General features: G+C 42.1%; 3 protein-coding genes and 1 long non-coding RNA gene across 6 annotated transcripts; 2 read left to right on the top strand and 2 right to left on the bottom strand.

Moving 5' to 3' along the window:
* Positions 1-10717: 10717 nt before the first annotated feature.
* On the top strand, positions 10718-58690 carry LOC115109283 (zinc finger CCHC domain-containing protein 14-like). The gene is given in 15 exon segments (XM_029634030.2): positions 10718-12563; positions 24220-24346; positions 42350-42420; positions 42625-42696; positions 43435-43520; positions 45272-45378; positions 46467-46503; positions 46730-47009; positions 47399-47487; positions 50615-50647; positions 50649-50728; positions 52329-52478; positions 52582-53367; positions 53370-53738; positions 55411-58690. Coding segments are annotated over 15 exon segments (2967 nt in total). The 5' UTR covers positions 10718-11939; the 3' UTR covers positions 55467-58690.
* LOC115109284 (microtubule-associated proteins 1A/1B light chain 3B) lies at positions 57600-72538 on the bottom strand. Its single transcript, XM_029634032.2, has 4 exons — positions 72282-72538; positions 60585-60640; positions 59473-59579; positions 57600-59349 (listed from the first exon to the last, which is right to left on the bottom strand). Exons 1-4 carry the CDS (start codon positions 72319-72321, stop codon positions 59175-59177), a joined length of 378 nt encoding a protein of 125 aa, XP_029489892.1. The 5' UTR covers positions 72322-72538; the 3' UTR covers positions 57600-59174.
* A 12432-nt stretch (positions 72539-84970) lies between these two features.
* On the bottom strand, positions 84971-89393 carry LOC115108888 (uncharacterized). The gene is made up of 3 exons (XR_003860423.2): positions 89298-89393; positions 88811-88879; positions 84971-86422 (listed from the first exon to the last, which is right to left on the bottom strand). It is a non-coding gene; the product is annotated as an uncharacterized LOC115108888 (long non-coding RNA).
* A 13986-nt stretch (positions 89394-103379) lies between these two features.
* Positions 103380-111177, top strand: LOC115109282 (DET1 homolog). 3 transcript variants are annotated; one of them, XM_065009701.1, is made up of 6 exons: positions 103380-103569; positions 106118-106908; positions 107014-107367; positions 107719-107909; positions 108125-108316; positions 108877-109723. In XM_065009701.1, exons 2-6 carry the CDS (start codon positions 106180-106182, stop codon positions 108929-108931), a joined length of 1521 nt encoding a protein of 506 aa, XP_064865773.1. In that variant the 5' UTR covers positions 103380-103569; positions 106118-106179; the 3' UTR covers positions 108932-109723. The 3 variants fall into 3 exon arrangements, with proteins under 3 accessions (XP_064865773.1, XP_029489889.1, XP_029489888.1); XM_029634029.2 differs by having other exon boundaries at positions 103381-103569; positions 108800-108884; XM_029634028.2 differs by lacking the exon at positions 108877-109723 and adding an exon at positions 110691-111177 and having other exon boundaries at positions 103383-103569.
* Positions 111178-116220: the final 5043 nt, after the last annotated feature.

Raw genomic sequence — 116220 nt, 5'->3', positions numbered from 1 at the left:
ATTTAATCATTATGTAAGATAATTATATGGTAATAGAGACTGGTAAATCTGTTTATTAGATATTATTTACCAGAGTTATGTTGAATCATTATGTTAGGTAATCTTCCATAAACACTCTTAATACTGTAATAATAATAATGTAATGCACATTAGTTTGACATGATATCAGAGGAATAACATTGACATACCTAACTTAAACGATTTACATTTTAACATCCAAAGTTAAGACATTATTGAAAGATACAGATGAAGAGGATGCTGAGTTAAACATCTCTATGTTATGTCAAGGTGAAGGTGACAAGGTCATAGTGACAAGGTCTTAGTGACAAGGGCATAGTGACAAGGTCATGTTCTCCTTTTCAAAATGGCGCTGCAATGGATAGCAGCCTTTTTGCGGGCTCCTGACCAATTCTGCTATTTTGTGTGCTTTTTTGCACTGATCAAATATTTTGTACATAATGTTTCTGCCAATGTTTCCTATGACCAAAATAGCTTTTGGACATCAGAACACGATCACTAACCTCGATTTAGATGAAGAAAGGCACAGGGTGAACCCAAAGTGCAAAATATAAAGTACTCAGGAAATAGTAGGAGAGATTCCTCTCAGGAAAACAAGTTACATTTGCAATGACCAACAAAGACAAATGGCAGAGGGTGTATATATACACTGTGATAGAGTGGGGATTGGAACCAGGAGTGTGTGATGATGACGAGACAAGTCCGGGGATGATGAGTGAAGGGCGTTTACCAGCAGTTGGCTCGGCAGCAGCTAGAAGGCCAGGCGACGCCGAACGCCAGAGCTGGACAGGAGGGGGAGCCAAGTGAAGGCTGGTGTGACACATGTCACCTGTGAAACTAGAGGCGAAAAAAACTCTAAATCACCTTTACTCCACACACAGAAATGCATACAAAGATCGCCCTCCATTTGGCAAATCTGACCATAATGCTATCCTCATGATTCTTGCATACAAGCAAAAACTCAAACAGGATGTACCAGTGGAAGTGGTTCGAAGAAGCGGATGCTAAGCTACAGGACTGTATCGCTAGCACAGACTGGAATATGTTCTGGGATTCATCCTTGAAAAGTTTACCACATCAGTCACTAGTTTCATTAATAAGTGCATCAACGATGTTGTCCCCACAGTGACAGTACGTACATATCCCAACCAGAAGCCATGGATTACAGGCAACATCCGCACTGAACTAAAGGCTAGAACTGCCGCTTTTAAGGAGCGGGACACTTATCCGGACGCTTATAAGAAATACCGCTATGTCCTCTGATGAACCATCAAACAGGCAAAGTGTCAATACAAGGCTAAGATCGAATCCTACTACACTGGCTTGAAAACTATTACAGATTACAAAGGGAAACACAGCCACGAGCTGCCCAGTGACGCGAGCCTACCAGATGAGCTAAATGCCTTCTATGCTCGCTTTGAGGTAAGCAACACTGAACCAAGCATGAGAGCACCAGCTGTTCCAGATGACTGTGTGCAAGACCTTTGAACAGGTTGACATTCACAAGGCCGCAGGGCCAGACGGATTACCTGGAGGCGTACTCAGAGCATGTGCTGACCAGCTGGCAAGTGTCTTCACTCACATTTTCAACCTCTCCCTGACCCAGTGTGTAATACCTACATGTTTCAAGTAGACCCCCATAGTCCCTCTGCCCAAGAATGCCAAGGTAACCTGTCTAAATTACTATCGCCCCATAGGACTCACGTCGGTAGCCATTAAATACTTTGAAAAGCTGGTCATGGCTCACATCAACACCCTTTTCCCAGATACCCTGATCCCACTCCAATTCACATACCGCCCCAACAGATCCACAGATGACGTAATCGCTATTGCAGTCCACACTGCCTTTTCCCACCTGGACAAGAGGAAAACCTAAGTGAGAATGCTGTTCATTGACTACAGCTCAGCGTTCAACACCATAGTGCCCTCCAAGCTCATCGCTAAGCTAAGGACCCTTGGACTGAACGCCTCCCTCTGCAACTGGATCCTGGACTTCCTGACGGACCACCTCCATGTGGTGAGGTTAGGCAACAACACATCCGCCACGCTGACCCTCAACACTGGGGCCCCTCAGAGGTGCACGCTTAGTCCCCTCTTGTACTCCCTATTCACCGACATCTGCGTGGCTGCACATGACTCCAGCACCATCATTAAGTTTGCTGATGACCCGACAGTGGTAGGTCTGATCCGTGATGACGATTAGACACCCTATAGAGAAGAGGTAGAGACCTGGCAGTCTGGTACCTGGACAACAACCGCTTCCTCAATGTCAGCAAGACAAAGGAGCTGATCGTGGAATTCAAAAAAGGGAGTGCCGAGCACGCCCCCATTCACATCAACAGGGCTGTAGTGGAACGGGAGCTTCAAGTTCCTTGTTGTCCACATCACTATGGACCTAACATGGTCCACACACACCCCGCACAGTCGTGAAGAGGGCACAGCAGCGCCTCTTCCCCCTCAGGAGGCAGAAAATATTTGGCATGGGCCCCCGGATCCTCAAAAAGTCCTACAGTTGCACCATCGAGAGCATCTTGACTTGCTGCATCACCGCTTGGTATGGCAAATGCACCACCCTTGACTGCAAAGTGCTACAGAGGCTTGGTGTGGACAGCCCAGTACATCGCTGGGACCGATCTCCCTGCCATCCAGGACCTCTATATCAGGCGGTATCAGAGGAAGGCCCGAAAAATTGCCAAAGACTCCAGCCACCCAAGCCATAAACTTTTCACTCTGCTACTGTCTGGCAAACGGTACCAGAGCATCGGCTCTCGGACCAACAGGCTCCAAGACCGCTTTTACCCTGAAGCCATAAGACTGCTAAATAGCCAGACTGCTAAATAGTAAATTAATGGTACCCAAACTATCTGCACTGACCCTACGCACATTAAGTAGACTATATATACAAACCATATACACACTCACTCATACACACTACATTGACACTGCCAAACAAAACCCACCCACCCACATTCACATACACTACATATGCACACATACACAACACACACACGCAGACCGACACAACACAAATGCACAAACATACACATTATACACCCACACTTTTCCACTCATTATTTGCTGCTGCTACTCTGTTCTTTATTTTACTCCCCTAGTCACTACCCTGCCTTCATGTAGATACAGTATATACCTCAAATACCTTGTACCTCTGCCCATTGATCTGGTACTGGTATTCCCTGTATACTGGATACTGTAGCTCCATTCTTGTGTATTTTATTTTATTTCACTGTTAGTCTACACCTGTTATTTACGAAGCATATGACAAATACAAATTTTATTTGATTCTAGTCTCTCTTCAGGTGCTCTCCCTATCACACGCTCAGCTGGCATGTTGTCGATGTGTTTATCCTGTCAATTACCTGGGATGAGATCAGACTGAGCTGAGCTGGGTATAAATAGAATGAGAGGACTGACACGCTAACCTCACCTCTCTCAGTGTTGTGGGTTGTGCGGTTCCTCTAGTCCAGTGGTTCTCAACCTTTTTTGGTTACTGTACCAATCACATTTTGCTCTGCCTGGAGTACTCCAGAAGCACCCTCTCATTATTTCTACCAGTAGACCTACGGTTGTATGAGTTTTTTCAAGTACCCCGAGGATAGCCCAAGTATCCTGAGGGGTACACGTACCCCTGTTTCCGAACCAATGATCTAGTCTATACTCTGGACCCAGATAGGCAGTGTAGGCGGTATGGGACTCATTACTGGTCCCTCCCCGGAAAAATTGTGTTTTTGTACAGTAGGCCTCTCATCAAATCAATTGTGTGCCCTCTAGCTCACCTATCTCAGGTTCTCGCCTTCATTGGGTGAGTCCCAGCAGATATTATCTCACAATGGCTTCCAGGGCCCATAGGAGCAATTATGTCCTGACACCTTTGTCCTTAGAGCTCCAAAACACACACATACTCAAGTTACAACCCAGCAGCCAAAGTTATTGTCATACCTCCAGTACGCCAAATCAGACACAATATCCAATAGGTTAACAGATGCCATTAGCAAAATGTGTGTGTGTGGGCCTGCTGTGGGGCTGTGAGGGAATTTGAGCAATTGGTCAAAGGCATGGAGTGCCTGTGATTCGACTGAAGCCACACAGCTGATAGCTACTCTCAATGACCGAATGACAGTCACCATCCTCCATAGGGAAAACATACCATGCTGATTCATACTCATCCTCATCACCATCACCGAACATTCTCTCTGAAACATATCCGTGGACCTTTACAAAAACAGTCAACAGCAAAGAAAGGGTTCCCTATGTTGTTTTCAAGTGAAATAACAGCAAGGAGATGTAGACCAGAATTGAACAGAAACCTACTCTCTTGACCTGCCATCTGTTTAAAACGATTATCAAGTGCACATCTTAGTTGTTTATTTTATCTAACCTTTATTTAACTAGGCAAGCCAGTTCAGAACAAATTCGTATTTACAATGACGGCCTACCAAAAGGCAAAAGGCCTCCTGTGGGGACGGGGGCTGTGATTAAAAATACAAATATAGGACAAAACACACGTCACGACAAGAGAGACCACAACATTACGCAAAGAGAGACCTACGACAACAACACAGCATGGTAGCAACACAACATGACAACAACATGGTAGCAACACAACATGGCAGCAGCACAACATAGCAGCAGCGCAAAACAGGGTAAAACCATTATTGGACACAGACAACAGCACAAAGGGCAAGAAGGGAGAGACAAATAAAATAAAATTGTTTTGGTCACATACACATGGTTAGCAAATGTTAATCTGGTGTAGCTAAATGCTTGGGGCGGCAGCGTAGCCTAGTGGTTAGAGCGTTGGACTAGTAACCGGAAGGTTGTGAGTTCAAACCCCCGAGCTGACAAGGTACAAATCTGTCGTTCTGCCCCTGAACAGGCAGTTAACCCACTGTTCTCAGGCCGTCATTGAAAATAAGAATGTGTTCTTAACTGACTTGCCTGGTTAAATAAAGGTAAAATAAAAAAAATTGTGCTTCTAGTTCCGACAATGGAGTAATATCTAACAAGTAATCTAAAAACATCACAACAACTACTGTCACGCCCTGACCGTAGATTGCTTTGTATGTTTCTAATTTCAGTTTGGTCAGGGTGGGTATTCTATGTTTTATGTCTAGGTGTTGTGTTTCTATGTTTAGGCCTGGTATGGTTCCCAATCAGAGGCAGCTGGTTATCGTTGTCTCTGATTGAGAACCATACTAGGCAGCCTGTTTTCCCATTATGCGTGTGGGTAGTTGTTTCTGTTTTGTGTGTGCACCAGACAGAACTTCTTCGGTTTCATTTCGTTCTCTTGTTGTTTTTGTCATTCAGTGTTCTGTTCTATTAAATAATCATGAACACTTACCACAATGCGCTTTGGTCCTCACCTTCTTCCACCTCCAACAGCCGTTACAACTATCTTATACACACAAATGTAAAGGGATGAATAATAATATGTACATATAAATATACGGATGAGCGACGGCCGTGTGGCATTGGCAAAATGCAGTAGATGGTATAGAACACAGTATATACATATGAGATGAGTAATGTAGGACATGTAAACATTATTAAAGTGGCGTTATTTAAAGTGACTAGTGACACCTTTATTAAGTCCATTTATTTAAATAGCCCGAGAGTTGAGTCTGTATGTTGGCAGCAGCCACTCTATGTTAGTGATGGCTGTTTAACAGTCTGATGGCCTTGCAGTTTTTCAGTCTCTCGGTCCCAGCTTTGATGCACCTGTACAGACCTCGCCTTCTGGATGATAGTGGGATGAACAGGCAGTGGCTCGGGTGGTTGTTGTCCTTGATGATATTTTTGGCAATCCTGTGACATTGGGTGCTGTAGGTGTCCTGGAGGGCAGGTAGTTTGCCTCCGGTGATGCGTTCGGCAGACCTCACTACCCTCTGGAGAGCCTTGCGATTGAGGGCAGTGCAGTTGAGTGAGTGTTTTAGGTGACAAGACAAATTTCTTCAGCCTCCTGAGGTTGAAGAGGCGCTGTTGCACCTTCTTCACCCCGCTCTCTGTGTGGGTGGACCATTTCAGTTTGTCCATGATGTGTACGCAGAGGAACTTAAAACCTTCCACCTTCTCCACTACTGTCCCGTCGATGTGGATGGGAGGGTGCTCCCTCTGCTGTTTCCTGAAGTCCAGGATCATCTCCTTTGTTTTGTTGACGTTGAGTGAGAGGTTATTTTCCTGACACCACACTCCGAGGGCTCTCACCTCCTCTCTGTAGGCTTTCTCCTTGTCGTTAGTAATCTGGCCTACCACTCTAGTGGTGTCTGCAAACTTGATGATTGAATTGGAAGCGTGCATGGCTACGCAGTCATGGGTGAACAGGGCTCAGGAGAGGACTGAGAATGCACTCTTGTGGGGCCCCAGTGTTGAGGATCAGCGGGGTGGAGATGTTGTTTCCTACCTTCACCACATAGGAGCGGCCCGTCAGAAAGTCCAGGACCCAGTTGCACAGGGCGGGGTCAAGACCCAGGGTCTCGAGCTTGATGATGAGTTTGGAGGGTACTATGGTGTTAAATGCTGCGCTGTAGTCAATGAACAGCATTCTTACATAGGTATTCCTCTTGTCCAGGTGGGATAGGGCAGTGTGTAGTGTGAGGGCGATTGCATCGTCAGTGGACCTATTGGGGTGATAAACAAATTGGAGTGGGTCTAGGGTATCAGGCAGGGTGGAGGTGATATGATCCTTGACTAGTCTCTCAAAGCACTTCATGATGACAGAAGTGAGTGCAACAGGGCGATAGTCATTTAGTTCAGTTACCTTAGCTTTCTTGGGAACAGGAACAATGGTGGCTATCTTGAAGCATGTGGGGACAACAGACTGGGATAGGGATTGATTGAATATGTCCGTAAACACACCAGCCAGCTGGTCTGCACATGCTCTGAGGACGCGGCTAGGGATGCCATTTGGGCTGGCAGCCTTGCGAGGGTTAACAAGTTTAAATGTTTTTCTCACGTTGGCCACAGAGAAGGAGAGGCCACAGGCTTTGGTAGTGGGCTGTGTCAGTGGCACTGTATTGTCCTCAAAGTAAGCAAAGAAGTTGTTTAATTTGTCTGGGAGCAAGACGTCGATGTCTTTCTTTTTGTAATACGTGATTGACTGTAGACGGGTTTGAGCCGTTGAATTGCGACTTTACTTTGTCTCTTTACTTTGTTATTGACCAAATACTTATTTTCCACCATAATTTGCAAATAAAATCATTAAAAATCCTACAATGTGATTTTCTGGATATTTTTCCCTCATTTTGTCTGTCATAGTTGAAGTGTACATATGATGAAAAGTACAAGCCTCTCTCATCTTTTTAAGTGGGAGAACTTGCACAATTGGTGGCTGACTAAATACTTTTTTGCCCCACTGTACATCAATGTTATTGTCTGAGGCTATCCGGAATGTATCCCAGTCCACGTGTTTGAAGCAATCTTGAAGCCTGGAATGGTCAGACCAGAGTTTTATATACCTGAGCATGGCTGTTTCCTGTTTTAGTTTCTGTCTATAGGCTGGGAGCAACAAAATGGAGTTGTGTTCAGATTTGCTGAATGCAGGGCGGGGGAGGGCTTTGTAAGCATTGCGGAAGTTAGAGTAGCAATGATCCAGAATGCTATCAGCTCGTGTTGCGCATTCGATATGTTGATAGAATTTAGGAAGTCTTGTTCTCAGGTTAGCTTTGTTAAAATCCCCAGCTACAATAAATGCAGCCTCAGGATGTACGGTTTCCAGTTTACATAGAGTCCAGTGAAGTTCTTTCAGGGCCGACGAGGTATCTGCTTGGGGGGTATACACAGCTGTGACTATAATTGAAGAGAATTCTCTTGGAAGATAATGTGGTCGGCATTTGATTGTAAGGAATTCTAGGCCAGGTGAACAAAAGGACTTGAGTTCCTGTATGTTGTTGTGATTACACCATGAGTCGTTAATCATAAGCTTAATCACCCCCGCCCTTCTTCTTACCAGAGAGATGTTTGTTTCTGTCGGCGCGATGCATGAAGAAACCGGGTGGCTGTACCAACTCTGACAACATATCCCGAGTGAGCCATGTTTCCGTGAAACAGGGATTGTTACAATCTCTGATGTCTCTCTGGAAGGCAACTTGTGCCCTAATTTGTGCCCTAATGTAAGAAATAATACATAAAAAAACAAATAACTGTATAGTTTTCTAAGGATCTAAAGCGAGGTGAACTTCTCTGTCAGTGCCATCTTACAATACATCACGCAAAGCAGCTACAACTGTCAGTAAGAGTGTCCATGATTGAGTCTTTGAATGAAGAGATTGAGATAAAACTGTCCAGTTTCAGTGTTTGTTGCAGCTCGTTCCAGTCGCTAGCTGCAGTGGACTGAAAAGACGAGCAACCCAGGGATGTGTGTGCTTTGGGGACCTTTAACAGATTGTGACTGGCAGAACGGGTGTTGTATGTGGCAGATGATGGCTGCAGTAGATATCTCAGATAGGTAGGAGTGAGGGCTAAAAGGGTTTTATAAATAAGCATCAACCAGTGGGTCTTGCGACGGGTATACAGAGATGACCAGTTTACAGAGGAGTATAGAGTGAGAGAGAGAGAGAGAGAGAGAGCTTCCTACTGCCTGAGCTATGTTGTTGATGTAAATTGAGAAGAGTGTAGGGCCTAGAATCGAGCCTTGGGGTACACCCTTGGTGACATGCATTGGCTGACAAAGCAGATGTTCTGATTTTATACATTGCACTCTTTGAGAGAGGTAGTTAGCAAACCAGGCCAAAGACCCCTCAGAGACACCAATACTCCTTAGCCGGTCCACAAGAATAGAATGGTCTACCATATAAAAAGCTTTGGCCAAGTCAATAAAAATAGCAGTACAACATTGCTTAGAATCAAGGGCAATGGTGACATCATTGAGGACCTTTAAGGTTTCAGTGACACATCCATAACCTGAGTGGAAACCAGATTGCATACCAGAGAGGATACTATAGACATCAAGAAAGCCAGTCAGTTGATTATTGACAAGTGTTTCCAACACTTTTGATAAACAGGGCAAAATAGAAATGGGGCTATAACAGTTAGGATCAGCATGATCTCCCCCTTTAAATAAAGGACGAACCGTGGCTGCATTCCAAGCAATGGGAACCTCCCCAGAGAGGAGAGACAGGTTTAAAAGGTCAAAGATGGGCTTGGCGATTATAGGGGCAGCAACCTTAAAGAACAAAGGGTCTAAAACATCTGAACCAGATGTTTTTTGGGGGTCAAGTTTAAGGAGCTCTTTTAGCACCTCGGATTCAGTGACCGCCTGCAGGGAGAAACTTTATAGTGTGGCAGGTGAAAAAGAGGGAGGAGCATCAGGGCTAGTCGCATTAGAAGGGGTGGGAGATGAGGAAATGTTGGACGGGCAAGGAGGCAAACAAATAAATCTAGATCTGTGAATGTTTCTGACCTAAGTGAATGTGTGTTGGGATTTGGATACTAACAGGGATGGCAGCAGAACAGAATCAGCATGATCGATCAGGGGAGATTGGCTATGCTGCTCTATCTGCTGAACCGAGTGCACTGACATGTGACCTCTGGTAATGTTAACACAGTCACAATTTACACTTCCCACATGTCATCACAGTTATATCATCAGTTAGGCAAACCTCATACTTTTGTAGGCCTTCTTTTGTACTTCATCCATAGTTTTATTCAATGTGATATTCAGTCTGATCCAGAGGGGTTGGGTTAAATCCGGAAGACACATTTCGGTTGAATGCATTCAGTTGAGCATCTGACTCAGTATCTCCTTTCCCTTCCCAGTTCATTAACTTTAATATGCAGTGCTTTCATATGATAACATTTGGAATTTGCATTATAATGGAGTTGGAATATCTTTGTGCACTGTGCTCAGCATTTTGAAAATGCTATATTTGAGAATAGATTTTTATTAGTGTGTGTGCTGACCCATCAGGTTTTTGGTACTGTAGTGCAAAAAAGCTTTAACTAATGGTGACATCTACTGTTTTTTTATGGAAAGTGCAAGGCCATATTTTAGCAGGGAAAAGGCCCCACAACAAGCTCAGAAAACTTGAAAATCTCATTAGGTGAAATTCAAGATTACCATATTCAAATAGCCCTTAATGTTTATGATTACCAGTTGTATGAGGTCAAGGAAGGAAATGCCATTAGATAATACTCAAACATCAAACAAGGGCATATTTGTCCATATATGAATGCAGAGATTCGAAATATGTGTGCATAATATATTTCTAAAGACATAGAAGGGTAGCCTACTGTTTTAGGCCACAGTCCGAACAAGCTACTGTACAGCTCAACTGTATATAAAGGCCATGTTCATGGACCAAACGTACACAGACAGTGACGCAATGAAAATGGCAATTCCAGAAATTCACAAACTTCACTCTTCTGCTGCTCCTCTTACACTAATATCAGTTTGCAAAGACATTTGAAGACAAATTATGACATATGTGTCTGTCTTAAAAACAATCAACTTCTTCAACTCATACACTTTAGAGGTTGACTTGCGCTTTACAAAGTACATTGTCGTTTACCAAATCGGAGACGTAAATGTTATGAGCGCATGTGAAAAAGATGTGTAGGCTAGTGCAGATACTTTTCTGACCAATCACACCAGCAGCTGGGGTTACTGACAAGCTGTAGTACACCCAATCGAAGTGTATGTTTTTCGCTGATGGGTTTAGCTGGCAGTTTGGAATAATGTCACGTTCAAAACAACTGGGAAATCGAAAAAAAACCCGAGCTTCTACTGGGAAAAATATTTTGAACGGTCATCCAACTCGGAATTGCAAGCCGGAAACTCTGGCATCTTGTTAGATCTCAGACTTTACTACCTGAAGATGACTTACGTTATGATTTGACCTCGTTTTCCCCTAAGTTCACACTTGTCTTTAAAGTACCAAAGTTACTACACAGCTGTTTTTCGCGATTTCAGGGATATGACAGGATGTAAGGAGGGGGGGGCTCAGAACTCGAAAATCTCCGACTTCAGTGCGTTCAAGAGAACTGGAAAAGTTTTGAACGGTCATCCAACTCGGAATTCGCTGTCGGAAACTCTGGAATATTTCTAGAGCTCCGGCTTTCCGACCTGAAGATATCTGACGTCATGATTTGACCTCGTTTTTTCCGAGTTCCCAGTTGTTTTGAAAGCACCAATTGTTGTTATTCGTCTGGAACAAATCTGAACGCGTCCCTGGTTAAATTTACGACCAATAGGATTTAACTGAATCGTTTGCGTTTAAACTTTAACCCCTAGGTTACTGGCTATAGTTTATAGGCTACATGCAGTTTATGGTCTTCTTTATTGGCAGACACTCAGAATTTCAACGAATACCGTGCGGATTCCCATCGAAAATGATTTTCTTACAGGGAATAAACGGAAAGTAGTGCCTTTGACACTGGAAGTAAATTATCTATGTGTGTAATACTCATATGGTGTTTTTGTTATTTAAATCTACTTCATGTAGTACTTGTTCCATAATCGACTGACGTGGGGACCTCGGAGGGCTGGTCGAGAAAGCCTGGATGACTGGATACTACGCTGAGCCTCGCAGTACAGTAACCCTACTCATGCTTTTGTTTATAGACTTTCAAGTGATTATCGCTTTGGTTACATATTTCAATAATGTCGCAACTGGCCTGTAAACAAAGAAAGACGACGTGCTGTAATTTATTTTCCCGAAAACTCATGGTCGTGGATAGTCTACATTGAATACGATTATTGTCAACCAAATAACCAGCGTCATTGACCCAGGTGGACGTTTACTAACTGTTCAGGCAGGTTCCTGCACGCTCTCTGTTTAAAGGTTAGGCTACTTGTACCGTAAATGGAAGTTTGTCTTGACTAATTTTGGTATTGCCATTTTATTATTGTTAGGCCTAATCGCAATCAACAAAATAATCCATGTTTAAACGTGTGAGTCGATTTTAAAATGGTTGAAAATCGATGCTCCGTTCAAAGGGAAGGGGTCTACCGCTGGTTTTCGATATTGAACTCGGCCCAGAGAGCTGAGTTCATTTGTGGGCTTTTGGACCTCTGTGTTCCCATCGAACTACGCTTCCTCGGGTCGTGCTTGGAAGATTTAGCCCGCAAGGACTATCACTCCCTCAGGGATGCCGAGATCAAAGCCAACAACCCCGCTGACCTCTCGAACCTTACCAACATCACGGACGAGGTCGTGAGGAGCAAGCTGCTTATCTCCCTTGCACTTCTCAGCTCCGACAATCGAGAGGCTGCGGGTGTTCTCTTCCGAACGCTCACGCACATCGACAGCATCATAAACAACTACGGCCTGCAGCTCAACGATGGACAAACGGATGAGCAGTTCCTTCTCCTCTTCACCATGGCATCCAATCACCCGGCTTTCAGCTTTCATCAGAAGCAGGTGCTAAGACAGGAGCTGACCCAGATCCAGGAGATCCTGCAGGTCACTTGTGGAGAGCAGCAGCCCGGGACTGGAGCGCTGGCCACCCTGTCTCCCGCCACTAACATCCCAACCTACATCACTGGGCCCACCTTCCACTCCTGTCAGGTCGGGTGTCCATGTTCTCATAAGGTAGGTAATATATTGTCCTCCCTGTTGTCACTTGATGGCCAGATATATGAATGGTATTGTGCCACTTACAAGTTTGAGCAACCATCCAAAACACAACGTTCTAGGATAGCACCTATTTTCTACAAGTGTAGGCTATCTAGAACTTAAAATGGTTCCCATATGAGAACCCTTTGAAGAACCCTTGTTGGTTCCAGGTAGAACACCTTTGGTACCAAGTAGAACCGTTTTGGGTTCCATGTAGACCCCAACATGGATCCCAAAATGGTTCTACCTGGAACCAAAAATATTTTTTACTTGGAACCAAAAGGCATTCCCCCATGGGGACAGCCGAAGAACCTTTTTGGAACCCTTTTTTCTAAGAGTGTACCTAACAAGCCAAAAAGTTAGTGAGTGTCAGCGCTAGGAGGCTAACCAGAATCATTCAACAGCTCCCTACACTGTTCTGGTTCTGGGAGTGATGCATCTTGTGGGACAGGCAGCTATTGTACCCTTTTTTGGATGAAATGATCATACGAGGGGACATTTTTTTGTACATACACTGTTGGCCTACATTATTTATAACTGATTGAGAATAGATTGTTGTTACACTGTAATTACGCTAATACGCCTACACCTTTTACTTGTGTGGGTTTTTCCAAAAGTAGGAAGAGAATGATAACATTCTAGCCCTTCCCCCATTTCTAGGTCATGTTGAGACATACTAGGGCAATTCTACGATAACAGAAATGATGCCGAGACTCAGATAGTTGACTTTAAAATGTATGTCAAACAAAAACCACTGATTGCAAAGTTAAACAAACCATATAACTTAATGCACAAGGACGACTTAATCATTTCCACAGTAAATTTGACAAAAACACATTTACTATTTTTTTTGTCATTTAGCAGACACTCTTTTCCAGAGCAACTTACATGAGCAATTTGTTCACCTAGTAAAGCTCGGTGAACCGAACCAGCTACCTTTCAGTTACTGGCCCAACACTCTTAACCACAAGGCTACCTGCAGAACAGTGCAGATGCAAAGTTTGGTAACACAATGACTGCACAAACAGCACAAAACGACATTCTGTTATCAAAATTTGCATCTGCGCTGTTCTTCAAGTGTGTTTTTGTTAAGTCTTCATGGACATTTTTTGAAGTGGTCCTGGTGCATAATAGTTGTATGGTTTGTTTAACTTTGCAATTATTGGTTTTGGTTTGACATACATTTCGACGAGAACTATCTGAGTCTGAGCGTCATTCTGTTATCATGGAATTTCCCACTACTAACAAATGTGACCTAAAAGGAATTAATTGAACTAAACAAACATGCTTTTTGCTGGTCCCCCCAGGGGCATATCTGTCTGTTGTACTCAACCATTAGTGTCCTGAACATTCACTCATACACTCTGTCTGTAGATTCAGCATGACTTTTTACCTCTTTGGACAACCAGATGTTAACACAGCAATGTGGGATTATGAAACCTTGTTAACAAAATATACAGCTTTCTTTGCTTTTAGGATTGTGACATTTATTGCAAAAAGTTATAAATGATATTATGCCATTTTAAGGGTCTTTTGTCATGCATCAGGAATATTATTGTTGATAAAATAAACACCTCAAGAAACATCTGGAAATGTCATTACCCTTCTATTTACAATATTACAGTGTGTGTTTTGTGTGTGTGTATATGTATGTGTGTTTGTTTGAGAGAAAGAATGAAGAACACATGAAAGGCTAAATGTAATGCTTCAAAAGAAAAGTTAACCTTACTACTTCAATTGGATTTGAATACATTGGCACACAGACACAGGTTAACTTTTTTCTATTCTTAAACAAAGGCAGGATCATTACAAGTGCCTGTTTGTCAATGTGTTGAATCAGAGACACCCAGCAAACACACAGGGCTGTTCAAACATGTGTTTGAGGGGAAAGTACCCTGGCAGCTCAAAGGAAAGCGCTTGGTTGTATTTAGTGTTTTGTTGGTCTTGGCCTCCATTAAGTGCAGGTCAGCACATTTCTCAATGCTGAAATCAATCCTGTGTGAGAGAGACTCAACCCTCCAGTGAATCACCAGGAAGCTCTAGTCTAACTGCTGCTCTCTCTGACTGTTTGGAGAAGCCTTTACGTTAACCCTAACCTGATCAGACATGAAACATAGCTAAACCACACACACTCCTTAGTGGTGTTTCATCTGCCATGACCTGTGCTACTGACATGTCCATTTCAGTTCTAAATCTAGCCCAGGCAGCTAGCATCTCTCCTAGCAGCAGGACCTTCCCTTTCCCCTGAGAAAAAGAGCAGATTTGGCAGGAATGGATGCGGATGTGGCAGTAGCACACTGTAAAGAACGCTTAATTGGTTTCAGAGCTCGTCTGTGTGTTGCTGTTGCTGCTTGGTTGAGCACATGTGCTGTTTTACCTCTGCTCTTATACACATCAGCCTCACCACTTACAGGGCTTCATAGAGGAAAGATGCAAAATACATACAAAATATTTGGTTGGAATGAAGATATTTGGACTGCACAACCTTAGCTAAGACATTTTGCCGGTACATGTAAATAATTACAGAAGCAATAAGATTACTGGGCATATGAATGTAAACACAAGCAGGACGACAGTCTCTTTCAACATATCTTTTAAAACGTCTCTCCTTTCCAGGAAACTAGTTAGTTATAGGTAAAGCCCTGTGTTTTGGTTTATCATGTCACATGACGTAGATTTGATAATTTGACAGAAATTAGAATTGAACCAAAAATGAAAGCAATTATCTGAGGATGGTGCTGGACCATCTGAAAGAAAAAGAAAATAAGACCGTATATTGAAAAACCTTGAATAAAAATCCAGGTCATGTGACATGATTAACCAAAATACAGGACCCTAGTTCAGAGTGCAGTGGCTATTACTCTCCCCTAGCTGTCTTGACAGCCTTTCATGATACCTAATCACAGAGCAAGCAGCACAGACACCTGCTCAGTTTGTCACAACAATACACCGTCTATGGCCATAACGTATAAATCAATATAGACTATATGATACTGCAAAAGAGCTATAATATTCTGTGAATCAGCTGCCGTATTTGTGGTAACCTTTTACTAATGACAGCTTTTCTTCACTTAAAGATGCACTCTCAAACTTTTGTACAATTTCAAAATGGCCTCAGTTTTTTTGTACTAAGTCATCCACTTGTGTACTACACAGGGCTCAAAAGTGTGTCCAAAATGTTGCTGTGTGAACAGGACTTTTATTTTGGGAGCAAAAAATCCAATAAAAAAGCAATGCCTAAAAATATTTCATTGCAACACTCTTCTCTTCACTGCTCAAATAAGACAGACTGAAACATTGTTTACAAATCATAACCAATCATAATGCAACAAATGTTTAAATGCAGCTAATTAAACCAATCAAACACCAGTCACAACCCTTTTCGCAGAATTCTTCCCCCAGAACTGTGCCACCCTTTTCTGTCAGCTAATTAATGGCATTAGCTAGCAAGCTAGCTAGCAAGAACAACGCGTGGAATTTTACCTTTATTTAACCCGGCGAGTCAGTTAAGAACAATTGAAGCTTTCTTTAACAAATTATGAAATGATCAACCACAACCAGAAGAAGAAGATGATGATGAGGACAATGTAGCAGATGCTGCTACTGGACCACCTCCTCAGAAAAATTCAAATATCTACATGTTTCTAGAGGGGTTGCTGCACAATGTTCTGTGAGCACAATGTCCTGTGAGTACTGTCGAATGTGTGGAGTAATAGCAGCAGGGAGGACTTAATTGCAACAACCTAAAACACTCGTTTTTGCTAAAATATAACTTTAAGTCAAAAGCACATCAAGTGCCGGGACAAGTACATCGGGGCAGGGGCTGGAGCAACATACCTATGTCTACTAGCCATATTTGACAGCCAAGCCGGTCAACAGGCAGAGCTAACTGACCTAGAGATGAAATGTATCACCGTTTACCACATTGCCAAAGAGGAGATGGCCTTCACCAAATTCAGACTGATGTTACTCACCCAGAAAAATAGTGGATTTCAAATCAACCCGACATATGGAACAAGGTTTATTGGCACCATCCTTGAGACGTCCCTAAACTCTAACCCTAAAATAAAGTTGTTTTATAAGGTAGATTCTAGATCAAAGAAATGGATTTGTTCATGTGACTGGAGACTGAACATTTATTTCAGTCTCCACGTATCAGTTCATAGTTAGCATGTTACATTACTATTATTAGCTACATAGTTTGTATCATTTTTTATTTTTGTATCTGTTAGCTGAATGCAGTATATCATAACAGTTTGTGGTTGGATTTTTAAATACAATAAAGGTTATGTATAAATATGTTTTGTTGTTTCACTTTTGCATACAATCAATGTTCTGTTTTGTATATTACATTTGTTTGTCCAAAACTAATCACCTATGTAAATATGTTTGCAGTTGCACTTTTGAATATAATAATTAAAACATGTTTTTATTGGAATGTCTTGCCCACTCTCTAGTGATGCGGTCTACATCATCAAAGTAACAACGGATGACAATTAAGAACGATAGGACAGTCATTTGCAGTAAAAAATCAAGTTAAACATTTTCTGGTGCTCCTACCTACCAATGAATTTATTTAGAGCGCTGGTACTATGTCATCTATTTCATGTGATATGTTTCCAATTTTGCAATTTGTATGATATGTTACGAATCCAAGTTGTGCAATATGACACAAGGTAAAAATATATATAACTGCCCCTGAACAAGGCAGTTAACCCACTGTTCCTAGGTCGTCATTGAAAATAAGAATTTGTTCTTAGCTGACTTGCCTAGTTAAATTAAGGTAAAAAATGAGGTAGTCACCTGGAATGCATTTCAATGAACAGGTGTTCCTTGTTAAAAATGTATTTGTGGAATGTCTTTTCTTCTTAATGCGTTTGAGCCAATCAATTGTGTTGTGACAAGGTAGGGGTACAGTATTTTTACTAGGATTAAATGTCAGGAATTGTGGAAAACTGAGTTTAAATGTATTTGGCTAAGGTGTATGTAAACTTCCGACTTCAACTGTAGATTTTCAAGCAGATTTAAGTGAACCCTGTTTGGTAAAAGACCAAGTCCGTATTATGGCAAGAACAGCTCAAATAAGCAAAGAGAAGCAACAGTCCATCATTACTTCAAAACATGAAGGTCAGTCAATACAAACATTTTCTGTCAAGTTGTGATGATGTGTGGGTGCTTTTCTGGTCACATTGTCTGTGATTTATATAGAATTTAAGGCACACTTAACCAACATGGCTACCACAGCATTCTGCAGCGATACGCCATCCCATCTGGTTTGTGCTTAGTGGGACAATCATTTGTTTTTCAATAGGACAATGACCCAAAACACACCTCCAGGCTGTGTAGGGACTATTTGACCATAGAAGAAGAGTGATGGAGTGCTGCATCAGATGACCTGACCTCCACAATCATCCAACCTCAACCCAATTGAGATTGTTAGGGATGAGTTAGGCTGCACAGTGAAGGAAAAACAGCCATCAAGCACTCCTTCAAGACTGTCGGAAAGTTATTCCTCATGTATAAAGTTATTCCTTATTCCTCAGCTGGTTGAGAGAATTCCAAGTGTGTGCAAAGCTGTCATCAAGACATAGAGTGGCTAGTTTGAAGAATCTAAAATCTAAATTATATTTAGATTTGTTTAACACTTTTTTTGGTTACTACATGATTCCATATGTGTTATTTCATAGTTTTGATGTCTTCACTATTATTCTACAATGTAGAAAATAGTAAAAGTAAAGAAAAACCATTGAATGAGTAGGTGTGTTTTTACTGGTATTGTAAGTATTCACACCCCTGAGTCAATACTTTGTAGAAGCACCTTTGGTGGTGATTACAGCTTTGAGTTGGGTGTGTCTGTATAAGTTTTACACATCTGGATTTGGGGATTTTCTTCAATTATTCCTTGCATATTTTCTCAAGCTCTGGTAAGTTAGATGGGGAGTGGCGGTGAACAGCAATCTTCAAGTCTTTCCACTGATTTTCAACAGGATTCAAGTATGGGCTTTGGCTGGGCCACTCAATGACTTTCACATTCTTGTTCTGAAGCCATTCCAGTGTTGCGTTGGCTGTATGCTTGGGGTCATTGTCCTGTTGGAACGTAAATCTTCACCCTCCCAGTTTAAGGTCGTTTGCACTCTGAAGCATGTTCTCATCAAGGATGTACCTGTAAAGTGCATTCAGAAAGTATTCGCTTGTTCCACATTTTGTTATGTATATTTTAAAAAATCTGCATCTATCTACAAACAATACCCCATAATTACAAAGCAAAAAAAGGTTTGTATAAATTTTAGCAAATTTATAAAAAATAAAAAACAGAAATGCCTTATTTACATAAGTATTCAGACCCTTTGCTATGAGACATGAAATTGAGCGCAGGTGCATCCTGTTTCGATTGATCATCCTTGAACTCTTTGGCCTGAATGCCAAGCGTCACATCTGGAAGAAACCTGGCACCACCCTTACATCCTTACATTGAAGCATGGTGATGGCAGCATCATACTGTGGAGATGTTTTTCAGCGGCAGGGACTGGGAGACTAGTCAGGATCGAGGGAAGATGAACGGAGCAAAGTACAGAGAGATCCTTGATGAAAACCTGCTCCAGAGCACTCAGGACCTCAGACTAGGGCAAAGGTTTACCTTCCAACAGGACATCGACACTAAGCACACAGTCAAGACAATGCAGGAGTGGCTTTGGGACAAGTCTCTGAATTTCCTTGAGTGGCCCAGCCAGCACCCGGACTTGAACCTGATCGAACATCTCCGGAGAGACCTGAAAATAACTGTGCAGGGACTCTCCCCATCCAACCTGACAGAGCTTGAGAGGATCTGCAGAGAATAATTGGAGAAACTCCCTAAATACAGGTGTGCCAAGCATGTAGCGTCATACCCAAGAAGACTCGAGGCTGTATTCGCTGCCAAAGGTACTTCAAGAAAGTACCGAGTTAAAGGGTCTAAATCTTTATGTAAATGGAATTTTGTAATACATTTGCAAACATTTCTGAAAACCTGTTTTTGCTTTGTCATTATGGGGTATTGTGTGTACATTGATGAGGGGAAAAAACGATTTAATACATTTTTGAAGAAGGCTGTAACGTAACAAAATGTGGAAAAAGTCAAGGGGTCTGAATACTTTCTGAATGCACTTTATTATGTGACTTGTTAAGCACATTTTTACTCCTGAACTTATTTAGGCTTGCCATAGCAAAGGGGTTGAATACTTACTGACTCTTTTTATTTATTTGTATTTATTTTTTATTTCTTTCTAAAATGTTCTACAAACAAAATTCCACTTTGATATTATTGGGTATTGTGTGTAGATCAGTGACACACAATCTCAATTTAATACATTTTAAATTCAGACTGTGACACAACAAAAGGATGTGGAAAAAGTAAAGGGGTGTGAATACTTTCTGAAGGCACTGTATTCCTCATAACAATTCTATCTCTGAGATCTACAGACTGTTCCTTGGAACTACTTCCGGCGCCGACTGAGATGGCCGCCTCGCTTCGCGTTCCTAGGAAACTATGCAGTTTTTTGTTTTTTTTTACGTGTTTTTTTACATGTTATTTCTTACATTAGTACCCCAGGTCATCTTAGGTTTCATTACATACAGTCGAGAAGAACTACTGAATATAAGATCAGCGTCAACTCACCATCAGTACGACCAAGAATATGTTTTCCGCGACGCGGATCCTGTGTTCTGCCTTACAAACAGGACAACGGAATGGATCGCATGCAGCGACCCAAGGAAACGACTCCGAAAAAGAGGGAAACGAGGCGGTGTTCTGGTCAGACTCCGAAAAAGGGCACATCGCGCACCACTCCCCAGCATTCTTCTTGCCAATGTCCAGTCTCTTGACAACAAGGTTGACGAAATCCGAGCAAGGGTAGCATTCCAGAGGGACATCAGAGACTGCAACGTTCTCTGCTTCACGGAAACATGGCTTACTGGGAAGACGCTATCCGATGCGGTGCAGCCAACGGGTTTCTCCACGCATCGCGCCGACAGAAACAAACATCTTTCTGGTAAGAAGAGTGGCGGGCGTATGCCTCATGACTAACGAGACATGGTGTGATGAAGGAAACATACAGGAACTCAAATCCTTCTGTTCACCTGATTTAGAATTCCTCACAATCAAATGTAGACCGCATTATCTTCCAAGAGAATTCTCTTCGATTATAATCACAGCCGTATATATCCCCCCAAGCAGACACATCGATGGCTCTGAACAAACTTTATTTAACTCTTTGCAAACTGGAAACCATTTATCCGGAGGCTGCATTCATTGTAGCTGGGGATTTTAACAAAGCTAATCTGAAAACAAGACTCCCTAAATTTTATCAGCATATCGATTGCGCAACCAGGGGTGGTAAAACCTTGGATCATTGTTACTCTAACTTCCGCGACGCATATAAGGCCCTGCCCCACCCCCCTTTCGGAAAAGCTGACCACGACTCCATTTTGCTGATCCCTGCCTACAGGCAGAAACTAAAACAAGAGGCTCCCACGCTGAGGTCTGTCCAACGCTGGTCAGACCAAGCTGACTCCACACTCCAAGACTGCTTCCATCACGTGGACTGGGACATGTTTCGTATTGCGTCAGATGGAAATATTGACGAATACGCTGATTCGGTGTGCGAGTTCATTAAAACGTGCGTCGAAGATGTCGTTCCCATAGCAACGATAAAAACATTCCCAAACCAGAAACCGTGGATTGATGGCAGCATTCGCGTGAAACTGAAAGCGCGAACCACTGCTTTTAATCAGGGCAAGGTGTCTGGTAACATGTCCGAATATAAACAATGCAGCTATTCCTCCGCAAGGCTATTAAACAAGCTAAGCGTCAGTACAGAGACAAAGTGGAATCTCAATTCAATGGCTCAGACACAAGAGGCATGTGGCAGGGTCTACAGTCAATCACGGACTACAAGAAGAAACCCAGCCCAGTCACGGACCAGGATGTCTTGCTCCCAGGCAGACTAAATAACTTTTTTTGCCCGCTTTGAGGACAATACAGTGCCACTGACACGGCCTGCAACGAAAACATGCGGTCTCTCCTTCACTGCAGCCGAGGTGAGTAAGACATTTTAAACGTGTTAACCCTCGCAAGGCTGCAGGCCCAGACGGCATCCCCAGCCGCGCCCTCAGAGCATGCGCAGACCAGCTGGCCGGTGTGTTTACGGACATATTCAATCAATCCCTATACCAGTCTGCTGTTCCCACATGCTTCAAGAGGGCCACCATTGTTCCTGTTCCCAAGAAAGCTAAGGTAACTGAGCTAAACGACTACCGTCCCGTAGCACTCACTTCCGTCATCATGAAGTGCTTTGAGAGACTAGTCAAGGACCATATCACCTCCACCCTACCTGACACCCTAGACCCACTCCAATTTGCTTACCGCCCAAATAGGTCCACAGACGATGCAATCTCAACCACACTGCACACTGCCCTAACCCACCTGGACAAGAGGAATACCTATGTGAGAATGCTGTTCATCGACTACAGCTCGGCATTCAACACCATAGTACCCTCCAAGCTCGTCATCAAGCTCGAGACCCTGGGTCTCGACCCCGCCCTGTGCAACTGGGTACTGGACTTCCTGACGGGCCGCCCCCCAGGTGGTGAGGGTAGGCAACAACATCTCCTCCCCGCTGATCCTCAACACGGGGGCCCCACAAGGGTGCGTTCTGAGCCCTCTCCTGTACTCCCTGTTCACCCACGACTGCGTGGCCACGCACGCCTCCAACTCAATCATCAAGTTTGCGGACGACACAACAGTGGTAAGCTTGATTACCAACAACGATGAGACGGCCTACAGGGAGGAGGTGAGGGCCCTCGGAGTGTGGTGTCAGGAAAATAACCTCACACTCAACGTCAACAAAACTAAGGAGATGATTGTGGACTTCAGGAAACAGCAGAGGGAACACCCCCCTATCCACATTGATGGAACAGTAGTGGAGAGGGTAGCAAGTTTTAAGTTCCTCGGCATACACATCACAGACAAACTGAATTGGTCCACTCACACTGACAGCGTCGTGAAGAAGGCGCAGCAGCGCCTCTTCAACTTCAGGAGGCTGAAGAAATTCGGCTTGTCACCAAAACCACTCACAAACTTCTACAGATGCACAATGGAGAGAATCTGTATCACCGCCTGGTACGGCAACTGCTCCGCCCACAACCGTAAGGCTCTCCAGAGGGTAGTGAGGTCTGCACAACGCATCACCGGGGGCAAACTACCTGCCCTCCAGGACACCTACACCACCCGATGTTACAGGAAGGCCATAAAGATCATCAAGGACATCAACCACCCAAACCACTGCCTGTTCACCCCGCTATCATCCAGAAGGCGAGGTCAGTACAGGTGCATCAAAGCTGGGACCGAGAGACTGAAAAACAGCTTCTATCTCAAGGCCATCAGACTGTTAAACAGCCACCACTAACATTGAGTGGCTGCTGCCAACACACTGTCATTGACACTGACCCAACTTCAGCCACTTTAATAATGGGAATTGATGGGAAATGATGTAAATATATCACTAGCCACTTTAAACAATGCTACCTTATATAATGTTACTTACCCTACATTATTCATCTCATATGCATACGTATATACTGTACTCTACATCATCGACTGCATCCTTATGTAATACATGTATCACTAGCCACTTTAACTATGCCACTTTGTTTACTTTGTCTACATACTCATCTCATATGTATATACTGTACTCGATACCATCTACTGTATGCTGCTCTGTACCATCACTCATTCATATATCCTTATGTACATTTACATTACATTTACATATTCCTTATCCCCTTACACTGTGTATAAGACAGTAGTTTTGGAATTGTTAGTTAGATTACTTGTTGGTTATCACTGCATTGTCGGAACTAGAAGCACAAGCATTTCGCTACACTCGCATTAACATCTGCTAACCATGTGTATGTGACAAATACAATTTGATTTGATTTGATTTGAATTACAGATAATTGTATTTCTGGGGTGCAGAGATAAAGTAATCGTTTAATAATTATGTTAAACACTATTATTGCACACCGAGTGAGTCCCTGCAACTTATTATGTGACTTGTTTAGCACATTTTTACTTGACATAACAAATGTTGAATACTTATTGACTCAAGACATTTCAGCCTTTCTTTTTTAAATGAATTTGAAAACATAAAAAACAAACATAATTCCACTTTGACAGTACGGGGTATTGTGTGTAAGCCAGTGACAAAAAAAAATCTAAATGTAATAAATGTTTAATTCAGGCTGTAACACAACAAATGTGAAAAAAGTCAAAGGGTATAAATACTTTCAGAAGGCACTGTATGGGATGACAATGATTTTCTATGTTTTGTTTTGAAAAATATAGTGTCCTAAGAAAATTACCCCATAGGATGTCATCAGAGGTCATTTTCAAATAAAGTCAGTGATTTCCAAAAGTCTGTGAGTGGGATCCTGTCTCTTACCTCTGTAAGGCATAATACATGAGGGAGATGATTATATGACAGTGAGTGAGTAGGGCAGTCTGAATGACAGTCAAGGTGCTGAAGGTTTAGTAATCCCTAACCCTCTGACCATGATATTAACCTACTTGACATGACCTTTGACCCATGTTTCACAGACACTGCACCGAGAGGTCGGGGCAGGGCGAGGGAACGAGGGAATTGTCCCAGAATCCATGCCTCACATGCCATCTCTCTCATGCAAGGAGCTGCCAGTCAAGGTGCACGTTGGGAAACCCTGCAAAGGTGAGAAACAACTTTTCTCTGTCACGCTTATCCACAGAACTCTCTCACACTAATTTACTCTATATACGAATGAGACAAGGACAGGACATTACAGAGACAGTAAGGGTCAAGGTTCACTCCAACAACGTCACACATGGGAATCTGTAGTACTATGGGATTCTTGAGATCACAGGTGTTGTTGCTCATACAGTACATGTCTTTGGAGGAAGCAGTTCAGTTACAGATGTAGGATCTTCATTTGATCACTCATTTGTTGCTTAGAATTTTCCTGCACAGCTGGAAATGCAAACTTGTAGTGTATTCAAGGTTTAAAAAGTATTCTAAAGTTTGTAGTTTCCACTTTAAAATGCCAGACTTGCTTTGCCCTAATGAAAAATGTATCAACACCTGCAAAAAATATCCATGAACTATAATCCACATAATAATTTCCATTTCCTTTTGCTGCAGGATTATTTTCCTTTTGAAGCAAACTGGCTGAAATTAAGATTTTACATCGGTAGTTGTCAGACAGATCATGCTTTGTAGTTGTGTCAGCCACTCACACATGCACCCAGAACAAGAAACCACATGCTGAAATACCGATATCGACCAATCAGGCTCCCTGAGGAATGTGGAGGCATGATTGCCCTATGGCCCTCCCCCAATCAGAAGGAGAGAGAGAAGGTTGCTCATTAATCTAGTTCTCAACCTGAGGGAGTGCTGGCCGTGTGCCATGAAGGGCATCAGTGTTATGTTTTACACACTGCTACACTGCTCCAGTCTGGAGGGAGCAGCTGCTGCAGGAATCTCCCATCATCCTCTGTTTCACACTTCTCATTCTCCCATTCACTCCTTCACACTGTACATACTACTGAACAGTTCCACTGCTATGTGGAATGATGTTTAAAACTTTTACTCTACTAGAGTGTCACTTAGGTAATGAGGTATTTGTTTTGAGGGGGTGTAGCAGGTTGTTAGTACAATATTAGTAAATATTTGCTGCCATAGGCCTGAATAGACAACTTGTACGCATGCACAGCCAGAAAGAAACAAACTCACAAAAGGCCATGTTGTTTGGATTTGAATGATACTGTTGCTTGGGATTGTTTTCAGGCCACATACACTACAGCTATAAATATTGTATGTTTCTTAGTTGTCTGCATGTTTTTTTTGTGTCTTTTTTCCTCCATTTCTTCTTGTTGACTAGACCAAAACCCAGATGTTCACTCCAAGTGTGGTCACGTGTTATGTAATTCACAAGCCAAATTTTCTCCTCCAGTTTTGGAAAGCTTTACCTGGAGTTAGGAGTGGCTTGGTGGACAATGATGACCTCAGCAATGTCATTTTTCTCTGAAATCCTGACAATAGTAGGAAGTAGATGTTACTACAGTAGAAGAGATCTAAATCTGTTTTAGATTCTCCTTCTTTGATACACTGTGTCTTATCATGAGGTCCTTCTTTCTATACTATAGGCACCACTTGACTGGTCAATGAATTGTACAGTAACATTTGTAGCGACGTATTGTTTTAATGTCATATAAGAAAACAATGTTGAACATCCTTTTACTGTCTGTCTATAAGTTCTTCCAAGCTCTCTCGCTCTCTAAGACAAGTGGTCATAAAAGTGACCCTTCACACCTAGGTATGATACATTGTTACGTCATAGGACTGCAAAAGGACTCTGCTGTCTCCCACCTCACTCTTTTATCCTGCTGGACTCAAGTTGGACCTCTCTCGAGGAGGGAGATGAACCTCCATCTTCAGTAGGCTGACCACAGGGCCTGGACCTTAGCCTCTAATGACAAGAACTGGTGAATTTAGCTTAGTGAAAGTACATTTTAGGGAATAGTACCTTTAATCCAGTACAGACATTGGTGCGGAAGAGCCCATGCACTAAACAGTCTCAGAAGGAGACAGTCTTTAAAGAGCTAGTGTAGCTTGAACAGTACATTTAAGCTAACCTTCTTCAAGGAAAGAGGGAGAAAATGATTTAGAGCACAGCCTCTGCAACTCAAAGGAAGAGCCAGCAGACAGGGCCAACAGGGACACAACCCAGAGGAGCAGCCCACGAGGGACCTTCCAAACTCAGAGGAAAGGAGCGAGAAACCACCACCAAGGAACCCCTCAAACTCAGGACTAAGGACACACCGCCATTTTTCCTTTGTTCACTTCCATGCGGCCTAACCAGAGCCAAGGACAACAGACTTTGTTCACAGACTGAGTATCACATCTTTAATATTCAGATATCTTGAGGTCTCTTTGTCTTTTGTTCTATTTCCTACCCTTTCATGATCCCTCTCATTATGTTTGTAAATATTTTGATTAGCGTTATTGGCTGTTGATTGTACAGTCGTGGCCAAAAGTTTTGAGAATGACACAAATATTAATTTCCACAAAGTTTGCTGCTTCAGTGTCTAGATATTTTTGTCAGATGTTACTATGGAATACTGAAGTATAATTACAAGCATTTCATAAGTATCAAAGGCTTTTATTGACAATTACATGAAGTTCAAATCAAAGTTTATTTGTCACGTGCACCGAATACAACAGGTGTAGTAGACCTTACAGTGAAATGCTTACTTACAGGCTCTAACCAATGGTGCAAAAAAGGTGTGTGTGTGTGTGTGTGTGTGTGTAGGTAAGTAAAGAAATAAAGCAACAGTAAAAAGACATTTGAAAAAAGCTTAGCAAGGCTATATACAGACACCTGTTAGTCAGGCTTACTGAGGTAGTATGTACATGTAGGTATCGTTAAAGTGGCTATGCATATATGACGAACAGAGAGTAGAAGAAGTGTAAAAAGAGGGGTTGGCGGGTGGTGGGACTGTAACGATCTCTTCATCTGAGGAACAGGAAAGATCGGACCAAAACGCAAGTGTCCATGTTAATTTAATATCACTGAACACGAAATACAAAATAACCAAGGGGAACAACGAAAATCGAAACAATCTTGAAAGGTGACACAACACAAAACAGGAAACAACTACCCACAAACACCAGGTGGGAACAGGCTACCTACGTATGGTTCTCAATCAGAGACAATGATTGACAGCTGCCTCTGATTGGAAACCATACCAGGCCAAACACATAGAAATATAACACACAGAACAAACATAAAATGCCCACCGCAACTCACGCCCTGACCAAACTAAAATAGAGACAAGAAAAAGGAACTAAGGTCAGGACGTGACAGGGACACAATGCAGATAGCCCGGTAAGCCAATGTGCAGGAGCACTGGTTGGTCGGGCCATTTAGGTAGTATGTACATGAATGTATAGTTAATGTGACTATGCATATAAGATAAACAGAGAGTAGCAGCAGCGTAAAAGAGGGGTGGGGGGTGGCACACAATGCAGATAGCCCGGTTAGCCAATGTGCGGGAGCACTGGTTAGTCGGGCCATTTAGGTAGTATGTACATGAATGTATAGTTAATGTGACTATGCATATAAGATAAACAGAGAGTAGCAGCAGCGTAAAAGAGGGGTGGGGGGTGGCACACAATGCAAATAGTCCGGGTAACCATTGGGTTACCTGTTCAGGCGTCTTATGGCTTGGGGGTAAAAACTGTTGAGAAGCCTTTTTGTCCTAGACTTGGCACTCCGGTACCGCTTGCCATGCGGTAGTAGAGAGAACAGTCTATGACTGGAGTGGCTGGGGTCTTTGACCATTTTTAGGGCCTCCCTCTGACACCGCTTGGTGTAGAGGTCCTGGATGGCAGGCAGCTTTGCCCCAGTGATGTACTGGGCCGTATGCACTACCCTCTGAAGTGCCTTGCGGTCGGACGCCGAGCGATTTCCGTCCAGGCAGTGATGCAACCGGTCAGGATGCTCTCGATGTTGCAGCTGTATAACCTTTTGAGGATCTCAGGACCCATGCCAAATCTTTTTAGTTTCCTGAGGGGGAACAGGCTTTGTCGTGCCCTCTTCACCACTGTCTTGGTGTGTGTGGACCAATCTAGTGTGTTGTTGATGTGGACACCAAGGGATTTGAAGCTCTCAACCTGCTCCACTACAGCCCCATCGATGAGAATGTGGACGTGGACTCCTGGGTGGCGCAGTGGTTAAGGGCGCTGTACTGCAGCGCCAGCTGTGCCATCAGAGACCCTGGGTTTGCGCCCAGGCTCTGTTGTAACTGGCCACGACCGGGAGGTCCGTGGGGCGACGCACAATTGACCTAGTGTCGTCCGGGTTAGGGAGGGTTCGGCCGGTAGGGATATCCTTGTCTCATCGCGCACCAGCGACTCCTGTTTGTCAGAATTTGTGGGTTTTTGTTTGTCCACCCGCCTCTTGAGGATTGACCACAAGTTCTCAATGGGATTAAGGTCTGGGGAGTTTCCTGGCCATGGACCCAAAATATCAATATTTTGTACCCCAAGCCACTTAGTTATCACTTTTGCCTTATGGCAAGGTACTCCATGCTGGAAAAGGCATTGTTCCTCATCAAACTGTTCCTGGATGGTTGGGAGAAGTTGCTCTTGGAGGATGTGTTGGTACCCTTCTTTATTCATGGCTGTGTTCTTAGGCAAAATTGTGAGTGACCCCACTCCCTTGGCTCTGAGAAGCAACCCCACACATGAATGGTCTCAGGAGAATGGTCTCAGGAGAATTTTTCAAGAGCGCCCTGGCCAAGATAGGCAGCACCAAGTCATTACAAAGAAATTACAGACAGACAACATGAAAAACGAAGTAATTTAGTAATAACCATTGAATTCACAAGAGTATAAAACAGTAAATTAAAAACATTGACAGGTCAGGGAATCAGCCTCGAAATCCTTCATCAGTGATTTAAAAACACCAATCAGGACAAGTTCTTCCAGTTTAAAAGTATTTTGTAAGGTGTTCCAAGACGGTGGCGCAGAGTACATAAAAGCCCTTTTACCAAATTCAGTTCGGACATTTGGAACAGTTAGCAGGATAAAGTCCGGCGAACGAAGAGAGTACCCACCACATTTCTGAACAATAAAAATGCACAAATAAAAAGATAGTAAACCCAAAATGGCTTTGTAAATATAAGTATACCAGTGACTGAGCCTACGAGTGACTAGAGAAGGCCTGTAATGGCTTTCTACTGGTGAAGGAGAGTCGGACCAAACTGCAGCGTGTAGATTTCGATCCATGTTTAATAAAACAACTTAACACGAATCAAAACACAAACTCAACAAAACAATAAACGAAACGAAAACCGAAAACAGCCTATACATGTGTCTACAAACCTCTAACAAGGACATCAAGACACACAGGACAATCACCCACAATACAACCAAAGAATATGGCTGCCTAAATATGGTTCCCAATCAGAGACAACGGTAAACACCTGCCTCTGATTGAGAACCACTTCAGACAGCCATAGACTCTCCCAGAACACCCCACTAAGCTACAATCCCACTAAGCTACACACCACATACAAAAACCCATGTCACACCCTGGCCTGACCAAAACATAAAGAAAAACACAAAATACTTCGACCAGGGCGTGACAAGGCCAGCCAACCCTGGTATACAAAGTGCAGTGGTGCGTAAGGGTTTTGCAGTTTAAAATAAATCTCAAAGTGCCATGGTAAAGAGTGTCAATTGATCTCAAACACTGAGCGGAAGCATTCATATATAAAATATCCCCATAGTCTAGTAAAGGCATACATGTAGCTGATACTAGCCTCCTTCTGGCTTCAAAAGAAAAACAGGCCTTATTCCTAAAATAAAATCCCAATTTTAGCTTCAATTTTTTGTAAGTTGTTGAATATGCAATTTAAAAGAGAGGTCGTCATCAATTAAAATTCCAAGATATTTATATGAGGTTACAACCTCAATCTCCTTGCTGTGACAGGTAGTAATAGGTGAAAGGTTCAGAGGTCTATTTCTTGCATTAGAGAACACCATTAGTTTAGTTTTGTCAGTATTGAGAATAAGCTTCAATTGACACAAGGTAAGTTGAACAGTATAAAAAGCAGTTTGCATGTTCTGGAAAGCTTTTGTAAGAGATGAGGCACAACAGTAAATAACAGTATCATCAGCATAAAAATGAAGTTGTGCATTTTGGACATTTTTGTCTAAATCATTTATATAAATAGTGAATAAGAGAGGACCAAGTACAGAGCCTTGGGGCACACCATTCAAGACAGACAATTTAACAGACATAAGCCCATCAAATTGAGTGCACTGAGTTTTATCAGACAGATAGTTAGCAAACCATGCAACTGCATGCTCCGAAAGACCTACACTCGACAATCTCTGCCTCTCTATAGCATGATCAACTGTATCAAAAGCCTTAGAGAGATCAATAAAAAGTGAGACACAGTGCTGTTGTTTGTCAATGGCTTCAGTGATATCATTTAAAACCTTCATGGCTGCTGTAATTGTGCTATGCTTCTTCCTGAAGCCCGATTGGTACATTGATAAAATAGAGTTAGTAAATCAAACTTACAATCAACTTACAATCAACTTACAAGGGTTTCAAGTATTTTCACCAGGGGTGACAGCTTTGAGATTGGCCTATAATTATTTAAAAGAGTTGGATCTCCCCCTTTTGAAAGTGGTAGGACAAATGCTGATTTCCAGATCTTTGGAATTTCATTACATTCCAGGGTTAGATTGAACAGAGATTTAAGTGGTTCAGCTATGAAATCAGCTGCCAGATTTAAAAAGCAGGGATCCAAAATATCAGGACCTGCAGATCTAAGGATTTCAGGGCTTTATGTACCACCTGCACTGAGAATGGCAAAAAGCTAAAAGTTTGACCAGCTCTCAGTGGTTCATACACACAGAGTTGTACAGAGACAGAGGACAGTGCTCATTGAAACAATTCAGCATTTCAGTTTTGTCATATATAGCAACAGAGTCCTTCAAAACACATGATGGTAATTCATTAACATTATTGTTACCAGACATAGACTTAATAGCCTTCCAAAACTTCAGGTTGTCAGTGGTAACAGACATAAAATATTCAGACTTGGCCTTCCTGAGAAGAAAAGAACACTTGTCTCGTAACTGCCTAAAAATAAGCCAATCAGCATCAGAACATGAATTCCTTGCTTTAGCCCAGGCTAGATTACGGTCGTGAATAATACAAGACAGCTCAGAAGAAAACCATGGATTATCCCGCCCTTTAACCTTGAACCTGCAGAATGGGACATGTTTGTTTACTATTTGGGAAAAACCATCATGAAATAATTTCCAGGCAGTTTCCACATCAGGGATAAACTCAATCTTGCTCCAGTCAAAATAAAACAAATCATGAAAGAAAGCCTGCTCATTAAAACACTTCAAAATTCTCTTATGAATAAAACGTGGGTTTGTCTTAGGAACCTTATTATTTCTAACAGCAACAACAGCACAACGGTCACTTAAATTATTACAAAAAACACCAACCGCAGAATATTTATGTGGAACATTTGTCAATATCAAGTCAATCAGGGTAGATTTATCTGGGCATTTAAGATTTGGGCGAGTGGGTAAGTTAATCAACTGGGTAAAATTCATAGAATTACAAAACATTTTTAAATCATCAGACACCGGCTTTAACCAACACCAGTTGAGATCACCAATCAAGATCATTTCACTGTAAAGAAGTTTAGACATAAGGTGCGTCAAAGAAGAAAATGCATCACCGAGAGCAGAGGGGGGTCTATAACAGCCAATCACAGTTATAGAGAGCAGAGGGGGGGTCTATAACAGCCAATCACAGTTATAGAGAGGCCCTTTGAAACCTCAACATTCAAAGCAAGAAATTCCAACTGTTTACAAATAGTTTCAGACTTCAGCCACACTTACATGGAATTTAGATTTGACATATATAGCCACACCCCCACCTTTCTTAACCCGATCAGTGCAATAAACATTGTAACCACTTATACAAATATCCTTATCAAAAACAGACTTGCTGAGCCTGGTTTCAGAAAACACATCAGCATCAGTTGATTTAGCCCAAATCCTAACCCCATCAATTTTTGACAACAGGCTGCGTACATTTAAATGAAAAATACCAAAACCAGATCTTGATTTAAAATAAGAGGGGGTTTGGAGACAATGCATATCAGGGCAGCAATATCCATGCCAGGGAAGCCCTTTTCGTGCAAAGCAATGATGATGGCACGTGTTTCCTTGCAGATAACCATGGTTGACAGAGGAAGAACAATGATTCCAAGCACCACCCTCCTGAAGCTTCCAGGCTGTTATTTGAACTCAATCAGCATGACAGAGTGATCTCCAGCCTTGTCCTCATTAACACTCACACCTGTGGTAACGAGAGAATCACTGACATGATGTCAGCTGGTCCTTTTGTGGCAGGGCTGAAATTCAGTGGAAATGTTTTTGGGGGATTCAGTTCATTTGCATAGCAAAGAGGGACTTTGCAATAAATTGCAATTCATCTGATCACTCATCATAACATTCTGGAGTATGTGCAAATTGCCATCATACAAACTGAGGTAGGAGACTGTGAAAAGGAATATTTGTGTCATTCTCAAAACTTTTGGCCACGACTGTATAAAGAACTTGTATTTGTCTAGTTATTTTGGGAAAGAACTCCAATTGATTCTCAAAGAATTCATACCTTCATATTCATCAATTTATTAATGTATTACTATTATTCAAATTTGAGTCTTATAGAGTTTTTTAAATTTTTTAAATATTTTTTTATATAGCCCTTCGTACATCAGCTGATATCTCAAAGTGCTGTACAGAAACCCAGCCTAAAACCCCAAACAGCAAACAATGCAGGTGTAAAAGCACGGTGGCTAGGAAAAACTCCCTAGAAAGGCCAAAACCTAGGAAGAAACCTAGAGAGGAACCAGGCTATGTGGGGTGGCCAGTCCTCTTCTGGCTGTGCCGGGTAGAGATTATAACAGAACATGACCAAGATGTTCAAATGTTCATAAATGACCAGCATGGTCGAATAATAATAAGGCAGAACAGTTGAAACTGGAGCAGCAGCACAGTCAGGTGGACTGGGGACAGCAAGGAGTCATCATGTCAGGTAGTCCTGGGGCACGGTCCTAGGGCTCAGGTCCTCCAAGAGAGAGAAAGAAAGAGAATTAGAGAGAGCATATGTGGGGTGGCCAGTCCTCTTCTGGCTGTGCCGGGTGGAGATTATAACAGAACGTGGCCAAGATGTTCAAATGTTCATAAATGACCAGCATGGTTGAATAATAGTAAGGCAGAACAGTTGAAACTGGAGCAGCAGCATGGCCAGGTGGACTGGGGACAGCAAGGAGTCATCATGTCTTATTGTAAATAACTCACAAGTCAGGCCTACTTATAGATTACCAATTTTGTCCAAGAAAGGACTGGTACCCCATTAATCATTTAGATACTACCTTACATGTAATATTTTGAACTCAGGTTACACAAACTGTATCATGGTATAATGAGTCAGTGTGTAGGAATGTCTTCTATCTGAGGGGAGTTTAAGTATGGGTTGATAGTTAAGGGTGTTAGAGGATTAAGGAGTTGATTGTTAGAGGAACAGATTAAGATGAGGGCTGATATTGCTTTGAAAGGAGCAGGTCTCTCCGTTACTCAGTAGGATTGGCCTCTCCCCTCTCTGGTAACCCAATGCTGGACTAGCTACACTTCCTCATGGCTAGGGCTGCATGCCTGTCATCACACAGCACAAAGCAGGACAAACATACCTCCACACACTCACACACACAGCAGCGAGGGTGCACTTGTTATTCAAACATGTAGATAGTGAATTACTTATTTTGTAATGCCATCTTGGTTTTGGTGTCATTTTCATACTACACACACCACATGAAATGTGCTGATAATGTAAAAATACAAACATTGTCACTGTTGATTAGTCACTTTGTGTGTCTCTGTGCGCCAGTGTATTGCACAGGGTATAGGTATAGTATGTAACCAGATCTGTTAGAATGGTAGTATGCCCTGGATTAATGAGTCTGGCACCAGGCATATGGAGACTCTTGCACCTACTACCTACTGAGAACAGGCAGGGTGCTGAGGGAGAGGCTGGGTGGCATGGCAGAGGGTACAGGTTTATACCCTGATGAAGACAGCTTGGCTGTCGAAATGTTGGTATTACATTTTTGCATCTGAGCTCCAAGAGTGTGCGGCTCTCTTTTATTTTCAAGTTTCTACTCCGCTAGCCAGCACCTCGTCTTAATAGGTGTGCGTTTATTTTTCTTCTAGAGGGTACAGGTCACCTGATTGGCAGGGTAGGGGGCTGATGGAGGGGCACGGTGCTGAGGGAGTGGGGCCACCTGATGGGGCAGGGTGGCAGAGCAGGGGACTGAGGGAGAGGGACAACCTGACGAGGCAGGGTGGCAGAGCAGGGGACTGAGGGAGAAGGACAACCTGGCAGGGTGACAGAGCAGGGGACTGAGGGAGAGGGACAACCTGACAGGGGGCAGGGTGACAGAGCAGGGGACTGAGGGAGAGGGACAACCTGACGAGGCAGGGTGGCAGAGCAGGGGACTGAGGGAGAGGGACAACCTGACAGGGGGCAGGGTGACAGAGCAGGGGACTGAGGGAGAGGGATGACCTGGTGCAGGGTGGCTTGGTATGCGACAGGGTGCTGAGGGAGATGGACTGCCTGGGTGGGTGAGAAGGACCAGGACATGACTAGGTTACATGTGAGTACATGGCTTGGGTTACTACTGTGTAGTACAGGATGTGGTTGAGAGGAGATGTACTCTGTCCCTTAGGTTGAGGATGTGTGTGTTGGAGGAGGTTGGAGATCTGTGGGCTCAGCGTTGGCTGAGTGGTGGGTGGAGGGAGGAGTTAGTGTGTGGTAGATAAACTGAGTTTGCACATTAAGAGGTATGATTTTTGGGTTAAGATGGTGTATTTTGAAAGACTAGCACTGTGAGAAAGGGCAGAAAGGTGCATATATTTTTAAATCTTACAAGCTGTCCCCAGATCTGTTCCTGGACTGATGTCAGTTGGCCGTCCTTATTTTCCTCAGTGCTCGTAATATGTTTAATTTCACTTTAGTGGGTTTTTAGACTACAGACTTAGGAAATCCCTAGAAACATTGTATCACAGTTCAATTCAAATAGGAAATCTGGCCCATTATCAGTACTGGAAGAAGTTTTTGGATGAAGTTGGTCCTACGCATCAGTTTGGACCAGAGAGGATCTCTTGGCTGAATTGGTTGTTGTTGGTTTAGGAGTTAACTCACATACTTGTCCTCAGGGGGTTATTAGGTTATTTTAGCTATGAGATATGAATAGCAGTCAATGTCTTTTTCTTTCTCATCACTTGGCCTTCACTCTGTTTTCGGAGAGTGATGCTTTAACACAGATAATAATACACACTGCCCTCCTGTCTACACCAGACAGTCATGGGAAAAATGACTAGCATATTTTAGAAACCTCAAATAAGTCCATGTAACTAGGCGATTTAAACAGTGAAAGAAGAGCAATTCTTGCCAGTAGGTCACCTGTAGTGCAATGCTCTGAATCTGGAAAGATACTAAGATAGCAGCACTCAGTTTGTCTGTGAGAATATAGGCCTAACAGATAACAGGTGAATGTGCATGGTCAATGCTCCACAGGCAGGCTTTGGCTATGTATGATCAGACTATACCAACTCATCTCAATTAAGTCAACTAACCATTTGTTTTCAGGGAGTAGATTAATTTTCAGTTGCCTTACGGTAACATGGGTGATATGCTAAACTAAACTAAGGATGGGATTGTGTCTGTGTGAACTCTGTTGTGAGTGAGAGTGATATTAGGTCAGTGCTATTGTCTCTGGCTACTGTCGGGTTCTGTATGGTCTGAATATGGGCAGGGTAAGGAGCCCACACAGGAGAGAGGGTTCAGCACAGACAGCATGACATACAGTACTGTAGTTCCTCCTCTGTCCACACTCCAGAAGCACACAGCTCAAGTTCACTTTCCCCACTTACTCACTCACTCACTTTTCTACACACTGTCCCTACTCTCTCTTTCACTTACTCACCTTTCTTTTCTACACACTGTCCCTACTCTCTCTTTCACTTACTCACCTTTCTTTTCTACACACTGTCCCTACTCTCTCTTTCACTTACTCACCTTTCTTTTCTACACACTGTCCCTACTCTCTCTTTCACTTACTCACCTTTCTTTTCTACACACTGTCCCTACTCTCTCTTTCACTCACTCACTTTTCTACACACTGTCCCTACTCTCTCTTTCACTTACTCACTTTTCTTTTCTACACACTGTCCCTACTCTCTCTTTCACTTACTAACCTTTCTTTTCTACACACTGTCCCTACTCTCTCTTTCACTTACTCACCTTTCTTTTCTACACACTGTCCCTACTCTCTATTTCACTTACTCACCTTTATTTTCTACACACTGTCCCTACTCTCTCTTTCACTTACTCACTCACTTTTCTACACACTGTCCCTACTCTCTCTTTCACTCACTCACTTTTCTACACACTGTCCCTACTCTCTCTTTCACTCACTCACTTTTCTACACACTGTCCCTACTCTCTCTTTCACTCACTCACTTTTCTACACGCTGTCCCTACTCTCTCTTTCACTCACTCACTTTTCTACACGCTGTCCCTGCTCTCTCTTTCACTCACTCACCTTTCTTTTCTACACACTGTCCATACTCTCTCTTTCACTTACTCACCTTTCTTTTCTACACACTGTCCCTACTCTCTCTTTCATTACTCACTTTCTTTTCTACTGTCCCTACTCTTTTTCACTTACTCACTTTCTACACACTGTCCCTACTCTCTCTTTCACTTACTCACCTTTCTTTTCTACACACTGTCCCTACTCTCTCTTTCACTCACCTTTCTTTTCTACACACTGTCCCTACTCTCTCTTTCACTTACTCACTTTTCTACACACTGTCCCTACTCTCTCTTTCACTCACTCACTTTTCTACACACTGTCCCTACTCTCTCTTTCACTCACTCACTTTTCTACACACTGTCCGTTTCTTTCACTCACTCACACTGTCCCTACTCTCTCTTTCACTCACTCACTTTTCTACACACTGTCCCTACTCTCTCTTTCACTCACTGTCCCTACTTTTTCTACACTGTCCCTACTCTCTTCTCACACACACTGTCCCTACTCTCTCTTTCACTCACTCTTTTCTACACACTGTCCCTACTCTCTCTTTCACTCACTCACTTTTCTACACACTGTCCCTACTCTCTCTTTCACTCACTCACTTTTCTACACACTGTCCCTACTCTCTCTTTCACTCACTCACTTTTCTACACACTGTCCCTTTTCTTTCACTCACTCACTTTTCTACACACTGTCCCTACTCTCTCTTTCACTTACTCACCTTTCTTTTCTACACACTGTCCCTACTCTCTCTTTCACTCACTCACTTTTCTACACACTGTCCCTACTCTCTCTTTCACTCACTCACTTTTCTACACACTGTCCCTACTCTCTCTTTCACTCACTCACTTTTCTACACACTGTCCCTACTCTCTCTTTCACTCACTCACTTTTCTACACACTGTCCCTGCACTCACTTTTCTTTTCTACACACTGTCCATACTCTCTCTTTCACTTACTCACCTTTCTTTTCTACACACTGTCCCTACTCTCTCTTTCACTTACTCACCTTTCTTTTCTACACACTGTCCCTACTCTCTCTTTCACTTACTCACTTTTCTACACACTGTCCCTACTCTCTCTTTCACTCACTCACTTTTCTACACACTGTCCCTACTCTCTCTTTCACTCACTCACTTTTCTACACACTGTCCGTACTCTCTCTTTCACTCACTCACTTTTCTACACGCTGTCCCTACTCTCTCTTTCACTCACTCACTTTTCTACACACTGTCCCTACTCTCTCTTTCACTCACTCACTTTTTCTACACACTGTCCCTACTCTCTCTTTCACTTACTCACCTTTCTTTTCTACACGCTGTCCCTACTCTCTCTTTCACTCACTCACTTTTCTACACACTGTCCCTACTCTCTCTTTCACTCACTCACTTTTCTACACACTGTCCCTACTCTCTCTTTCACTCACTCACTTTTCTACACACTGTCCCTGCTCTCTCTTTCACTCACTCACCTTTCTTTTCTACACACTGTCCCTACTCTCTCTCACTTACTCACCTTTCTTTTCTACACACTGTCCCTACTCTCTCTTTCACTCACTCACTTTTCTACACACTGTCCCTACTCTCTCTTTCACTCACTCACTTTTCTACACACTGTCCCTGCTCTCTCTTTCACTCACTCACCTTTCTTTTCTACACACTGTCCCTACTCTCTCTTTCACTTACTCACTCACTTTTCTACACACTGTCCCTACTCTCTCTTTCACTCACTCACTTTTCTACACACTGTCCCTACTCTCTCTTTCACTCACTCACTTTTCTACACACTGTCCCTACTCTCTCTTTCACTCACTCACTTTTCTACACGCTGTCCCTACTCTCTCTTTCACTCACTCACTTTTCTACACGCTGTCCCTGCTCTCTCTTTCACTCACTCACCTTTCTTTTCTACACACTGTCCATACTCTCTCTTTCACTTACTCACCTTTCTTTTCTACACACTGTCCCTACTCTCTCTTTCACTTACTCACCTTTCTTTTCTACACACTGTCCCTACTCTCTCTTTCACTTACTCACTTTTCTACACACTGTCCATACTCTCTCTTTCACTTACTCACCTTTCTTTTCTACACACTGTCCCTACTCTCTCTTTCACTTACTCACCTTTCTTTTCTACACACTGTCCCTACTTCTCTTTCACTTACTCACTTTTCTACACACTGTCCCTACTCTCTCTTTCACTCACTCCTTTTCTACACACTGTCCCTACTCTCTCTTTCACTCACTCACTTTTCTACACACTGTCCGTACTCTCTCTTTCACTCACTCACTTTTCTACACTGTCCCTACTCTCTCTTTCACTCACTCACTTTTCTCACACTGTCCCTACTCTCTCTTTCACTCACTCACTTTTTCTACTCTCTCTTTCACTTACTCACCTTTCTTTTCTACACGCTGTCCCTACTCTCTCTTTCACTCACTCACTTTTCTACACACTGTCCCTACTCTCTCTTTCACTCACTCACTTTTCTACACACTGTCCCTACTCTCTCTTTCACTTCACTTTTCACACACTGTCCCTACTTTTTTTCTACACACTGTCCCTACACTGTCCCTACTCTCTCTTTCACTCACTCACTTTTCTACACACTGTCCCTACTCTCTCTTTCTCACTTTTCTACACACTGTCCCTACTCTCTCTTTCACTCACTCACTTTTCTACACACTGTCCCTACTCTTTCACTCACTCACTCACTTTTTTTCTACACACTGTCCCTACTCTCTCTTTCACTCTGTCCATGCTCTCTCTTTCACTCACCTTTCTTTTCTACACACTGTCCCTACTCTCTCTTTCACTTACTCACCTTTCTTTTCTACACACTGTCCCTACTCTCTCTTTCTTTCACTTTTTTTCTACACACTGTCCCTACTCTCTCTTTCACTTTTTTTCTACACACTGTCCCTACTCTCTCTTTCACTCACTCACTTTTCTACACACTGTCCTCTTTCACTCTCTCTTTCACTCACTCACTTTTCTACACACTGTCCCTACTCTCCCTACTCTCTCTCACTCACTCACCTTTTTTTCTACACACTGTCCCTACTCTCTCTTTCACTCACTTTTCTACACACTGTCCCTACTCTCTTTTCACTTTTTTTCACACTGTCCCTACTCTCTCTTTCACTCACTTTTCTACACACTGTCCCTCTTTTTCTCACTCTTTTCTACACTGTCCCTACTCTCTCTTTCACTCACTCACTTTTCTTTTCTACACACTGTCCCTACTTTCTTTTCTACTCTTTTTCACTCACTCACTTTTTTCTACACACTGTCCCTACTCTCTCTTTCTTTCACTCACTTTCACTTTTCTACACACTGTCCCTACTCTCTCTTTCACTCACTCACCTTTCTTTTCTACACACTGTCCCTACTCTTTTTCTACTCACACTGTCCCTACTCTCACTTTCACTCACTCACTTTTCTACACACTGTCCCTACTCTCACTTTCACTCACTCACTTTTCTACACACTGTCCCTCTCTCTTTTCACTCACTCACTTTTCTACACACTGTCCCTACTCTCTCTTTCACTTACTCACCTTTCTTTTCTACACACTGTCCCTACTCTCTCTTTCACTTACTCACCTTTCTTTTCTACACACTGTCCCTACTCTCTCTTTCACTTACTCACTTTCTACACACTGTCCCTACTCTCTCTTTCACTCACTCACCTTTCTTTTCTACACACTGTCCCTTTTTCCTCTACACACTGTCCCTACTCTCTCTTTCACTCACTCACTTTTCTACACACTGTCCCTACTCTCTCTTTCACTCACTCACTTTTCTACACACTGTCCCTACTCTCTCTTTCACTCACTTTTTCACTCCCTGCTCTCTCTTTCACTTTTTCTTTTCTACACACTGTCCCTACTCTCTCTTTCACTCACTCACTTTTGTCCCTACTCTACTTTCACACTGTCCCTACTGTCCCTCTCTTTTCACTCACTACTGTCCCTACTCTCTCTTTCACTTTTTTCTACACACTGTCCCTACTCTCTCTTTCACTTACTCACCTTTCTTTTCTACACACTGTCCCTACTCTCTCTTTCACTTTCTTTTCTACACACTGTCCCTACTCTCTCTTTCACTTACTCACCTTTCTTTTCTACACACTGTCCTCTACACACTGTCACTTTCACTCACTCACTTTTCTACACACTGTCCCTACTCTCACTTTCACTCACTCACTTTTCTACACACTGTCCCTACTCTCTCTTTCACTCACTCACTTTTCTACACACTGTCCCTACTCTCTCTTTCACTCACTCACTTTTCTACACACTGTCCCTACTCTCTCTTTCACTTACTCACCTTTCTTTTCTACACACTGTCCCTACTCTCTCTTTCACTTACTCACCTTTCTTTTCTACACACTGTCCCTACTCTCTCTTTCACTTACTCACTTTCCTACACACTGTCCCTACTCTCTCTTTCACTCACTCACTTTTCTTTTCTACACACTTACTCACTCACATGTACATGTGTACACACGTACACGTACACGTACACACACACACACACACAATGGGTTCGACCCTGCTGCTTCTGTATTGATCTTGATGGAAGTTCTCGAGAGTAATGAAGGTTTGAGTGGGTGGTTAGGTAGGAGCAGGCAGGCAAGCAGTCTTACAATGAGGAGGCCTATAGACGTTGTGCTCTGCTCCTCAAAACATTCCAGATAAGTTCACACTTGCCCGCCAGGGGAGAGGCCCTTTCCTGGCCTGACTGAGACCCAACCCTCTGGGGAAGTAGTGACGGGGGAGGTTTTTCACAATATTTAGTCATTTCTGATCCCCTCAGATAGGAGGCTTTCAGCACAGAGCTTCATTCAGCTAGCTAGCACCTCTCCCAATGCTAATACACAACAGAGGAAGTGCTGAGTCTGCAGGGTATATTTAACACACAGACCTGTGTGTGTGTAATCTACTGTGTGTGTGTTTGAGTGTTGTGTATGTGATTTCAGAGGGTGTGTGTGTTCCCTGAAATGTGCCATTAATCCAACCATAAATCTAGATGATCCTCCTGTCACTGTTTCTCTCCATTGCTCTCTCTTTCTATCTAGTTTCTCTATCTGTATGCTCCCTCTAGTCTTTTTTTGTTCTTTCTCTCTGTCTTCCTCTGAACTCTTTCCAATTCTCCTGTGGTTCTATGAGATTGCCAGTTTCAAGTGTTTAATGTGTTTAAATGAACACCAGGTGATATCGTTCCCTGTGATTTTCCCTCTCTGAACTCAGACATTTGATTTAATTACATATATTTGGTGCCAAAACAACATGTGTCTGTGGCTGAATCAGCCCTGAAGGCACAACCTACAGCAGAGCTAATAGTACCACTAATCACTCAATTTCGTCTAGCATGTGCTACCATACTCTAGCATGGTATAATGTAGGACTCTAAAGCACATGATGCTCTTAGTTTGTTAGACAGTGTTATCAGATAATGAGAATGATCATTTGTTTGTATTTCAGTGAACATAGAGAGGATAGAGCTGAGGGGAGTAACCAACAAGGAGGGGAAACCAAGTGAATATATGCTAGAGGTGAGTACACACACATTCATGCATGCACACACGCACGCACACACACACGCACGCACGCAAACGCACGCACGCACGCACGCAAACACGCACGCACGCACGCACGCACGCAAACACACACACACACACACACACATAGTTACGTATGTACTGTATGTTCGTTGTCATGTCCTGTTGCCATCTACTCTCTCTCTCCTCATCCCTCAGGTCAAATGGTCAGACTCCTCTGTGTCCACTGTGAGCAGGACTCACCAGGAGGTGCTGGACTTTCTCTCCCAGGTAAGAGAGTGGCCGAAGCAGAGAGAGGGGACTGAACGCACGTGTCTCTTATTTACTTTAGGTGAGGCAGATGAACCTGTAGACATATTACTTCAACAGTATTTAACATTAGATCGTCTCTAAGCTTTACAGGAATGTGGTTCTGAATATAGACCGCAACAACGCCTCCGTTGGCATTTCTGTCTTTTCGGGAAGATGTTATAACCATGTATTGCTACAACTGTATCATCAAATGTATTATCTAAGTGAGTTTCAAAGATAGTCAGAATATGAATGTCATCAGTTACAAGCAAGTTATTGACCTCATGGACCTTGTTTCTCAGGCTGCATATGTTAATATGGGCTATTTTTAGCACTTTTCTGGGTTGCTTGATTGTTTTTAATGCTTTACTGGGAAGCTTATCAGAAGTACACTTGGACATGTTATTTATATTGGAGCTGATAGTGCAGGGTGAGCTGCACAAAATGGTCTTCCTACTAGGGCACTCCGCCTCAGTGCTAACAGTGAAACTCTGGTTTATAGGCTCATGATTACTGCATACAATAGCTGTATGATAAACAGAAGTATTCGGTGCAATTAGGGGCACATAAATGAAGTGACTTACATTGTGTTTGCCAACGCCCCTAGGATCATGTGATGCAGCATTATGACGACTCATTGTCACAACGGTAGGGATTAACTGAGCTGGTCTTGAATCATTGATGTGAAGGTCACTATCTATCTTGTGTTTCTCCCAGGTCTCCCAGCTTTTCTCTGATGAAGGTTTAGAGAAGTTCCTGCCTCAGTCCCCTGGCCTTGATCAGACCTCTGAGCTGGACCCCAGGTAAGGTCCATCAGCATTGTGTCACTGACCAAGGTAGCCCACGTGAATATGTTCACTTGATAACAGTGGTGCATAGTTAATACTGTATGTGTTGTGATATATAATATGTTCACTTGATAACAGTGGTACATAGTTAATACTGTATGTGTTGTGATATATAATATGTTCACTTGATAACAGTGGTACATAGTTAATACTGTATGTGTTGTGATATATAATATGTTCACTTGATAACAGTGGTACATAGTTAATACTGTATGTGTTGTGATATATAATATGTTCACTTGATAACAGTGGTACATAGTTAATACTGTATATGTTGTGATATATAATATGTTCACTTGATAATAGTGGTACATAGTCCATACTGTATGTGTTGTGATATATAATATGTTCACTTGATAACCGTGGTACATAGTTAATACTGTATGTGTTGTGATATATAATATGTTCACTTGATAACAGTGGTACATAGTTAATACTGTATGTGTTGTGATATATAATATGTTCACTTGATAACAGTGGTACATAGTTAATACTGTATGTGTTGTGATATATAATATGTTCACTTGATAACAGTGGTACATAGTTAATACTGTATGTGTTGTGATATATAATATGTTCACTTGATAACAGTGGTACATAGTTAATACTGTATGTGTTGTGATATATAATATGTTCACTTGATAAGTGGTACATAGTGGTACATAGTTAATAATGTATGTGTTGTGATATATAATATGTTCACTTGATAACAGTGGTACATAGTTAATACTGTATGTGTTGTGATATATAATATGTTCACTTGATAATAGTGGTGCATAGTCCATACTGTATGTGTTGTGATATATAATATGTTCACTTGATAACCGTGGTACATAGTTAATACGGTATGTGTTGTGATATATAATATGTTCACTTGATAACAGTGGTACATAGTTAATACTGTATGTGTTGTGATATATAATATGTTCACTTGATAACAGTGGTACATAGTTAATACTGTATGTGTTGTGATATATAATATGTTCACTTGATAACAGTGGTACATAGTTAATACTGTATGTGTTGTGATATATAATATGTTCACTTGATAACAGTGGTACATAGTTAATACTGTATGTGTTGTGATATATAATATGTTCACTTGATAACAGTGGTACATAGTTAATACTGTATGTGTTGTGATATATAATATGTTCACTTGATAACAGTGGTACATAGTTAATACTGTATGTGTTGTGATATATAATATGTTCACTTGATAACAGTGGTACATAGTTAATACTGTATGTGTTGTGATATATAATATGTTCACTTGATAACAGTGGTACATAGTTAATACTGTATGTGTTGTGATATATAATATGTTCACTTGATAACAGTGGTACATAGTTAATACTGTATGTGTTGTGATATATAATATGTTCACTTGATAACAGTGGTACATAGTTAATACTGTATGTGTTGTGATATATAATATGTTCACTTGATAACAGTGGTACATAGTTAATACTGTATGTGTTGTGATATATAATATGTTCATACTGTATATGTATGATAAGGAGTAACAACCAAGGAGTTACTGTAAATGAGAAAACATGCCATGCTGTTGTAATGTTGTTGTTGACCTAGTTCTTGGTGTTACTGGCTCTGAGTCAAAGACAACAGATAAGGAGGGAATGAATCATGCCAAGCATTGAATTTAATGTTATCTCATATGTTCACACTTTAACCCTCTCCCTGTGCAGGTGCCTAACAGCGCTTCCAGTTCACATTCTCAAACACTACCGTGCCAGACTCTTCTTCAGCACTACTGCCCCCACCACCACCGTCCCCTCCTTTCTCCCCACTGCAAGTAAGTCTCCTGTCCTAACCCTAATCAGAGTTCATGGGACATATGTGTCCCCCTCTCTGATTGGGGTAAAGTAGGGACACTTCATCTTTGGGGTTTTAGGGGTGTTGGGATTTCTATTTTAATGTTTAGTGTGAATTTGGGCTGGCATGTTTGTGTTGGTAGGCATGGCGACTGCTACTCCCTGTATATACATGTAGCTTCATTCTTGAATATTTGTATTCCTTGTGTTATTTTATTTTTCGTTGGAAAAGGGCTCGTAAGTAAGCATTTCCCAGTAAAGTCTACACCTCTGGTATTCGGCAAATGTGACAAATAAAATTTGATATGATTTGATTTGGTGACCTCATCCTAGAGTGTATTTATAGTTCTGTCCCCCAGGCGGGCAGGGACGTGGGAGACCTGGATGTGTGTCTGGAGCAGCCAGCTCTTCCCCCCTTGGAGATATTAAGAGACCCTTGGGATGCAGTGAAATAAAAATGGCTCTTACTCTGCTGTAATGTGGTACCACATGCCCCCGTGGCTGTACAGACACTGCTGTAATGTGGTACCACCGGCCCCCGTGGCTGTACAGACACTGCTGTAATGTGGTACCACCGGCCCCGACTCTGTAATGTGGTGTACACAGACTCTGCTGTAATGTGGTACCACCGGCCCCCGTGGCTGTACAGACACTGCTGTAATGTGGTACCACCGGCCCCCGTGGCTGTACAGACACTGCTGTAATGTGGTACCACCGGCCCCCGTGGCTGTACAGACACTGCTGTAATGTGGTACCACCAGACACTGCTGTAATGTGGTACCACCGGCCCCCGTGGCTGTACAGACACTGCTGTAATGTGGTACCACCGGCCCCCGTGGCTGTACAGACACTGCTGCAATGTCACACTGCTCTCAAATTAACCTGGACAAACTGGCGACACTCAACTGATATTTAGCTTGTTGCAACTTGCAAAGAGGTCAAGAAGTCAAGAGACAAGAGATTATTACATACATTTTGTAAACAGTATCTAGCTATTTATAGTATGCTAATTTAGAAGTTGTTCAATATGTGAATGACTGTGGATCTATGTTTCTTTCTTGTGCTACAGATCTTGGGTGCCTGCTGCAATACAGAGGAGCCAACAGGTGGTCTCTCCTCTCTAATACGCAACATACTCACTCTTTCACTATGTCTCAAATAGACTGTTGCTGCCTATCTAAATCTGCAAATGATGATGTATAATGATCTAAATATTGGAATTACAATCTTTCCATCCTTTGCAATATTTGTCTCTTCACTGTCCATTTTCTGTCATGAACTTTTCCTTATTTTCCCTCCATGTTTCCACTCTTTCTCCCTAATTTGTCTCAGGGCTGTATGTGGTGTGGCCAGTATCCAGCCAGTTATGAGCATTCACAACTCCATTCCGCCTTGCTCTCCAAACCAGCTGCTCCCCCAGGGCACAGTGCCCACCCTTCCCCCCGGCAGGGTGGGGGTATCAGGGGGGGACAACGCGCCCTCTCCCGGGCACCTCCAGAACCCTGGCCCTCCACAGATGAGTAGCCCAGAACAGAATGGCATCCTGGACTGGCTGAGGAAACTCCGCCTGCACAAGTACTACCCAGTCTTCAAACAGCTGACCATGGAGGAGGTGGGTGGGATCTGGGGAAGGGGGGAGTTTAGGTTACAGCGGATGAGTGGCATTTAAGACACCTATGGAGCTGTAGACATTAGGGCATAAGGAAAAGTGTGTTTGTTTTGGCTTCTCAAAGAGGCAATTCATTTAGCAGCAATCACAATACAGATTAAATCACATATTAACAAACAACAACATCAAAACAGCAAAGGATATTTAGAAGCAAGTAGGTGGGACAAGTGCAATATCAATGATACAATTTCATAGTAAGGCTACATGTCAAAGGCTACGTCTAATATTAGAAAGCCCCAACAGTAAGACATTAGAGTAGATCAAACAACAGCTACTGTTTTTCCCTATCAGACTCATTCTCCCTCTCTTCAACCTGCTCTCCTTTCCCTCAGTTCCTTGGACTCACAGAGGAGGATCTGAACAGGTATGACCTCACCCAGGGAGCCAAGAAAAAGCTGAAGACGCAGCTGGAACTGCAGAAGTGAGTCTGAACCTTGAACTCTGAACCCCCACATCAAGCTCTCTGTCCCCCAGCTCAATAAAAACAGTGACAATCCCAACATACTTCTATTTAGAAACAGGTAGTTCAGAGGGTAATGACATAGATAGATACACAAAAAGGTGCTCTCTAGAACCTAAAAGGGTTATTTGGTTGTCCCAATAGGAGAACTCTTTGAAGGACCCTTTTTGGTTCTAGGTAGAACCCTTTTGGTTCCAGGTAGATCTCTTTACACAGAGGGTTCTACTTGGAACCCAAAATAGTTCTACCTGGAACCAAAAATTGTTAAACCTGGAACCTTATTTTCTAAGAGTGTAGATAGATAGATAGATAGATAGATAGGTAGATAGGTAGGTAGGTAGGTAGGTAGGTAGGTAGGTAGGTAGGTAGGTAGATAGATAGATAGATAGATAGATCAAATCAGGTCATTGTTATACAACGGTGCAAAATACACAGAATTATGCCAACATTAACTACTATGTTTATTTACAACTAATGTTTAATATTTGTATTTATTTAAATAGTCATATACTTTATAATTTCTGTAGCATGTGTAAAATGTTAATCTGTTGATGGTATATTTTATTAAACATTAACAAAGGAGATTGATCAATTATGTTTTTGTGTGAGGGAATATAGAGGAATAATGGCCATTTGGTTATAATGGTTAACTAGCATGTCAGTGGGGCAGATTGGTTAGCCCAGATAAGTTTACCTAAAGGGGAGATAGAAAGAATCACTCCCCTGGAAAAAACAGTCACCTTTTGTAGCATAGGAGTGGTACTGAGAGAAAACATTATCACTAAGCCTGTTTCCACTGCTAATATCAACACGTTTCCACTAGCCAGGTTTAGCCAGGTACGACCATGTCCGTTGATTACATAAAGCGGAAAGTTCCTTTTCCATAGGTGTGTCTGACAGAGAGCTAAATGGGAGCTTATTCAGGATCACTATTTCTACTGTCAAGTCTGATTTTCCTTCACCTGGTGATGCAGCTAAATGAACACTATTTTCCCTCTGTAGGCCTATATGGTTGTCCAGAAAACACTCATGTGTCATGTCTTCCTCCGTGTGTACCATATCTGGAAGACACACGGACTGCTAACAAAAGTGCTTTTCTATATCAATTCTCTATTGCACCAGGGACAGCAGAAATGAATCTCAGATAACTATTTATCACACATATATCTCCATCTCTCTCCCTGATCATACCATGTATTTAACCAAATGTGAAATATGTCCCAAGGTTGATATAGTATACAGTGCATTCGGAAAGTATTCAGACCCCTTGACTTTTTCCACATTTTGATACGTTACAGCCTTATTCTAAAATAGATTAAATAGTTTTTTTCCTTCATCAATCTACACACAATACCCTGTAATGACATAGCAAAAACAGGTTGCTGGAATCTTTTGCAAATGTATTACAAATAAAAAAACATATCACATTTATAATTATTCAGACCCTTTACTCAGTACTTTGTTGAAGCACCTATGACAAAGATTACAGCCTCGAGTCTTCTTGGGTATGACGCTCCAAGCTTAGCACACCTGTATTTAGGGAGTTTTTCCCATTTTTCTCTGCAGTTCCTCTATCCGGTTGGATGGGGAGCGACGCTGCACAGCTATTTTCAGGTCTCTCCACAGATGTTCGATCGGGTTCAAGTCTGGACTCTGGCTGGGCCACTCAAGAACTGTCAGAGACTTGTCCCGAAACCACTCCTGCGTTGTCTTGACTGTGTGCTTAGTTGGAAGGTGACCCTTCGCCCCAGTCTGAGGTCTTGAGTGTTCTGGAACAGGTTTTCATCAAGGATCTCTCTGTACTTTCCTCAGTTCATCTTTCCCTTGATCCTGACTAGTCTCATAGTCCCTGCCGCTGAACAACATCCCCACAGTATGATGCTTCCACAACCATGCTTCACCATAAGGATGGTGCCAGGTTTCCGCCAGACGTGACACCTGGCATTCAGGCCAAAGAGTTAAATCTTGGTTCTATCAGACCAAAGAACCTTTTGGCAAACTCCAAGCGTGCTGTCATGTGCCTTTTACTGAGGAGTGGCTTCCGTCTGGCCACTCTACCATAATGGCCTGATTGGTGGAGTGCTGCGGAGATGGTTGTCCTTCTGGAAAGTTCTCCCATCTCCACAGAGGAACTCTGGAGCTCTCTTCAGAGTGACCATCAGGTTCTTGGTCACCTCCCTGACCAAGGCCCTTCTCCCCTGATTTCTCAGTTTGGCCGGGTGGCCAGCTCTGGGAAAAGTCTTTGTGGTTCCAAACTTGTTCCATTTAAGAATGATGGAGACCACTGTGTTCTTGGGGACCTTTAATGCCTCAGAACTTTTTCGATACCTTTCCCCAGATCTGTGCCTCGACACAATCCTGTCTAAGTACAATTCCTTCCACCTCATGGCTTGGTTTTTGCTTTGACATACACTGTTAACTGTGGGACCCTATATAGACAGGTGTGTGCCTTTCCAAGTCATGTCTAGTCAATTGAATTTATGACAGGTGGATTCCAATCAAGTTGTAGAAAAATCTCAAGGATGATCAATGGAAACAGGATGCACCTGAGCTCAATTTCGAGTCTCATATCAAAGGGTCTGATTACTTATGTAAATAAGTTTTTTTTTTTTTTTTTTTTTACATCAATGTGCAGAAATTTCTACAAAACTGTTTTCACTTTGTCATTATGGGGTATTGTGTGTAGATTTATGAGGAACATTTATTATTTAATCCATTTTAGAATAAGGCTGTAAGTACCAAAATGTGGAAAAGGGGAAGGGGTCTGAATTCTTTCCGAATGCACTGTATGTACTTTATAGTTCAATTAGTGTGACGTGAAGACTGGGGTAGACAAATATTACTGCATGTCAGACCCTGGTGTGCTTGTGAAATGTTGACTAGACTAGAGAACCCTCTAGGGTTTCAGGAGTGCTAGTGAAAGACCATCTCAAAGATCTCTCCAGCTTATTTCTTCACCTTATATAGTAGCTGTCTGGCGCCTGCTTGTGTACTTTATAATTATTTTTGATTGGCTGTGATGATATTCCCCTCAGTTATGCTGTTTTGTGTCTGTGTAATGACTGAATGTGTGTGTTTGTGTTGTCAGTAGGGAGAAGAGGTATATGATGTCCCAGTTCCCTGTCCTGTAGTGGCATCGCCAGGGTTACTCCATCCAGCCACATTGGTCCAGTGGCACAAGTCCACTCCAGCAACAACACAGGTAACTCTTCTAACATGCTGACTATACCAGCATCGTGCGCATGTTGATTTTGTCTGTCCCCACCAGACGCGATCATGACACGAAGGTTAGGTTAAAATGCCAAAATCAGCTTTGAATCAATTATATTAATTTTGGGGCAGGTCAATGCGCGTATGAAACATTCATGGATATTTGTCCTGGGAGATTAACATTGGGTTATTTTACTTGACATGGATGTGGTCCTCTTTTTAGCTGGTTCATTGTAGAATTTTGACCAGGAGTCATACAAAATTGTGTGTTTCTTTACTCCGATGATAAATCCACAGATAAAACGGGAAACCTAGTTAGTTTTTAGTTAGTTATCTTGAATTAATATCTCCTCGTTGGCCCTTCAAGCATCCATGTGGGATTGTATCTTCCTGATATCCAATAAGAAGTGGACTTGCAGCGCGTGTTGCCTCTCCAATAGAGCCAAGGTATATTTTAGTGCTTGACTACGCAGACGGTGTGAGCGGTGTGAGCGGTGTGGGCGGTGTGAGGTGTGGGCGGTGTGGGCGGTGTGGGCGGTGTGAGCGGTGTGGGCGGTGTGAGCGGTGTGGGCAGTGTGGGCGGTGTGAGCGGTGTGGGCGGTGTGGGCAGTGTGAGAAAATAGCTCTGGCTGGACCACTCAAGGATATTCACAGTCCCTGCCACTGAAAAACATCCCCACAGCATGATGCTGCCACCACCATGCTTCACCGTAGGGATGGTGCCTGGTTTCCTCAAGACATGACGCTTGGCATTCAGGCCAAATAGTTAAATTTTGGTTTCATCAGACCAAATCATATTTTTTCTCATGGTCTGAGAGTCTTTAGGTGCTTTTTGGCAAACTCCAAGCGGGCTGTCAGGTGCCATTTACTGAGGAGTGGCTTCTGTCCGGCCACTCTACCATAAAGGCTTGATTGGTGGAGTGCTGCGGAGATTGTTGTCCTTCTGGAAAGTTCTCCTATCTCCACAGAGGAACTCTGGAGCTCTGTCAGAGCGACCATCGGGTTCTTGGTCACCTCCCTGACCAAGGCTCTTCTCCCCCGATTACTCAGTTTGGGCAGGCAGCCAGCTCTGGGAAGAGTCTTGATGGTTCCAAACTTGTTCCATTTAAGAATGATGGAGGCCACTGTGTTCTTGGGGACCTTCAATGCTGCAAAAATGTTTTGTTACCCTTCCCCAGATCGGAGCTCTACGGACAATTTATTCAACCTAAATTGTAAAAATGCCTAAAAACCTGTTTTCTCTTCATCATTATGGAGTATTGTATGTAGATTGATGAGGGACAAATTGTTATTTTATCAATTTTAGAATATGGCTGTAACATAACAAAATGTGGAAAAAGTCAAGGGGTCTGAATACTTTCCGTATGCACTGTATGTGATCATATAGAAATATAAGCATGGTTTGAAATTATTATGGTTTAGTCAAATATTATATCTGCTCGTGGTCAATTTGCAGTCTACAATTTATTTGTAATTATGTTCCTGTCCCCTGACCATCCGCTCATGAAGAAATCAGCCCACATGTGAATCTGGTTGATGATCCCTGCTCTACACTTCAGCTTCATTTAGCCTACATGTGTTTCTGTGTTCAGAGCTACGTGTGGAGGTAGAGACGGGCATGCACCCTCTTCCCCGGGACAGCAGCTCCTCCTCGGGTTATTCCAGCTCTTCCTCCAGCCCCATTACCCCTCTGTCTCTGTCTCGGGAAGGGGCCTTCGACAGGGCCAAGGAGCCGCACAGACGTGAGTCCCCATCCCTCTTTCAGCAGTCATGCTAATTTAAAAGCAGGGTATATAATTAATAACAGTTTATCTTTGATAACAGTTTGTTCTGTCTCCCATCCAGGTATGGAGTCAGGACTAGACCTTGGAGAGAAGGACAGGACATGTGTTCCCCTGAACCCCACCGTAACAACAGGTCATAGTCGGCCCACTGCTCAGGTTCTTCCCGTGCAGAATGATCCTATTCCCTGCCCCTCCCACATTGGCCTTCCTCCACCCTCTTTGCCCCTACTGTCACCAAGACGCATGCTGGCCTCCCCCCGTAAGTCCCGGCCCCCTCCCCTTTGCCCTAATGAGCGGGCCAAACCCCTGGGTTCAGGCGTAGCTGTTGGGGTGCGGCTTGAGAGCCTGTTCCCTGGCCTGAGTGTGGACAGTGTGGGGTTCCCTCCCCTCCACCAGGATTCTGCTGGGCCCCGGGGGCCCTCTGGGGTCACCATGCTGCGCTCCCTTCCAGGGCCGATGGTGGAGACCAGCACCGCCCTCACCACCACCTCTAACACCCTGCACCACGTCTCACACCCCCCTCTACACCTACAGGTGTCCCCCTCCTTACCCCGTGCTGGACACTACCCTTACCCGTCTTCCTCCGCCTCCTCTTCCTCATTATCTCCCTCCTTTAAGTCAGCCTTCCCATCTGTGAGTGGCATTTCCATGGGAACCGCGAGCAGCGTTCCCATAGCAGCGGTGCCAGGCAACACCTATTGTGTCAACAGTAGCGCTGCTGTCCTGCCAAGCTCCAGTCCCACTGCCACAGAGAACAGTGGCTACACCATTGCCTCTGGCTCCACCCCAAGCCCATCTGTGTGCGTGTGCAGCTCCTGTGGTTGCAGTGGGAACTGTGGTTCCTACGGGCCCTCCCGGCCAGCTACGCAGGGTACTTCCAGCACCCCTACTCAGGGACGTCAGTGTTCACCCTGGGTCCCCTGCTTCAAATCAGTCCCCTGCTGGCTGGGAGCAGTACTGCCTTCCCCTACCCCCTGGTGGCACCGCCCCTCTACAACAGCAGCATGTCTCACAGCCATGACACACAGGGGCAGCAGGGGCTGGTCCTGCCCCCCATGCAGGGATTTCTGGGGGCCGGGGCCAACATGTACCAGCCTCATGGAGTGGTGGGGAACGGAGGGCACAAGAAGCCAGAGAGCCTGTCCTGCTACAACTGTGGGGTCATCGGCCATCGGGCACAGGAATGCAAGCAGCCACCCATGGACGCTGCTCAGCAAGGTATAAAGTAGAAACCGTACAGCTACTGCAAGAAATATTGTAATTCTATGATTTAAAATATGTACAGTACCAGTCAAAAGCTTGGACACACCTACTCATTCAAGCCTTTTTCTTAACTTTTACTATTTTCTACATTGTAGAATAATAGTGAAGACAGAAGAACTATGAAATAACACATATGGAATCGTGTAGTAACCAAGAAAGTGTTAAAAAAAATATATATATATATTTGAGATTCTTCAAAGTAGCAACCCTTTGCCTTGATGGCAGCTTTGCACACTCTTGGCCTTCTCTCAACCAGCTTCATGTGGAATGCTTTTCCGACAGTCTTGATGGAGTTCCACATATGCTGGGCACTTGTTGGCTGCTTTTCCTTCGCTCTGCGGTCCAACTCATCCCAAACCATCTCAATTGGGTTTAGGTCAGTTGATTGTGGAGGCCAGGTCATCTGATGCAGCACTCCATCACTCTCCTTCTTGGTCAAATAGCCCTTACACAGCCTTGAGGTGTGTTTTGGGTCACCAGATGGGATGGCGTATTGCTGCAGAATGCTGTGGTAGCCATGCTGGTTAAGTGTGCCTTGAATTCTAAATAAATCACAGACAATGTAACCAGCAAAGCACCCCCACACCATCACACCTCCTCCATGCTTCACGGTAGGAACCACACATGCAGAGATCATCCGTTCACCTACTCAGCGTCTAACAAAGACACGGTGGTTAGAACCAAAAATCTCAAATTTGGACTCATCGGACAAAAGAAAATATTTCCACCGGTCTAATGTCCATTGCTTGTGTTTCTTGGCCCAAGCAAGTCTCTTCTTCTTATTGCTGTCATTTAGTAGTGGTTTCTTTGCAGCAATTCGACCATGAATAACTTGATTCACACAGTCTCCTCTGAACAGTTGATGTTGAGATGTGTCCGTTACTTGAACTCTGTGAAACATTTATTTGGACTGCAATCTGAGGCTGGTAACTCTAATGAACTTATCCTCTGCAGCAGAGGTAATTCTCGGTCTTCCTTTCCTGTGGCTGTCCTCATGAGAGCCAGTTTCATCATAGCGCTTGATGGTTTTTGCGACTGCACTTGAAGAAACTTTCAAAGTTCTTGAAATTTCCGGATTGACTGACCTTCATTTCTTAAAGTAATGATGGACTGTCGCTTCTCTTTGCTTATTTGAGCTGTTCTTGCTGTAATATGGACTTGGTCTTTTACCAAACAGGGCTGTCTTCTGTATACCACCCCTACCTTGTCACAACACAACTAATTGGGTCAAATGCATTAAGAAGGAAAGAAATTCCACAAATTAACTTTTAACAAGGCACACCTGTTAATTGAAATTAATTCCAGGTGACTATCTCATAAAGCTGGTTGAGACAATGCCAGAGCTGTCATCAAGGCAAAGGGTGGTACTTTGAAGAATCTCAAATATAAAATATATTTTTATATATGTTTAACACATTTTTGGTTACTACATGATTCCATATGTGTTATTTAATCGTTTTGATGTCTTCACTATTATTCTACAATGTAGAAAATAGTAAAAATAAAGAAAAACCCTTGAATGAGTAGGTGTGTCCGAACGTTTTACTGGTACTGTATATTTTTTATATCTACAGAAACCTCTTAGGGAACTTGACATATTGACTGTAATTGGTATTTTGTTTTTCAGGCACATTTCGGCTGAAGTATGCTCCTAAATCAGACAGCCAGGACTCAGGGGACTAAGAAAAACTCCTGTGATCTCACACCTGCGCACATCAGCACCTTATGTTCCTCAGATTGGACGAGCTCCTTTCATTGACGTGACTCTTTGAACACCAGTCACAGTTTTGATGGTAGGCTGGTGAATGGTGGCCACTCAACTCAACTTAGATTCTTGTTTGAGACCATGAAGAAAGTGAAATTATAGAGTCAATTTGGAGGGTGCTATTTTTGATTTTTTTTACCTTTATTTAACTAGGCAAGTCAGTTAAGAACCAATTCTTGTTTTCAATGACGGCCTAGGAATAGTGGGTTAACTGCCTGTTCAGGGACAGAACAACAGATTTGTATTAGTTCCAGTCCATCTATAACAGATTATTTTGGTCAAAGGAAAAAAAAAATATGACAAAACTCCTCACGCTACTCAGGTCACACCTCAGTGTCACTCAGTTCTGTAGCCAGACCCAACCCTTTCAAAACAAGTCATGTACTGTTCTAAGACAAGGTGGCCTTTTAAATTGCTCTGGAGAAGAAAGTTGGATGTATATGTGAGAGGATGATGAAGTGTGAATGTAAAGACATAAGATGACTGCCAAATAATCCACATTGACTGACTGTCTGCCAAATCCTCCTCCTCTGGAACAAAGCATGTCTCTGAGGAAACAAGGAAGTACTTCTGTCATTTCCCTTTGTGTTGCCAGACAGCACATGGGAAGAGGAAGTGAAACAAACAAGTGCTTTATTCAACAAATCATTCACTGTGGGTACTTAGCCCTGTACAGTGCAGGTATTAATGATGAAAAGAAACAGATGGTGCCAGCATTACTAAGATGTGCCATTGATTTTGTTTTGTGCTGAACTGCCTGGAAATGATTCCAAACTTGTTTAATCATTTAGAAGTTTAGAAGTTGGAGCAGTCTAATTGTTATAATCACCACCCAAAATGGGTGGTGGTGAAATGTAAGAGGATCCTTTTTGAGAAAGATTAGATATTGAATGTGTCAGTGAATGTCTCCTCAAATTGCCACCATGGTGTGGCATGTGAAGCACTTTTATGAGACTGGCTGGTCCCAGGCCATTGGATGCGAGTGTGACATGAGGACAGTGGTCCTCAAGGATGGACAAGTTATTATAGGTTTGTTGTGTTGCACTGGAGTGTCCCTAGCCAGGTATGGAGGACACAATTCAGTCATAAGGAACATTTCTTTGATAATGATCATATGTACCAATAAACACTTGCACCTATTGCTTCCAATAGATAGTCAAGACTTTGACAAAATCAGGATCCACTTGGAGTTTCATTCTGGTGGATGTGATATTTGTAGGTAAGGATCAGGAAGTGGTCACTGAAGATCAAGGAATTGTAGGACAATCCAGGATTGTATCTTGACTATCTGTACAGTATTGCATGTCAGGGACTGTTGTCAAAAATGTTTTGACCACATCCATGCTGTTTATGGTCTAGGTCTCATGGGAGTAAGAGAGTTTACAGTAGGCACATTATGGCTGCAGAGCAAACATGATTCTCTGGTGGTTCATTTGTTTTTACACTGTTCTGTAACATTGTGCTTAGTTAATACACCCAGGTTCATGCTGCAAACATTTTGTGTAAACCATTTAGATTTATAATCATGTCTTTATATCATTAAAATGAAATAGTGAAATTATTGACCATGGGAAATCACATTTGTGCACAAAGCTGTGCATCCTAGATGCCTTAGCAACCCTGCATGGTACAATCACTTACTAAAGAAAATGTATGGCCATAATAAAATGATACTGCATTTTTGCTTCTGGAACGGTTTCAGCTTACTTGGTTCCAATGAGATTGTCAAACATATGACATCTAATTAGCTGGTATTATTTGACTGTAACGTAGCAATTTTCTTAGTCAATAGCTATGCATGTTTGTTTTAAAACATTTGGTATTATTGTGAAGCAGATTTGAACTTGAAGGGCAGATTCTGTTTTATTTTTTTATATCAGATTTTTGTATCGTATGGTGTAGTGTGTTTTAAGATTGACTTGTTTTATATACTGCATGAAAAACATTGTAAAAATCATTTTGTTTTCTGATTTCATAATTTCATTGGCAACACAGTGTCTAATACCAGCATAGGCGTTCTAGATGGGGAACACACCACAGAAACTTTTACATCGTTTACATTTTCTTTTTATTCATAAAATACCAACATAAATACAAGAAAAGGTTGTAATACTGCTGTAAATATGAAGAATGAGTGGCAAACACAGGAGAATGCAGAGGAACATTGGGTTGATAACTGTACCATTCCTCTGTTATTAAACCCTCAATCAAACTGATCATAGAATCATTCTTATTCATTATGCACAAGTATAGCATATGGACATTTGTACAACGAAGCAAAATCACATTGAATGAAAACATAATAAAGATGAACTGCCAAAAATGCTGACATAAAAAGGCATCTAACATTTTAAACAGTTGAGGACAGCAAAAGGGAAGAGGACACAAGTCAGCACACATTATAAAGGCGTAAATAACCCTCTATTAAACAAATGGAATATTCTAAAAGTGTGATGCCACCCAGAGATGAGCTCTGTCCAGAGCCCTAGGGGGGGGGGGGGGTGATGGACAGACCCAGCCTATGATGCCCACCCAGTCCTAACTGGCCACCAACCCCACATCAGTGACCCTTTCAACACACGTGCAATTCCATCATCATGTCCTATCATAGTGTTCAAGGTCAGTTTATTATTCCTTTCATTTGTCCAATATCTGTACACACAGAGGCAAATCTCTTATTACAATCATCAAAGCAGGTTTTCGGTAGCATAGCATTTAAATTATTATAAAAAATTTTTAAACAAGAGTCCCTCACATCTCTTCTATGTGGAGACATTGACGACAAAGGCAGGGAAATAAAAACATATTTGAAAAAGGACCTTCGTTTTCATTAAGGAGAAAATTGTACTTATCGCTGAACCCATAACCATTATAAAGACAGGGGGAGGTGAATGCTAAACTGAACACATATTAACATGTAAGCCTTAAAAACTATAGTTTGCCTAGAATTGGCCAAAGTAAAGACTAAAAAGGAAATAGAAACAGTAATTTTGTCACAGCGGTTAAGACTATTGGCCTAAGTCACCCATCACAGGAGACTTTACCACATGATGACACATGTTGTGGCAGTAATGTCCCATGTCAGTCAAACTGGATTCAACTAAACTGTTACAAAATTCCTCAGCAGCTGTTGTGATTGAAGCTTCATCCAAAAGACTGAGCTCATTCAAGTTTAGCAAACCCAACCAGTGGAAAAGAAAAGATGGGGTTTGCTGTATCTGAACTCAACCGTGATGGACTCAAGCAGGGATTTAACATGTAAAATGTTTGGAACTTGTGCGAGCGAACTCAAGCTGAACTGGCAATCATCTCTGCTATACTAATCCATCCTATACAACAAAACCCAAACAAACTATTTAATCCCTTTCCCTAAACACATGGCTGAATGTATGGGTAAGGGGCAGAGTATGAGAAGGTGCAGGATAGGGCTTTTAATATCTATAAGGGGCCCTTTAGCGCATGGGAGAAGAGGTTGGCTGGTTCCTATGGTCTTGGCTAAGGTTGTAAAGCAAGCATGGGTTGGAGGGAAGGCAGGGGGATAGGTCTGTATTTAGGAACGAAGGATCGGGTAGGGGGGGTGGTAGATAGTATCAATGTCCGAGTGCTGGCGTGGTGGTGGGAGGCTGTTACTGGGGGGCCATGGTTCCGAAGGTCTCCTGCGAGGCGTACACCATGTAGAGGAAGCCATCGTCGTCCTTCTCGCGCTCGTATACCTCAGCGATGGCTGCCGACACGGACACCATGCTGTGGCCGTTCACCAGCAGGAAGAAGGCCTGGTTGGAGTTCAGCTGGAGGCGCCTCCTGGTGGGACAAAGATACATGGACAAAGAGTTCAGCACATCAGATCCACACATTGGTAGAAGTACATTTGCTGTAGTGAAATACAGAGAAGGTCGAAGATAACGTAACATCATGAAAGAGCACCTGATGATTTTGATCAGTTCGCTCATGTTGACATGGTCAGGAACCAGGAACTTGGTTTTATCCAGGATGGGCAGCTGCTTCTCTCCCTTGTATCTCTCAATGATGACCTTAAAGGAAGCAGAGGAAACATCTTGTTATAGAGCTCACTGTCCCCACAGCACACCATGCTAGAAGGAGTCACATTACCAAGACCATAGAAATAGAATGGGCTCCAGAACCTCTAACCCTGGCAATTTGACTGGTAAACTCAGGTGCACACCCGCAATGGCTGCCTAGTATTGTAATGTATTTTTTGTAATGTCAGTTGAGTCAACAAATCACAGCACATATTGATGGGTACACTTCCTGCTTTCATTTCCAGCTTTGCTCATCGCAATGACCGCCATCAATGACTTGAATGGGGACGCCCGTTCCATTTATTATATTTCTATGACCAAGACACAGCTAGTGTCAGTCAGAGGGGGAGGGGATAATACCAAGACGCAGCTAGTGTCAATCAGAGGGGGAGGGGCATTACTCAGGATTTTGGGGCCCCTGGACAGACAATGGTAAGGGTCAGGAAGTGGTCATGTACTGTAACTGAGGCCCTTTCAGTCAGTCAGAGTGTGTGGAGGAGAGAGGCAGCAGATGGAAGGTTAGAGAGATATTCAATCTGATATGTGGTCTGTTTGGGTCCTGACACATGGCTAACACCGAGACGGTTCCATACCCTTCTACCTATTCTTCATGAGAATATCTGTTAGGAAGGATAACCTCTGTTGAGGAAAGCATTGGATGGGTCTGTATTTAGGAATACTCTCTATCCCAATTTATAAACTGGGTGGTTCGAGCCCTAAATCCTGATTGGCTGACAACCGTGGTATATCAGACCATATACCACGACAAAACATGTATTTTTACTGCTCTAATTAAGTTGGTAACCAGTTTATAATAGCAATAAGGAACCTCTGGGGTTTGTGGTAATAGCTGTATCTGGGCACTCCGCGTTGCGTCGTACATAATAACAGCCCTTAGCAGTGGTATATTGGCCATACACCACATCCCCTCATGCCTTATCGCTTAAGTATATTATATCTTTGCATGGTTGTGGTGGTAATAGATCTGATACTAACCGGAATCTTGTTGGGGTGCTGCTCTCGGATCAGTCGTACATCATCTACTCTCTGCTCTGTGGACACAAGGAAGAGAGAACAGGTGAGATGACAAAACAACTATCAGACTATCTGTTCTATGTCCCATCTGCCTTTCACACAGGTAACTCAAAGGAAAAATATATGTTGCCCATTTATCTCAAACCCCCTATGGTTATAGACAACACAATTAGTGCAGCAAACCAGGTAATGAATCAACTCAGACCATTAATGAAACAGCAAGTGAACATAATATTTTCTAAACTAATCCCATCCTGCTGAACTTTGCAACTCAGTGGCCATTTGCAACAAGGCCAACACAACGGTTTCCATGGCACCAGATAAGGCCTTGGGCCCCTTTGTTTACACACAAACCCTGGGTCAGTTTTGACTGATGGACAGAAGAAACAACACCACAAGTGCCTGAAAGGATGGACCTCTTGATCCCAATTGCTCCACTAAAATGTTCATATTTAGGCGATTCTATCCAGAAATACACGAGAGATTTTTACATGAATAATAATTCACTTTGCTCTTAAGTAAATACAATAGACTTAAAGAGACAGTTCGACAAATTGTTTTCTCAAAGGAGTCTTTTATTGTTGAATATTGTATATAAATTCATTCATATGATTATATAAAGGCTGAAGGCTTAAAAACAGCCTTTACTATATCTAGACCTACACTGAGTGTACAAACAATAAGAACACCTTCATAATATTTAGTTGGACCCCCTATTGCCCTCAGAACAGCCTCAATTCTTCAGGGCATGGACACTACAAGGTGTTGAAAATGCTCCACAGGGATGCTTGTCCATTGTTGACTCCAATGCTTCCCACAGTTGTGTCAAGTTAGCTGGATGTCCTTTGGGTGGTGGACCATTCTTGATACACACTGTTGAGAGTGAAAAACCCAGCAGTGTTGCAGTTCTTGAAACACTCAAACCGGTTCGCCTGGCACCTACTACCATACCCTGTTCAAAAGGCACTGAAATATTTTGTCTTGCCCATTCACCCTCTGAATGGCACACATACACAATCCATGTCTCAAGGCTTAAAACTCTTTCTTTAACCCATCTCCTATCTTTCATCTACACTGACTGAAGTGGATTTTACCAGTTAAATGTAATTAAATGTAATCTACGTAATCCCCAAAAGTAATTATTTATCACGAGAGGGCCATAATGCTGCATACTCAAAGAAAGGTTAAAATCTCACCTTTCTGGCAAAAATAGTTATAAATTGCTGAGATGTAGTCACTTTTGAGGACACAAGCTCAAGTACAATTTTTTTTTTTTTTTTACATTTGGAAATTAAATATTTTATGATGTATTCCATATTCAACAAAACTGTATGAATAAGGCTTATAAGGAAGGTGAAATCTTATAGTCGTTTCATAATTTGATTATGCTATATTTAGAAAGTATATAAGTCATTTCCACTGTTAAATACATATAAAGTGTTAGAGAAAATGTACATATTTTCTAAAGGTCTCTCTTGATCAAAACGTCTACCAGCATCGCTGTGAACGTCTCAGTTCTAGCTTGGCTTTTTTTTTTTTTAAATATATGAAATATTTTAGATCAATGGCTATAAATCGATCATTGAATGTGCTACTGTAGGGCTGGGCGGTATACCGTATTTTACTATATACCGGAATTTATGCACGGACCGGTTTGGGTTTTTACTTTACCTTCTATAACGGTATTTTAAATGTTTGGTTTGTTAAATGTGATATGCCGTATGTAATATCCATTTTTATAGTTTACTCAGCTACTTAAGTCATCCCTCTCTCCATGCAGCTTTCCACAGACCTAGTCCCACCCCGTCACTCAAGGGGTGCATTTGTTGTTGCTTGACCACAATATACTTTCGTTCAGTCTGCATGGTCAATGCAGCACATGCAACAATGTTGATGACAACGATGTTGTTTACATTTGGATCTTAATGTAAATCCACAAGCGTTTTATAATTACAATATTAGTTTGTGTTTCCTACATCTGCAAACAGCTAGTTTATTTTCTTAGCAAGTTAAGCTAAACCGTGTTAGCCACTAATGCTAATCGCTAGTCAGCTGGCTAGCTAATAAAAGTACGGAGTCAGAGCAAACGTAGCTAGCTAATGCAGCCTGATACCAGTATCTTGTATGTTGTTTGTGCAACAGTATCTTCTAAATCAAAGAGGAATAGGAGAAGCATGAATATGTTGGCTATATGAATAAAGATGTCATGTAACCAAAGATTATAGGGTCCCCAAGGAAACACTGAACATCAATTTGGTTCCTACCCTGTCACAATAACTCGTCCATGGCATTCATTCGTCGTCATGTCAAACACTGTATTCAAAGTGCCTACTATTATTTATATTCAAACTATAGAATTATAATAAACATTCTATTTCCATGATTCCAAAAGTTCACCCAGGTGTTTTGATCTAAATCGCAATTGCAACATGTGGTTAAAAATAAGGCCTAGTATTTTTGCCATATCGTGGCAGTTTGGAAATTATCTCAAAATGAGTGCAGGAAATTCAGAAATAGGTTGAAGTTGAATTGAACAGTATAAAACAATCAGAATGGAGAAATAATTTAGAATATATATGTATTGCCACCCTAGGGTCACACACTACTCAAAACAAATGTAGAATTTTTATTAATCAAAAACATAAAATATCGTCAAATAGTCATTCCGTAAAAAAATACCATATGATATATTTTGGCCATATCGCCCAGCTACCATGGTAAAACCACTCCCTACAGCTGCGCTACAATGTAGAGTTACAATGTAACGATTGCAGGCATGTGCATTGTCAGTGGTTGTGAGGTAAGAGTTGATGGACAGTCGTAAGAGCAAATTAGATATTATGAAGGACATCCCAGATTCAAGTGGTTTCAGATTTCACATTCCACTTCACACAGGCACAGAAGAAATGCTACGGTGTCTGTGGGAACCACGGCTTTCGCTCAATGCCAGCCATTTTGATCTACGGTGTACACAGATCGATTTATAAGCGGAAATGTCAGTCAGAATCAGTACCATGCACATCTAACAGGTTTTAAAAAGTGACATCTCTTAGGGATCAAAGACTGGGGTTCAAACCTACAGATTCCCCCCCGCATTGTTTGAAACTAATTTTGTACATAATGTTGCTGCTTCCGTCTCTTATGACCAAAAAGAGCTTCTGGACATCAGAACAGTGATTACCCACCTCGAAATGTACAAAGATTTTTCTTTAATGAGTCAGACGCGAAGGATATACTGCTTTGTCGAGACAAGGCCCAAATCCCTGTCATCCGCGTGTAGCAGAACCTAATTTTTGGTACAGAAAGCTTTGTTTGCAATTACAGAGATCATACGTTTCCTGTAGTTCTTGACCAGGTTTGCACACACTGCAGCAGGGATTTTGGCCCACTCCTCCATACAGACCTCCAGATCCTTCAGGTTTCAGGGCTGTCGCTGGGCAATACGGACTTTCAGCTCCCTCCAAAGATTTTCTATTGGGTTCAGGTCTGGAGACTGGCTAGGCCACTCCAGGACCTTGAGATGCTTCTTACGGAGCCACTCCTTAGTTGTCCTGGCTGTGTGTTTCGGGTCGTTGTCATGCTGGAAGACCCAGCCACGACCCATCTTCAATGCTCTTACTGAGGGAAGGAGGTTGTTGGCCAAGATCTCGCGATACATGGCCCCATCCATCCTCCCCTCAATACGGTGCAGTCGTCCTGTCCCCTTTGCAGAAAAGCATCACCAAAGAATGATGTTTCCACCTTCATGCTTCACGGTTGGGATGGTGTTCTTGGGGTTGTACTCATCCTTCTTCTTCCTCCAAACTTGTCGAGTGGAGTTTAGACCAAAAAGCTCTATTTTTGTCTAATCACACCACATGACCTTCTCCCATTCATTTACATTACATTTAAGTCATTTAGCAGACGCTCTTATCCAGAGCGACTTACAAATTGGTGCGTTCACCTTAAGACATCCAGTGGAACAGCCACTTTACAATAGTGCATCTAAATCTTTTAAGGGGGTGAGAAGGATTACTTTATCCTATCCTAGGTATTCCTGAAAGAGGTGGGGTTTCAGGTGTCTCCGGAAGGTGGTGATTGACTCCGCTGTCCTGGCGTCGTGAGGGAGTTTGTTCCACCATTGGGGGGCCAGAGCAGCGAACAGTTTTGACTGGGCTGAGCGGGAACTGTACTTCCTCAGTGGTAGGGAGGCGAGCAGGCCAGAGGTGGATGAACGCAGTGCCCTTGTTTGGGTGTAGGGCCTGATCAGAGCCTGGAGGTACTGAGGTGCCGTTCCCCTCACAGCTCCGTAGGCAAGCACCATGGTCTTGTAGCGGATGCGAGCTTCAACTGGAAGCCAGTGGAGAGAGCGGAGGAGCGGGGTGACGTGAGAGAACTTGGGAAGGTTGAACACCAGACGGGCTGCGGCGTTCTGGATGAGTTGTAGGGGTTTAATGGCACAGGCAGGGAGCCCAGCCAACAGCGAGTTGCAGTAATCCAGACGGGAGATGACAAGTGCCTGGATTAGGACCTGCGCTGCTTCCTGTGTGAGGCAGGGTCGTACTCTGCGGATGTTGTAGAGCATGAACCTACAAGAACGGGCCACCGCCATGATGTTAGTTGAGAACGACAGGGTGTTGTCCAGGATCACGCCAAGGTTCTTAGCGCTCTGGGAGGAGGACACAATGGAGTTGTCAACCGTGATGGCGAGATCATGGAACGGGCAGTCCTTCCCCGGGAGGAAGAGCAGCTCAGTCTTGCCGAGGTTCAGCTTGAGGTGGTGATCCGTCATCCACACTGATATGTCTGCTGATATGTCTGATATGTCTGGTCATCAGAAGGGGGAAAGGAGAAGATTAATTGTGTGTCGTCTGCATAGCAATGATAGGAGAGACCATGTGAGGTTATGACAGAGCCAAGTGACTTGGTGTTCCTCCTCTGGATCATCCAGATGGTCATTGGCAAACTTCAGACGGGCCTGGACATGCACTGGCTTGAGCAGGGGGACCTTGCGTGCGCTGCAGGATTTTAATCCATGACGGCGTAGTGTGTTACTAATGGTTGTCTTTGAGACTGTGGTCCCAGCTCTCTTCAGGTCATTGAACAGGTCCTGCCGTGTAGTTCTGGGCTGATTCCTCGCCTTCCTCATGATCATTGATGCCCCATGAGGTGAGATCTTGCATGGAGCCCCAGACCGAGGGTGATTGACCTTCATCTTGAACTTCTTCCATTTTCTAATAATTGCACTAACAGTTGTTGCCTTCTCACCAAGCTGCTTGCCTATTGTCCTGTAGCCCATCCCAGGCTTGTACAGGTCTAGAATTGTATCCCTGATGTCCTTACACAGCTCTCTGGCCTTGGCCATTGTGGAGAGGTTGGAGTCTGTTTAATTGAGTGTGTGGACAGGTGTCTTTTATACAGGTAACGAGTTCAAACAGGTGCAGTTAATACAGGTAGTGGAGAACAGGAGGGATTCTTAAAGAAAAACTAACAGGTCTGTGAGAGCCGGAATTCTTACTGGTTGGTAGGTGATCAAATACTTATGTCATGCAATAAAATGAAAATGAATTACTTAAAAATCATACAATGTGATTTTCTGGATTTTTGTTTTAGATTCCGTCTCTCACAGTTGAAGTGTACCTATGATAAATTACAAAATCGGCAGTGTATCAAATACTTGTTCTCCCCACTGTTTGTCTACTAAGACGAAGGGCGGGAGTGTGTGTCTATTTGTCAATAACTGCTGGTGTGCAATGTCTAATATTAAAGAAGTCTCGAGGTATTGCTCGCCTGAGGTAGAATATCACATGATATGCTGTAGACCACACTATCTATATTACTCATAGCAGTCTATTTACCACCACAAACTGATGCTGGCACTAAGACCGCACTCAACGAACTTAAATCCGTTTTAACCTAATTTCTACCAGCATGTCACATGTGCAACCAGAGGGAGAAAAAAAAAACTCTAGACCACCTTGACACCACACACAGTGACTGTACATACATATCCCAACCAGAAGCCATGGAATACAGGCAACATCCGCACCGAGCTAAACGCTAGAGCTGCCGCTTTCAACGAGGGGGACACTAATCCGGATGCTTGTAAGAAATCCCGCCATGTCCTCAGACAAACCAAACAGGCAAAGTGTCAATACAGGACTAATTTTGAATCCTACCACACTGGATCTGGCAGGGCTTGAAAAAACTGACTACAAAGGGAAACCCAGCCGCGAGCTGCCCAGTGACACGAGCCTACCAGACGAGTTAAATGCCTTTTATGCTCACTTCGAGGCAAGCAACACTGAAGCATGAGAGCACCAGCTGTTCTGGATGACTGTGTGATCACGCTCTCCGTAGCCAATGTGAGCAAGACCTTTAAACAGGTCAACATTCAAAGCTGCGGGGCCAGACGGATACCACGACGTGTATTCAAAGCATGCGCGAACCTAGCAAGTATCTTCACTGACATTTTCAACCTCTCCCTGATTGAGTCTGTAATACCTACATGTTTCAAACAGACCACCATAGTCCCTGTGACCAAGAAAGCAAAGTAAACCTGCCTAAATTATTACCGCCCTGTAGCACTCACGTCAGTAGTCATGAAGTGCTTTGAAAGGCTGGTCATGGCTCACATCAACACCATCATGCCGGAAACCCTAGACCCACCACAATTCGCATACCTCCCCAACAGATCCACAGATTACACAATCTCAAATCGAACTCCACACTGCCCTTTCCCACCTGGATAAAAGAAACACCTATGTGAGAATGCTGTTCCCTGACTACAGCTCAGCATTCAACACCAGTGCCCACAAAGCTCATCACTAAGCTAAGGACCCTCAGACTAAACACCTCCCTCTGCAACTGGATCCTGGACTTCCTGACGGGCTGCCCCCAGGTGGTAAGGGAGGCAACAACACATCTGCCACGCTGATTCTCAACACTGGGGCCACTCAGGAGTGTATGCTTAGTCCCCTCCTGTACTCTCAAGACTGCTTGGCCAAGCACGACTCCAACACCATCATTAAGTTTGCTGACGACACAACGGTGGTAGGCCTGATCACCGACAACGATAAGACAGCCTATAGGGAGGTGGTCAGAGAACTGGCAGTGTAGTGCCAAGACAACAACCTCTCACTCAATGTGAGCATGACAAAGGAGCTGATCGTGGACTATGGGAAAAGGAGGGCCGAACAGGCCCCCATTAATATTGATGGGCTGAAGTGGAGCGGGTTGAGAGTTAAGTTCCTTGGTGTCCACATCGCCAAAGAACTATCCTGGTCCAAACTCACCAAGACAGTTGTGAAGAGGGCACAACAACACCTTTCCCCCTCAGGAGAGTGAAAATATTTTACATGGGTCCCCAGATCCTCAGAAAGTTCTACAGCTACACAATCGAGAGCATCCTGACCAGTTGCATCACTGCCTGGTATGGCAACTGCTCGGTGTCTGACCGTAAGACGCTACAGAGGGTAGTGCCTATGACCCAGTACATCACTGGGGCCAAGCTTCCTGATAACCAGGACACAGGATCCAGGAAGGCCCCAAAAAATTGTCAGACTCCAGTCACCCAAGTCATAGACTGTTCTCTCTGCTACCGCACAGCAAGCGGCACCGGGGAGCCATGTCTTGGAACAAAAGGCTGCTTAACCTCTTCGAGATAGGGGGCGCTCTTTTAATTTTTGGATAAAAAACGTTCCCGTTTTAAACAAGATATTTTGTCACGAAAAGATGCTCGACTATGCATGGAATTGACATCCTTGGAAAGACAAAACTCTGACGTTTCCAAAACTGCAAAGATATTATCTGTGAGTGCCCCAGAACTAATGCTACAGGCGAAACCAAGATGAAGTTTCATACTGGAAATGCCCCAGATTCTGAAGGCGCTGTGTTCCAATGTCTCCTTATATGGCTGTCAATGCGCCAGGAATGAGCCTGCTCTTTGTGTCGTTTCTCCAAGGTGTCTGCATCATTGTGACATGTTTGTAGGCATATCATTGGAAGATTGACCATAAGAGACTACATTTACCTGGTGTCCCGCCCGGTGTCCTGTGTCGAAATTATTGCGTAATCTGTAGGTCCATGCGCGTTCCATTTCTTCAAAAGAGAAAGTCAACTGCCACGAAGGATTTTATTGTCGATAGATATGTGAAAAACACCTTGAGGATTGATTCTAAACATCGGTTTGCCATGTTTCTGTCGATATTATGGAGTTAATTTGGAAAAAAGTTCGCGTTTTAATGACTTAATTTTCGTTTTTTTTCTTACCCAAACGTGATGAAGAATGATGAAGAAAACGGACCGATTTGTCAACACAAATAATATTTTTTGTAAAAACGGAACATTTGCTATCTAACTGAGAGTCTCCTCATTGAAAACATCTGAAGTTCTTCAAAGGTAAATGATTTTATTTGAATCCTTTTCTGTTTTTTTGTGAAAATGTTGCCTGCTGAATGCTAACGCTAAATGCTACGCTAAATGCTACGCTAGCTATCAATACTGTTACACAAATGCTTGTTTTGCAATGGTTGAGAAGCATATTTTGAAAATCTGAGATGATAGATTAATTTCATTTCATTTGCGATTTTCATGAATAGTTAACGTTGCGTTATGTTAATGAGCTTGAGGATGTAGTCACGATACCGGATCCGGGATGGCTCGACGCAAGAAGTTAATAGTTTCTACCCACAAGCCATAAGACTGCTGAATAATTAATCAAATGGCCACTCTGACTATATACATTGACACCCTTTGTTTTTACACTTCTGCTACTCACCGTTTATTTTCTATGCATAGTCACTTTACAAATGACCTCGACTAACCTGTATCCCCGCACATTGACTTGGGTACCGGTCTCGCTATTGTTATGTCATTTTCTTGTGTTACTTTTTTAAATTTTATATATATTTATATTTTTTTCTAACTTGAGTTTATTTATAAAATACTTTCTTAAATCCATTTCTTGAACTGCATTGTTGGATAAGGGCTTGTAAGTAATAATTTCATGGTAAGGTCTACCTACACCTGCTGTATTCGGCGCATGTGACAAATACAATTGGATTAAAATACTGTCAAAAGTACTGTCAGACTGATTTGTAATAGACTGCCATAGCCGCAATTAATAAAGTAAACATTGGCCGTTGATTACATCACTTTTTTCACCACATGGGGTACCGCCCATGTTCTCAGATAACACATGAACTAGAGTGATACTGTGAAGTCAGCACGTTCCTAGTGTGGAGGACAACGTCCCTAAAATGTGGTTTTGAGCGATGTAGGTAATAAAAACTGACCCATAAGTGTTTTTCTGTTGTAGAGCTGTGTATAGTTATTTAAGGTTCCAGTAACAAAAACATGAAATTATGGCTGATAGTACAGCTAAAACAGATATTGTGCACTTCTCGCCCAGTCTGTTCTCAGATTAGACATAACATAGTTACTGTGAATCCGGGACACACAAATTAGTATGATATATTTGGTATGGTTAGGCTGCGATTTAGGTACTATTCTGAATGGAGTTATTTTTAACTGAAGGATGTGAAAGCGCATGCAGCCTCAATTAGCCTAGCTAGATAATGCTAGCTATCTTAACTAGCTTCTCCTGGTTTGATGCAGTCAAGACAGGTACTACTTAATCATTTTTGATAAATAACCTAGCTATGGCAGCTATTAGTCTACTATAGTTGTGAGTAGGCCCCACTTGCTAGAGCGGCACCTCTCTGCCTTGTCTCGCGCATTATCAGCTCCGCTTAACAAAGTAGCTTTAAAAAGGTACTTTTCTGTTGCTTTCCTCACTCAGATTGGACCGGGTCTGGATCCAATCAGGTCCATACGGAATGAGTCTAGTTGTCCTCGGGTCCGTTTGGAACGGGTTTCTATATTTAGAAAATATATTTATGCATATCAGGTCTGGGTAAGAAAGCCCCAGTTCCAAAAGATCTCTACCCCTAACTTTAAATAAAGGAAAAATAAATAAATGAATCAGTAATAAGTTACGAATTCTAGCTAGGTGGCTAACGTTGGCTAGGTGGAGTTAATTAAAAGAAAACAATAAAACTTTTTTTTTTAACCTTTAGGCAAGTCAGTTAAGAACAAATTCTTATTTAACTGACGACCTAGGAACAGTTTGTTAACTGCTTTGTTCAGGGGCAGAACAACAGATTTTTACCTTGTCAGCTCAGGGATTTGATCTAGCAACCTTTTGGTTACTTGCCCAACACTCTAACCACTAGGCTACCTGCCGCCCCACTAGGCTACCTGCTGACGTTGGCTAGCTGGCTAATGTCGGCTGGGTTAGTGTTAAGGAGTTAAGTTAAAGGGGTTAGCTAAAAGGGCAAGCCAGTTTAGAACAAATTCTTACGACGCTGAGCTAATTATGAACCGCCCTATTCCAATCACGGCCAGATGTGATGCAACATGGATTCGAACCGAAAGAGGCAGTGACACCTCTTGCATTGAGAGACAGTGTCTTGAGCGTTGGGCCAGTAACTGAAAAGTTGCTAGATCGAATCCCAGAGCTGACAAGGTAAAAATCTGTCTTTCTGCCCACAAGTCATAATACAAATCACAACATATCATACTGAATGCAAAACATAACCAACAGTAACATTGCAGTAGTTCAGTTCTAGGTCTATTTAATTTAAACTAATTTGCTCTAGAAATGAAATTACAGGTAGAGGACACAAACTGCCGGAGTAAAAAACTAAGTGTTACTTTCGTCCAGGTTCTCCCTACTGTGGCAAAAAAAAAAAAAAAAATCAAAATGGGGTCGCGGGCCAAAAAAGTTTGGGAATCCCTGAGTTAGGATAATTAGGTTAAGATTAAGAAAGGGGTTAGGGTTCGCTGAAATGCTCTCCTAACCTGCTACGAAAACTAACGTCCGGTCGTAGCTGTACTCCATCTAGTCACATCACAACCCTAAACAAGGAACCTCATCTCAGACGCAACACTGTATTGAACATAAAGGCCTATTGACAGAAAGCGAAATTAACACGACAATCCATATTTGGTTTGTTATCTAGGTCTACATGATATAATGTTACAGTTAGCCTACAGACATTTGTTTTTGGCCCCTTCCCCCAAGGCCCTCTTTTCACCTCCGCAATCCGTCCCATCCCCCAATTTTGCAGCGCACTTCCCTGCATTTCGAGAAGAGCAATAGGCCTACTTGTTTTTTTTTTAAACATCCCTTTCCCAAACAAATTGAGCTCAACAGAATCCGATTATCGTTTCGCTGTCATTGACATACATTTTACAGAGACAGACATTGTAGGCTAAAGCCTACCAACTAAACACAACACCAATATTTGCTCAGTCTATTCGGATTGCATAACATGACCCACTGAGGATATAACCTTTTTTATTAGCCTAGATACAACCACCACACTTAATTATCAAGAATTTGTCGCTTTGAAAAGCCAAGTGTAGGCCTATATTATATCAAATTAATTATCTTCCAAATTTGTACCTAGACTGTTTATTGCCTTTGGCGTCTGGTCGAAGTTGAACTGATGAACTATTCAGACACTAGGGGCAATTGGGAAACCATCTGTTTTCCACATAAAAGATGACATTACGAAATAAGGATCCATCAAATGTGAACAGTTACTAATTGAAATAACGACATAATCTATAAAATCAGATTCCAATGTTAAAATGTGTGGTGTTAGTACATACCAAATGTCCTCCTTTGTTTGAATGTCTTCTCTGAAGGCATATTTCACGCAGGTCAAACTGTTTCGTAAATGAGGCAAAAGATGCCTCTAAGAATGGCAAATATATTTTCAACCGTAGGCGATTTAAACTGTTGGGCGATCCAAGACCAATTTTTTGTAAGAATAACAAATTATTTTACTCCTTTGATGTCGTTCGACTCCTTCCTTGCTATCTGCTGCGGAGTCTACAGCAAAACAAACCAGTCAGCTGATACTTGACGTCATCGAGAGAGAGAGATTACCCTGGTTCAGGCCTGGAGTGAATAATCTGAAAACCTGGCTAACGAACAATTCGACTCAAATTTGGCCTACAGATACAATTAGATAAGGTTTACTAAACTAATGCGTTATTAGTTGTTAGGAACATGTAGGAGCCCTTATAATGTCTTATTGAAATATGTAAAAGGTCTGTAATATGTTAAACATGTCCATGCACATTTTTTCAAAAGACAGAAAATAGTATTCACCTATTGATTTCTCCCACGGGAGCACAGCATCTGTTGTCAAAATGGGAAGGCTGTTTTTACTTTGTGGCTGTTTTATCTAGTGGAAATCGGGTTAAGTGGCCAATGTAGAAATAGCTGTTTGCTCAATTTAAGTTTATGTGTGAAAACAAGCCATGACTAGGTAAGGGAATCATTGTACCATCTAAATCACTGTGAAATATATTTTCAATAACAAAAAATATAGTTTTGACAGCTGTTTGAAACTGGTGGAAAATAAAAGGGAGACATGAGTTCCTATGACGGGGCTTAGCTGGTGGAGGGTTGTTGGTAACATTTGCTGTAACAAAGCAAGTAAGAGAACATGGATAAAGTAGACATAAATACATCCCAAGATGTATTCCCATAGGTTGAGAGAGAGGAAGGGGATAATTGCAAAAAGTTTGCCCATAGCTTAATCAGCAAGCATAGGGAATGTGCATTATTGTGTCGTGCTCATAGAATAGGAAGCAATGTGAATTATAAATTGGGTGGTTTGAGCCCTGAATGCTGATTGGCTGACAGCCGTGGTATATCAGACAATATACCACGGGTATGACAAAACATATATTTTTACTGCTCTAATTACGTTGGTAACCAGTTTATAATAGCAATAAGGCACCTTGGGGGTTTGTTACATATGGCCAATATACCATGGCTAAGGGCTGTGTACAGACACTCCGCATTGCGTTGTGTGTAAAATAGCCCTGAGCCATTGTATATTGGACATATACCATATGACATTAAAGCAAGCTAGTCATTTAGACAAGCCAAACTAAGTTTGAGACAGAGACTACGGGTCCCACAGAGAGACAACCCTACTAGCCCGTACACACCTGAGGGAACTGGATAGTTCTAAACAATATTTTCAAGGGGCCCTAGGAAGTCCCTAGGAGGTAGGGATTATTTCTGGACATAATTAAACTAATTTCCCCTCGTGGATTTGTGTAGGATAAGCACTTCTGCCATTTTCTTACTGTAGTCTATTACTTTTAAATCCAGGAGGGGGAGTGAATGAGCCGTGACACACCGGGTTGAATGGTTGAAGACCAAACCACAGCCTGAATGGCATTAGTGACATGAAGTTATTTTCTGTCAGAAAAAACAGGGATCTCTCTTTCCAGCCCTCGTCTTCAAACCTTTAATTCAATTTGACCATATTTGTCTTGCACCACGTTCCACCGTCTTCACTCATTTTGAAGCGATCAGCTGTGGTTACAATGTGCCAAAAAATAACATGCTGCACCCTGAAATTCAAGAGACTCGTGGTGCATTTCCACTGAGGAGTTACTCCAGTGTTTTACCAAAAAGCCTCAGACTTTTGTGTTTCCACCTTCACACCCTGCTCCTGGGAGTCATCGGGCCATGTCCTCAGTGTACATGCCCTGACTTGTGACCAAGGCAAGGCCGCTGGGACTATTCTGGCTGGATTTACATATCAGCGGCTAACTGTGAACATGGGTTAACGGTAATTGCCATAATCTTGTTTGGACCCCTGGAGGAGTAGCTGCAGCTAATGGGGATGCTTAATAAATAGAAATACAAACACCTTTTCACAAAGCAACTGTTTTGATTATGCAGAGGTTGTTGATTCTGCTCTTTACAAGTCTTCACTGTCAGCCCTAGCTATGGAAACACAATTAACCTAGTATAACACAAGAGTGTAGCCTATACACTAGAGTAACACTTTTGGTTCAGTCTCTTAGCAACGCTCAGCATCAATAAAGTTAGTCAGGAAGCAGTGTAGCTCATATCCACAGGCTCAGCTCGCCTCCACGCTCTTGTCCTCTTCTTTAGCCGTAGCAGGTTAACAAACATTGTGTAGCAGATGATGGAACCTAAAAGCCTTTCTCTTCTTTCGTCCATCTTCTGTCCATCAGCTTATGCACAAACATGGTCAGAAGGGGCCGCTCCCGTTTGAACAGCAGGTGGCGCTCTCTGATAACCTCTGCCAAGCATAAAGCAGATTTAGACATTTTGTGTAGTTTGTGACAGATTCAGACATTTTAAAAGACTACAGTGTCTAAGATATTCACCGGAAAAAAAAAACATTTATACATTTTACCTTTAATTCACCAGATGAGGTTGATTGGCTATGCTACTGTTGAGAAAGATACTGTCACTCCCCTTCAATATTCACCATTAAGGGTTTCCCAAACTCGGTCCTGGGGCCTCCCAGGGGTGCATGTTTTGGTTTTTGCCCTAGCACTGCACAGCTGATTCAAATAATCAACTCATCATCAAGCTTTGATTATTTGAATCAGCTATGTAGTGCTAGGGCAAAAACCAAAACGTGCACCCCTGGGAGGCCTCAGGACCGAGTTTGGGAAACAACGATGGGGAATATTGCAGGGAAGGGGTGAGACAGAGGTAATGACTAGGCCTACCTAATGTTGATTACTAGGAGCAGAATCTTTTCATTTGACCTTTTTTTTTTACTCTGTAAAGTTGATTGAGAAAAAATGTATAATTATGACCTGGGGAGTATTGAAGGGGAGTGACAGTATTTTTCTCAAAAGTAGCCTAGGTTGTACTAGGCCTAGTACCTACTTTTGATCACTGCAGACCGCAGCCTGATCTGAGATTAAAATCAAAATAAGTATCAATAAAATTATTTATATAAAATAGTAAATTCTTAAAATAATAACATGACACCAACTAATAATTTTACTTCTCAAGATTGAAATAATGTGATTTGAATTTTTGTATAGACTAATAGACATTAATGTTCAAGAAAGGAAAAGGTTCTTCGCGCGTTGGTGCTGTGCCTGCTCTCACACAATGATACTATGTTAGTATATATTTGCAAACAGCAAACCCTGTTTCAAAACAAAATAGGCCTACCTTTAATTAAATCCATCATTATAAGCCTTTCTCTGTTCTTGCTCACCAGACGTTGCTCTTTCTATATGCAGCAGCCTGAAGCTTGTTGCTGGATATGAATGAGGATCAGCTTGCCTGCCACTATCTCCCTCTAGGTCACAGTAAGAACATAAATTATGCTAATCTAAGGGCTCTATTCAATCTGTATCACTGAAGCGTTACAGATCGCATGATAGAAATGTAAAGATAATTTTAGATCGGGCCGACATATGCAGTGTTTACCATGAATGCAGTTTCCGCTAACGTGGGAACGTTGCCTTTAAATTTCAATCACGCTGTAACCATGAACTTCTGTGATACGGATTGAATAGATCCCTAAATGGCCATCCATTCTATATCTAATAAACACACTGCTCATTGAGGTAATGAGTTTTTAAACAATCTTTATGGATCTAGTGTTCGAATGATAAAGGGGATGCCAAGTGTCTTCAACAGTGACCCTCGAGGCCTCTAAAATCATCCAGCCCATTCTGTGCTGCTGGGAAGCTTCAGGCCAAGGCTAGTCAATCAGTATGGGTTTCTGTGGCAGTATCCATGGAAACATCCTACACTTCACTGAGAGTTGAAGGTAACACCCACTCTCATTGTCCAATCTCTGTAATGCATATTTATACCCTCAGACAAGCTATTATGAAATGTTTGTATTAGTATACCAATCTATATATTCATTCATCCATCTACCCTTTTACTACTATGGCAATAGTTCACAAATGCACTCTCCATCCTTTCAACAAATGTTAATAAATTCATAACCTTGCTTGATTGAATTGATTACCACAGTTAAAGCAGAATGAGATGTACAATATTGTGGAATTCATTTATATAATCAGAATCTGTGCATGGCATATCGAAGGTGCTTTATTTCAGCATACATTATTTACAGATTGCAAGAGAATAGTGTTGAGGTCTTAATAGTGATGTTGATTTATATTGTGCTGAAATTTAGGTCAAATCAATACACACGATACAAAGTAAAAGCATACCAATCATACCGTATTGAGTAATACTTTAATTGCAAACATGCACATGGAATAAAGTATACACTTGTATACCTCATATGTCTTTCCAGGGTAGTTGGTGCTCAGTTAAATAAGGAAATGGGTTAGTATACTGTTATGTACACTTTCATGAGTGATAGAGATGAGTGTAGAATTGTTCACACTGGCTGGACTTACCGGTTTTGACAGTGTTAAGATCTCACTGACTGGATTGGAAAATGCAGTGACATCTTCAGAGTTAGATGAACACATTATGACATGAAACACAATAGCTCTTGTTAAGCATTTCTTTTTTTATATTTTGTTCACATTTTGTTTTGCTGCAACACAACCAAAACTGAAATGACAGACAATAAACAATGATTCAAAGGTTTGTTGCTGCCTGCAAACAACAAACTATGAGTGCACTCTATATTCTGAACTGAAGGTTCGTAGGACTGCTTTCTGATGAATAGGAAACTGGAAATGTTGTGGGTGGACTAAAATGCCATTTCGTGGAGTGACTAAACTAAAAGCTGTTGAAATAATGGTGTGAGAGACCTGGTCACTGAGGTAGACTGTGACTTGTTGTCAGTGAGCTAAATTTACAACAACAAAATCACTAGTCTTCCACAGCGTCCAGGACCAAAGTGCACATCCTCCTGCAAGCATAGAAAAGGATAATGACAAGTTATACATGTATCATTATTCACCTGAACATTAGTTTTTTTCATTGACAATCATAAAGCCAGGCTACTCAACTACATATTTCTCATCAATATTGCATTTATATTTTACAATTAATCAAATAATTGAGATCCCATGCATGACCATATACATGCTAAAGCTAACCAGAATTATTGAATTTTATATTTATTTTTATTTTATTGATTTATTTCACCTTTATTTAACCAGGTAGGCTAGTTGAGAACAAGTTCTCATTTACAACTGCGACCTGGCCAAGATAAAGATATATATATACCAAAATATATTGATGTTATAAAGAGATATGTATTTGTACATAAACATGTTGACAAATGTATAAAACAAAGAAACAAAGAAAAACAGTAAATGCAAATAGCTGTTGTGTACATATGAATCCCCCTCTGAAGCCGTTAATAATGTGGTAATACCTGAAGCCTACCTGCCCTTTCCACAGAGATCACATATCACACACAAATCCACCCCCTTTCCTTTCTAAAGGCTATCACCTGTCCCCATATCATCACCCATATCCCCAGCCTCTGAGTTCACTCAAATGAAAGACAAAGTTGAGCTAAAGGACAAGCTCTAAGTTTTAATTAAATATAACGTTTATAAAAGTAACATTGTATCTATTGGTTTCCTAAAGCTCAGCCAATAAAGGGAGGTATATTTCGACTCAGATGAGGGGGAGAAAAGAGAACGTAATTGTGAATAAAGGACAACATTAGAGAGGTCTGTATTTATCAGGTATTTGTCATTCAAGCCAAAGATGAATATGATACATTCTGGGTGGTGATATCTTATGAATCACAACGCTCCTGTTAAAATGTAAGGAAATAGCAGCTTATGTCTTACCATTCACACTCTTGAATCATTTTTATTTTAGTGTGTTCTGCGTAAGCATAATCTTATGAATGTGTTAATATATTTTGGTGGTGTGTGTGTACCCACAGCACAAGGCGTTCAGACAATGTCTCACTTCTCCTTGTGGCTGATGGAAAAGAAAAAGGAAAGAAATGCCTCATTTCCCACAATTGTACTTGTAGGATACTTAACACTGTTGATTCTAGCATTCTTGTTTTAAAGCCAGTTATTCAGTCACATCTAAGTGGTGTAATGTCTAACAATGTGACAGAAGGTGTCATAAAAGAGGAGCACAGGCCTGGCCTTCCATCAGGCAGCTAATGAATTGGTGAGTACATGGAAATGAGTGATTATGGAGATAGCAGAACAGAGACCTCAGCAAGCTGTTGATCACTGTCTGTCTGTCCCTGGCTGGCTCCTCTACTTATCCTCATATGTACATGGTGGACTAGACTGGAATAGCAGCAACACAGGGTCTGATTATGATTCATTACGAGCACAGAAGGAGAGTGGTACTGTGTCCTGGGTACGGGTAGGTACGTTCCCATAGGGCAGGTACAATTACGTATAATGGATGAAGACCGTCACTAAAATAAAATAACTGTCATAACCAGTTTTGCCTGTCTGTGTGTGTGGAACACACAGCTGACTGAAGACGGGACATCCGGATATTCACATGGTTGAGTCCGTTTCCGGGGTAACATGGAGTCTTTACAACGTGAAGAAACTTTATTGCTCCTTGCTAAAACAAGCAAGAGGTGCGTTCAGTTCGATTAAACGGTTGCTACACTGCGTAACAGCTTGAACTGCACTACACACTCGTCAACGTTCTTGAAAATACTTTGAGGTACGTTTGCTCTGTTTGGTGGGTGTGGCGGGTTGTGGCTTGAAACAATGAGTGGCGTATTGAAAGGGCAGTGGTACATTTTGTACCCACAATCCAACCCCTCCCCGTGTTTCAACTGGTCGTTCAGTATAGTACTGTTTCCATTTAATTGAACATTGCGTTATGTTTTTCCGTATTGAATGCAGGCAAAGTGTTGTAGCAAACGAGTCTTTGGTTGCCTAGGCAATACCCCCTCCCTACAGCAGTAGAAGCATGTGCAGTCAGGGGCGAGGGAGAGGAGAAAAGGTGCGTCTTTTATTTAGATATTTATGTTTGCTATTCAAACGATTTATAATGGTGAACGTGGTCATTTGACCAATAATTGTCGTCCAAAATTCCATGACCGCCACAGCCCTTTGCACCCACACACACACAGATACATGATCCCACATGGACACATGGGCACACACTCCGAGACCATTTAGTGAGCTCAACGAAGGCTGTTGAAATTTGAAGAGGATGAAATAACCCAGTGGATCTCGGAGTGCTTTGCTTTTCTTTTCTTACTGGAGAGGCGTCATGGACCTTAATGCATCTCATTCACACTGGAAGGCTTTGGGACTTTCAGTTCTGTTCTAGGTACATGGGGTCCAGAACCCTATCAAATCTTAACAAAACCAAACAGGTTCAATCTCATGCTAGTTTTTTTTATGGAGAACCTCTGTCTGTCCATATTCATTCTGCACATGCCTACAACTTCTCACTACTTACCACTCTCTTCTCAGTCTCCAATAACTTTTATGGGCACCACTGAGTCTTTAAAACTGAAGATGGTAAAGCCAATGCCTTGTTTCCTTCTTAAAACTAAAAAAACATTTAAATGTTTTTGAAATTGATAAAGACTATTTTTAAGAACAATATAGAAGACTTTTATAACAAACTATTTTTTATTTCTCACTTACAATAACCCTTTAAAACCACCTGCCTGCTGTAACAATGACAAGATTGACGGGCTCTTTGAGGTGGTGGAACCTTCACAGTTAAAGTTACATTGCCCATAAATGTTATATAAGGCACTGCTTGGCTTAACACGCACAAAAAGAAGGCAACCATTGGGCAGCATTGAACTGGGTATGGCATTGAAGAGAGAGTGACAGGCCAATGCTAGGCTCAGAAGGAGAGCTTTATTAGTGGCTTTAGCTGCTCACTGCTACTGAGTTACAGAACAGAACAGAGAGGTTATGCATTACTTTAAGACACTGAACGAGGGAAATTAGCTCGCATTAACTATGGTTTTCCCCATTAAAAACTATCTTGGATATAATGGGCATCGCTGTTTCGCATGAACAACGTTACTGCCGACTCTTTCTCTAAGTGGCAGAACCTGTCTCTGCATGCACTTATACATTTACTCAAGGTTCCCGGGAAAAAGGGGAGGTGAAAATGCAGTTCTTTTATATCTCCACTCAGGAGTCCTGGCTGAGAATAATAGGCTCTGTATTGAATAGTAATGTATTATTAAAGCAAGTTAAATTATGCTCTCCAGTTGAGGATGGACGCCTTTCATTCTTTACAATTAGAATGATGAGACACAGCGTGCAGAAAGGAGCTCTATGGCCAGCCAACTGGAGTGGAGCAGAATTACATTCTGCTCCTGTGCCTGTTGAATTAGGACTAACGTTCAATTATGGTGTCCCTGCCAGTCTGCTAAATATAATTCCATGAAAAAAAAAATGTTTACAGACTATACATCCCAATATAGGACTAATGCCCAAATGTATAAGATATTATAATACCGTACATGTATTATCGAATAATTCAATCATTGGCTTGACAAAATTTTAATTTGATAAAGATCTGATTGGGATTCTACAGCTACAGTTAAATGTAGATTTTGCTTACTACGTTGAGTAAATCAATCTTTCAGTCTCTATAACTGTGAGCACAGACATGTAGTAGCAGACCATGCTGGGCAGCAGTACACAGATCATTTGTTTAATTGGCTTCTCAATCGGCTAATCTGTTATCATGTTCATCTGTCTGAGCAGAGGGAAAAGCAATGGATGTAAAAGGCTTTTCTCTGGAGGTCAAGTGGCAAACAAATAGATAGAGCCTGAGGACAAGACTCAAAACCAAATAAAGATGTGGCTTTGGCCTTAAAACCCCTACTGGTTTGATAAGCCTGCTACAGGTGTAATACAACTGAGGATAAACATGGAAACATTTGGTGCAAATCCTGAGTTAAGAAAAAAAGAAGGGGGAAAAAAGGAATACAATAACCACGTTTCATCCACATTTTTCATGCGAGTAAAGTCATACCGTATATAACAAAACAATCACTACAGCTGTGATGGAAACAGGAAGTTTCAGTACAATTGTATAACTGCAGACAGAAGATTTGTTCTTTCGACATGGTGGGATCTTTTTGTGTTGATAAAATGTATTGATAATCGATAATTAACCATCATGTCGAAGTAAACTTGGTGTCACGCGATGACATGGTGTGTGGTTCTCCCACTATGACTTGGGAAACCATGCAGTTTATTAGGCTACAGATGAAATAAGTTATGATGAACTTCACATGGTAGTGAAAGTGCACAGTATGAATCTCATCATGTATCATGACTAATTTACCCGCAGAGCCTACTCGCATCTGCAAGCTTTTGGCTAGAGTGCACAGGCCAAGACCCAGATTAGTCACATTTGCTATTTAACGCAACAGTTTTTGTGGCAAAACTATCCGTAGAGTTGAAAACACGATGGAAACAGATTGAACATAATATTTTTATTTGGTACATGAAAACTTAAGAGAAAAAATAAATGTTGTGTGCACTATGTCATCACATACTGATTTTATCCGCAACAATTCAGTTTGGTGAAAAAATGCGGATTTCAGGATATTCTAATGAAAATCTGTTGCCAATTGGATGGAAACCTGGCTAGTGTTATGTAATAGAGATTGTAAGACTAACATGCAGATCAAATGTTATACACGGATCCTTACAGTACATTTCAGTAAGCACCATGGTTAAAAAGGGGTTATGGGGAACTGTAAAAAAACACACAAAAACCGAATATTCCTGTTCTACACCGTGTGAACAAATGATGATCCATGTAACTCAATAAATCCCCTGAGAGCCCATCCATAAACCTTAAGGTGGCTCACACGTCCATGCCCTCAATGTCTAATTCAATTATTTTCTCATCAAATGACCCTGTCCTTTCAGAGAGGATGGCCCATGCACCTTAAATGGCTGTTTATTCACCCCTTAAATGTATTAGTTGAGTCGGACATCTCTCCCAAGGCACTGACTGAACAGAGTTAAGTGTGCTACTTAGAGGCACAGGGGTGACTTCCTCCTATTCTTTCCAGTCCTGCCTCATTGATTCTGTGTTAGCAGGGCTAACTAGGATGGTCACTGGGGGATGTCAGCAGGGCCGGATGGGGTTACTGCACAGCATGGACATCTGGGCCACCCGTTATGGGTTAAGACTATCATATCAACTGCCATGCACTGTACTGCAGACAGAGGCTTAGGATGGACATTGTCCATGGCCTGCAATTGACATTAATTAGCTCCAGTGAAACACTTGAATTGTGTGCATCATCATACAAATGGAATCAACCAGGGCAAAATGTAGTATTAAAGAAAGAAATACTGTCACAGTGCAACCGATTTTGACACAGACAATTCCAAATCCTTTTGGTTACATCTTGATTTAAAATAATTGTTGATTTAAATGAATCGATGTATTTCCCCCTTCTCTTGTAAGACAAATTTGCAGTAAGCCACAACAAGCAACATCTATTTTGATGATAGAAGTTACATGTAATGGTACATGGCATAATTGCTATTGTTGTCAACATGCTATGGGGAGAGTGAGGCAGCCAGGAGAGGCGGACAGACATCTACTGTAATTAGAGCTAGTAAGAGTATATGATTTGTTCTAATTGCCTTGACAAGAGGCTGAGCGTACTCCACTCAATTACCTGAGCATGCTCTTTCCTAGGAGCCCTGTGGGAAATGGGCTTTCATTTTTTCATTGCTGAAATTGGAAGGATGTGGGGGTAGGAAATGTGTTCTGCTCTCCTCTGTGTCTGTCAAAGTGACAAAAAAATCTCTCAAATACAGTAAGCATGTGTCTTTACTGAAGCCTAGTGCACCATATTTCATACTCTGACAGGCCATTTGCGTTTTAGACTCTGTACAGATAGATGCACACTACCTGCTTTCAGCATGGCTTCCTCATGAGAAATGTAAAAAGGTATGATCCCAATTCAATCAATCACAGATAAAAGATAACTGCACTGTGTGTTTACTCCAAATATGTACTCTGTCTTTTAAGGTCAGAGGTGGTTTCAAGTCAATATCCATTCACAATATTGTTTTTAACCAAGGCAGCAACAAAGTGGCTAAAGTAGAAAAATACAGGCACCCAGGCAAAACCTGAGAAGCATCCCACTGGACAAAAACGGCATCAAACAACTTTGTTTCCATGTCATTTCAATTGTTTTTAATGTTATGACTTTGAATGAACATGGAAAACTGATTGGAGTCATCAACGTAAATCCAATGACATGGTGATTTGTTTTGTTGATTTTACGTTAAATTCACATTAGTTGACACCTCAACCAAATTGTAATCATCAAAACTAGACTTTGAACTGATGTCTGTGCCCAGTGGTGCCAAATCAACTCATCCAATGTTCTATGCACTGTAAAATGCCACATATATATCATAAGTCCTCCTGGCCACTACTCTGAAATCTAATCATTGTTCCCACAATGGGTACAACTGAATACAATATAAAAGCAGTATGTTCAAATGTCAACTGGATATGTTTAATGTCAATCATGGTTTTAAAATGACATCAAGCTCATTGGGCAAAATGGGAATAGCAGGTTACAACAGCTGTGTGTTTCTCCCTTCTAGACTTACTGATATCATCAACACAATTGTAGCCTATTTTTGTGGAAGTTTCACAAAACGATTGCTACTAAAAATGACAAAGGAAGCGTAGGGCTAGAATGGATAAAGTGACAGAACACTGAACACTATTGTGTTCCGTCAGAACCAATGGGTCTGCAGCATGTGATCATGGCTGTGATCTCCACTCATGGGTTAAAGGATTGCATCTGGAGAGTTCAGTGAACCCATGCTATGGGGCTTTCCTGTGGATGCATGCTGGAGCGGTGGAAGAGCTCTGTCTGGAGGAGAGGTGTGCCTGGCAGGCTTTGTGACTTAAGGCCCCTCGCTGGGCCCACCTCTGATGTTGAGTCCCTGCCTTCGTTCTGAGATTGCACATCCTCCATCATGCCCCACCTCAGCCCCCATCCCCCAATCTCCCCAATCGCCTCAACCTCCCCCTGACTGCACTACCGATGCCTTTTGGATTGATGTGCAGTTCAAGTCAATACACCAGGACACTGTAAGGCCTTTTATATTCCAGCCAGCTTCTCCAACCGGGTTGTGCACCTGTATACCACTCTGAACAAAGGTTTATGGCAACCAGAGAGAGGAAGCATGTGTAGGATAACAGCTGTTAGATCTTTAGGAACATTCCTGGAAGGTGGGGTAACCAAAGCAACCAAAGCAAAATGGAGGTTGAATACAGATCCAGTGGATGGGCTCGGTTTAAACGCTTCAAGCAGAGGCACACTAATCATCCACAGAAACTCTCTGACAAATAGATGTGTCAGAAAAACGACATTTCCACATACAGATACGTTGATGAATTTCCTTACAATGCACCAGTGGCAGAAAATGCAATGCTTGGTATGTCACTTCACACACACAACCGAGACCTTGAAAGATAAGTGGGAATTGAATTGTTCAATCGATTCACATTTAGAAAATATTAGAAATGTTTTGACATGTAGACATGTAATGCAATTTAGTGATAGACCCAGAACTGAAATTCTTGTTTGTAATTATATTGTTCTAACAATATATCACATTAACATTTTGGAGCCTCAAGGGTATAACTGATTTCTGATTAGGGTTGCAAAGCTACCTATAATTTACCAAAGTTACAAGAATCTTCAGTAATTTTGGTAACTAACAGAAAATATATGGCAATCTATCGTAACTTTGGTTATTTACGCTTGAATAACTTTACAAAAAACATATTTATATGAAGTATAATTGTCCATATTGTCCATGAGGTTCTAGTAGATTTACCATATTGTTCAAGAGAAAATAGCCTAACTAATGAAAAAAGCATCTATTTAACAATTAAATTATTTTCAATTAACTCTGCAACTCTTCCAACTATTCACTTTTCTTCACAACTGCCACCAGTTTGACACCAAAACATCGACAACAAATACATATTGACATCGTAAAATAAATGAAAGTGTAAAAAAAAAAAGTATTTAATGCTGAAACACCAATGGTATTCACTAAGTTGATGGTTTATATTTAGGATAACCTTTTACAGCTTTGTCATTCTATTTTTAAATAATATGATTTAATTATTTCAGATATTTTACATGTGATAAGGCCACACAGAGGGGCAGAGATAATTACAGACACCTGTGATAATCTGAAGTACCCAAAAGGGCCACTAGATAAAATCCTTGATAAATTCCTTGAAAGATACCAAAATTCTGGTAATTTACTAGTACACTTAAAACGTTTCCAGTAATATACCGTCCCTTTGCAACCTATTTCTGAGACAAAGCTGTATCCACACGTATGATGCACATATTGTACATACATATCACGTGTAAATATTACAATATGTGTCTTTCTGAAAAGACAATGTTTCTCTAACTCACTTCCAGGCTGATTTACATTTGAGTCATTTTAGTAATCTTATCCAGAGTAACATACAAGTGCAATTAATTTCAATTTTACAATTTCATAAATAATCACTCTGTTGGAGAAAAGCAAGCCATGTCAGCCAGCACCCTTAAGATCTGTCTCAGAATTGTCTTCAGAAAGAAACAAAAGCCATGTCCATCCATGACACACATTTACCGGCATAAGCATGGCACTTTAAATGTCACTTTGTGTTAGGTTAAATCATTTATATGCAAAACAACTTAGACAAACACGTTTACAGCCTTTTGAGGGACCTAAGCAAAATTTTGACGGAGGAGAGAAAACAAACGTTTTTGAGTTCATTTACTGTAATTGTACAAATTTTGCCGTGGGGCGTAGAGAAAATGTTGCAGTTTTAAAGCAAGTTGCTGCAATTATACACATTTCACCATTGGGAGGAGAGAAGATTTTGCAAGCTCTCTCTCTCTCACCCTGGATCATTTTGTGTTGTGCGGAGCAGAGCGTTCATCCTTCAGACGCCAGTAACAAGGCCAGATCAAACAGTGGTCTCAGTCTCCCTGCTGCTCCATGGGGGATCGCTGGAGGGGGCAGGGAGGAATAGCATTGTCACTGCCAATGCGTGCTGATTGTGATTGCACTTCAAATACAGCGACAAATGGCTCCCGCTTTACACAGATTCTGCAATGTTTTGATGTCAATAAAATGTCCCTATGGTGCTATTCATTCTTTCTTTTTCTTTAAAAGCCTCAAAAAGGGGAGGTTTCATGTGGAGGTACTCCTTAAAACGTCAGATTGCCCTCTTTCTGAGGTTAGCTGCCAAGAGGGATAAAACACCACTGCATGGTGAGCTCCTGTCTGAAGATGTCAATATTACTGGTTACACAAAGATTATTTAAGAATATTATTTCTTATACCTTTAAATTACAATGGACATGATGGCCAATCATTCCACAAAGGGAAGCCAACAATGGTCCCACTTTATAAACATTATAAATCCAAATTAGAGGTAAAATGTGTTACACAGAAAGCAGCTAGCTATCTGAGGGTGCAAACAGAAGGGGATTTGGTAAATACGCACTTACCCTACTGGGTATCTTTATCAAATAGAAGATGGTTGCTATTGTACAATCCAATGGGCTTAATTTGATATGAAATACATCTGTTTGCTGTAAAGACAAAAGCCTACAGTCTCAAACAATCCATTGAAACAGAAAATGGTAATGCCTGGATGTGTTTATAGGTGAGGAGATTTTATTTTATTTAAGGCATGTGTTGGGTTCACATATCAGTGAATTCAGACAGGTGTTTTCCCCCAGAGATAGCTACTGCTAATGAGTCAACACTCTTCTCAGGGCATACTACTCCGTTATCCCTGCATGCACTAGTTGGACATTGTTAAGTCATAACCAAGCTGCATCTAATTGCATTAATTGGATCAATGCACAAACGGTCTTGTTTGAACACCTGCTGTAAATAATTGTATTGCCTGGGTACAGACTGAATATGTAGCACACTATTTGTGGCACCATAATGGGGAGAGTTTCTCCATGTAAATGTGTAATCATGATGTTTCAGACAACCTGCCAGCCAGCCTGTTCAGCATAGACACAGCGCAGAAGTATGTGAGAGTTGTAATAAGGCTACATTGCACAAATCGTAGGTATAAGATATAAGGAGCGTCTCTAAATATGAAGTATTTTTATAAAACATTCTAAGACTATTAGTTACAATTAGGACGTACACTGTAGCCTAGTTAGTATCATAAAACATGTAGGCCTTACAGGTGAATGGTGACATTTGATTATGCTTAGGTAACACTTGTTGATGAAAATAAATCTTCAATTCGACTAAAATTGCCCCCGATTATTTGGACTAAACAGCGGTGCTGAAAATGATTAGACTTGAGCGGGAACGTGTCCCGCACAGCCTATTACTCGACATTGGAGCTGGTCACCCCGGTGGTGCTGAAATGATTAGTGAACAGGTTTTTAACAACTCACCTCACGCTGAATAGTAAAGCACGTGATTTTTGTGTTATATTTGTTCCAGAAATGTGAGTAAGCTTTTATATTTGCTTGATTTCCAAGGTTGACCAGTATAAAGTAATTAACTTATTATGGTCTTTTAAAAACATCGTATTTCTATATGCTTCCAGAGGTCATCACCAGCATAACTTACTACTTGGCTATGGCCATTGCTATTACAAGGCTGCAAAACGAATTCACAACTACGTGTTGCATGACATTATAGTAAAATAATTATTCAATTCAAAAATGGAGAATTAGTGATTATTTAAACCATCAAACTGAAGTGACAATTGCTTATGGTCGAAGCTACACGGGAGCATGTGTTCCCATATGAGTTTAAGTAGGCCTAAAGTAGAACGATAAACGTTGTCTTATTTCACCCATCCAATTCGCCAGTCACCCTTAAACAAAAGTATTGTAGGCTACTATAACAGTAAATACGAGGACATAGCCAACTGGCTGATATGGATTTGTCAGGGATAACTGTAATAAAGAGCTCTTCAAATCTAATTATAGCCATTATGTAAACACAACCACAGGGACATTATTTTTCTTTGCGGGGGTCTTTCCTATAATCAATATAACCTTTTCGCAAGCCTTCGGTCTACTCCTTCTAACTGCCGGAGAGAAACCAGAAAAATGTCACTTTGAACTTTGCTTAGGGGCTATTACACAGTAACAAAGTGCAGATTTTCTCTGACCTTCTGTTTTTATAGTCGAATAAATCATTTGTAATGGGGAGGTTAAAGGGCATATGTAGGCTATCGTAGCCTACTAAAAATCATACAATAGGTTATTGTTCACATTATGCGAAAATATAAAGCTTAGATTTGACTGATTATATAGGCTATCACAGGAACATTACGAATCTACAGGAACAGTTTATGCTATAGACACCCTCAGAAATAATTCCAACAAGTTGTGCTCGCTGCGTTCTACCTGTTGATATGATCAGCATCCCTCCCGACATGAACTATTGCGGTTTGACCAGTCGTCCCACGTATACATCTGAAAGTGTGGTACAAGAGTATGAAAAAATGAATCAAAATGAAAAGTCACATTTGTGAAATAATCAAATGTTCAACTCAATAGAGTCACATACATACGCCCACGATGTGACCCACATATTGGCATGCATTTCATATCCTTTCTTTGCATTTCAGCTCCACCTCTCAAGTCTCATTTTGCCAACTTGCCTTCTCGAGAATCAGGCGTATAATTGTAGCAATGCTTAGTTCTTTGTCAATCAGATGTGGCTTGTTTCAGGCGGTTTTGCAAAACACGATTTATAGTCAAGAGAAAACAGACTACCCTCCTTATATACACCTGTGTTTCTTTACATCCATACCTCATTCATTATTTTATCATTCTATCATTCAGCAAACATAAAACAACAAGAGTCGATCAGAAATCAGAGATAGCCTACCTTGCAGATGCTGTCTGCGCCGCCTCTGGAACTGGAATCGAAAGTATTGACTGTGCATCTTTCTGCCATGTGCCGTATCACAACCTACAGTTTTTATGACGGCCATATCCATTTAAATCCCGATTCGTCCCCACAGGTGGCCTGTCAATTTCATGAGCGTGACGTCACCTTACGAAGGGGAGACATAAAAACCCATCTTTCACAACAAAAGTCCTACAGAGGATGTATTTTAGAATGAGATAATAAATGGTAGCCAGTAGCTTTAGTTGTAAAAATGCGGACCTTATCAGTAGGCTAGACCTACACTAGGCTATACATGTCTCTCAGAATAGTTTTTTCTATAACATTGTTCTGTTCATTTGCATGACATTCTTATTGGAGAGAATGGTCCAATTTTAAAGACACCATGATCACAATGACCCATAGACCTAACGTTTACAACCTCAGAGGTGTTATTAATACATGTCAACTATATGTGCAAGCATATGGGCAAATGTCACATTCAGTTAGGAAATTGTTTATACATGTAGCCTTATATAAACACACGGAAAGAACAGAGTAAATCTAGCTCCTATTATTTTAGCAACAGAGGGAAATAGGATACACCGACCGTTTGTATGCATTGTCTATTGTATTTGAGGTTTCCTCCATGCATCTCAATACTCGTGACTATTCTAATTTTCATGTCTCCAGCGACAGTGATTAAATTACCAGAAAATACAACATTGATACTGTCTGTACTTTAAATACAAAAGCTGCAAGAGAAAAAAACAACTAAACATTTTTGAACAATGCTCATCTAGTTATTTAGCAGGCAATTTGCTTCTTTGAATGCATTTTGTTTAGACCACCAAGCATGATCCCCCATTCCCCCAATCAATGTCTCTTTTTGAGTCCGAATCCTTCATAAAAGAGCCTCTCCCAGTCAGCACCACTTCCTTCACTGCAATAATAAGAGGGACTAAATTGCTGTCAATGCTCACCAAATAAATTGGAAAATTATGTTAGATTTTACTTTAAAATGGATTTTACGCACTTAGCAGATGACAGCTGCAAAAAGCACAGTCTGCAATTGTACATTTCCATGATTTTGAAGAAAAAGCTGCATAAGAGTGTATTTTCAGACACAAATGTGCTACCCCATTGTGCTGAGAACTTTAGTGTTCTCCTCCCAGACTAAACATGATTCTTTTAAATGTTTGATTCATTATATTTGTATCTCCATGTGTGTGTCTGTGTGTGCGCAAGTGTGTCTGTGTGTGGTGTATTTATCCATGGGGGTGTGTTTTGCCTATATGTGTGTTCTTATGCATCTTGACAAATGTTTCTTTGGAGATGAAAGTAAAGATAGTTTTTTACTCTGATGTGTGTTTGAGGCACCACTGAACGCTCACAATGGCTCTGTACTGTCTGATTCAGAAGCCTGGGTCATTTTACAGGGCTACCGATCAATGACATCTTCAAGTCTCTGAGCAGTTATATAGGGATAGTGGAGAAATACCTCTTCATCTGTGACCATCTGTAGTGTTTTCCCTTTATTCAATAGACCATTAGACAGTGTGTGTGGATCTCTTATACTGTAGCTACAATGTCATATCATTCTGAGTGGAATGTGTATGCCTCTTACATAATGTAATATAACAACCAATATTCTAGATATACAGTGAATATACAGAACATTAAGAACACTTTCCATGACATAGACAGACCAGGTGAAAGCTATGATCCCTTATTGATGTCACTTGTTAAATCCACTTCAATCAGTGTAAATGAAGGGGAGGAGACAGGTTTAAGAAGGATTTCTAAGCCTTGAGATAATTGAGACATGGATATGTGTGCCATTTAGAGGACGAATGGACAAGTCAAAAGATGTAAGTGCCTTTGAACAGGGTATGGTAGTCGGTGCCAGGTGCACCGGTTTGTCTCAAGAGCTGGTGCCACTGAATATTAGGAAAGTGTTCCGAATGTTTGGTATACTCAGTGTATATCACTGTGTGGTTGCAGGATGACTGGTATGAGCACAATGAAATGAGGATACAACACAATTGAACAACAACAGTATGGTTTTAATATACATTGAAATGTCTTCACACAGCATGGATAACCACATTTGGAGACTTAGAAAGCCCTAGGCGTCAAGTAAGTGTTGTTGGGGTGTTGTCTTTATTCAGAGGGTTTTTATCAGCTGTACAGGGCTACAGCACAACTGATAAGAGTTTGGTTACATATCGCCAAAGAGCAGCCAAGTTCAAAAGTTGCACTAACACATGTCCATATCAGTGTTATGCAAACATGCACAGAACAATTCCTTGTTTGCCTAAGCAGCCTATAAGTAATTAATTGTGTTCATTGAGATGGAGCATCTGTTTATCCATACCCCTGACCCACCAAGAATCCCTGAACACCTGGCACAAGGCATCTCTTTTCTAGGTAACTGTGCTCATCAGATAATGACCTCTCCCTGGGTTAATACTTACAAACAAGGGATCCTTTTTCTGACAAAGCAGGATTTCTACCCAGGGCCTAGTTCTATACTTTTAGACAGGGGGAATTTTAAACGATGACATAAACATCAGAAAAGGGAAAGAGTGCAAACAAACAGGATAGTCACATCAAACCACTGCTGGGGTCAGAGTTAGAGTGTTCTGCAATAGATGGACAAGTTTCTTTTGCACTAATGCGTCTTATACACTCAGCAGAGCAGTAATAATAGAAAAGTGCCCATCACTCTTCTCTCAACCGTATTCAGAATGGTAGAAATTGCCACCCTCTACAGCGACAGAGAAGTTGCGGCACAGACATGCGCAACGGTTATGTCCCCCACTGAGGCCCCCTTAGCTTTCTCCTGGAGAGGTAAAAAGGGTCATTCAGCCAGAGTCCAGGCGCTAGTGTTTGACCTCACTGCCTCCTTTTAAGGGTTTTTGAAAAATGGCTAATAATTTCTTTCCCCAACTTCTCATCCATCTCCACTGACCTTGCTAGAAGAAGGTGCCCCTAGAAAAGCGTTGTCATTGTTCTGTTGTTATCTTCACTGCACAGTCCATATGTGCTTCGTAAAAGCGTAAAAATAGGAAGAAGTAATCAGTACTATAAGGAAAAACAGTAAAGTCTTCTAACTGTATATAATAGCACTCTGAAGAGTTTCATATTTGATATAATAGCATGAATCATATGAGCAAACACATGGCACTACTCATGAACACACATGTAAATGGGCCAACAAGTAAGTGGCATGACTACATCCTTGACTGCTGTGTTCCTTCTCACCATCTTTACTTTGTCATTAATTCAGCATTGAGAGATTTCTGTGTTAAACTGCACTTAAAATCATCCCATACTTGAAGAAAATTTAAAATGTGGAATGTTGAGCAGTAAGGTTCCCCATTATACAAGAAAAGGGACAAATCTTGGTGGGCTAAACACTATTTTCAGCCTGGAAATGGAGTTCTGAAAAACATTCAGATATAGAAATATGTCCTGTGATGCAGTTTCATGCAAGAATCAAACACAAAATGTAAAATAGAAGCCACAGGTTCTGAAAGTATTTTTGTAAGTAGGTTATTGTAAGAAGGAAATTAAATTCAGGAATAGTAAAATGTCATGGAAATGTGATCACATTCGAATTACATTTGGAATTCCATTTCGTTATAAGTATTTTATAACTGTATCCAAAATAATAAAATACTGTACATTATATCATGAAACAATGAATACTATCAACTATCCAGACACCAAACTGTTACATTAAGCAAATTATGCAGGCTTTCTATTACATTCTAAATGATTGATGATCTTTTAATAGTGATAAACATCCAATTGTCTTCCTCTGAAAATCAAGTAGTGATCTCTTAGGAAATGAAGAGAAAGATAGCTTGTCTTTGTTGATTGATTTAGATGAGAGTTGCACTATTCGAACTGATTGGCTGTGTTCATGCCAAGTAACTGATGTACCCTAGTTTGTAACATTCTTTTGACTTCAGTTCTTTGAATGTGAAACTCTTAAAAGTTGATGCATTGAAATGGACTTGTGAGGATACCGTTACTTCTCAGAAAACCGTGAATTTACTTCACTCACAAAGACTTGAAAGGTTCAGATAGGTAGAGATAGCCGGATAGCGTTCTAAAATGCATGCGTATTTAGTGTGTCTTGCAAAGTTAAAAGCTTTTCCAAAATGTCAAATACAACCCTTTAGGAAAATAGACATACAAAAATGGTGAAACAATGTATTTCTGCCTACTCTTTGTACTAAGCGCAACCTTTTCAAACTGCTATTTCAGCATCAAGAGGAAATGTACAACAATATTATGAGGGAAAAATGTACACAATAAATGTATAATTATTAACTATCCATGTCATTTTCCAACTAGCCTACTATCTTTCTACAGGTCTACACTTATTTTAAATACAGTGCCTTCAGAAAGTATTCATACCCTTGACTTTTTCCACATGTTGTTGTGTTACAGCCAGATTTTAAATTAGATTAAATTGAGATTTTGTGTCACTGGCCTACACAAAATACCCCATAATGTTTTTTGAAATGTTTACAAATTCATAAAAAATGCAAAGCTGAAATGTCTTGAGTATTCAGCCCCTTTGTTATGGCAAGCCCAAATAAGTTCAGGAGTAAAAATGTGCTTATCAAGTCACATAATAAGTTGCATGGACTCATTCTGTGTGCAATAATAGTGTTCAACATGATTTTTGAATCTGTACCTCATCTCTGTACCCCACACATACAGATACAGTTGAAGTCAGAAGTTTAAATACAATGAGGTTGGAGTTATTAAAACTCGTTTTTCAACCACTCCCCAAATTTCTTGTTAACAAACTATAATTTTTGCAAGTCGGTTAGGACATCTACTTTGTGGATGACACAAGAAATTTTTCCAACAATTGTTTACAGACTGGATATATTTCAATGCCTACCTTCAAACTCAAACTTTGCTTGACATCATGGGAAAATCAAAAAAAATCAGCCAAGACCCCAGAAAAAAATTGTAGACCTCCTGTCACGGCTTTCGTCAGAAGAAGAAGAAGAGGAGTCATTGGACCAAAATGCAGCGGGTTACGTGTTCATCTTTAGTAGCTTAACTGACTGAACACTGAATACAAAATAATAAAAGAATAGCCGAAACAGTTCAGCAAGGTGCAACCAACACTAAACAGAAAATAACCACCCACAACTAACAGTGGGAAAACAGGCTACCTAAGTATGGTTCTCAATCAGAGACAACGAAAGACAGCTGTCCCTGATTGAGAACCATACCTGGCCAAAACATAGAAATACAAAACCTAGACATACAAACATAGAATGCCCACCCACATCACACCCCGACCAAACAAAAAATAGAAACATACAAAGCAATCTACGGTCAGGGCGTGACACCTCCACAAGTCTGGTTCATCCTTGGGAGCAATTTCCAAATGCCTGAAGGTACTGCGTTCATCTGTACAAACAGATAACCACCATGGGACCACGCAGCCGTCATACCGCTGAAGAAGGAGACGCGTTCTGTCTTCTAGAGATGAACGTACTTTGGTGTGAAAAGTGCAAATCAATCCCAGAACAACAGCAAAGGACCTTGTGGAGATGCTGGAGGAAACAGGTACAAAAGTATCTATATCAACAGTAAAACGAGTCCTATATCAACATAACCTGAAAGGCCACTCAGCAAGGAAGAAGCCACTGCTCCAAAACCGTCATAAAAAAGCCAGACTACGGTTTGCAACTACACATGGGGACAAATATCATACTTTTTGGAGAAATGTCCTCTGGTCTGACGAAACAAAAAATAGAACTGTTTGGCCATAATGACCATCGTTATGTTTGGAGGAAAAAGGGGGAGGCTTGCAAGCCAAAGAACACCATCCCAACCGTGAAGCACGGGGGTTGCAGCATCATGTTGTGGGGTGCTTTGCTGCAGAAGGGACTGGTGCACTTCACAAAATAGATGGCTTCATAAGGGAGGAAAATTATGTGGATATATTGAAGAAACATCAAATAAAATGTATTTATATAGCCTTCTTACATCAGCTGATATCTCAAAGTGCTGTAAAGAAACCCAGCCTAAACCCAAACAGCAAGCAATGCAGGTGTAGAAGCACGGTGGCTAGGAAAAACTCCCTAGAAAGGCCAAAACCTAGGAAGAAACCTAGAGAGGAACCAGGCTATGAGGGGTGGCCAGCCCTATTCTGGCTGTGCCGGGTGGAGATTATAACCAAACCAAGATGTTCAAATGTTCATAAATGACCAGCATGGTCAAATAATAATAATCACAGTGGTTGTCGAGGGTGCAGCAATTCAGCACCTCAGGAGTAAATGTCAGTTGGCTTTTCATAGCCGATCTTTAAGAGTATCTCTACCCCTCCTGCTGTCTCTAGAGAGTTCAAAACAGCAGGTCTGGGACAGGTAGCACGTCCGGTGAACAGGTCAGGGTTCCATAGCCACAGGCAGAACAGTTGAAACTGGAGCAGCAGCACGCCCAGGTGGACTGGGGACAGCAAGGAGGCATCATGCCAGGTAGTCCTGAGGCATGGTCCTAGGGCTCAGGTCCTCCGAGAGAGAGAAAGAAAGAGAGAAAGAGAGAATTAGAGAGAGCATACTTAAATTCACACAGGACACCGGATAAGACAGGAGAAGTACTCCAGATATAACAGACTGACTCTAGCCCCCCGACACATAAACTCCTGCAGCATAGATACTGGAGGCTGAGACAGGAGGGGTCAGGAGACACTGTGGCCCCATCCGATGATACCCCCGGACAGGGCCTAACATGCAGGATATAACCCCACCCACTTTGCCAAAGCACAGCCTCCACACCACTAGAGGGATATCTTCAACCACCAACTTACCATCCTGAGACAAGGCCGAGTATAGCCCACAAAGATCTCTGCCACGGCACGACCCAAGGGGGGGCGCCAACCCAGACAGGAAGATCACGTCAGTGACTCAACCCACTCAAGTAACGCACCCCTCCTAGGGACGTCATGGAAGAGCACCAATAAGCCAGTGAATCAGCCCCTGTAATAGGGTTAGAGCCACTGAGCCACCTTTAAGTCTTTACTAAAGACCCACTGAAGAGATGAGTCTTCAGTAAAGACTTAAAGGTTGAAACCGAGGTTGAGACCGAGTCTGCATCTCTCACATAGGTAGGCAGACCATTCCATAAAAATGGAGCTCTATAGGAGAAAGCCCTGCCTCCAGCTGTTTGCTTAGAAATTCTAGGGACAATTAGGAGGCCTGCGTCTTGTGACCGTAGCATATGTGTAGGTGTGTACGGCAGGACCAAATCGGAAAGATAGGTAGGACAAAGCCCATGTAATGCTTTGTAGGTTAGCAGTAAAACCTTTGAAATCAGCCCTTGCCTTAACAGGAAGTCAGTCTAGGGAGGCTAGCACTGGAGTAATATGATCACATTTTTTGGTTCTAGTCAGGATTCTGGCAGCCGTATTTAGCACTAACTGAAGTTTATTTAGTGCTTTATCCGGGTAGCCGGAAAGTAGAGCATTGCAGTAGTCTAACCTAGAAGTAAGAAAAACATGGATACATTTTTCTGCATAATTTTTGAACAGAAAGTTTAAGATTTTTGCAATGTTACGTAGTTGGAAAAAAGCTGTCCTTAAAAATAAAATAAAATAAAATTTATTCATATAGCCCTTCGTACATCAGCTGATATCTCAAAGTGCTGTACAGAAACCCAGCCTAAAACCCCAAACAGCAAGCAATGCAGGTGTAGAAGGACGGTGGCTAGGAAAAACTCCCTAGAAAGGCCAAAACCTAGGAAGAAACCTAGAGAGGAACCAGGCTATGTGGGGTGGCCAGTCCTCTTCTGGCTGTGCCGGGTGGAGATTATAACAGAACATGGCCAAGATGTTCAAATGTTCATAAATGACCAGCATGGTCGAATAATAATAAGACAGAACAGTTGAAACTGTAGCAGCAGCACAGTCAGGTGGACTGGGGACAGCAAGGAGTCATCATGTCAGGTAGTCCTGGGGCACGGTCCTAGGGCTCAGGTCAGTTGAAACTGGAACAGCAGCATGGCCAGGTGGACTGGGGACAGCCAGGAGTCATCATGTCAGGTAGTCTTGGGGCATGGTCCTAGGGCTCAGGTCAGTTGAAACTGGAGCAGCAGCATGGCCAGGTGGACTGGGGACAGCAAGGAGTCATCATGTCAGGTAGTCCTGGGGCATGGTCCTAGGGCTCAGGTCCTCCGAGAGAGAGAAAGAAAGAGAGAAGGAGAGAATTAGAGAACGCGCACTTAGATTCACACAGGACACCGAATAGGACAGGAGAAGTAATCCAGATATAACAAACTGACCCCAGCCCCCCGACACATAAACTACTGCAGCATAAATACTGGAGGCTGAGAACAGTCTTGATATGTTGGTTAAAAGAGAGATCAGGGTCCAGAGTAACGCCGAGGTCCTTCACAGTTTTATTTGAGACGACCGTACAACCGTCAAGATTAATTGTCAGATTCAACAGAAGATCTCTTTGTTTCTTGGGACCTAGAACAAACATCTCTGTTTTGTCCGAGTTTAAAAGTAGAACGTTTGCAGCCATCCACTTTCATATGTCTGAAACACAGGCTTCTAGAGAGGGCAATTTTGGGGCTTCACCATGTTTCATTGAAATGTACAGCTGTGTGTCATCCGCATAGCAGTGAAAGTTAACATTATGTTTTCGCATGACATCCCCAAGAGGTAAAATACATAGTGAAAACAATAGTGGCCCTAAAACGGAACCTTGAACATCTCAAGACCTCAGTCAGGAAGTTAAAACTTGGTGTCAAATGGGTCTTCCAAATGGACAATGACCTCAAGCATACTTCCAAAGTTGTGGCAAAATGGCTTAAGGACAACAAAGTCAAGGTATTGGAGTGGCCATCACAAAGCCCTGACCTCAATACTGTAAAACATTTGTGGTCAGAACTGAAAAAGTGTGTACGAGCAAGGAGGCCTACAAACCTGACTCAGTTACACCAGCTCTGTCAGGAAGAATGGGCCAACATTCTCCCAACTTATTGTGGGAAGCTTGTGGAAGGCTACCCGAAACGTTTGACCCAAGTTAAGCAATTTGAAGGCAATGCTACCTAACACTATGTATGTAAATTATGTGTATGTAAACTTCTGACCCACTGGGAATGTGATGAAAGAAATAAAAGCTGAAATAAATCATTCTCTCTACTATTATTCTGACATTTTGTCATGTTCTGACCTTAGTTCCTTTGTTATGTCTTTGATTTAGTTTGGTCAGGGCTTGAGTTGGGGTGGGTAGTCTATGTTCATTTTTCTATGTTGAGTTTATGTATTTGGCATGGTATGGTTCTCAATCAGAGGCAGGTGTCGTTCGTTGTCTCTGATTGAGAATCATACTTAGGTAGCCTTTTCCCACCTGTGTTTTGTGGGTGATTATTTTCTGTTGAGTGTTTTTCCATTCACCGTACAGGACTGTTCGTTTGTCGTATTTTTGTTCAGTGTTCAGTTATTTTATGGACACTTACCACGCTGCGCATTGGTCCTCCTCTTCTTCCACCTATGACGATCGTTACAGAATCACCCTCCAACCAAGGACCAAGCAGCGTGGTATCGGGCAGCAGTGATCTCTGGACTCTTGGACATGGGAGGAGATTTTGGATGGTAAAGGACCCTGGGCATAGGCTGGGGAATATCACCGCCCCAAGGCAGAGCTGGAGGCAACGGAAGCTGAGCGGCGGCGATATGAGGAGGCAGCACGGCAGCGCGACAGGCACGAGAGGCCTGTTTTTTTGGGGGGGAGGCACACGGGGAGTGTGGCAGAGTCAGGTTGGAGACCTGAGCTCACTCCTCGTGCTTACCGAAAGAAGCGCAGTACTCGTCAGGCACCGTGGTATGCGGTCAAGAGCACGGTGTTGCCAGTACGCGCTCACAGCCCGGTGGGCTAAAGGCCAGCCCCCCGCAAGTGCCAAGCGAGAGTGGGCATCCAGCCAGGGCATGTTGTGCCAGCGCAGCGTGTTTGGTCTCCGGTACACCGTTTCGGCCCAGGGTATCCTGCGCCGGCTCTGCATGCTGTGTCTCCGAGGCGCTGGGAGGGGGCAGTGCGTTCTATGCCTGCGCTCCGCCCGTGCCGGGTGAATGTGGGTATTGAGCCGAAGGCAGAGGTGCGAGTGGTATGCACCAGGGCTCCAGTGCTCACCGACAGCCCGGTTCAACCTGTGCCTGCACTCTGGATGGTCCGGGCTAAAGTGGTCATCCAGCCTGGAGGAGTGGTGCCAAGGCACCAGGGCTCCAGTGCTCCTCCACAGCCCGGTCCATCCGGTGCCTCCTCCAAGTACCAGGCCTCCTGTAGGTCTCCCCATTCCTGTAGCAGCCCCACGCACCAGGCTGTCTCTCCGTCTCCTCCCTCCAGGTTTGTCCGTCTGTCTTGAGCTGCCAGAGCCGCCCGTCACTACGGCGCTGCCAGAATCGCCCTTCCCTCCAGCGCTGCCGGAATCGCTCTTCACTCCGGAGCTGCCGGAGTCTCCCGCCTGTCCGGTGCTGCCGGAATCTCCCGTCCATTCGGGACCCTCTGCAGGGGTCCCCAGTTCGAGGTTGGCAGTGGGGGTTGCCGCGCCAGGTGCGCCACTCAAGTGGGCCGAGACTATGATGGATTGGGGTCCACGTCCCGCGCCAGAGCCGCCACCGCGGACAGACGTCCACCCAGACCCTCCCCTATAGGTTCAGGTTTTGTGGCCGGAGTCCGCACCTTTGGGGGGGGGTGGTACTGTCACATTCTGACCTTAGTTCCTTTGTTCTGTCTTTGTTTTAGTTTGGTCAGGGCGTGATTTGGGGTGGGTAGTCTATGTTCGTTTTTCTATGTTGCGTTTATGTGTTTGGCCTGGTATGGTTCTCAATCAGAGGCAGGTGTCGTTCGTTGTCTCTGATTGAGAATCATACTTAGGTAGCCTTTTTCCCCCTGTGTTTTGTGGGTGATTATTTTCTGTTCAGTGTTTTTCCATTCACCGTACAGGGCTGTTTGTTTGTCGTATTTTCGTTCAGTGTTCAGTTTTTTAAGTTTTTTAAAAACATGGACACTTACCACGCTGTGCATTGGTCCTCCTCTTCTTCCACCTACGACGATCGTTCCACATTTCACATTCTTAAAATTAAGTGGTGATCCTAACTGACCTAAGACAGGGAATTTTTACTAGGAATTGTGAAAAACAGAGTAAATGTATTTGGTATTTGTATTTGTAAGTGTATGTAAACTTCCGACTTAGGTCCCTCAGTCGAGCAGTGAATTTCAAACACAGATTCAACCACAAAGAATGGCACTTATTGGTAAATGGGTGGTCATTGTATATTCCTTTGAGCATGATGAAGTTATTAATTACACTTTGGATGTTGTATTAATATACCCAATCACCACAAAGATACATGTGTCTTTCCTAACTCAGTTGCAGGAGGGGAAGAAAACTGCTCAGGGATTTCACCTTGAGGCCAATGGGGACTTTAAAACAGTTACAGAGTTGAATGACTGTGAAATGACTGTGAAAGGAGAAAACTGAGGTTTGATCAACAACATCGTAGTTACACCACAATACTAACCTAAATGTCAGAGTGAAAAGACAGGAAGCCTGTAGGGAATTATAATAGTACAAAACATCATGTTTGCAATAAGATACTAATGGAAAACCGCTAAAAAATGTGGTAAAGAAATTAACGTCATGTCCTGAAAGTGTTATGTTTAGGACAAATCCAACACAACACATCAATGAGTACCACTATTCATATTTTCAAGCATAGTGGTGGCTGCATCATGTTATGGGTATCCTTGTCATTGGCAAGGACTAGGGAGTTTTTTAGGATAAAAATAAATAGAATAGAGCTAAGCACAGGCAAAATCCTAGAGGAAAACCTGGTTCAGTCTGTTTTCCAACAGACACTGGGAGAGACATTTGCATTTCAGCAGGACAATAACTTAAAACACAAGGCCAAATATACACTGGAGTTTCTTACCAAGATGGCATTGAATGTTCCTGAGTGGTCTAGTTACAGTTTTGATTGAAAATCTATGGCAAGACCTGAAAACTGCTTCCTAGCAATGATCAACAACCAACTTGACAGAACTTGAAGATTTTTTTTAAGAATGTGCAAATATTGTACAATCCAGGTGCAGTTGTGTAAGTACTTGACTTTATCTGTATTTTACTGTACTATTTATATTTTTGACTACTTTTACCCCTCATTCCTTAAGAAAATAATGTACTTTTACAGCATACATTTTCTGTGACACCCAAAAGTAGTGGTTACATTTTGAATGCTTTTAGCAGGACAGAAAAATAGTCCAATTCAAGCACTTATCCCTGGTCATCCTGACTGCCTCTGATCTGGCGGACTCACTAAACACACATGTACATTTTGTCTGATTGCTGGAGTGTGCCCCTGGCTATCCGTAAAAATAATAATAATAATAATAATAATAATGGTGCCGTCTAGTTTGCTTAATATAAGGAATTTTAAATGATTTATTCTGTTTCTTTTGACATTTTAGCAATTACATTTACTTTTGATAATAAAGTATATTTAAAACCAAATACTTTTAGACTTTTACTCAAGTGGTATTTTACTGGGTGACTTTAACTTTAACTTTTACCTTTACTATTAATGTATCTTTACTTTTACTCAAGTATTACAATTGGGGGGGTTTTCCACCACTGTCCAGGTATGCAAAGCTCTTAAAGACTTACCCAGAAATACTCACAGATATAATCGCTGCCAAAGGTGATTCTAACATGCATTGACTCAGGGGTCTAAATACTTATGTAAATGAGATATTTATGTATTTGAATTTCAATAAATGTGCAAACATTTCTAAAAACATTTTTTTCACTTTATCATTATGGGGTATTGTGTGTAGATGGGTGAAACAAAAAAATCTATTTAATCCATTTTGAATTCAGGCTGTAAAAAAAAAGTGGAATAAGTCAAGAGGTATGAATACTTTCTGAAGGCACTGTGTGTTTATTTTCCATTAGCTGTTAAACATACGTCTTTGAAATGGTCCCTTGAGGTCTCTCGTCCTTATCTCAGTCCGCTCATAATTACAGCCTCAGTGTCTGTGGAGCATATGGAGGAAGTCAATTGATCTAGGCTCTATCCCTCTATTCCTCCAGAAAGAATAGCCCAAAAGTATTTGAATACCCCTTCTGCCATAGCCTTTTCTCAATCCAAATCATACTTTGCAAACAGCTGCTAAAAGCTGAGGTGAAAAGAGTATGAGACATACAGTACAAGAAATTAATGAGCTGATATACAAAACCCAAAAGAAAAGGTGTGGGAGAGGATAATCTTCCTGAATAAGTTATTTATGTGCTACACACATCCCCTCTGAGTAACAGAGCACCAGGTATTATTATTGGGTATTTTTAAAAATACCACAGAAGGCTTGCATTGCATGACATGGTCAAATCTACAGTACATTGAAAAGTAGACCATTTTATGTTCTTGCCACTGTTTTTAGCACTACCTTTCCTTGTTCACAGCATGCTATTACTGGAAATTATGACTTGTAATCTGCGAGACAGGTTCGTCAGGGATAATTGCACATAGAGCCATTATCATGCACTCAAGGCCAAGCATGAAGGCTTTCTTCTGTTGGTCTTCCTTCTGCTTTTTCTGTGCAATTTTTGAGTCTTAAGAACAAGATCCATTTTGGGATTGTATAGAACATTTAATCATTAAGACCCATATCTCTCCATCCCCTACTTTCTGATGGTTTCAGTTGATTAGACCTATTAGCAGGGCCAGTAGTGTACTATGGTCACATGGCCAGGAAAACTTCTGAACCGAATTTGTCAGCTATATGCGAGTGGAGGTTTTCTCATTTAATCACTTCATGCTTCTCTCTTAGGGTTTCATCCTGACCACATATTTAAAGTAATTATATTCAAATTAATTTCAAGTATAAAAAACACTATTAGGGCCCCAGGAAATCACAGGGTCTGTGCCCCAGGCAATTGCTGTCATTGCAGTGTAGGCTTTCTACCAGTCTGTATTTGGTCAAATGTGGTGTCAACGTGATGCAATACTCTTTTCAACCTGAGTTTACGGTGGCGCTGTGAGGAATGGTTCCACGGAAGAGGATGCGTCTTCGCTGACGGCTCTATTAGCTAGCTAACTAATACCAACAACATTGAACAGTGTTGAGAAATCACGACTCACTTATGTCGTATGTGCAGAACAAATGTTCAAAGCTTGTCATACATTCGTTTTTTTATTGCCTGCCCTCAAGACGCTAGCCTCAAGCCTGTAAGTTAAACGTTATTCCCGCATTTGTTTATTTTTGTGACTGCACAGTCAGCACTAGTCAGTCAGCACTAGGTACCAAAGATATTTATAAGCCTTCTGCCTGGGCTAGTACTAGTAGCAAGCTAGCGAGCTAACGTTAGCATACCGGCTTGACAATGTATTTCTGTTGGTGGTGTATTTTGCTGCATCTGTTACTGTCTGGCCCAAAACGAAATAATATTCAGCTTCTTTTCGGGAAGCTCGTGACTTCAGATGGAACGCTAGCTAGCTGCTATTTTTCAGGGCTAGCTTGGTAGTTAGCATGTTAGTATGAATGGAAATGGGAGCCACACTTTTTTTCCTGAGGTTAATCTGTAAAATGAAATAATTACCTACTAACCCGTCGCCAAGTTAATGGTTCTGACTAGGTGGAATACAGCTACGAACGTATCAGGCGAATATAATTTACTTAGCAGGTTAGGTAAATTAACAGCAGACTAAGAAAAGAGATAGGGTTAGCTAAATTGCTCTCTTAACCTGCTACGAAAAGTTTACTTCCGCTCTTAGCTGTACTCCATCGACTCACTACACAGGCTAATTGCGCATAGCCCATAGAGAACAATAGTAATGGATTTTTTTTGTAGGCACTAACTCCGCCATGTTTTGGGGGGATAAACGTCGGTAATAAGGCATGTTGTAAACACAGGTTTAGGAGATATTATCAATAAATCCATTCCAATAAGATCTGTTGGACAAAAGTTTGGATGTTGCCACACACATACCTACTTGTTAACAAAATTAAGGAAGTTTCCTTTAAAAGTATTCATAAATATTATCCTGCTAACCACTATATGAACACGTTTAAGGCAAACATTAACTCAAATAGTTCCTTTTGTAATGACCATCCAGAAACAGTGTTGCATATTTTTTGGCATTGTATTCATGTAAGGAAACTGGCAAGACATCAGTAGATTTATAATTGAACACATTTATGAAGATCTTACACTATTCTGAAGAGATGTACTGCTTGTATTCTTTACCTACGATAGAAATAAGCTGAAACATTTTTATGTAATTAATTTCATTATTTTTTTGGCCAAATTTCATATTCACAAATGTAAATTTACAAACAAAACACCACATTTTCTTACCTTACAAAAATAAATTGAACTGTATTTTAAGACAATTAAATACTCTACTAACAAAAGCTGTTATAATTCTTTGCATGTCCCTTAAGGGATATATATATTTTTACCTTTATTTAACTAGGCAAGTCAGTTAAGAACAAAATCTTATTTACATTGATGGCCTAGGAACAGTGGGTTAACTACCTACTATTTACATTGATGGCCTAACCCGGCCAGACTCGGGCGACGCTCAGCCAATTGTACGCCGCTCTATGGGACTCCCAATCATGGCCAGTTGTGTTGCACCTCTTGAGAGCCCCCGAAATGTAATCAAATTAAATACAAGCACAAAGGCATCATAATTCATAAAGGTCATGTTAACTGAATATTATCTCATAGAACAAAACATATAAGATCTCCTAAGCCTGTGTTAACCTCAGGCCTTATTTTAAGTGTTTATCCCAAAAAACCCATTATTTCCTGATTTATTTTCCACATAGGAATGGCTGATGAACCAGAGGTAACTTATTTCTGTTTTTTAGGAATACAAGCTGGCGAGCTCTATTGTGCATGTTTTCAAACACTGTGCGGAAGTGTCTGTGAACAAGGTGCGCTCTCTACTAAAGAACAGTGTTCAATGTTTAATTCAATGGAAACAGTACTGTATTGAACAACCAGTTGAAGAATGGTGTGATTATGGTGGCCCAAAGGGAGATCGTGTATAGTGTGTGATGTACGAGTTTTGCGATTTCAAATGAACACACCCATTTTGATCAGGCCACACCCACCAAACGGGAGTGAATGGATTTTGCAGGGAAATTTTTTGTGATATTTTTGGTGCAAATATTCATGATTTTACTGGGGCAATGCTGGCATTTTGCATGGCAATATGCAAAGGTTGTCCAATTTGTCGTGGAAATATGCATGTTTGTTGATGTGTGGCTTGATGTGTGGCTTGATTGAACCATATTATGCAGAAAAGTAATTGGTTGAAATTTCAAGCCCTCTTTTCTTTCTTTTTTTTCTGGATGGACTGGCTATTGAACATTGTGCACTGTTTTGAATGTGTTGTCCAGTACCTACCCCATCATGTAATGTAGCAAATGTTGAAACGAACTGAACACAGCCCTGTAGTGTATTCATTAGTCGGACACTGTTGCAAAACGTTTCACACCATTGTAAAACTTTTTGCGGCAGAAACGGTTTACTCCACGTAGAGTATTGGACAAATTCATGTAGTTCCCTCCCCTTTTTAGTTCCATTTGCTTCTATTTGTGTACGTTTCACATTGCTTGGTCTCACTGAATACACCCCTGATCTAGGCTAAACTCATTTTAGTTAGAAATTACCTGTATGATATATGAATCTTCTGATAAGCTTGTTGCATTTTCAACTTAATTGTAAACTGATATAATCGTTGTTTGTATTACCTCTTTTACCAGTTGCTATACAGAGAGATTTGTGATGTAGCAACCAGTAAGTGGGAGCTGGCAACAATCGAACCATGGAAGATGATTCCCCAACCCTGAAACCCAGGCGCATCCAGAACCAGAATGTAGTCCATCGACTGGAGCGGCGGCGGATCTTCTCTGGACGGGCTGGAGCCCACTGGTACCGCGTGCGCTGCTTCCACCAGAACCTTTTCCCCAACTTCACTGTGGTCAACGTAGAGAAGCCTCCCTGCTTCCTCCGCAAGTTCTCCCCAGATGGACGCTGCTTCATAGCCTTCTCCTCTGACCAGACCTCCCTGGAGATCTATGAGTACCAGGGCTGCCAGGCGGCTGAGGATCTGCTGCTGGGGCAGGATGGGGAGACCCTGGCCAATGGCAATGACCAACGCTCCCTCAACATCCGCGGCCGCCTCTTTGAACGCTTTTTTTCATTACTGCACGTCACTAATGTGGCCTCCAATGGAGAGCACCTGAACCGAGAGTGCAGCCTATTCACTGATGACTGTCGCTATGTGATCGTGGGCTCAGCGGTCTATGTGCCTGAGGAGCCCTCTCCACACTTCTTTGAGGTGTACCGCAACAATGAGTCTGTGACTCCCAACCCCCGCTCTCCACTGGAGGACTACTCACTGCACATCATTGACCTGCACACTGGCCGGCTTTGTGACACCAGGTCCTTCAAGTGTGACAAGATCATCCTCTCGCACAACCAGGGACTCTACCTCTACCGTAACATACTGGCTGTTCTTTCTGTTCAGCAGCAGACAATCCATGTCTTTCAGGTATATATCTCATCCTGCATCACCCTCTGAACCCTATGCCTACCTGGAAGTAAGATTATCGAATGTAATTAACGTTTTTACAAACATTTTGCTTTCATCCGGTAGGTGACATCAGAGGGGACGTTCCTGGACGTGCGAACCATTGGTCGGTTCTGCTACGAAGACGACCTCCTCACTCTGTCTGCGGTGTATACTGAGGCCCGGGCCGAGGGCCAGCCAGGCTTCTCCCGCCTCTACAAGGAGAAGACCATCAACTCCCTGAAGCACAGACTACTGGTCTACCTGTGGAGACGGGCTGAGCAGGACGGCAGCGCCACCGCCAAGCGACGCTTCTTCCAGTTCTTTGACCAGCTGAGACAGCTGAGGATGTGGAAGATGCAGCTACTAGATGAGCACCACCTCTTCATCAAATATACCAGTGAGGACGTGGTCACCCTGCGAGTCACTGACCCCTCTCAGGTACACTTACCCCCTCTTCCCTAATTAAGTTTCTGTAATAAGGCCTTGTTGGTGTGGAAATCATACAAGTATGCACTTCTGAAAGCGCTATCTGTAAATCCAATCTGCAGTTGATTAGATCCTGTTATTTGATTTTGTTTTTCTGTACTCTACATAAAGGGACTGGGGAATTAATACTGTAGATTCAGGCTCATTTCAGCTTATTGCTCAGAAAACTTCTGTTATGAAAAATTGAAATTGATTTAGTCTCAAACATTAACTATAGGCCTATTTCATATGATTGTTTGCTGCTGTGGCATTAGTGCATATCGTCTTTATTTCTAACTTCATATCTGTCTGCTCTTCTCTCAGCCCTCGTTCTTTGTAGTGTACAACATGGTGAGCACAGAGGTGATGGCAGTCTTTGAGAACACCTCTGACAAACTGCTGGAGCTGTTTGAGAACTTCTGTGACCTGTTCCGGAACGCCACACTCCACAGTGAAGCTGTTCAGTTCCCCTGCTCTGCCTCCAGCAACAACTTTGCACGGCAGGTCCAGAGAAGGTATTGGTGACTGAGGGGAAGGCCCACCACAGGGCTACCATGAAAACAAATCCATACAGTGTGTCCCAGTCCAAAGGCCAATAAATTGAACCAATTTACAGAAATTAGACTCTTAAAACAGTGTTTAGTAGAGTTATGAGAATTTCACAGTATTCCTTAGAATTTTTCAGTTAAGTGATTCAGAAATCCTTCTGCTTATGCTCCTTCCTCGTCAGGTTCAAAGACACCATAGTGAATGCAAAGTATGGCGGTCACACTGAGGCTGTGAGGAGGCTGCTGGGACAGCTGCCCATTAGTGCTCAGTCCTACAGCAGCAGCCCCTACCTCGATCTTTCTCTCTTCAGCTACGACGACAAGTGGGTGTCTGTGATGGAACGGCCCAAAACATGTGGAGACCACCCCATCAGGTAACATTGATTAGATAATGCTGATTTCTAATGTTTTTCTGTAGGGCACAACAAACATGTTTGCTTTAAGTAAAAAGTACATGTAATTAATAATCAATCATTCATACCATAAAACTTCAATTAATAAAGGGGTGGGCTCCGGGCAGCCGAGCGGAAATGGAGGAAAACTCGCCTCCCTGCGGCCCTGGCATCCTTTCACTCCCTCCTCTCTACATTTTCCTCTTCTGTCGCTGCTGCTAAAGCCACTTTCTACCACTCTAAATTCTAAGCATCTGCCTCTAACCCTAGGAAGCTCTTTGCCACCTTCTCCTCCCTCCTGAACCCCCCTCCCCCCCTCCTCCCTCTCTGCAGATGACTTCGTCAACCATTTTGAAAAGAAGGTCGACGACATCCGATCCTCGTTTGCTAAGTCAAACGACACCGCTGGTTCTGCTCACACTGCCCTACCCTGTGCTCTGACCTCTTTCTCCCCTCTCTCTCCAGATGAAATCTCGCGTCTTGTGACGGCCGGCCGCCCAACAACCTGCCCGCTTGACCCTATCCCCTCCTCTCTTCTCCAGACCATTTCCGGAGACCTTCTCCCTTACCTCACCTCGCTCATCAACTCATCCCTGACCGCTGGCTACGTCCCTTCCGTCTTCAAGAGAGCGAGAGTTGCACCCCTTCTGAAAAAACCTACACTCGATCCCTCCGATGTCAACAACTACAGACCAGTATCCCTTCTTTCTTTTCTCTCCAAAACCCTTGAACGTGCCGTCCTTGGCCAGCTCTCCCGCTATCTCTCTCAGAATGACCTTCTTGATCCAAATCAGTCAGGTTTCAAGACTAGTCATTCAACTGAGACTGCTCTTCTCTGTATCACGGAGGCGCTCCGCACTGCTAAAGCTAACTCTCTCTCCTCTGCTCTCATCCTTCTAGACCTATCGGCTGCCTTCGATACTGTGAACCATCAATCCTCCTCTCCACCCTCTCCGAGTTGGGCATCTCCGGCGCGGCCCACGCTTGGATTGCGTCCTACCTGACAGGTCGCTCCTACCAGGTGTCTGGCAGACATATCAGTGTGGATGACGGATCACCACCTCAAGCTGAACCTCGGCAAGACGGAGCTGCTCTTCCTCCCGGGGAAGGACTGCCCGTTCCATGATCTCGCCATCACGGTTGACAACTCCATTGTGTCCTCGTCCCAGAGCGCTAAGAACCTTGGCCTGATCCTGGACAACACCCTGTCGTTCTCAAATAACATCAAGGCGGTGGCCCGTTCCTGTAGGTTCATGCTCTACAACATCCGCAGAGTACGACCCTGCCTCACACAGGAAGCGGCGCAGGTCCTAATCCAGGCACTTGTCATCTCCCGTCTGGATTACTGCAACTCGCTGTTGGCTGGGCTCCCTGCCTGTGCCATTAAACCCCTACAACTCATCCAGAACGCCGCAGCCCGTCTGGTGTTCAACCTTCCCAAGTTCTCTCACGTCACCCCGCTCCTCCGCTCTCTCCACTGGCTTCCAGTTGAAGCTCGCATCCGCTACAAGACCATGGTGCTTGCCTACGGAGCTGTGAGGGGAACGGCACCTCAGTACCTCCAGGCTCTGATCAGGCCCTACACCCAAACAAGGGCACTGCGTTCATCCACCTCTGGCCTGCTCGCCTCCCTACCACTGAGGAAGTACAGTTCCCGCTCAGCCCAGTCAAAACTGTTCGCTGCTCTGGCCCCCCAATGGTGGAACAAACTCCCTCACGACGCCAGGACAGCGGAGTCAATCACCACCTTCCGGAGACACCTGAAACCCCACCTCTTTAAGGAATACCTAGGATAGGATAAAGTAATCCTTCTCACCCCCCCCCCTTAAAAGATTTAGATGCACTATTGTAAAGTGGCTGCTCCACTGGATGTCATAAGGTGAATGCACCAATTTGTAAGTCGCTCTGGATAAGAGCGTCTGCTAAATGACTTAAATGTAAATGTTAAATGTGTTATTTGCTTCAACTGTGGAGCTGCCCCGAAGTCTGTTAGAGACATCAATCATTCAGAGCGAGATAGAGATTCTGTTAGATTCCACCAGAGCATGAATGCATAATTCAACTTTTCTTGACCAGGTGTTTATTATAGAGACCGCCATTTATTAGCTAAAATGTGTAAATGATGCCTGGCCATTATAAAAGGCAGGGACTTGTTGGAGACTGTTTAATCAACATTTTATGGTAACTGTAAGCTCTCTTGTTTTTGAAACGATTACATTTATTGTTAGGAAATGAAACTACAATAACTAATAACGTTATAGGACAACCATTTGGATGTTACTGTGTGTTCCTAGATACCCTCTTTCATTTCAAACTTGCATTTGAAAAGACCGACTGTTTTTCTTGTTAACGGCAGGTTTTACGCTCGGGACTCTGGCTTGCTGAAGTTCAAGATCCAGGCAGGCCTCCTGGGCCGGCCCATTAACCATGCCGTCCGGCGGCTGGTGGCCTTCACATTCCACCCCTTTGAGCCGTTCGCCATCTCAGTACAGAGGACCAACGCTGAGTATGTGGTGAATTTCCACATGCGTCATGTCTGTGTATGAGAGGAAAGCAGTGGACTAGACCTGGAGAACTTGGCATTGTACTGTGTAGAGCAAAAAGCAGTCACTCTGTCTTTTTTCTCCCCCCAGTGTGAGGAACAAAATAAGACTGGACTGTGGGCGGAACCACTTGAAGTTGAAATTGGGAGCTTGGGGATGGGGGATGGATTCCTTGCAGGGACCAAAGATGTTTTTGGCTGGCTCTCAAAATGTACTTTTTTGGTCACATTTTATTCTATGTATTTTTATTGAGCCTTTTTACATTTGTTTTATATTTCAATAAAATTATTTAAATATTGATTGTGATTCTTTATTATGAATATTTTACTAGAATAATGACTATCTGTAATATGCTTTGCTTAGTGGACTTAGTTATTAAAACCTGATTGGTCTAAACCGTCTTTAACATGAACAAAAAGGGGAAAATGTCATTTATTTTCCTCTTTTCCAATTGAACAAATGATCTACTATATGTTGCTAACCTAGCTCATACTGTGTTAGAAATTAAATACATTATGTGGGGAAGTTATAAAGGAAATGACCATTAATGTTATTTGAAAATAACGATTCCTTGTTGACCCGATCACCGAAAACACTAAAGAATATCTGAGCACCGCTGTCTGTGGGATTATCTTAATTATCAATACTTTGTTTTGACAAGTCAAGTATGAAGAATTTCATGAGGACGGTACTACTGTAATGTACTCATAGCTGTAGCCATATTTTGTAATACATGATTGTTTAATGTTATTTACAGTTGAGCAGATGTTATTATCAAGAACAAATTCAAATTGTAGGTACAGTTTTTGTGCTGCTTTATTTCAGGTTGCTGTCAGCACCATTTGGAGTGTACATCCATGCTAGTAATTACTCCAACTTATGAATTTGACCTAAGATATCTTGCTTGCATTACTGATAAAAAAATAAAAAAATCTGAGGTGGATGCATTCTTGGGATTATCCACTGCATGAGCCTCTGGCTGCAGGAAATGTGGAGTGAAAAGTCTCAGCTGAGGAGTGGAACGAGAAGTGTGATCCAACTGGAGCTTTCTGTGGGTGTGTGAGTGGGAAGATGTCTGTGTACATCACCTTTCTCATTTAACTCAGACATAATGATACTACAGCAAAACGGGACCAAAAAGACAAAGGAATGAAGAAAAAATGCAATGGCGATCATGTTTTCACAGTGCAATCAGCTCAGTTTTGAAAAAATAGGAAGTAAAATTTGCAGGGCATTTCCCTCATTTTATGATGATTTTATCTAGCTCATTTATCTACATTCAGGTTCATAATTATTAGCACCCTTGATAAAGATGAGCAAAAAATACTATAAAAGAATTACAAATACTGAACTATATGGTATGCTCTATAAACAATTAGGAAATTATATTTTATACTATTACAATTGCCCAGAGAAAGATAGGTGTAACAAGTAATACAAAAACATCTCTAAAAGATAGGTGTGTTAATCATTTTGACCCCTGTTTTCAAGCACCCTCCCGTTGAGACTTTTTCTAAAATGTTTTATAAGATTGGAGAACACTGGGAGGGATCTTAGACCATTCCCCCACACAGAATCTTTCCAGAACCTTGATATCTTTCGCCTGCTCTCATAGACTACCCTTTTCAATTCAAACCCCAGGTTTTCAATGGGGTTCAATTCCAGAGACTGAGATGAGCATTGCAAAATGTTGAGCTTGTGGCCAATTAAGCATTTCTTAGTGGATTTTATATTTATTACTTGTTAAACAAAATCTATTTTTCAATTTTCTTAGTAGAAAATATCTAATTGTCAAAACATTTTTAGCATGCAATATATACTGAACAAAAATATAAACGCAACATGTAAAGTGTTGGTCCCATATTTCATAAGCCGAAATAAATTATCCCAGAAATGTTCCATACAGACAAAAAGCTTATTTCTCTCAAATGCTTTGCACATATTTGTTTACATGCCTGTTAGTGAGAATTTCTCCTTAGCCAAGATTATCCATCCACCTGACAGGTGTGGTATATCAAGAAACTGATTAAACAGCATGATCATTACACAGGTGCACCTTGGGCTGTGGACAACAAAATGACAATTTTGTGCAGTTTTGTCAACACAATGCCACAGATGTCTCAATTTTTGAGGGAGCGTGCAATTGGCATGTTAACTGCAGGAAAGTCCACCAGAGTTGTTTCCATAAAATTGAATGTTAATTCAATTAAGCCGCCTCCAACGTTGTTTTAGAAAATGTGGCAGTACGTTCAACCGGCCTCACAACCACGCCAGCTCAGTCCATCCACATCCAGCTTCTTCACTTGCTGGATCATCTGAGACCAGCAAACCAGACAGCTGATGAAATTGAGGAGTGTTTCTGTTTGTAATAACAAAATCTAATTAGCTGGGCCTGGCTCCCCAGTGAATGGGCCTATTCCCTTCCAGGCCCACCCATGACTGCGGCCATGCCTAGTCATGTGAAATCCATAGATTAGGGCCTAATTGATTTATTTTAATTAACTGATTTCCTTTATATGAACTGTAATTCAGTAAAATCGTTGAAATTGTTGCATGTTGCATTTATATTTTTGTTCAGTTTTTAGCTCAGTATTTGTATTATTTAGTTTTTTTTTGCACATTTCTGTCATCTTTATCAAAGGTGCCAATAATTATGGACCAACTGTAAATCAGAAGGTTACTTTTCTACAACAGATTTATAAGTGAAGGGAAATAGATGACGTTCATGTCAACCAACATTCATAAGATGTTTAATGTACTATCCTCTTTTAAGCGCCTCTCAAGGTTAAATGCCTCTGTGTTCTGTGCCCATCTGTAGACTCAATGGAATAAAGCAAAGTGTGGTAACAGGCTTTATCACAAAAGACAAAGGCGTGTCATACCAGCTAAACAATCTATTACTGCAAAGACTTAAAAATCCATTTCAGCTTGATTCAGGGCTGAAATACTTAGGCATATGTGTCCCATCTGAATAACAGATAACAGTTAGGTGAGTTCTACAGTAGGCTTTGAACACTTGGGAAACTAAAGTTGGGAAATGTATAGCATGGTGCTGATATGCATTTTTTCTTCGTATCTGTGTCCATTCCTCAGTAAGAAATCAATCCTGAAACGTATCTTACTGTATTAACCAAATGTTAGAATAAATGTATGAGTAATAACTGCTGCCCAGCTAGTTGCCTGTCACCCTGCTCTGCAGTAATCTCCAATCAGATAGTGGGAGTAAGTCCAGGGCAGCTGGACAAAGGGCCAAGCGTAGTGATATCCTGCCGGCCCCCATCAGAGGCCCAGCTCTCTGGGGTTAACTTGTGAACAGACAGCAGGTGCTGTGGGATTAAGTGTTCACCCTGCCTCTGGTTACAGGCTAATTGAACACATTCAAACACCTGCTTGACAGCTATGGGAGGATTCTGCTGCTGTGATGGGAATGGGGAATAGGAGGGGGTGGTGGTGTAGATGAGAGGTTAGGTAGGGGTTCCAGCAGTTAGTTGATTAATTTGTAATATTTTCTGATGTAGGATGAATTAAATATCTTGTAGATCTCATTATGTCTCAGAGAAATGTGAAATCTAGCATGTGAGTGAGTGACGGAGCATACGGTAGCTTGTCTTTACACTTCTTTGCATTATTGAAAGTATACCCACCCTTTTGACTTGTAGTTCACTTCACTGATGCTGATGTACTGTATCTTTCAATGAAAATTTGGTAAATGATCCTCATAAATGAAGTTTGTTCACCATATTGGAAATGGATTTACTCATTTGCACGAAAGGATCACAGTAATGTATGAACAATAGGAGGAGATGATCTCAGTGACAAACACATGTATTATGTTCTACTTCTAATGTATTGTAGGTATTTTTGGTGTTACTGGCACACATGAAATAAAGGTGGTCTTGTACAAATGCATGAACATTAATGTCCATAAAAACATTTTTTCTTGGTCAATGTCAGACGCCTCATGTTAATTTGATGTATGTTTAGTCACAATGTATGATCGGGCAAAGGCCTCATGTGGAATATGTCTTCTGTAGCACAGCTAAGGAGCCAGCAGATGAGCGCTCCGCTGTTGGCCTGACCTTGGTTGCTATGGCTACGAGGTGCATAGAGTGTTATAGCCACTGTCTGCCTGGTAACCCAGTCCCTGCTAATTGCTGTTGTCTTGGCAACGCAGCAACCAATGTAATCCTAGGAAAGGGCAACAATCATAAATGTATAAATGTATCTGCTGCTTGCTTGTCATGTCTACGAGACATGCAGGATGATGCCATTCTTAGGTTTATGACTAGAGCATCAGACCATTGATATTAGATCCTCCCAGTTTAGACCCAGTACTACATAAGCTATCTGTGCCTGCCACTGCCACTTGTTCAATAGACTTCAAATATGAACCGGAAAGGGCCTGTTTTAGCAGGGTCATTTTCGTACTGTAATTTAATACAGTGGAAGCATGCTGCACTGATTTTCTCCAGTGACACATAGCTCAGTTAAGCATCATTTAAAGAAGAGCTGTAGAGAAAGTGACTTGAGATTATCCGTTTCTAATCAACAACCTTGGTTCAATTTCTTCATTATTATCTTCTCAAATGTACAACCCTTCAAGAAAGTGTTTTCTAAAATGCAAGGCCATTATTTATTGGGTGGATATTGACTTATACTTGAATTAAAACCAAAATATAATAATCTGAAGTGGTGTGGAACTATGTGGTCTGTCTCTCAAACTGATTAAGTCATGTTGTTTTAGTTGAACTAAATGACTTTAGCCCCGCAGCACTCACATCTGTCATCATGAAGTGCTATTTAAGGACCATATCACGTCTACCTTACCCAACACCCTAGACCCACTACAATTTGCATACTACCCCAAGAAATTAATGGACGACGCAATCGCAATTGCACTTTACACTGCCCTATCCCTGTTCACCCATGACTGTGTGCCTACACACGTCTCCAACTCAATCATCAAGTTTGCTGACGACACAACAGTGGCAGGCCTGATTACCAACAACGACGAGACCGACTACAGGGTGGAGGTGAGAGCCCTGCCAGAGTGGTGTCAGGAAAGTAACCTCTTTCTCAACGCCAATAAAACAAAGGCGCTGATCTTGGACTATAGGAGACAGCAGAGAGAACACATCCCCATCCACATCAATATGGCCACAGTGGAGAGCTTCAAGTTCCTCCACATGCACATCACTGAGGACCTGAAATGGTCCCTCCACATCGACACTGTGGTGAACAAGGTGCAACAACGCCTCATCAACTTCAAGAGGTTCATGGATGGTCAGTCCTAAGACCCTCACAAATGTATACAGATGCACCATAGAGAGCATTCTATTGGGC

The sequence above is a fragment of the Oncorhynchus nerka genome, linkage group LG25 (genome assembly GCF_034236695.1).
Source record: "Oncorhynchus nerka isolate Pitt River linkage group LG25, Oner_Uvic_2.0, whole genome shotgun sequence".
NCBI lineage: Eukaryota > Metazoa > Chordata > Actinopteri > Salmoniformes > Salmonidae > Oncorhynchus > Oncorhynchus nerka.
This window is presented reverse-complemented; position numbering and strand designations above follow the sequence as displayed.

What these genes read in the sequence shown, in the direction of transcription:
- LOC115109282 (XM_029634028.2), top strand. Translation starts at nt 106,180, where the DNA reads ATGGAAGATGATTCCCCAACCCTGAAACCCAGGCGCATCCAGAACCAG. An exon ending in GAGTCACTGACCCCTCTCAG is followed by an intron (nt 107,368 to 107,718) that starts GTACACTTACCC and finishes CTCTTCTCTCAG; the next exon opens with CCCTCGTTCTTTGTAGTGTA. An exon ending in TGTGGAGACCACCCCATCAG is followed by an intron (nt 108,317 to 110,690) that starts GTAACATTGATT and finishes TGTTAACGGCAG; the next exon opens with GTTTTACGCTCGGGACTCTG.
- LOC115109284 (XM_029634032.2), bottom strand. Translation starts at nt 72,321, where the DNA reads ATGCCTTCAGAGAAGACATTCAAACAAAGGAGGACATTTG. An exon ending in CAAACAAAGGAGGACATTTG is followed by an intron (nt 60,641 to 72,281) that starts GTATGTACTAAC and finishes TTGTGTCCACAG; the next exon opens with AGCAGAGAGTAGATGATGTA. An exon ending in GAACTGATCAAAATCATCAG is followed by an intron (nt 59,350 to 59,472) that starts GTGCTCTTTCAT and finishes TTGTCCCACCAG; the next exon opens with GAGGCGCCTCCAGCTGAACT.